General features: G+C 38.4%; 5 protein-coding genes across 6 annotated transcripts; 3 read left to right on the top strand and 2 right to left on the bottom strand.

Annotated features, from left to right (window-relative positions):
- The first annotated feature begins 2707 nt into the window (after positions 1-2707).
- chac2 (ChaC, cation transport regulator homolog 2 (E. coli)) lies at positions 2708-6884 on the top strand. Its single transcript, XM_059324789.1, has 3 exons — positions 2708-3063; positions 3773-3808; positions 6081-6884. Exons 1-3 carry the CDS (start codon positions 2929-2931, stop codon positions 6474-6476), a joined length of 567 nt encoding a protein of 188 aa, XP_059180772.1. The 5' UTR covers positions 2708-2928; the 3' UTR covers positions 6477-6884.
- Positions 6885-9104: 2220 nt separating this feature from the next.
- Positions 9105-56374, bottom strand: LOC131958925 (proteasome activator complex subunit 4B-like). Its single transcript, XM_059323998.1, has 47 exons — positions 56114-56374; positions 54403-54543; positions 50238-50354; positions 48895-48939; positions 48547-48696; positions 47815-47878; positions 47210-47284; positions 46988-47110; positions 46814-46906; positions 46365-46543; positions 43276-43362; positions 41580-41766; positions 41112-41201; positions 39500-39564; positions 39115-39265; positions 37306-37404; positions 36967-37036; positions 35669-35736; positions 34831-35034; positions 32474-32631; positions 32070-32165; positions 31927-31982; positions 31750-31806; positions 31591-31646; positions 31392-31490; positions 31233-31295; positions 29672-29767; positions 29376-29507; positions 27262-27471; positions 26290-26426; positions 25846-25899; positions 25516-25645; positions 23384-23465; positions 22151-22304; positions 21653-21719; positions 21439-21564; positions 21021-21173; positions 20776-20880; positions 18833-18924; positions 18501-18632; positions 18149-18351; positions 16321-16406; positions 16017-16145; positions 14228-14383; positions 13031-13169; positions 12743-12876; positions 9105-10013 (listed from the first exon to the last, which is right to left on the bottom strand). The coding sequence occupies exons 1-47, from the start codon at positions 56305-56307 to the stop codon at positions 9879-9881; spliced, it is 5439 nt and encodes a 1812-aa protein (XP_059179981.1). The 5' UTR covers positions 56308-56374; the 3' UTR covers positions 9105-9878.
- Positions 56375-59663: 3289 nt separating this feature from the next.
- On the top strand, positions 59664-79608 carry LOC131959969 (thrombospondin-2-like). The gene is made up of 20 exons (XM_059325180.1): positions 59664-59731; positions 59872-59937; positions 60033-60169; positions 62030-62359; positions 64333-64426; positions 64506-64670; positions 66587-66763; positions 66834-67007; positions 68549-68679; positions 68970-69104; positions 69187-69405; positions 70348-70455; positions 70536-70695; positions 71757-71875; positions 73517-73751; positions 74542-74769; positions 75346-75476; positions 75767-75907; positions 76066-76163; positions 79397-79608. Exons 2-20 carry the CDS (start codon positions 59874-59876, stop codon positions 79560-79562), a joined length of 3012 nt encoding a protein of 1003 aa, XP_059181163.1. The 5' UTR covers positions 59664-59731; positions 59872-59873; the 3' UTR covers positions 79563-79608.
- Positions 79609-85155: 5547 nt separating this feature from the next.
- LOC131959470 (potassium channel subfamily K member 1-like) lies at positions 85156-92504 on the top strand. Its single transcript, XM_059324673.1, has 3 exons — positions 85156-85772; positions 89142-89546; positions 91019-92504. Exons 1-3 carry the CDS (start codon positions 85421-85423, stop codon positions 91321-91323), a joined length of 1062 nt encoding a protein of 353 aa, XP_059180656.1. The 5' UTR covers positions 85156-85420; the 3' UTR covers positions 91324-92504.
- On the bottom strand, positions 92420-113644 carry entpd1 (ectonucleoside triphosphate diphosphohydrolase 1). Of its 2 annotated transcripts, none has more exons than XM_059324671.1 (10): positions 113498-113644; positions 104176-104303; positions 102799-102916; positions 100234-100384; positions 99756-99915; positions 98780-98983; positions 98425-98682; positions 97508-97621; positions 97243-97380; positions 92420-93360 (listed from the first exon to the last, which is right to left on the bottom strand). In XM_059324671.1, exons 1-10 carry the CDS (start codon positions 113511-113513, stop codon positions 93154-93156), a joined length of 1494 nt encoding a protein of 497 aa, XP_059180654.1. In that variant the 5' UTR covers positions 113514-113644; the 3' UTR covers positions 92420-93153. The 2 variants fall into 2 exon arrangements, with proteins under 2 accessions (XP_059180654.1, XP_059180655.1); XM_059324672.1 differs by lacking the exon at positions 113498-113644 and adding an exon at positions 113325-113345.
- Between the last annotated feature and the right edge of the window lie 407 nt (positions 113645-114051).

The following is a 114051-nucleotide window of genomic DNA, read 5'->3' as shown; positions in this document are numbered from 1 at the left end:
GCCAGAAAAAAGCCTGATGAAAATATTTTCCCCACAAATGTGTCCCTGTCAAAGACAAATATTGCACAAAAGGTGAGCCCATGGGACAGTTTGTAAGCTTTTTGAGTTGTTGATCCACAAATGAATGAGATAATTATGTGTGCATGGGGTTTAAGATATTTGGAGCAGGATTTGTCATGTAAGTACACTTCTGTGTAGCTCTGTGGAGGTTTATAGCCAATGAAAACAGCACATAATTTTCACAGCAGGGAACATGGACTATTTGAAATTGCTGTATTTAACTGTTTTATGTTCAGGCAAGTGCTATGACTTTATTTGAATGTGTACTTTACACACATATTCCCACCTGAGAGCTGACCTTTAGTGACCAGCTTAACTGCACCAGGTTTGGTTTTGGTGTTGTAACAAGGGTATCTTTATGGCAGATGTTTCCTGAGCAGCATTTTCCAGCCCAGCTGAGGATTTAAACCACAGATCTGCCTTTCCAAACTCGAGGCTGGTTACATAAAAGGTTTGCTGACTAGCTTCTCTCAGAGGCAGAAGAATGAGCACGGCTGCTGTTCTTGGAGCTGACATTACAGGCCAGACTGTGGCTGTCCACTTTGTTTGGTTCTGAATCAGTGCTCACACGGCATACATGACGAGCATGTTATTTGGGAGAACACACAAAGAAGCAATGAGGGAAATAGAAACTCAGCACCCCCTGGTGTCGGGACTGAAACCCATATTCCTTGTGATGTTGGTTCCAGTTCATTTAGCAAATGCACAAGCACACGAGGACATTCATAGAAAATAAATTAATGGATGCATATAAACGGTAGCTTACAAGCAGCTCTAAGAGCTTCGGACACATTGATTGATAGGTCACTCAGATAATGATAATAATAAAAAAGAATTCCATTGTTTCTGGTACTTAAGTGAACCATTTTTCCCACAAGAGGACAAGGTCATACCAACACATTTATTATCTATTAATGTGTCATTTCAGCATGTACAACCTATCATTTTCTAAGACTATCTTAGTTTTAATTTTTAAGGTCCTTCTCTAATTAATTTCAAGTCATTATCCTTGTTAACATGACCATATGGTGTTTTTTATGCATGTCACAAGCAAAATTAGCAGTCACTATGAGTGAGCATTTCAGCCTAAGAACTACAGTGTACCAATTATGATCTTAAAAACGCAGTTCATATAGCCAAGATTTTAGATGTCCAATAGCCTGCCATAAGAACCTTTCCAGTCAACTTGCAGAAACACATTGCTGTGTGCTAACCTGCTATGCTAACCCGGCTCGTGGTAAATTTAAGCAGCAACCTCCAGGCCTGAAAAGCAAAGCCAGTGTGAAAGTGCCTTTTACCTGCATTTTTTCTAAAAGCCATCAGGGGGCGACATCACTAGCGGCAAAAAGAAGTCTGTTTATATGTAAGTCAATAGAAAAATGACTTGAAGAAAAGAAAAGAAAAAGAAAAAATTCTCACTTGATGTACTGTCTCAATCGCTAGTTAAATTATGATCCCACTTATAGTAAAATAGATGATAAATCAGGGTATACTTTAGGGCAGGGCTAACTTCTGATTGACAGGTAGGTACCAAGGCACATTTGTGTGTTTTGGTCTCAGAACTTTGACCCTTTTAAAGTGTATTGTCAGTTCATTAAAGTGCACTGTTACATGTTGCTCACTTAAAAATGTTTTGTTCAGTGTCCGTTTGGACCAAAAGACCCTCTGTAGAGTCAGCTATTCTTTAGACGCTAATGTTAGCTGATAACCTCACATCATCAATCGTTCTGCACATGCAATGGCTGCAAAAAAACAATATGACAACAGCAAAAACCCAAGAGGGAGACAGCCGAAACACCAAACTTCAGGCTTCAAATCGGTAGTCCACAAACCACTGGGTGACGTCTAAGTAACTATGTCCACTATTACAGTGTGTGAGTATGGAGATGGGCTAATTAATGCAGTTGGACACACACACGTACACATACAGATATACACAAACATACACATACAAATCAGGACTTTGACATTTTCCGAAATCTCCAATTCTTCATACTCGTGAGCTAATTAATGCACTCGCTTATTCATACTTTCAGCCAGAAACTCTTCATATCTTACAATATTCCATATATTCCATTAATTTTGGATATTTATACAAAAGCAATTCAGTTGAGTGTCAGCTTTTCAACAAATCTGAAAATATTCCACAGCTTTCATACATTATTTGCACAGCACTAGGTACAAAACAACTTTTGTGGCTAACAAGAACATTTCTGGATGTTCTGGTTTTAACAGCAACTTAAGAAAGGGATTTTTTTTTTTTCAATAAAAACAGCATTAATAGTGTCTGACAAAATACATATTTACTATAGATTGTGGAGTGGGTGGAGTAGAATGTATATCAGCTGTGATTGGACAAGTGTTTCGCTCTGTTCGGTGTATTTGGCTAAAATTAGATTTTACATGGAAATGGCGAAAAACATCCGAAATGTCGGTTTACCTTCAAAATAAAAGCGAGGCGCTTTTAAAGGTATGTCTAAAAGTGATACGTTATGGGGTGAAAGGATAAAATGTTATGAATAAGCAAGACCGAATTGTATTTAGCTACCGAAAACGCCTCTTAATAGTTAAAGTCATAAAAAGGAATGTGCAATAGCGGAAAACCGGTTTATACTGAAAGTTTTTGAGCGGAAGTGTCAATATTTAGTATATCCTGATAGCTTGACCACCTAGTCCTGGGACAGCCGGAGGCTATAAAGAGCATGTTTAACTACCGCCGTTAGACAATTTACACTATTGCAGGTGTATCCGTCAATAATTACAATGTTATGACTATCGTTGTAAGGTAGCCGTCAGACTAAATCGTTGTCCGTTCAGCTTTAACCGTCCTTGTTGTCGCCACGGTAACGGCTAGCTTAACGTCTTATCATGTGGGTTTTCGGTTACGGGTCTCTTATATGGAAAGTGGATTTTCCTTATGAGGAAAAAAGAATTGGCTACATAAAAGGCTTCAGCCGTCGGTTTTGGCAGGGCAGCACCGACCACCGGGGAGTACCGGGTAAGGTAAGTGTTCGTTATTGTGTTTGGGACCTCTATTAGTGAATGAATAACGTGACTTCCTGACAACAATCGCAATAACTGATGCAATGTTGCCATGTCTGTGGGATCAGTGTTGCTTTGTCAAATGGGGGAAAGCCTCCAATAAGAGCTCCTCTAAATGTCAAATCTAATGAGATAAGTTACTGAAAAGTCCTTGGCATATGCCTGAATTTCAGTGATAACAACGATACTATAACTATACAAACACAAGAATGTAAGTGCAGATTTGACAGTCTGTTCACAATGTTAATAACTGTAAAAGCACATGTAGCTGGCCATTAAAAAAGCAAAGGTCTGCTCATTCAGTTAAACCTCCTTAAGTTACCATAGGATAGAGAAGTTTCAGGATGTTGTCATTTAGGTTAAATCCACAAGTCATTGCCCATTTTAAAAAAGAAAGAGACATCACACAGCAGCTCATTGTTGTGTTAATTACCATTAGTCGTAAATTTTTTATTATTATTATTATTTGTGCTATTATTAAGGTGATTTATAGTAAGCATTAAAGGGTTTTTCATTACAGTATGTTGGCTACCGTAGCTTGTAACAACCTGTTCTTTTTTTCTGTTTTGTTGACATTTGTATAATAGTACATACAATTTAAATGAGTTGCTTAACTGTATGTTTTGCTGCTATTTCAAAGTGCTTGTTTGTCTGTCTTTGTATTTTCCAGCCTGGTCGGGTGGTGACACTGGTGGAGGATCCTGAGGTAAGACATAACCCCCCTAAACTTAATGATACCATACATAACTTTGTAATAGAACTGCAACTTATGATTAATATCACTGGCGATTACTTTGCCAATTACCTTCTCGACTTCCATCTAGAAAATAGTAAAATAAATGTCCATCTTACTATCTAAGAGCCCTTGCTGACATCTTCAGAGATCTTATTTTGTTGGATCAACACTCCAAAACACAAGAAAATACTCTCATTGGAGAATCTGGGACTAGCAATGTTTATTGCCTTTGCTTGATAAATGACTCAGCAGTTAGCAACAACACTGAGGTTTATTAAAATAAGGTATAAACACTTTATTCTGTAATCAGAGCATCCTTGCAGAAGAGACCTCACTCTTAATGGCATTTCCTGTTTAAATAATATAAAAAATCCTTCCTTTATTTGATTACCTAAATTGTCATGAAGATTTGTCAGTTTAAATGGTTGGTTGTCCCATTAAAGTGGTATAAATCTTTATTATATTAATTACATTTGACGTAGTTGCTATGAATGTAATGTTTTTATTCAAGGACAAATCATGTTAAGGGGAAAAGCAAACAAAATCCCACGTTATTCACACAGTAATAATAGATCACCTTACTGTATTATGTAGTGTAATTAGTAGAAATATTGCAGCATGAAGGTCAGCAAACTAGCAATGCAACTTGGCAAACAGCAAGATTTTGAAAAGGAGATTTCACATAATAGAACAGATGTTTCAAGTTGCGCTCACTAACATCCTTGTTTTTTCCAAACTGTATCTTTAACAGTGAATTGTCATAGTGTTATAGATATTTTATTTATTGGCACACATGCATGATGTGAGACAAAGACAATGCTGAACACGGTGAAGAACAAAGCAACTCAGGAAAGGAGATGGCATCTCATACAGTAGAAACAAAGGAAAGGACAGAGTATTGTATTCTGACCTTGGATGAAAGATAATTTGTTGCAGTTGATGGAAAAGAGAGAGATGCAGAGTGTGTAACGTAACGTGAACAACGTAAGCATCCAGAAAACATGTATTCAGAGGTGACTGACGCATATCTTAAAAAAAGTTACTGGAAAGCAGAAGCACACTGAATTTTGACGACACCTCCACTGAAGACACCCCCACAGACCAGCAAATATAAACAATAGAGAAAAATCCTTGGTGTCTAAAATGCACCATCCATGAAATGTATCACTATTTAGCCATGTTTTCTGGTAATTCAATAAATAAAAAGTATGTAAACTGCCACCGAATTGACGTAAATATTGTCTTTAAGGAGTTAGGCTGTTTGTTGTGTTGGTCATATCACCCAGGCTTTGCTGTAATTAAAGATTGCCATTATCAATTGTTCTACAGACAGATAGGGCAGGACGATAAGTTTAATATGATACATTTATTGTCTTTTAATGGAACTATGATATGATTAAGCTATGTTTCGATTAAGATTTGACTGAAATTACAGTTTCATGTTTTCATCAATATTGTTATTTTCTTTTTAAAACATAGTATGATCTCTGTCTGTATAATACAATTTGTCAGGCGGGATATTACACTTGTGCATAGTGCAACTTCAATAAAATTCTGATTCATTTTCAGGCCTAATATCCTGGAGATATCTAGAAACACTATGTCATCGAAATTGATAGTAACATATTGACTAACCTCTCAGAAAATCTGATGTAAAATATTTTGTAGAATTATGCTTTGAAGATTCGGTTTTCATTTTACATCACACTTTACATCAACACTTCATCAGTTCAATGTGATGACCAAACTAGACTGAAACTTCCAACCTTCCAGTTACAGGCTTCTCCAACCTTTAAGCTCCATTGCCCCAAATAACAAAAGTCCACACAGCTCAGGACAGGGATCTCTTTACATAATAATGATGGAAAATAACGTGTTTTGGTCCTCTTGGAACCCAAATTGCCAGTAGTGTTTTCCAACAGCAGTGTTTCCTTCATTTAACTCATTTAGGTTTATTGTTCAGCTCCTGTGTGCCTACATCCAATAAATCTGCTAATGGCAATACCCTATTGAAGTTTGTCAATAATCAGTGTATAGCTGGAAAAAGAAAATGTTTTTCTCTATAATTTCACCTGAAAGCCTAGCCCCATGGACAGATTCATTTTTGGGTACATTTTGTGCCGATCAACTCATTGTTTTAGCTCTAGTTAACTTACAAAAGATTAAAGTTCTTACTCAACTTTCTATTTAGAGTCTGCATTGTTTCCTTCAGATGCCAAGCTACCTGTTTTTCTTGTTTCAGGGATGTGTTTGGGGCGTTGCCTACAAGCTGCCGACAGGCCGGGAGCAAGAAGTGAAGAGTTACCTCGACTACCGAGAAAAAGGTGGTTATCAGGTCATTACGGTGACCTTTCACCCCCGTCCACCACTCTCTACTCCGCCCAGCCAGACGCTCCTCTACATTGGCTCTCAGGACAATCCAGACTACCTCGGGCCCGCCCCTCTGGAGGAGATCGCCAACCAGATAGTCAGCTCTACCGGTCCAAGTGGGCAGAACACGGAGTACCTGTTTCAGCTGGCTGATGCTGTGAGAACAATTCTGCCTGAGGACTCAGACACACACCTGTTCTCTCTAGAAAGTTTAGTGAAAGAAAGAGTACACAGCGTGCAGAAACACTCACACACTCAAACAGGTTGATTGTAATTAAATAACAAATAAAACTTGATCAATGCTATATACCAGGCTGGGTTTGTCAATTAATCTCAGGGTTTAGAAATATATATATATATACGTACATGGGGCCTATGTGGATATTTGCCAGGTGCAGAAAACATGTTGACAAAGTCTGTTTCTAGAGCAACGCTACAAGTAAATGTCACCATTGTGTGTCATGCAGAAAAATATGTACTGTACTGAAAGTATGTACTGAAAGCTGCTACAAAATAAGGAATATGTAAAATACATGGAGGCACTTATTGTAATTCAGACTACTACTAATGAATAAATCTGAGTGAATACATCCAAATGCACGTGTACATGGTCTGTTTTAATATGTTTTTAAACATAAGAGCATCATGTGATGTACGCATGTGTGTACAGGGTGAAATATAGGGATGAAGTACTATTTCCACATAACTTGCATTATTTAGGTGCATGCCTTTTGAGTTTATGCTTTTGTAGTAAAGTCAAACCACCTGAAAACTTGTAATGTAAGCAGAGAAAAACAACATACATAAATCTCTCCAGATATAACCAAAACTGATTGCACCTTTTATTTTTATTGAGCTAATTTAGATTATTTAAACCCACAATATGTAATTTTCTGCTGCTTGGAATCTCAATAATAAAACTCAACAAAATCTATGGCATATATCTAGATATTTTTAGACATTTAAATGCTTAAAAAGTCATTTAAAATGAGAAAAAGGTTTTTTCAGACAATTTATAAGGTTTTTAAACTCTAAAAGAAAACCTAACTAGAAAAATACTTACCAATGTAGTAGGTCATTGCTGTATCTATCAGCAGTCACTCACGACAGGTACATAGCAGCAAGAGTGGTTATTTCCTCCAGGGATGATGACAAAAAGTGTAGCCGATCAATGTTAATTGCTCGAGTAAAATGAGTACACAACTGTGATAATGTAATAAAATTATCCATATAGGCCAAAAAAAGGTTTATAACAGCCGAGGTAAGGTTTGTTTTTAGCCTAGCCGACTGCAGGTGTTACGGATTAAAGGGTCACCCTGTTAAATGGCAACTTTCAGTTGACGTTGAAAATGACTAAATAGCTTGTGTATGTGACATATTTTTACTCAAACAGAATCAAAAACAATTGATTTGACATTTTAATGACAACTAAACAAAAAGGGCAGCTATATATTGTCGTAACGACGCCAATCACAGATTTCAGCATTAGTCGCTAAATAACACGGTCACTCGTTAATCGTAACACCGGAAATGCCGTTGCTGTTTAACTGAAGCGTTTCCTACAACTATCGGCCAGAGGAGAGATGAGTCATCAGCATCATTTTATTTTTATACAGTCTATGGTCATCGGTCAATAACAATATCGTCACCCTGTTAAAATAATCGCCTAACTCATTTTGTTTTTCAAGTTTTGCAGGAAACACAAAAAACTTCACCAAAAGTGTAACATATGGCATTTATTGATCATTTAACTCAAACAGGATGTAACAAAGGATGGCTATTGGCATAGTAATAACACTGTGTGTAAATTATGTAATTTGAGAGAAATAAATGACTTAGGCAATAACACTTTATTTTGAAGTTGCCTACATAAGAGTCCCACAAGCCTGTCAGAAACATGACATGACAAGTATATTATTATTATTATTATTATTATTATGTTCATGACACGCTCATGTCACTCTTATGTAGACACCTTAGAGTAAAGTGTTACCAATATTAGTGTCAACAATAAAACACTGATAAACTAAACTGATAAACTAAACAATCTCCCTCTAGCTCTTCTTTGCTGGGTTCTTATCTGATGCCTATGAATGTGGCAAATTGTCAAAGAAGTGATGATCTTAAAGGGGAAAAATCACATGATCTGATCAACTGAGGATGTAGGCGATTTTACCATAAGTGGCTGGCGTCATGAGGAGATGATTTAGGCAAAAAAAAAAAAATTTGACAAAAAATGACCATTATTTTAACAGTGACGATATGAAGCAATCGATTAAACAGGTTAAGCAGAAATAATTAAATGTGCAAAACAAATATTAGGCTGTTTGCTTCTTTACTTTGCTTACTGTACACTCACATTTACAGAAAACCCTAGTGGAGATAAATATTAGGATTAGGAAAATCATCAGTCATGCCCAAACACCTATTTTAAAGGGCATTATCAGAATTATTTGCGATATGATGAGTGTCAGGGCAGGTACTACTGTAATCACACTATCACACATTGTACAGTCACACAAGTCTGGCTTTGTTTATTCCAGATTGTAGGGCCTACTTAACAGCTATCCGTCATCTCATTCTGCCAGCATACGTCTCGGCACAGTGAACATATCAAAGTCAACTGCACTGCATCAGAAAAAAAATCAACATGCAGAATAAAAATGGTGACAGCTCTATCTACAGTATGTGGTCTTTGTTTTTCTGAAAACACACACTGTTGCAAACAGTCTTTATCTGTGCAAAAAGAAACAGCTCTTCAGTGTTTGATCTCTGCCACCTTGCAGAACATAATCTGCTGCAGACATCTATTATATGTATATTGACCTGACGTACACAGATAAACTGGCAGACATTTTACTCTCATTCTTCCTCTGTAAAATAAAACAGACGTCCCTTTACAAGTGATGCAGTGAGTTTATTTAACAGGAAACGACAGGAAATTCTCAGTGTTGAGCTATTACAGCACAGTGGGTTGTAGGAATACAATGAAATATTATAGACATTTTCTTATTATTTATAAGGTTTATATACATTTATATTGATTCGTTTTTTATATTTTTTTATTTAAGCATAAGAAAGTATTAGAAACATCACTTTTCATGAGTTTCTTACATTATAACTGCAGAAATACCATTAGTTTGAAGTATTTGATACTATGACTCATTTTTTAACATTCTACACATTTATATAATCAAATGTTTTTCTTGTATTTGGTAAATGAATAAAGTTTCAACTTATTATTTAAAAATCTTTGAAAACCAGAAGAGTGAAATGCTGTAATAATAAAGAGTGTTGTGAAATGATACAGAGATTTTTCTGGCAGATGTGCTTATTTTACAACTACAAAAAAAGATGCACTGGAAGGATGATTTTCTCCAAAGTAAAGTGGCCACCTTTGGGGCTGTTGAGCTGCTTGGCAAGACAAAATAAACACCAAGTACGTTAAATATTTGAAACCATTTTGCCCAGGGCTGCTTTTCTGCTGCGTTTACCGAAGGCCAACATTGGCACGTGAGATTCCAGAGGCAAGGCTCTCAGCCGTTGCCACAAAATCAGACACTATTTTTACAGGCTGCACAGAGGATCCCAACACTGCTAAAAGGTTTAGTTATTCTTCTAGGGTTCTGGTCAGTCAGTCTGTGGAGGACCTGGGAAGGCAGCTGGCTGTCTAGGCATAGTAACAGGGTGACACCAGCAGGTCTGTGAGCACGAGCAGCTGGTCGTCAGTGAAGCACTGCCGATGCTCCTGCCAGTTATCGTGGTGAGTGCGCCTGAACTCCGACAGGGTCTTCTTCACCGTCATCTGGGGACAACAACAAACATGGTCATCATTACTGACACCGTGGGAATATGAAAATGATTGTGAATAAATGATATACAGTCATGGAAAAACATATCAGACCACCCTTTTCCTTTAATTTCTTATTCATTTTAATACATGGTACAACTAAAGGTACATTTGTTTGGACAAATATAATGATAACAACAAAAGGGTGGCTGTGGCTCAGTTGGTAGAATGGTCGCACACTGAATGGAAGGTTGGTGGTTCCCTGACCATGGCAGCCTACATGTCGCAATATCCTTGGGCAACATACTGAACCCCAAATGCCTCCTGATGCTGCGTTCATCGGTGTATGAATGAATTCCCAATGGTGGCACCGTTTAGGATAGCCCTTGCCACCAGTATGAATGTGTGTGTGAACTGGTGAATGAGCAGTCTGTAGTGTAGCTTTGGATAAAAGAGCTATATAAGTGCACTTCATTTACCATTTTACCAAATAGCCCATAAGAGTTTAATTTAAGAGCTGATATCTAGCTATTTTATTCATGGTTTTCTTGATAATAACCAAAATCATTATCAAGAAAACCATGGAAAATGGCTAGATATCAGCTCTTTAATTAAACTCTTATGAGCTATTTTTGTTGTTATCATTATATTTTTTTATATTTGTCCAAACATGTTCCTTTAGTTGTACCAGGCATTAAAATGAACAATAAATTGAAGAAAACAAGGGTGGTCTAATCATTTTTTCATGACTGTATATGTACATTTTTGCCCAGCTTGCATAGGTTCACAAGATACCCCAATACTGCAAAGAAGCAGACGTAGAACTTAACTAACAGCATGCAATTGAGCACTGTGGTTAATTAATTAATAGTTCAGATGTTTTTTTAGTGGAGTGGTATTATATGTACCACTTAAATTTATGGTCAGACAGCCCTGTTTTAGCTTACAAAGGGAGAATTGAAGCCATTATCTATGCGTTTGTCAAAGCCACCAGACTCCTTTGACAAAAACAGCAATTTTACCTCACAGAACATGGTTTGATAAGTGTGTTTGTGTTAATGAGTGGCTTTTTGTAAGGGTTCGTTCACTAAATTCACACATTCACTAAAGTAAAAAGTTTACACTGTGGTATTTCTACCTTTACTGAAGTGACAGATCTGATTACTTCTACACCGAAAATCAGAAAATAACTAATACAAAGATGGAGAAGTCAGGATAAATAATACTTTAACAGTATTTTGCCTTCTTTTAAAGCCTTATCACACAAAGTTAGCAAAATTTAATATGACAATTTAACAGCAAATCTAATTTTTGATCGATTGTACACAAGAATATTCAATTGTTGAAGCTTAAATCATCATTGAGTTATCAAAGGATCATACAGTGAAAAATAAAGAAAATGAAACTATCGGAATAGTTTGGGATCTGCCAACATCAACAGTCAGCAGAAGAATACCAGTTCTCAGACTCTGCCTCTAAATAAGCTAGATGTTACAAAGGAATTATTGCCATACTTTTGTTTTGTACTTGATTTTGGTTTTATACAAGATATTTTCAATTCATTTTTATACAGAACTTGTATAAAAGCTTCTTTTAAAGGGGATTCACATTAGAACTCAAATTATTCCTGTATACACACACAGTATATCAGCCTCTTCGGGGGTTGTGCAGAACTATAATATTCCATCATTGTAGTAAAAATGTACATTACAAAGTGGTGTGTTTGCTTCTCAAAATTAGGACATTTCCATAACATGTAAGAGGAAGTTGCTAAATTTGTTATTCAGCTGCAAAAAAAGAGTTAAGAGCTGATAACAGCCTTTATCAGTTCTCACAACGAGAGCTACTCTCACGTTTAACAGCAGAACTAGAACAGGACTTGCAAAGTAAACAGTTCCAGTTTGAGCGGCAAAAACAACGACAGGGCCACTTTCAGATCTGGAGACACAATGTAGAACCCAACAGCAGCTGACTTTCAGCATTTGTTGACATGAATTAAAAACTAATGAGGTAACAGTGATTTATTAATGTTAAAATGCCACAAATAACAATTTAAATGCACAACGTAGAAATTATTTAAAGTGAAGCAAGTTTGAAGAGTGGAAAGTTGGCGTGGTTCATCAAGGACACACAACAGGGAACTCAACTGATGATCAGTGTAACCAAGGATGTATTCATGACTTAAACATCGAGAACATTCATTTTACATCATGGCCTTCAAACAAAATGATTACATTAGTTTTGAGGAAGGAAGGAAGAAGGAAGGAAGGAAGGAAGGAAGGAGGTGGCCTTAACAACCCAAACTGATCTTGACTACAGATTAGTAAGTCTGCCTGAAGAAATGAAGATATTATATCCTACTTATTCTGCAAATAAAAATCTACTTCTACCGTTTTTTATATACCATTTGTACAACTATTCTTTTCAGAAGCTTTTCTAACAGACTGGGTAATTCATCTAGTTGCAAATATATTCTTTAACTGTATTCCATTGTATTGTAGTTCTCTTTCACTTTGCAACAGGAGAAGCAGTAAATTATCATCATCATTGGCTCCCCGTCACTGTAATGTATTATTCAAACTCTGCACTACGGATTACATTGTATGTCTTCTTCATGCCTGAAGTAAGGCCAAAGACACAATTTTCTCCTCAATTGGACAATGAAATTGTATTCTTTCAGCTCACACTGTGTTGAGCGAGATGTTTGTATGTGAGTGTGTGTTTGTGTGTGCGTGTGTGTGCACCTCTATAGGCTGTGGGTCGTTGAGATGGTCGCTCAGGTCCATCAGTATCTGAGGCATCCAGTCGGGGACGTCGTAGGGGCTCGACAGGATGCACGCACTGAGGCCAAGCACTCCAGCATGGCGCCGCACTAAGTCTGCAAGCACACACACACAAAGAGGGAGTTAAAATGCACCTTAGAATTTCAAGGTTCACAATTCCTCTGGGATAAGAAAGGGTAATAGGGCAAGTATTACTGTGATTGCCTCACTGTGTGATTGTGACGTGCACGTTAATGTGTGTGTGTGTACCTGTGGAGGCCAGCTCTCCTCTGGCCTTGGGGAGGCGAGTCTGACTCAGCGTCTGGAGCTGTGTCTGCAGACTGGAGTCCAGAGGGAAGAACTGGCACTGCAGTAAACCACTGAGGGTGGTGCCTGCCATGTCCCTCACCTACAGGGAGAAGGAGGAAGGAGGGAGGGAGGGAGGGATAGAGGGAGGGACAGCAAGGAGAGAGAGAAAAAAAGAGACCTGTGAAGATCAGAACCGACAAATAAAGGATGCGGAGGAAAGCACGAGGCAGTTTTAGGGCGAGAAATGCATACACAATTTATTAAAAGAGGCGAGTGCAAAGAGATTGGGGGGAAAGCGAGGTACACGGGACAGAGATGAGCAGAGGAGGAGGAGGAGAAAGTGGAGGAGGAGGAGGGATAGATGCTGAGTTGAGCTGAGGTGAAATTCACTCGCAGAACATCACTGCCTTCCTGCATCACTTTGCATAAATTATGAATAAGCACTGAGTGACGTTTGATGCATTGAAATAGACAATGACACAAAGACAACACATTTGCCAGCTGTACACTTACACAGGTTACAAAATATTTAAAGAAGCAACTGTTTTTGTAAGTTACACAACCCCGGGTGAGCTCAGTGCTTATTGATTTTCACCTGTACATCCAGATCGATGGAAAGAGGCGGGTTAAAGAAGGTCTTAAAAGCACAAGCGAGACATGGATTGCACAAAAGATGACGCAACTCAATATTAGAGGAGACTTCTATATTCCGTGCACGAGCGGTTATGTCGATTTTATTGCATTCAATAATTAGACATGAATAATTAACAGCTGGTCAAGATTATCAGTCAAAACAAATATGCTTTGCCAAATTATATTTCAGGAATTGGATTGATTTATGATGTTATTTTTAGATCACTTAAATTACAACCAGACACAGAGGAGTGTGAGATGGTCGGCCATAGTGCTCCATCAACATCCCTGTAACCACAGAAGAAGAGAAAGGCACCAAAACAGGAAAATAAATTAAGAGCTGTGCAGAGAGGTAGAGGGTTATTTTTAAGCAATAACCATGAATAGAAAAGAGGGATTAAGATTTAGTGAGGAGAATGTAGGGGACAATAAGTGCCCATTTATAATCCTGTGACAATTATACCTTGCAGAGGGCCAATGGCTGTATTAAAACCAGTGTTTGCTGCCTTTTTGTGCATGCATTACCTCAAGCTGTTCGTCAAGCAGCAGCTGCATTACCAGCTTTCGGATGCGGAGCACCTCAGCAGGCACACTGAGCAGGGTAAACAAGTTGTAGAAAACCATGATCTGGAGGTAGGTCAGCACTGAGAAGCGAGCATGCCACGATCTGTTGCCTGCCATCTACAGAGAGAGAGGGAGAGAAAGAGATTGAGATGGGCTGGGGTTTGTACAGAGGCCCACAAGTCCTTTAAATTTAATGTACTGTGTGCAAGTTTCATAGGTTATTTGAACATGTTACAGCATTATCCTGTGAGAACAAGATAATAATGTTGTATTAGTTCCTATTCTTTTTCTGACCTGTCACATAATCAAAATCTTTCAGTTCTGCCATAACACGTTTAAAGGTCTGAGGGTTCTGTGAGGCCGTACACGTCCAGGTGCACAACGCCAAATTCAAACAAAACCAATTACAGCTGTCCATCATGACGTTACACCCCATTTTAAAGAATCAACTAATTAAAACCAAACTCATCAGAAAAATGAACACTTGAACAAATATCAGCATGATAAGAACTACCTAAATTAGTAGAAAACATCTTAAGGAAAAATGCATTTGACCTCTACTTTGAGTTTTTAGTTTGGCTCATGTCCCATCCACTAACATGGAGGGGGCGGGGTTTATAAGCCAGCCACCAGGGGGCGAGCAAGATGTTTTGGCCTCGCTTGTGAAGAGCTGTGACACGTTTCCTGACGTTTTCAAAAATGGTGGAGGTAAGTTGATATTTTTTTAATTGAAGTCGTATAGTGTTTTTCTTCTTTATTTCATATGTCGAAGGAAAATGTTGATATTAAGCTCATGTTTCTCCTCATTTCCCACTTTATGTTTACCGCTGGTTAGCATGCTAAAATTTTAGCTTTGGGGCCTAGCAGCTTTTTCTAAAGACTAACCTTTTAAACACCAAGCAGTTTGTGTACATGACCTCCAATTAAATGTTGAAACGAGGAGCTCATAAGGTCCATTCACAGCATGACAAAGACTGGAAACGGATGAAAACAGTGAGCAAAGAGTCTACAGTCTACAGCGGTGCTTTGGGCTAAATGCTAGCATCAGCAAGCTAACATACACACAGTGACAGTGTTGAACAGGTGTAATGTTTACCTTTTTTATTATCTTAGTTTAGCTTGTAAGCATGCTAGCATTCGCTAATTGTTTTATTTTTCTTTCTATTCTTAGTTGGAGTAACTGTAATGAAACCAAATTTTCCTCCAGGGATCAACAAAGTATTTTTGTTTCCGCAAATATAAAAAGCAAAATATTGGACAAAAAATACCCACACAACCAGGTTAGTTATTTGCCTCTGCTTCCAGTCTTTATGCTAAGTTAAGCTACTGCCTCTCGCTCTCTATTTAACATACAGACATGAGAGTGGTGTTAATTAAAGCAAGTATTTCCCCAAAATGTCAACCTCTTCCTTTAAATCATTTGCGTGCACAGCATGAGATCCTGCTCTCACAAGATAAAAAATTTAGATTTGGGTATCAAGGTGAAACCGAAAAAATGTTGCAATGCTTTCTCATCCATACACCATCAAATATGAAACTGCAGACAGGATAGTTAGATATTCTGAGAGCGTTTCTCAACAGGAGTGCCACTCAAAACACAAAACTCGCACTGCAACTGAATCACAGAGTAAGCAAATTAAAATAGCACGGGTTGTTTTTAGTCTAACAACACCTTGGGCAGCATTAGGCTCTGAACACTGACAGCAGGCAGGTGGGGCAGTGTGTGAGTATTTGAGTGTGTGCATATTACCTCTTCCAGCGCTGCCAGAACCAGAGGGATCTGCTCAGGATACAGCAGGCCCTGGGACATGAGAGAGAGACACGTGCGAGCATCCTGCTTCATCTCATCATAGTTCTCATCAATCTCCACCGGGGCAATCTGCAGGGAGAGAGAAACAGAGAGAGAAATGGAGAGAGGTAGGAAGACACAGAGCTACGCACAATTTTGAGTAAATGAAGAGAGAAATTGAGTTTAATGGGCAAGTAAGATTGAGTGGGTAATAACGCTGCGCTGGGACCAGTGTGTGTATGTGTGTATGTGTGTGTGTTCTTACCTTGAAGAGAAGAGGCAGGAGCTGCAGTTGCTGCTGAACAGGAGTGGTAAAAGTGCGCCCGGCGCTCGCCATCAACCATTTCAACACTGCAAACGACACACATACACACACATAAACAAACACACACCCACACACAGGAAATTTTGGGTTGCTGCCAGAAAAATAAAAACAACAGACTTGGCGCTGTGACCTTACTGCATTGCTCTGGTAATAAAACACAATCCATCATGATTTAGTGTCTAATGATTTGGATAATTTCATAACCAGATATTTATCTGGATAATGGAGATTAGCGCAGTAACAGAAACTGAAAGAGCAACAATGCAGGAATGAGATCTAAATTCAGTCTTTAGATAATGTCATACCAGCACGAAAAACAGAAGCAGATGCGAACAAACAAGCAAACAAAATCTTTATCTAAAACTATGAAGAATTTAGTTTTTTAAATATTTTTCTATCCTCAAGAATCACTCCTACTGCTTGACCTCAAGCTTGAAACTACAACACCATTCCACCATTTTTTTTGGCGTCCCAACTTTTCTGGAATAGGTGCATTCTGCTTTTATTTAATTTGTTTTCTTCCAACATTTTGGGAATTGGGGTTGCAAATAAACAAGTCTAGTAAAGTGCTATTATTACGACACACCTTATCTATTCAGTTAACTTTCTCTTACATTTGCTATATGATTAGTCTGAACACTACAGGAATAAACATCTGGCAGGAATTTTTTTGTGTTGCTAAAAGTGCTAAAATTTAAAATATGGCGAAGTAAAGCACACACCATTTACATAACAAAACACACAGGTGTTTGTGTCTGACAATTAATTTGTTGCTTGTAAATTAGATTATCGTTTATATAAATGTAGTGATATACATTTCATTTTTGTATTATTTTTTTAAATTTTACTTTTATTTTTACTGTATATAGGTATATCTACACATAGGATATTTTTAATCAAAATTAGATTAGATTTATATATATACAATAAAATATGGTTAAAGTTTTTTTTTTTCAATTTACCCAGCAGGTTACTAAAACCACCAAATTGTGTCCTCTATGGTAGCTACAGCCTCGCCTAAAGTACCTCTCATTGTATTTAACCATGCAGATAAGTTGGATTTTATGTGCTTTGGTTTTAAAATAACAATACTGTTCTCCTGCCACATCTTATTGGAAAGAGATATTGCAATTGAATTTTGTAAATGTAATATTTTTCAACACCTTAAGCACTGAAGATGAAATTCCACCTCAGTGTTATTTGGGTGGAGGCAGAAAAAATCCCCAAACCTTCTACATAACTAAGTACCACTAAAGGTAATATATATATATATAAACATGTTTTTATAATCTGAGGGCAATTATCCTTCAATGTAATACAATCAAAAGGAAATAATGCTGGAAACCAAAGTGGACTTAATTGATCTAACTGCTATTGGAGGCTGTAACTGAGAACTAATAAAATCTAGTACAGATTACTGCTCTTTGTGGCCTGTACAAATTTTCATTTAGGAGATTCCCTCTGAAATATTGAGTTAGACTCCTTTCCTTCACTTTTTATGAAATGGCTTGAACACACACCCTTTAAATCCCCCTTCATCTACACTTCAGTACCTTTTAAAGTAGATTTAAAGGTGAAATCGATAGCAGATCAGAGCTTTTTAGTTTGTTTGATTTGTGTTATGCTATTCCATCAAGAGAACAAGTGTGTGTGTATACACACACACACACACACACACACACACACATATATAGATACTGTATATATTTCCCACAGTCGCTGTCTACACCACGCCACCCAGTTTACATGCTTGCATCCACATTCTGACCCGTCTTGAGCAGTTTGACAGCCTGGGTGCGCTCGTCCGTCTCCTGGGTGTTCTCCTCGTGGACGTGGTTGTGGATCTCCGGCTCCGACGTGAGGGGCTTGAGCCGCTGTAGGACCCGGGTGACGAACTCTGCCACGTGGGGGGAGGAGGTGGGCCGGGTGTGGGGCAGGGCCACGTCTATCATGAAGATATAGGTCAGGACACTGGAGAGAGGGAGAGAGGAGGGGAAAAGAAAAGGAAAAGAGCCACGGAATGAGAGCAGAGATACAAATAAAGAGGTTTAGCATTAAACAGTGCACACAAACGAATTAGATTAAACCACGATTATGTTACCCAGAAGTGAATTCCTTACCTTCCAATGCGCTCCCTGACATTCTTGTACACCTGAGTGAGTTTGGGCTCCAGGTACACCAGCAGCCTGTGCAGCAGTTCAGAAACTCTCCACTGCTGCTGGGCCAGACCTCCCTGAAGCACATACAGCAAACTGACAGAGACAAAGAGAGAGGGGGGGTGCAGGCCTGTTGTGTTATTGCAGCTCAGCTCAGGTTACTACTGCAGCCTGAAACCAGAAACCTCAGAAATACTGTAGATGATAAACACATATATAGCCATTCATGCACATGGACACACACACACACACACACACACACACACACACACACACACACACACACACACACATACCTGGCGTCCCTGAATGAGCCTCCCTCTCCACTCAGTGGGCTCTCCATCAGCAGCTCAAACAGCCAGTGGAGCTTCCTGGGGTCCCGGCCCTCCTGTTGGGGAACAGCCAATACAAAGTAGGTTATTTTTGGAACGGTTATTTCAGGTGGGAAACATGTACGCATCTGTGGGAGTATGCACATTTTCCCAAACTGTAGCAGTCCCTGGTTGTTGGTGTTTTTTTGTACATCATACACTAGCATGCTGAGGTTTAGCAGGTGTTATGTAATCATCTTGTCTTAGCTTTTAAGCATCACGTTCATATAGACAGCTGGCTGCGTCGTGAACAGAATTATTCACGTACTTGTTAGCATATTTATGTAAAATGTTGTATTGTTACTGGAGGTTTTACACTCGACGACACACCAGAGAATTAAACAAAAACATGTCAACACTCCAGGAGGTTACTGTGATTTTTGTTCTGAGATCACGACAGAAGAAGTGACAGTTGTGCTGTCACAGATGATATTTAAGGCCCTTAAACAACACGTTATATAATAGGCAAACGGATAATTTTATGTAAATGGGAGTTGCAGACATGGTCTCAATCATACAGATGGAAAAAACTTTCAATATAGGTTTTTTTCGTCCATTTCGTACAAAAATGGCAGCTCTTTGATGTTATTTCATGCCGGATTTTTGTACGTTTGAGCCAGTTATGGTTTCTTTGTTGGTTATTGTCTGTACATTCTTACTATTTGTTTTATTACAAAATGAAAATAAATACAATATTGGGGGAAAAACAAGCATGTGACAGTGGGAAGTTCTGCCCTGACTGTTCATGTATGTATTGCATTTGAGGATGTGAATCATGAATCAAATCACAATTGTATTTCATTAAAAATAATCGTAATTAGATATTTTTTTCAAAACTGTGCAGCCCTAATGTTTTGGCATTTCTACATACAGATTTTCAGACCTGGAGGCTACATCCACATCTTTTATACATCCTTTGGTGGAACATAAGCACCTGTGCACATTTCATGGCAATCTATACATTAGTTGTGAAAACATTTCACCCAGAACTACAATTATGAGCCTCATTAGCCTCTAGCCTGGCGCTAGAGGAAAATTCAGCCGATCAATGCAGGCATTAAGGCTCAAATACACTTGCTGTTGGACCACGTGTAGACAACGAAAATTATCACATTCTTGCCTATATGCAACGTGTGTTACTTGAAGATTCCTCTAGTGGGAGCACCACATAAATCAGACTGTCAAATAAAACACAGTCAAGATTCTGAATTTACATGGTGTAATGTAAACGAACATGGTGACACTGAAGCGGGTTGGTCTACTGTTAATTCTTAGATCAGGGCGTAAAAGGTGATTGATAAATTTGTTTAGTCAGCTCAGGCTACTAAAGACTAGTGGATAAATCCATCTGCATCTGCACCATCCTCACTCTGTTATCCCATAATTTTCCACCATGCACCGACATACCGGTACATACAACCTTGCACTGCTCCTAGCGGTTATATGCGCATATTGTTAATTTCTGAGGACGTGCACAACCAACACTCCAAACCACTGCAGGACACACAAGGCTTGCATACACATAGTTAAAAGCATATATATCTGAGCCTTTAGGGCAACATTAATTCATGGCAACATCAGTTCAGTAGCTGTTGAGATATTTCAGTCAGGACCAAAGTGATGCCATAGAGCCATAGAACCATAATAGACATAAACAACCCCCAAAAAACATTTGTAAAGCATAGAGCATTTGTGCATCAAACTGTGTTTTCAAAACCCAATGTTCACTTGAATTTGTTGTTTTATTGACTTTTAAAAATCTTCAATATTTCTTATATGGAAAACGAGCAAATAATTCCCCCTTTTTTCTTTCCTGAGCCTGAAGCTATGTTGTGTGTGGTGTATTTGTATGCATGTGAGCAACTCACACAGGCAGTAGCGATGCAGGTGCCCCAGTCTGTGTAGGTTTCCACAGTGATGTTGGTTAATGCTGTCCTGATCAAAGGGCACAAAAGCTGCCATAACCTCTCCACCTGAGCGCGCGCACACACACACACACACACACACACACAATAATGAAAGTTCTTTATTAATATTGACTTTTCTTATATAAAAAAAGGAGTGCAGTGAGTGTATTTGTTGCTGTGTGCGTGTGTGTGTGTGTCACGAGCACCTTGTTGAAACTCCAGAGTTTGCTGCCTCTGATTAGTCCTGCAGTAATCTCACACACACAGCGCTGGGAGCTCTCATGGGGGTCGCTGGCGAGCTGCTCTAGGTGAGGCCACAGTAACGGCAGGAACGCGTCTCCGTAGTTAGAAAACAGCCCCTGTCAATCAAACACAAGCATGAAGGTTTGTTCGTTGTGGGGGAACCAAGACCTTTTTCTTTTTTTTTCCAAACCAAAGAAAGACAGATTACAGTCATTCGTTTGACGCAAGTAAACTGTCAGCTGTGTGACGGAGAACAATGAATCACAGCAGTTGATGACACAAATTCCAAGTTCAATTTGGCCTTGGCTAGCGGTGGTATGCTGTGTCACTTCTTTGTAAAAGGTTTGCCAGATCGATTGAGGCTGAGAGTTTAAATTGCACCTTGAAGAGACAGAAGCGTCTGGGATTGAAGCTGTCTTTTCCTTTCCGATCCTCCAGAGAGAGAAACTCCACGAGCTGGTCAATAAACTCTGGGTCCGAGAAATATTCAAAGATGATCTTCTCCCCCTGAGTGACACACAAACAAACACCAAATGCAATAATAGCAATACTGAGGCATCAGTGGGAGAATTTGTGTGCGGCACGGTGTGAGCACCTCACTCATCTCTTCATACGGCAGGTCATCTTTTGGCTTTTCAGAAGCTGCATGGATCATCATTTCTCTGAAAGGAGCGGGAGACAAAGAGGCTGCTGTGATTTATAGATAACAACAAACTGGCAAAAATATGGAGAGACACATACTGTCTTCAAATAAGCAGCAAGGATAAATGAATGATTAAAAAGTCAGTTAGTCAGCAAGCCAGCCAGCCCTCCATCTATACATCAATTCCTCTATCTAGGCCAGGCAGTAAGTCGTTCAGTGAGCCTTATCTAGGCCAGGCTGTGACAGGAAGTCAGTTCCACATCCTGCTAGTTATCCAGCCACGCAGATCAGTCATCCAGCAGTTAGTCAGACATAAAGTTAGCCACAAAGCCGAGCATCAAATCAACCAGGCAGTTAAGTCAATCAGCTATTTAGCTCCATCCAACCAAGCAGTTAATCAGCCTTCCAGCTTCCTAATCCCTCACATAAACACTCGCTCATTCTCTTTACCTCGGCCATGAGTAGTAGCCCCAGTGAGTTTTCTCCACGAAGGCCTGAGAATCCCACTGCTCCTCACTGAGGGGCAGGTTGTTGCTGTCGTACTGCAGCCAGCAGTTTGACTCACGATCCCCCACACACACATCCTCTGGATCCTCTATACCACCTGAACACACATGCAAACACAAAAGCATGTCTTGAGCAAGCCAGCCCACAGAAATGACTGAAAAGTGACGCCAAAGCAGAACCGTCTTAAAAGCTGCATTCTTTATAATGGCCAGCAGGGGGGGACTCCACTGGTTGCAAAAAGAAGTCAGTTTATTTGTAAGTCAATAGGAAAATGAACCTGCTTCTCACTTAATTTATTACCTCATCAGTTTATGGTCAAGTTTTTTCAAGTACAACATTTTGGAAATTAGCGTCTTATTTGGAGTAAAATAGACAAAAAAACATTGAATGTAAAAACAATGTAAGCTTCACTCTGCATGTTTGTTCATCTTTAAACTTTTAACCCTTTTACCACTTAGTTTATTGTAAAATTTTGGTCACTAAAAGTCTATGATCCTGGCGAAGCAAGGAAGTTCCAACATTAGCTAATATTTAGTTTAGATCAGTCAAATGGCGGCCAACAACTTGACTGTGTTTTTCTTGTTTGTGCGACCCGCTGGGCCTCAGAAAGCGTTCTTTTTACCCCCTTATGGGCAGTCCCAGTCTTGATTCTCATTTGTAGAGTGTGAGTTTGTGGTGTCCAGTGGTGGAAAAGTACGTTGTTGAAAAATTGGACTCTAAAAAGTAATTAAAGGTGTGAGAGTTACAAAAATAAAATAAAAAAACCTACAAAATTTAAGTATAAAATAGCATAAAATTTAAATACTAAAATAAATTATCCTGAATCTGTACATGAGTAAATACTTCCACCACTGGTGGTGACTGCCCACTGTTGTTCTGTTTCTAGATAATAAAAATCGGTAGTAAAGATTTTCGAATAATAATTTAAGCTATTCATCTTTTAATAGAGCGCAAATGTGGATTTATATCCTGCTCTTATTGCTTACTCAGTGGGAAATGACCACACAATTAGTCAGTACATCATGATGTATTATTTAATTTGAACCGTGACTGCTGGTGCTGAGAATGCTGGACTGAAAGAAGACCATACAACTAAAACTGCTGCAGTTTACCTACGAGAACCAAATTCCAGACTTTTATACTGTAAAATGATCATTGTAATGTTTCTGTACTCACTGATGTCTGAGGGCTTCACAGACACTTTCTTTCTTGGTCGTTTTTGCTGTTTCAGGATGCCGGCCACTGCTGAGATCGCCACCTAAAATAGAGAGAAAGATTATGCAACCTTTATTTGTACTCAAGAGATTATTCAGACATTGAGTCAAAACAAAGAAAAGAAAAGAAAAGAAAAGAAAAGGGAAGAACAAAACAACTACTAAGAGATGTACTAACAGTACAGAGACATTTTAAAACATGATTAATAATTAAAACTTTAAGGATAATTTGATAGATAAATTAAGATAATTAAGATGTAAAAGAGATGTGTGGAAAAAGTAAAAAGCTCCAAAAGTTTGTAATTAGGGTAGAATATTTTAGAGTTAAATTATAATGTAAAATAAAATAGTTTTGTAAGACAATTACTAGTAGAGGTTTGGAGGTTTTACAGTAGTAAAGCAGCAGCTCCTGGTACTTAAGGTTCAGTCTCAGTTTTGTTTTTTGTTTTTTATATTGCTGCCACTTTTATTGTACTTTTTACACAGTTTTTACACAGGCCTCTGGGAACTATTCATGACTGATAGCTAAAAACATAACATACTTTAACTCTAACTGTGCCCCCAAAATCAATACACCACACATTGTAATTTTTGAGAATGTAACCAGTATGATTACTAAAATCACTTGATTGTAACTACTCCTTGACATGTGGCTGGTATCGTTTTCAACTTTTGAGTCTGTTTTTGTCTGTCATAAAAGCAGAATGTGGTCCTGGAGACTTTAGCTGGAGGCCCTACAGAACCGGTTTGAACTTCTTTGTCGGGTGTTTAAATTTCTGCCTGCCTGCAGACAGACTTTGTCATCATGACAGCTTCACAACTGTGCAAAATGCAGTCCAATAGCTTTACAGGTGTGTAGTTGAGATCAAAATGAGTTTGAAGAAATTGGAAGGACGCCCCTGGCCTGATTCGATGCCAGGTGGTATGTTGTTGACTGTACTGTTGATAGACACCATTGTCCCACAATGCAATTCACAAAGTGCATGGAGGTTCTGTTCACAGCTGGAACAACTTCTTGTTCTGACTACACCTATCTTCTAGACCTTCATTTTGATCTCAGCTACACCCCTGTGAAGTTTTTTGACTGCTTCTCACACGGTTATGAAATCTAGTTTTTAATAAAAAATGTTTACAAAGACAGACATAAAAAACTGGCAAAGTACTCTGTGGTAGTTCCCGTCACACAAACAGAGACTGACAAAGTGAAACAGTACCAACCACACGCTGTCTGGGCTGCCAACAATGAAGGAAAAATGCAAATGCAACGATGGTGAAAGCTCAAGAAAGATGTGGAGAAATAGAATCAAGATTTTTCTCTCTCTTTGTGAAGTTTAATTACAAGTTACAGGTTGTCTGACAACCAAGGTGATCCTGTTGTTTCTTGTTAGTTTGAAACATTAAAATATGTTGATTTCTTTGCTTGCAAACCACAAACTTCACCTACTTTACAAATGAAAAAAGGACATGGAAAGAGTAGAGAGTAAATTTTTGTATTTGGCAACTGTTGAGATTTTCACTTTACACTACATTTGAGATTTATGGCTGATTTCTATTTTGTTATTATGTATGTATTTATACAGACTCATAAATCATTTAAAAAAATCATATTTTCTCTATATTTTCCAGTCTTTTGTAATATTCTCCAAAATATCGATATTGCAAAAATACCCTAAAATATCGTGATATTCTCTTAGGGCCAAATCGCCCACTCCTATGTGGGGCCATTGAATACTTTGGTAACGCTTTATATTAAGGTCCTTGTAATAACCATTAATTAACAAGTAATAAGTCCCTTGTAAGTCCTTACAAGATGCTTATTAACATTATTGTGTGTTTATAAGCTTATATAAGTGTTAATAATGGCATTACAAACACCCATGACCCACCCATTATGTCTTTGCCATGCCTTTATTAATCTTATTTTGTTTGCTTATTGATATTAAAATATACGTTATTGCTCATCTATTATAAGTTAACATAAGTTAACTATGCTTTTTTTTAATGCTTATTACTTGTTAATTAATGGTTATTAAGGACCTTATTATAAAGCGTTACCAATACTTCTACTAAGTTGATGTTGATGAACACACACACCTTGCGTATGCTGATGGAGTCGTGTGTGAGGCTCTGTGTGAAGTAGAGGACAGCATCGGGGGGGAGTGGGTGATCTTCTCTCAGCTGGATAGACAACAAGTCTGTGGCCATGTGCTCAAACTTCCAGGGCCTGAAAAACAAGCAGATAAAAGTGTCAGTAAGTGTGTATTGTAATGTAATCTTTCACTAGTATATTTTTTATGCATATACTACTATAGGTGATACTTAAAGCCATTTTAAACGCAGAATATACAACATAATTCACATCTAACAGTTTATTCTGACACAGTGCATATACATAACACATATACAGGTGAAGAGAAAACCTACAGGTTGCTGTCTTCAAGGCAATCCAAGAGATCATTGACTAGCTTCTCATATTTCCTGCACAAAAGAAAAAGAAGTAAGTACTTCTGTAACTCCTAATGATAATAAGAGAAAAAACACATAGTAATAATAATAATGCATGCTTCTTTAGTCAAGTGTTGGACAATTCATATTCTAAAAAACGTCCTTGTAGATGCATTTAACGTCAGTCAATACATAACAGACCAAGCTTGTTGTTTTTACTTGTCGTGTACTACAACAGCTCCAAGGTCATAGTTGCATAGAAGAAGATTTTTTTGTGTTTGAAAAAATAAAACCTGAAGCTAACGCAAGCAGCTGAACAATATACACATATTTATAAGCGCCTGGCTCTTTTGTAACCTTGAGAAAATCTAAGAGGATATTAAAACGGAATCAGCGAGTGTACAAATGCTGCAGTCCTCCTACCTCGCAGCAACCACGTTTCTGATCCTCTGACGTTGGAGCCCTTCTTTCAGCTCGTCTACGGACGGCACCTCCAAACAAGGCGTGGGGTTTTCAGACTGTGCGATGTGATTGCCGATCTCCACACATGTTTCAGACACCTGGAAGGAGAAAAGATCTGTTAAAAAAAAGATCAGATGAGGAAAGTGGATTGCCTGTTCCGCCTTACAAAGCCTAACTGCAGTAACTACACATTTTCAAATTGATTTTGTTATAAGCGTGTTTAAAAGTGCTTATTTTAGACTTAATATTATAACGTTGTTATATTTTAATATATCTTTATTTTTTTTATTTTATCTTAATAAAATGTTATCTCACTTTTTTACTTAATATCTAGATAATCATTTCCCTATTAAATAAATGTATAATTTCTATTTTTCTTGTCTTCACTATTCAACACAATGAAGAAATACAAGGCTACACTGTATCACAGTCAAAGCAGACTACGGTAAGTGAACTTACCGCAGTCTGCTTTGGTTTTATGTTTAAATTCATATATATATATGTATATATATATATACATATATATATATATATATATATTTTTTTTTTTTTTTTGAGTTGGATTTTGTTCTTACTGCAATTTTAATATCATCATAATATATCATTTGCACTAAGTTGTATATAGTATATTATTATTGTATATTTTGTATATTGTTAAATGTCTTTTCTTAGATTGTTTTTTTATCTTATCTTAAAAATTGTGTGAAATTTTACGGCTGTAACAAAGAAATTTCCCAGCTGTGGGATTAATAAAGTCAAATCTAATCTAATCATTATTTCTCTGAAATTAAAAAAAAATGAAATCTAAAACTTTGTCACAAGATAAACCAGACATCAAGGAGTTGATTTTTGATTTTTTTTTTTTTTTTCGACCAAAACTGTAGTTACTGCAGTTAGGCTTTGTAGGACAGTGTTAATGAATATATTGCTCACGGTGAAATAGATCCCTATGGTGTCGTGCTGACGATGGATCCGGTCAGTGATGTCGTCGAGCAGTCCTCCGATGGACGGTTTCTCCAGGGTCATGGAGGGCGAGAGGCCACAGCGCACCAGAGCGGGCCACACCTCCCCGACACAGTCCCAGTCCCTCGCACTGGCCAGACAAAGACCTCCATGCAGACCCAGCAGACAGTACAAAGCACCCTGAATTACAGAGGAAAGACACGAGTTGCATTTTACTGTTCACGGCCGTTCAAACATACACAGACAAACTGACGAACTGACAAACTGAAAGTGCTGCAGCTGAATTAGATGCTGAATCCTTAACAACCTGCGTAAGTCTTTTGTCTGAATTTGAAGGACACATATCAGCCCATATAATGTACAATAAACCTATCCATCATCTATCTACCAGTATTTTACACAAGTATAATGAAATGCTGTCACTTATAGATGCAATAGAAAATACAATACAGTATATATGAAAGATACTTATTGAGACTTATGACGTAGTAGAGGAGAAATTGTTTAGAAATGCTATGTAGAAACAGTGCAAGATTAAGAAATATTTTGTAACAATGCTATAAAATACAGGTAAGAAAAGACTTTGATACACACAAGACTAGAATATAAATAAGACAGGAGGTCAGATGTTTATTGAAGTATTTAGGTTTCTATTATGTACATCAGCAGGCTGTATATACAGTGTAAACAGCTTATATTTGATCAGGGTCACAGTGATTGAGTGATTGGTTGTATTTAAGTTTGTGAAACGGACACAAAGTTGCAGTTTTAAAGGGGATATTATACTCATTTCAGGTTCATACTTAAATATGTATTTTGGGTTTCTACCATGCTTAAATGTCAAAAGAAAACATAATTTTCCCTCGTATCGTCTGTATGAATATATACTCTGTTTGAAATGCTCAGTTTTAGTGCCTGTCCCTTTAAGGCCCTTTCAGTCAGCTCATATCTGCCCCCTCGGAGTCTCTGCACTGTCATTGCAGCCGGGGAATTACTGTAGCCGTACTGTAGCTGCGCTTTCTGATGTCTCACTTAAAGGCACAGTTACTGAATACGGGCTAGATACAGTTATAGAGCACCTTGACCAGCTTAATGGAATAAAAAAAGATGTGAAAGTCTTGCTTCTCACAATATGTAACCTTTGAGCATAAATCTAATTAACCTTCAGACCCACAGGCTGTTTCAGGGCATGCTTAGCTCTTTTTACATTTAATTCACTGCAATATATAAAATCTACAGGTCCTGCAGCTCTACAGAATCAGCACAGTCACGGCTAGAAGTGTGACCAACTCAAAAATAAGTTATAATGGCAAACATCATAAAAAAAGAGAAAAAAGAAAAATGCAAGTTTAATTTCTTCTTAAATTTTGTTTAGTTTAATATGTTTAGTTCAATTTCATTTCATATTTGTCATGTTGTCGTCACAGCAGAATGGCTTCAAAATGTCGATGAGGAGCAGAATTTAATCTTTTTAACAGGAACAGAACGGTTTATTTTTGCATTTTAATGTGGAATAAAGTGATTTTGACAGATATATTAAAAGTTTAAGCTTTTTTTTGGTTACATTTTCTAATGGAAACCTTCATAACCTGTGACCAGTCCAAGACCATCACAACGTTCAAATATCGATGACAGTGCCTGTTTTTACAGTTTCTTTCTTGGATAAATTGTGCCTTTATTAGATACTGATGTTCCTGGCCTTATTTCCAATAGAAGGCTTTTCCAGAGTTTTGGTGCCCTGACACTAAATGTGCCCTCTGTCTCCAGTGTAGCCCTGTGTGTAGTCAACAAAAACTGGTCTGCAGACTTCAGACTAAGATCAGGAGTGTCAAGAAAGAAAAGGGCAACAATGCAGGAGGGGTCAAGGCCTTCCTGCCTTAAAAACAAGCAGTAAAACTTGAAAAATGGATGCTGAAGGCCACAGGTAACCAGTGTAGGGAGTCTAGTTTTGGACACCTTCAGGTTCAGCACCACGGACAGTGACCTTTATGAGCGACTTCAGAGCGACAATTGTGTTTGTCACCATGTGCTGTGTGTTAGTGCATGTGTGTGTGTGTGTGTGTGTGTGTGTGTGTGTGTGGTACCTTAAACTGCTGTTGTGTGCCGGTGGTGTATTGTGGTGACAGCAGTTGCAGGATTCGGGGGATCAGGTCTCTGTAGGAAAAGCTAAAGGTTCCCAGTGCGGCCGTCAACACGTGCTGAGCCCTGCTACGTACCTGCAAGGACACACACACATACGCACACACACAGATGTACATGCATACATCCTCAATTAATTAGTCTATCACCAGGGATATTTATGTTAATACCATCAGGAAAATGGGAACCAGCAGATGTTCTGATTGAATTTTTTCTTGTTAATTTCTCGTGTCAGTTTTACCTGGCTGTAAGTGCTGGTAGAAAGCAGCAGCAGATCACAGAGCAGCTCCTGATGAACCACTTTATATTCACTGCCCTCAACCACCAGCTTCCTCATCTATTCACACAGAAATACAATATTCAAATATTATTTAAAAACAGCAAAAAAACAGCTTCTGGCTAAGAAAAACATTTGATTTCATATGCAAGTGGTACATCTGTGACCCTGCACAAAGAGCACTTCACTTCACTCCCAGAATTTGTTTACCTATAACTCACACTTTGTTTTCCTCGCATGCCTCCACAGTTAAGAAATAATCCAAAAGAATTATAGTAAATGGGGGCTTTTAACATCAAAACTACACCCACTGGAAACTTTATTACCTATAAGGTGTAGCTAATAAAGTGATGGTTTGGTGTTTTGCCGCTGTAGCCCATCTGCTTCAAGTTTGGACGTGTTTTTCAATCAGAGATGGTCTTCTGCAAACCTTGGTTGAAATGAGTGGTTATTTGAGCTACTGTTGCCTTTCTATCATCTCCAATCAGTCTGGCCATTCTCCTCTGACCTCTGGCATCAACAAGGCATTTTGCACTCTGGATATTTTCTATTTTTGGACCATTATCTGTAAACCCTTGAGATGGTTGTCCATGAAAATCCCAGTAGATCAGCACGTTCAGAGTCACTTAAATCACTTTTATTCCTCATCTGATGCTCGCTTTGGGTTAGATATATATTCGATTTCTTTTTCCTTTAAAATCGATTTGAATTCCCCGATTGTGATCAGCTCAGACAGTTTCAAGTCCTTTTGCAAACTATTCCATGATAAAGGGGAGGTGTAACTAAAAGCTTTCTTATCTAACTCAGTTCTCACTCTTGACACATGTGAGTACACAGGTGTGAGGGGAGCAGCACAAGAATACATTTGTAGATAAAACTAACCAATGAGAATTTAACTGTAATTTAACTATTTACAATCACATTTATTGTGCATTTGTTTGATTCATTTACTTGCAATAATGGTAAATAAACAACAAATCACAGGGCACAAAGCAGGTTTGGCAAAATGATACCTTCCTGTTGAGTCGGTCGACCAATCAGAGGCTGTATTTATTACTGTGCTGCATCTTATTCTCCTTTCCTGTGTCCTATATTATAAGGGCAGTACCCAAAATAATGACTAGAGTAGCGTAGCCTTATTGTGACAAATAATGTGTTGATGCAACTTTGCAGATTTTGGTAGTATTGTAAGGTTGGCAGGGTGACTTAACCTGCAAAAATGGAAAAAAAAATACCTTGCATGATAATAATTTATGTTCTAGAAAATGTTGCCATGGACCTGAAAGGCTTCTAGGGGTTGTTTGCATAAAAGTCTTTTAAAGTAGTAGACTTGCATTATACACAAATTTGTAAACAAACGTAAATAAGGATTTTTTTCAAGGATTTATTCTGTTGAAAATGGATTCTCCATTCAACGTGGAGGCAGGCGAGAAAAACAAAGTTTTATTTAAGAGTTCAAGGTAACACCGGGTGAGTAATTGATAACAAATGATCATGTTGAGATGAATTATTACTTTATACTGACCTCATGCTGGAGTAGAACACGGTCAATGAGCAGGGCTCTGATGTGCTGTTTTTTCCCGTGGAGCTGCAGAAAAGGAAAGGCAACATATTTAAATCACCCCGCAAGCTACTCATTGAAACTGACAATAATCAGCGGCCTTGTTGTGCTTTTCAAACTCACCCTGTTTTCCATGGACTTCTTGACAAGAGTGAAGCTTTTCCAACGTGAGTCAAACTCCTTCTTGTGAGTGCCGCGGAAAAACATGAGGTCACTGATGATCTGTAGACAGACAGACAGAAAAAGGGCGCCGTGAGACCTTTACGGGTCCACTGCAGGAGAGAATAATAACATTCAAGCACATGAATAATAAAAAAATCACCTTAATGATGACGAAGAGTGACTTTGTGTCATCCTCGGAGTGCTCCAAGATGTGATCTGGATAAAAGTGGGTAGAGATTAATTGTGCAACACAATCACGCTCTAAACAAAGTGAGGGAGTTTAGAGCTGGCGAGTAGTGGAGTTAAAGTCTTCACTCACGTAGCAGCAGTCTCATGGTTTGGCAGATGGACTCTCTGTAGTTCTCCCGTGAATCATCTGGAGGGGAGGAGACACACAGGCGTCCCGTATGGACACAGAATGCAGGATGAGCGGCCTTATCACCCACTGAAACTGCTCAGAGACTGCTTGTGCAGTGTGTGTTGTGTGTTTTCTCACCATATTCGACGCCTATATGCAGCTTGATCTCCCCCAGATTTACCATGGAGGGCACGCTGAGGAGAAACAAAATGTAAGGAGCAGAACGTGACAGGCCTGCAGGAAAATGTGTGTTTTTATACGTGTGGAGCTGAAGGACTCACAGGTCAGATACGTGTGGTCCATCCAGAGGGGGCAGCATGCTTCCAGCTCCAAGAAGGCAGTGCTGCACAATAGCAAGACTCTGCAACAGCTCCTCCCTGTGAGTCAGATCCCACGTTACAGTCCCTTTATAGCAGTATTGGTGTGTGTTTGTTGTGACTTGGCAAGCCTATAACAGTGTTTCACCACTTCTGAGGAGCTAAATAAGACTTTTCAACCCTCTGTGCTCTTGATTTGGCTTCATCAAGACAGCTATTAAAAGCAGATGTTAATCTGCAGGTTTTTAATTTTTTTTGGATGCAGATGAATCTCATTTATCAGTCATGAAAGGTTCCTTTGTTTCGTTTGTACGTGTGCCTGATTACATCTTAAAAAATTGAAAAGCAAGGATAACAGAAAAGCACACCTGCTCATTGGCTGATCTCCAGAGACGTGGCCCTTGATTCGCTGCAGCTCGGGGTGCAGGAGGCGGGACAACAGCTGGAAAACAAAGTTCTCCTCCTCCTGATCAGGCACGTGCCAACACACACCCAAGTCTGCCACATCTCCAGCTCTGCCCCAGTCCTGGAGACATACACAGAGAGAAGGGTTTTCTAAAAAAAGTCACAGGGAAAGAGATTTTCCACTGGAACAACTGGCAAGAAAACCAGCACAACCAGTCCGCCTCAAAACCACAGACCTGTGTCATCTATTTGAAACACATGTAAAGAGTAAGGACACTAAACAATGGACAGAAGACTGACTGGCTAATATGATGAGCAAGAAATGGAAAATAAGTAACAAATGCAGAATCAGTGACCATGAACTTTAGTTAAAAAAAGGTCTGTTTGTGAAAGCAGCAGAGGAGCGTACAGTAGCTGTAATTACCATCACCTTAACATCAAAACAGAAACACACTTCCCTGCATTCATGTAAGAAAACACGACAAAATATTATTAAGAAAAAAGCTTTTCTCAGAAAATCTGCAGGGCAGGTGGCTCCGCTTCTCTCCTGCTGCCACAAACTGAAACAGACATTAAGAGAAATCAGCTTTGAACTTGCATTTAGCAGCATTAAAGCGAGATCATGCAAATATTACCAAGTAGGATTTAGCATATTTGTTGTATCAAAAAAAAGAGGTAAAGCTCAAGTTATTAGTAAGGAAAATGCTCATTTCAACACAGTCACACAGTCCAGGAGCAAAAGGTGTAATGGACATTACTGAAAGACTTCGCTCCTATCTGTCTCTACTTGTTTGTTTATTATCCCGTCATACAATCAGAGTTTCATAGTTGACATTTCTCTGTAATAAATGTATTTTACTGTATGTATAAATGTAGTCTACTTGTAATTAAGTGTTTTTAAAAAGCCATAAGAGGTAAAGTATTCAGTCAATCAATCAGCCAGAAAACATAACTGAGTGTTTTTCTTCTTTAAAGGTATAGTTTGGATTTATTGGAGTGTGGTTATATGAGGTTCTTATCCATAGTGAGTGTATTACCTACAGTAGATGGTGGTCAACATGCCTTCAGTTTGGAAAAGCAGGAAGGTGTACAGGCAAGGAAGCTAAGCTGTGTACTGTTGTGGATCAGAGCAGCAGCTAAAAATATTAACCACCTAAAAAAAAGTCCCAACTGTATTGATAATTTGTGGTTATTATGGGTTGTCACAGGTTAGTTTTTGCTACTGATGGTGATTTTTCTCCTTTTGGGGCCTCCTCTATCTTTGTAACTTGTTCTGTGTGTGTTTTTGTTCAGATCTAGTAAAATGTTAATTGTCAATTGGTATAATGTTGAGTTATATTAAAAAAAAACGTTAATACATTTTTATTTGTATGAAAGCTCTGACACAATTGTATTTTCTTGTAAAACCCAATAAACTCAGTATATGAAAAATATCCACCCAAAAATGTAAGAATAAATATATCAAAGCTACCAGTATCCATTAAAAAACCTTATTTTACCTTAACACCAGGGTTGCTGATCTACTGCTGCCTCGATCAGTCTGGTTAAGTTTGGATTCACCAAAGTTGCAAAATAACACAATCAAACCTACTTAACAAGGCAGCGGTGGACCAGCAAATAAAACTCACGTTTTTGTCAATGGTGCCTGGTGGCATAACAATAGAGATAATACACTGACTATGGATAAGAACCTCATATAATCACACTTTAAAAAATTTTTTAACTATCCCTTTAATCACCTTGTGACCCCTTCAGATCCATTTAGTGGCCCTTTTAGAGGTCCAGACCCGCAGGTTGTGAACCACTGTCCAAGATGAAAGAAGACACCTTTGCAGTTCATGTTCACAGTCTGTGCAAAGCACACTTAGTCATTATTAAAACCTTTAGAATATTTATTTAAAAAAGTTTACTGTCATGCAAAACTGAGAGATAAAGTGTGACAGTGTTTGGTCCAGTCAGTGTAGCAATTTAATTTCAGTTTGATAAATAAATGCTGTCTAATTCTCTTCCTGGAAATGGACGTTGCGTTGCAATTACCGAACATGTAGCATCCCGTTTCATTTAACAGTTTTAAAGGTTGCATTTGTGGCATTTTGTGTTTCCCGGAAAACCTCATTGTTTCCTGCCACAGACTAGATACTGTAATAGCTGCGTTAAGAGTCAATTTGCACTCGAGGAGGTGAGCAAATGAGCCATAGTGGAAACTCCTGCTGCAGTGGAGGGACTAGATTAAACTTTAGTAAGATTAAATAACGGTGGTCATTGTTCGGTTTCTAAAAGTAATCCTTGCAGGCGTTTGTGTGTCTGTGTGTGTGTTTACCCGTATCGGGAGGTCAGTATCGAAGCCTCCGGAGGTGCTGCGGTACTCGGTGGGGTAGATGAGGGACAGCGACCGGAGTGTGTGCTCCAGCAGGCTGCAGGCGAGGGTGTACGCCTGTTTGCAGCGCAGACGCACACACACGCACAGGATCCGCTCCAGGTCCCCCTGGTATTTTAACAGCTGTTCACCATCCACACGGGCCACCTAAAAACAACACACACACACACACACACACACACACACACACACACACAGGAGTACATGCACACACACAAACAGGCAATTCAGTGGAGAGTTGTGTCTTAAATATTGAGGTTCTCCAGTAAATCACAGCATCTGGCTGGCTCCCACTCGCATTAAGCTCCCAGGAGTAATAAAACAAAACAGAAAGGGTATCAATATGTTCTGGTTAACGACAAAGCTCCTTCATATTTATGACCGTGGAGGGTGCACGCTGCAAAAAAATGTCATTATTCATCATTTTTTCCCCCCCTCATACAATGTCACAATCATGTTCCTGCTTTTAAAAACAAGTGAAAATGTCTCCCTGTTCTGCTCATTTTTAAGCATCTCATTTGAGTTTTTTGCAGAAACACTTGACGAGGACCTTGAATTAGATTCCAGCAGCAGTGAGGAAATGACACCTGACTCCGAAATATTGTTGGAACAAATTGATCTGTAATGGAATCAAGTAGATATGCCGACCCCTCCGGCACAGGTTTCAATCGCTCTGAGATTAAATAACGTTTCAGGATAATACTGTAGATAAAATAAATTAGCAGGATTAATATTTTGTGTTGTGTTGGAGCCCTTGGGACGTGATGCATCCTCGTCTCACCTCGGAGAGCAGCTGGAGATTCCACAACAGCTCCTTATCCAGCTCGTCTTCACTCTGCAGCTCCATATCTACACACACACACACACACATAAATAAGGTGAGGCATGTACTGTATTGCTCCCCTGAGCTCCTTTTTGCTGAATTTGGGGTCATTTCAGGCTTTAGTCGCTCCAGCTGCACGGTTCTATGTGCGCCTGTCTGTCAGCACACAGACTGAAATATCTCAACAACAATAAAAATCTCAACAACAACTGGAGCGATTGCTGTGAAATTTTGTCCAGACATTCGTGTTCCCCTCAGGATTACCTGTAATAACTTTGGTAATTCTTTGCCTCTTTGGTTAGAACCACCTTGATGTCAAACATATATTTATTGTTATAAATAATTATCCTTCAACATGTAATTCCTATCAGCCTCAGCTGTACTTTTATACGTCTTTATTACTTATTAGTAGTAACCAGTGGTGAAGAAGTATTCAGATCCCTTACATAAGTAAAAGTACTAATACCACACTGTGAAATTACTCCACTACAAGTAAAAGTCCCACATTCATATTTTACTTAAGTAAAAGTACAAAAGTATCAGTTTAATAAATTTTTATTTAAACACCACTGAGTCCTGACGTCAACTAAGTCAAAACTTAATTCACCAGATTCACTTTGTATTAACCGATATGACAGTTTTGTCCCTTTTCCCCACTACTTTATCAACCAGTTGCTAAAAGGCAGAAAAAAGTTTAATTAACAGATTATAATCACATACAAAAAAAACACTCTAAAAATAGTCCACACGGTATAATCATTTTTATATATATTTTTTTCAATTAGGGTTATACCTTCCCCCAACCCAAAAACAGTATGTTATTCGAAAAAAGTGTGCCACAAATCTATCCATTTCTCTTCAATTCCTGAATCAACTAACGTCAACTAAGTCAAAACTTAATTCACCAGATTCACTTTGTATGAACCGATGTGTCAGTTTTGTCCCTTTTCCCCACTACTTTATCAACCAGCTGCTTAAAGGCAGAAAAAAGTTTAATTAAGAAATTATTATCACTGGTATAAGAACACTCTAAAGAGTCCACATGGTCTAATAAATCTCTTAATTGTTTTGATAATGTGTTAAAAACTGACGAGAAAGATTTGTCTTAACTGCAAACTCATTGAATCTGAGAGGCCTTGTACAGTCCTCATGCTACCAAACTAACTAGTCTACACACACACACACACACACACACACACACACACACACAGACACACACTAAACTGCTCTACACACAGACACAGTGTGGTACTGACTGTCGGTAATGTGGAAAATGACGCTGCAGCAGTGAGGGACGAACAGACGGAGAGACTCAGCGGGATGACACTGCAATCAGACACACACGCACATTTAGATGCCCGAGCAGAAACAAGAAAATGACATCAGTTAGAACTCCAAACACCACCACAAACACTGAAAATGTGCAAAATGAAGAACATAACACACAATAAATTATGACGCAATTACTGTGAAGTATGACAGGAATGGATGAATGGAGAAAAAAAGGTTTTGTATCATAGATGACAGCCAACAAATCTGTCGACTCTGCTCAGCACATTACAGTTAAATGAGATAAAAATCTGTTGAACACAAACCTTTGCTGCAGCTCTGCACATGTCAGCCACCATCCTGCCCGAGACACACGTCTCAAAAATGTTGGAGGTGGCGAAGTTAAACACCTTCTGCAGCGCCGTCTAACACCAAGGCAAAGATGGGAAGATCTCAATGTGTTTAAATGAAGATTTTCCACACACTGTGCACAACACAAGAGCTAGAGTTGTGAACATATTTGCATCATACATCTTTTATAGCTTAATTAGTGTGTAATTCAAGTTAGGGCTGGGCAATTAATCAAAACTTAATTGAAAAAGACATTCACAATCTTTAACAGACGACTAGCATGACGATTATTTAGATTATTTTTCTGTCAGTTTTAGTTTTGAGTCAGTGGTAGAACGTAACGTAAAGTACATTTACTCAAGTTCAATTTTAAGGTACTTGTACTTTAGTATTTCCATTTTGAGTTCCTCTATACTTCTACTTCACTACATTTTAGAGGCAAATATTGTACTTTTTTTTAATCTATCTTTAGTTACTTTTCAGGTCGAGATTTAACATGAAAAAATAAAAATAATTTAAAATTATTACGCATTTTATTAATTCAACCACATAACAGTATATTAAGTAGTTAAAATTAGCTCTGCTTTCATGACAGTAAAAATATGGTTACATAAATGCATCAATAATAATAAAAATATAATATAATAGGAATACATAAAACAATCTGTGTGGGTCCGTTCTGAACAAATGCATCAGCCAAACAAATTTTTAATGGTTACCCTTTTGTTTACATTTGTATTATGACTGAATATGAACCTTTAAAGCCTCTAAAAGCATTTATCTAACATGAAATAGTCATAATATAACAATTCAGGTCGCCTGAGTCAGTGATTTTTTTTTAAAAGACTCTTCTCAAAACATACTTTTATCTTTTAATTCTCTTGTAATTTTCTTATTAGACCGCCTTGGTATTTCTACACTAAAATTACTTTTATCTGTTGATTTTGTTTCTGTTTTGTTTCTGTCTGTTTTTAATTTGCCTTTGTAAAGCACTTCATAACATGTGTTTTGAAAAGTGCTCTTTAAATAAAGATTATTATTATGTTATTATTATTATTATAACTAAATAAGCAACTATCAATTTTGAAAATGACTTATTGTGCCTTTAATTAAGAATATGAGCACTTTAAAACTAAGCAAATAACCCCAAAACTATCGTCACATTTTGACTCAAATGCTAATAAATCCCTAAACCCTGATTGTTCAGTTTATGTAAGCTCTGCTCAATTCAAACTGAAAAAAACCAACATAAATCTGTAACGCTTTTTAATAAGGTCCTTAATAACCATTAATTACCTAGTAATAAGCCATTGTTCTCGCTTTAGATCCAGTAGTTGCAAAAAGCATAGTTAACTTATAGTTAACTTATAATAGATGAGCAATAAAGTATATTTTAATATCAATAAGCAAACAAAAAAAGATTAATAAAGGCATGGCAAAGACATAATGGGTGGGTCATGGGTGTATGTAATGCCATTATTAACACTTATATAAGCTTATAAACACACAATAATGTAAATAAGCATCTTGTAAGGACTTACAAGGGCCTTATTACTTGTTTATTAATGGTTATTACAAGGACCTTAATATAAAGCGTTAACCATAAATCTCCAACCAAAACGTTTCGATCTTGGGCAGAAATGTTTATGTTCATCTCATCCACGAAGCTTTAAATTTAGTTTAATGTGGCTTTAAGGTTAGTGATCTGTATTAAAAGTGTTTAATTAGTGTTAGAGTACAGAGATTAATTAATTAATTTAAAAGAGATAGATTGTGTGTGCTACCTTGTATATCTCTGTGGAGCACTGTGTCAGGATGGTGCTCACGGTGGAGGACAGGCCGAGCTCCACCAGGCTCTCCAGCTGAGTCTGGGTATCTGTCTCCATCTCATCTCTCGTCTGTTCCAGGGTGCTGCTGTCTATCAGAGCAAAACACCTGCAGATATGCACACACACAAGCACACCCTTATACACTTGTCAGCGATGAAAATGTCAACAGCATTTCTGTTTTTCTTTTTTTTTTTTTTAAACCAAAAAGGCTGTTATACATGGCCAGCAGAGCCAGCGTTGCAGACCGGTGCATTTCAAACAGAAAGAGACACATTCACACTCAAGACGTTGACAACGAGGCTTTACTAAGTGACAGTTTGACTTGGTAATTTGTCTCTACCTGTCCAGAAACTGGAGAACGAAGTCTTCAAATTCAGCCGAAGCAAAACACAGATTTGACTCAATCTAAGAGGGAGAAATGGAAATGATTGGTTACTGGAATTGTAGACTGTAATATGATTCTGTATGTGAACTGGTTTTATTTTAAAATAGTCAAGAAAATAACATTTAATTCACCGTTTTGGGAAAAACTAAAGACTGTGTAAAAGAAGTGGATATAGCCTCCATGTCCCTTAAAATTACATTCTTTCTAATGGCCAGCAGGGGGCGACTCCACTGTCTCAAAAAATAATTTTATAGAGCTCTATGAGAAAATGACCATACTTCTCACTTGATTTATTACCTCAGTAAACATTTTCCGAAATGAGTTTATGGTCTCAGTTGCTAGTTTAAAGTGTTCTTCAATACAGCAAAATGTTTGTTTTGTAAATTATATTCGTATTTTAGAGTAAAATAGCCATGAAGTTGTTTTTGGGTGCTGTACGTGTTTTTGTCTAAACGCGTTGACCCTTTGACAGTGTTTTCAGTTCCTCAAAGTTAATTGTAACATTTTAGTTGGATAAAAATAACATTTTGTTTTAATCCTGTTTTTTTGTTGGTCAAATTTTGGATGCAAATTAATATCACAGTGAAGTATGGATGGACTTAGCGTTTGCTATGCAGTGCCTGACCTTGCCGCGCTGGAAAAAAGCTGTGTTTCTATCGAAATCAAAGCTAATTTTTAAGCAAAATTTTGAAATGTTGCACTGAAGAAAATGCAAATTATGGACGTTTCCATCAGCTTGTTTAGAGCAAATAAACAAAGCTGCAGTAACGTATTTTGGTCAGAAGATGGCAGTTTAATGTGTTGCTGTAGACTAATCCGTCAGTAAACAGGGAAAGAACAAGAGAGACAAAAACAACAAAAAAGATGTTAAAAGGACAATTTTGACCACCCATGAGAGAAAATGGAGATAATTTCAGTTGGAATCAGGAAATGGATTCAATTGGGCTACTATAATATTTCGGAAGCTCAGAAACAGCTTATCAGTCATGTGAGTTAAATGTTCGCTATGTCAGAACTTATTCTGAAAAAAATAGTTTCCATCTCCTGTTTAGTGCATTAACTCTTTTGAAAAAGACAAAAAAAAGTGAAGCGGAAAAAAGTTAAGTGCATTTTTTAAAGTTTGATCAAATTTTGGTGTTTCCATCAAGCTTTTCTCATGGGAATCTTCAAAATGGAATAAGAATTTGTTGATGGAAACACAGCTACTGCCCTCTTAGCCAAATCACTTTGGGCGCCCAAAAAAACAAGATGGAAACAGCAAAAATGCCAAACTCAAGGCTTTAACACGTCCATAATATGACTTCACGCTGGCTTTGTCGACTGTTTTTATCCAGTCGATCAGAAATATGCTAGATATGTTTACACTCTAGCTGGATTTTGGTAACTTTGAACAGAGTCAGCAGCTGTTTTCCCCTGTTTTTAGACTTTGAACTAACCAGAGCTATTTCTCTAAGAAAGAAGATGTCTTTGAATGATTGATGGCAAGACCTTTGCTTGGGATGTTGTACATATTTTGTTTATTTAATCTCTTTAGTGACTGAATTGTTAATGTGTGTTGTGTGTGTACCTCTGAGAGATCGCTGTGCTGAGAAGGAGCAGACGAACAATCCACTAAAGGCACCAGAGTGGTGAAGGTAGTGATGAACTGGAACGTTATCTGGACAGAGCGGCACAACGGGAAACGGATCAATTTACATCATCTGACGTGATCAAGGCCCCAGTTAAATAACCTACCAGATGTCGGTGGAATAACTTTTTCAAATGTATCAATTCACTTTGGGGTGATGGATTAATGTAGTCTGGAGACAATGAGCACACCAAGAAAGAAAAGCAATCCATTTTACAATCCAAGCAGAAACTGAGGACTGAGCCTCGGTAATTGCAAGTTCTTCAAACTGAGATATTCATTCCACTTTCAGGAATTATTAATAGGACAGACCAGAGTACACGAGAGGGGAATTTAATCAGCAGGAGCTGTATTGTCTACTTGTCTAACAATTCCTCTTCATTACTAATCAACACATCCATTACTCACCATGCACTTGCTGAAGTCGTTAGGGTCCACCCCCGGCAGGGAGCCTATGAGCAGTGGGAGCACGTGTCCGCGGCCCTCTGGGTAATGGTTGTTTGGGGACACCAAGCTGCGGGCCATGCCGATCATGCAGCTGAGAGTGGCGGTGAGCGTGTGCGGCTCCGTCAGGGTCTCCATCGCTGCATAGGTCCTAGAGGTGGGGGAAAAAATCGATACAGCATAGTATCGGCATATTTTTCCATGGCAATATAATATCGATTCGTGGCCGCCAAGTACCGATATTTAGAAATTTTAGTACATTTTTTAGTCACTATACTGGAGATACTGGTATCATATGAAACTACAAGATCTGAGGAATCTATAAGCACCATATATGTAAATGTCAGGATATCATGTCAGGAAGTTGTCAAAACTAACAATGCACAGTTAGGCTTTTTTTATGTTTCATTCGAAAAAAATTCAGAGCAGTGAAGCTTAAAGTTGAGGAAAGTTTGTTAAAATGCTGCAGTTGTTGTCGTCCATACATGTTTGATATCAGTTCAGCTCAGTTTGACTGAAGACTTTGTTGGTCAGTCTGTGGGTTTGACTCTCATTGTGGAGAAATAAAAAGACTGAAGTGCGATGAACAGACTGAGAATTTTTCTCTTATTTGACAAAACTATACAACAGTTAAATCGTAATATATTGTATCGCAAAATACTTAAAATCGCAATAATATCGTATTGTGACTCAAGTATCGGGATAAAAATCGTATCGTGGGGCCTACACACATAAATATGAAGTGGTAAATAACAGAATGAAGTGAGCTGAAAGGGTGAAGAGGTACATGTGCATTTTCTGAAAACAACTGGAAGGTAATTATTGTAGTTTGGTCATTGATTCGGCCCACTTTGTCAACACTGTCAGCAGGTGCAGCACGCAATTAATGCACTTCAAAACCCCTTGGTTCCTGATTGCTTACACTGTTACCTCTTCTGAGACATGAGCACACATACTGGATGCACTTATTTTTAGATTTAGTGTGACATACAGTGCATTGCCTGGGGATATTATTGGGCATCTTGCAGGAAGTGATATGCAAACAAATTAAAATGCATGAAAACTAAACATCAAATTTAGATGATATATAGTACTGTGCAAAAGTAGGCAGGTGTGCAAAGATGCCTAGAAGAATTGATGCTGGTTTGAAGGGTGGTCACACCAAATATTGATTTGAATTAGATTTTTGTTCTGCACACTCACTTTGCATTTTGTTAATTGATCTATTTTTTTTTTATGTTCTTTGGTTAAGAACATTTGTGGAAAAAGTTTAACTTTCCTGAAAATTAAGAGAATGTATAAGAATATTTTAAAGGATGTTGACCATTGCAAATAAACTGTTTTAAAAACAAAAAAGGCTTCTTATGACTCCAGAGCTTGCCTGAGAAACATCACTTTTAAAGTTTCCTTCAGAATAATAGTAATCCACAGATAATTGTCTGTAAATTCATGGGTACATTGCAAACAAAAACTGATAACTGCTAATTCTGCATACTTTTAATGGTGCCAATTTGCTAAAATATACCCAAATACAAACTTAGATACTTTAATCCGTACATCCCCAACAAGCCCCCAAATTACTTAACTTAGAGCAAGATGAAATATTTTTAAATGTTATTTGATGGTACATTAATGTGCCAGATATCTCTTACAAACTTACTTTTCCAGTACAGGCGGGATGGCGAGTTCTGGTGTGAGCAGAGCCAAGTTCTGAAGAGCGTAGGCTGCATCGGTACTGCCGGTTTTACTGCACATCACCACAAGAGGGCAGATAAACAACATACAGTGCAGCGTCAATAATGACAACACACACACACGCGCGCGCGCGCACACACAGGTGGATAATCACAGACGACCTGTCTTTGTCCAGATTAGTGTTGCTGAGGTCTACTGACACACACAGAGATTGCTGGATAACTGTCTGGCACTGAGTCAAATGGCATGTTGCCATGGCAGCAACCCAATGAACTCTGATAATGGTGTTGTGTAGGTTGAAACTCTGGTGACCTGATTACCTGAAAATTCAGGTCCTGTTTGTCCCCAAAAATATTTATTAAGTATCATTATAACATACTATATATTACTAAACAAGCTGAAACAAGGGTTGTCCACGCTGGAAAAATGCTGAGGACTCCTGACTTGGTGACACAGTAAGTCCATATTGAAAAATGCTGCACTGAACATATGGTGTATTTTTGAGTGCAGCCAAATTATCATAAATAATTGATAACCTCAGGTACATATGTGCAACAAGCTGCTTTTGTCACCAGAATAAAAGATCATTAAATTATCAATTAGTCTACATTAATGTAGTTTTTGTACTTTCTGAATCCATGGAAATATTCTGATCTAATGATTCAAATAATAATAATAACTTTATTTGTACAGCACCTTTCAGGTGCTTCACAGTACAGCATTACAAACCAAAAGAGGCAAAATAAAGTCCTTAAAAACAAGATAAAAACACTAATAAATATTGAAAGGCAGAAACATAAAAGTACTAAAAAGGGAAGAAGAAAAAGATTTAAAAAACAATATCTAATGTAGCTAGGCAGGACGTTCCACGTAGTAACGAAAAAGAAGAAATATTCAACAATTCTTGCTTCCAGTTACTGAAAAACATCCTGTTCATTTTTGTAAAATAAGGAAATATTGCCCTGATTAAGCTATCAAGGATTGTTGGAGTTTTAAACCAGATGACAGAGAGTGTACCCACCAGGAATTTGTCATTTAAAAAAATAAACAAATAAATAAATGTTTTGAAAGCTCCTACAGCTTAATGGCAGTCTGGAATAATGTTTAAAATGACTGTTACATACCTGTTAGCCAGGACACCGTTATGATACTTGTCAAAACTGCTAAAACTGCCCTGCATTTGGCTAAAAAGTGCAGTTTTTTGGATGTAAAAATTCCATATAACTGTTGTTTCAACTACATTTCAAAATCTGTATTTTTATATGAATCCCCTACTAACCACTAGGTATTTAAATGCTGCTAAAATAATGTTAATAAAGTGAGTTACATGTCTCCAAATCCGTCATTTTTCAGCCATATTTGCAGTGCCGATCACTTAATTACTGGTAGCTGCGATATTTGGTGTAAAAGGGACATTATTGTTCACATAAAACAGATTAATGTGAGGTATTATAAAAGAAGAAATCATGAGAAATAAGTCCCAATCTATTTGAGAACCACAGTTCTGGCTCAAAAAATTGGACGTCTGGAGGAACGTGGTCATTAAATGTGGATTAACAAGACCACCGGCTGTGACTGTGCAACAGAAAGCTCACACCTTCCTCCACAATGACACCATTGGTGTCTATTCCTGCCTGAGTAGAAATACTTTCTATCGGCCTTCCCACTTAGCACAAGGTCGATTTGCACTTGTCTTTGTTTCTAAATGTCATCTTACATCCTATTTTTACAGACCGGCTTCTCTGTATTTTTGGGTTTCTCTTAATCTCTCTCTTCTCTTTGATTCTATTATTGTGATTTTACTTTTTCCACTTTAATTTTTCTGCTATGTTGCATTAATTTGTTCTATGCTGTTGTTTATTATGCCTCTTTCTTTATCTCCTCTTACTTCTGTTTTATCACTTATTGCTTTGAAAGAAACTCTATAAATAAATCACTTGCTGAATAATACTGTATTTGTAGTAACTGTCTGTAACACTGGTGGCGAAATCATGTTATGTAAAGTTTGAATCATCTCATATTGTGTATGTGCATGTACAGATATTTAAATGTACATGTTAAGTGTATATAATATAAATATGTGTGTATATGTGGGATTATGTATATATAAGAGTGGATGTGGGGCGTGTACATGTGTTATAATCCTCAAGTCACCATATCTTTAATGCTGAAACACGGCTGTAAATATCGGGCATTGCTATTAAAGTGTGTCATGAGATTAAATATCTTGGCCATGATATTTACAATGATTTCTTAGATGATAAATATCTCCACACACAGAGTTGCAAGCTGTCTGCACAAGCTAATATGCGTTCAAATTCAGCAGCTACTTTCTTTTTTTTTAGAGCATTTAGAACCCTGTTATATAATGCCCTTTTGTGATTCTATAGATGCTGGCAGCCAAATGTTTGTACATGTTGGTGCGCTCACCTGTCTGCAAAAAATGGTATTTTCTGTTTTTCCATCCAAACTGTGGAGACTCTGGTGCTTTAGTTTGTATTTAGCTGCAGTTTGCTGTCTTTTTGACATGAAATTGCACATGTATTGCAGTTGTGGGTGTCACAATTAACTGAAAAAAGCTTTCAATTTCAATTAAAAATAAAAAGCAGGATCAGTAAAATCAAAAATCTAAAAATAAATGTGAATGACAGTTGTAAGCACATGAAACCAACGATCTGGAGAAAGGATTTTGGAAAAATGACCCGCTGTTATTTTTACTGGATGTGCTGCCTGATCACTGGTTTACCACAGATGAATGTTATGTTCTTCATATTTTGCTTGTGATGACTGCAAGATAAATCATTTCTTGCACTGATTGAAGCTTAACCCTTCCACGACTGTTTAATGAACTGCTGATCTTCATCAAGATTCAAGATATCAAGACTCTAATAATGGCAATTATATGGTATTTTTTTATGGTATTTTGTATATATTTTCTGAATAATTTAGTGTGCAATGGTGATTTATGTGTCCGTAACAAAGTCATAAAGTATTAAGTAATGTTTGTAAGATTAAATCCAGAAAAAAAAGGTAAGTTATTACTGTGTGCAATACCTGAACATGGCCAGCAGGACGGCGCCGATGATGCTGCGGGTGAACTCCTGCAAGTCTTCATCAGTCAGCTTCTGACACTCAGGAACCAGCGTGATCCAGCTGGGGGCGGCGTGGCGTTCCCGGTGCACGCGGCGCACAACACTCGCCGGGAGCCGCTGAAGCAGCCGCATCAGACGGCCCTGCAGACACACAAACATTCACACACACACACACACACATATTCACACATTAGCGTTATCACCCAGACACACATTCGCACAGTCTGCCGTAAACAGATCTCTGATAAGGCTCTTTTCTCCGGCAATTGTGCATTTCATTATTGTTACCATTACAGGTTATAAATCAAAGGAGTGTGACAGCCGGCAGCTGAAAATGTGCACAGAACTTGCTCAGAGAGTGTGTGTGTGTGTGTGTGTGTGTGTGTGTGTGAGAGAGAGAGAGAGGCTCACCTGCCAGCGACCATGATTGGAGGGATGGTAGAAGGAGGCGATGCTGTTGAAGAGGCAGGTCAGCTCCTTCTGTGCAGGGTTTCCTGCTCCTCCCTGCAGGGATTCAAGTAACCATAATTACGCAGCAATGAAAAATGTGTTTTTTAATGTGTTTTGCAGAGAAAAAGTGTGTACCAGAAGTGCCGTGATCCACAAAACCAAGTGCCCGATGTCATAAGAGTTGGTGAGGTATCGCGGTGCCACGATCTGACTGACCCCGACTGGAAGGTTCAGACTGCGCAGGATCCTGGTGAAGATCTAAACACACAGACAGTGGAGAGTTTCCCATCACAAGGCCCAGATAAAATACATTAACAGACACAGTGCTGCATCCAAATAATCCTTCTAATGACTCACTGTGGGAATATAAGGGGTCCAATCCACGTAGCCGATGTTATCGTTGGCGAGGCGAGCAAACAGGTTCACTAGGTGCTAAGAGAAAACATCAGACAAACAATCACTGCAAGTTTAAAGAACATTCCCAGAATTGAAGGAAGTCATTCCAAGAATTAAATATAGCCATTTTGAAAAAAAAACAGAAGAAGAGATGTTCAAGAAGAAGTGTGCACAGGCAGGCCGCTTCAGGACAGGAGGCTGCAGAGCAGAGGCTCAAATGGAAAATCTTATCTGCATGCCGAGTGGAAACCGGCAATACTTCAACAACGTTTCAACATTTCAATCATGGGGAAATGTGTGTCATTCCAAATTACTTCATCCGTTTTTAGGAAACTGGAGAGCTATATGATTCATTGCCCAATCATTTGAAAATGTTTCTAAAACCCCACCACTTGCAGTTGTAGATTTATACAGAAATTTGAGAGGTGGAATTTTTATTCACTTTCAATTTCATTTAACTTTGTGCATAAAGACTTTCAGGCCTGTGAACTGTGAACTTGGTGTCAAACAATTAAGAAATTGCTCCACAAAATACTATAAATATTGTGCGTGTGTGTGTGTCTCACCCCTTCCCAGCTTGGCTGATTTTGCACCGACACCCAAAGACTCATTAATTCTTCAAACCACAACCTGATAACACACAAAAAAAATAGTTTAACACACACACCTGAAGCAGAATTCCCCTCATCTATCTCCAATCCCCCCCCCCCCCCCCAAAATATGAACCCACTCCCTCCCTTGACAATTCTGGAGCAAAGAGAGAAAAACTGAAGCGGAAAAATTGAGTATTAAAGATGATGTATTGTGGAAACTGTGCGGATTCTGCTGATGAATCCAAGAGTAAATCCAGACAAATAGCTTGTGAAAGAGCAAACACAGTGAAGAATGCAGCGGACGCTGTGAAGAGGCTTGGTAGCTGGAACACCACCACGAAGGGTGCGGAGAGACGAGGGGCAAAGGTTTTCCAAGGCAGCAAAATATTACACGAAAACAAGAAGAGGAGGGAGACTCCTAACGCAGAAAGAATTATTTATTGGATCTCCCAGGTGCAGAGGTGTAAAGCCTGAAAATGTGGTTATGCATGAGCTGCACGCTCACTGGATCCAAGCAAAATACTGGAAGGTATTAAGAACAACTTCATCTCAGGACCAAAAAATGCAACATAGTCTATCTCTTTTTTCTTGCTGGCATAGATCGTCCTATAAATAAACAAAAGGTGCTTTTTGAAAACTTTATAAACCCTTTGTGTTAGCTCTGGCAGAGCTTCCGAACAGACCCCTCCAAGCTGGCCCACTTACAGGAAGCTCTGGCTGTGCTCCTCCGGGGGCATGATGGTGGGCAGAAACAGCTCCATGTTGCTGACGGCCTTCTGCATCACCATGTCAAACACACACAGCAGGGGGCGCCACTCATCCAGCATCTCTTTGGTTGACGACGCGGGGAAATACCTGGGAAATTCACACACACAAACACACACACACACATGCACAGCAAGGACAGACGTGAGCACAAATAGATGCAGACAAGCAAAGACAGACTGGAGATACAAATACACACATTGATCTACAACACGCAGCTCAAGCGGAGATCAAAGCAACGCATTATCCTGCCGCACAAATTACATGATCACAGAGGATGAGACTTACAGTCTGCAGCTTTTGATCAAAGCCTTCAAAATGTGGTCCACTGAGCTGCAAACAAGCAGAGAGAGGGGGTGTGTGAGAGTTTGTGAAGGAATCCTGCTTTAACTATCTTATGAGATCCACATGCCCTGCCCCAGGATAAAACTCTCGACGTTCAGGCTGCAGCTAACATCGTTAATCAACCTGTTCACTGCTCTTTCGTTTAATCACTTAGTAATAAGATGTCAGAACAAAATGCAAAGGGCCTAAGATGAGAAATAATGAGAAGAGGGCTCAGCTCCTATCCTACAGACCTGCTATTCTCTACCTGTCCACCAGGTGGCCTCAGGCCTTCCCACTGCTCCCTGTCACCTGACTACCAGTTACATGACTCTCATTCATCAGTCTTCCACTTTGTGCTTCATGTCTTTTGGTTTCCTGCCTCTGTTCTTGAGTCCTGCTACCTGCCTGCATGCACCTTCTGGTTACCTGTGGATGGTCAGTTGCTTCTGTCTGGTCTTTCTACCCATGCTAGTAAGCTTGTGAATCTGCACTTTTGTCAGAAATGTATTGAACTGTCCCTGTCTGAGTCCTTTCCTTGCTTACTCACACTCACCCTTGTAACAACAACTGTTTCAGTTTAGAGTTTGAACTAGAATTATGATAAAGCCATACCAAAGCAAAGATATGCCTATGCTTTCTTTACAGCTGACTAAACTGCTTTTGTTAATTTTGGACAAAGTGTGCAGTCTTTATGCTAAGCTAAGTTAGCTGGAGCATGCTAAGCTAAGTTAGCTGTAGCATCATATTTGCTCTATATGCACAAGTGGCACCAATCTTGTCATCTAACTCTCTGCAAGAAGCAAATTAGCATATTTCCAAAATTGTCAAACTTTTTCTTCAATGCAGGTACTTAAGGTAAGGTTAAGCTTGGCAGTAACTCTAAAAATAAAATAAACTGGGTATGAAACAAGCAAATTGACAGGAAGTACATGCACAGTAACAACAGTGTAACGACTTCTCACAACACACACACACACACACACACACAACATGCCACTTTTAAAGTCATCTTGTGTGTTATGTCTTACATATTTCAAGTCATTTAACACCCATTCTCATTCCCAACAGATGCACAGTCACAGTTTTAACAGCTAATGTTGTAAATATGGTTTAGTACTTAATGTAAATAAGCCAGTATTGACTTTTAGTTCACACGTGACCCCAAACAGTGATCTTCTGCGTGCAAATGTGTGTTTGATGCATCCATTGGCTTATTATACTACGCCACCTGACTTTCCTCTGAGCATTTTTTGTTGCCAAGGTGTGAAATGCCATGTGAAAAGCAACAACTTAAAGGCACATACTTGGGGAACCAGATGAGTCCAAGGTGCTCAGTTTTCGAGTAGACGACCCTCTCGTACAGATCGTAAAGGGGTCGCCAGGGCAGCTGTAGATCATCCCTTGACAGCAGCTCCTTCTTCCTGTTGGCACAAATGAAGCTAATTATTGTCTATCCGGCCTGTTTATGAGGATTCAGGTTCTTTGATATCTAAACCTTCCTAGAGTTCGACAGATAGATCGGTTGACAGATATCAGTATCAGTGTATATGCTGTCTGCCAGTGCCATTATGAAAACTTTTTAATACAATTTATAGTGCAGAAATGTTGTTTTGAATGATTTAGAAATGGTATTTCTTTTTTTTTTTATAGCAACTGACTGAAACTGAATAGTAATGATGTTTATTTAGCTATTTATTCGTTATTTTCTTATTTTTAATACATTTCTTTATTAAATAATAGTGTGAGAAAGTTGCTCTGTGGGTACATTTGCAGACTGGTGAAAAATCAGTGCACAATCCACATAAAAAAAGGTTTTATTCCAGCTCAAAAAATTACTATATCGGCCACCATATCGGTAATCGATGAATTTTCCCGCTGTAAAATCAGCCTGCAAAAGCCCATATTGGTCAGACTCTAAACCTTTCTAAAAAATACAAACACTTGAGACAATATGATGGTTATAGTGTGGAGGTGAGAAACTCCAGGGTGTCTACAGGAGTCTGTAATTGTGGGTAAATGAGTCACTACCTCACAGGCTGCGCTCAATGTGATGACTGCCAACTTCCAGACATGTGTGCAAACACAGCTCTGTGATTCGTTGTATTCAATAAAGCATAACTGGCTTGACAGCTGCAGACGTTGGTAATTTGCAGGTGTAGACTCAGCTGGTAGAAAATACAGAACAACCCACCTCTAAAAGGGTCTCCGGAGAAACAAATGCAGGAGGTTAAGGTCTGAAAGTAGACATATCTGGCTTTTTGCAAGCAATGAAGTTACCTTTTAATCTCACTTTTGATGTTTCAAACGCCCTGTTAAGCTTTTTAAATTGCACACTAACTGATGAGCACTTTATTATAAGCTTTAAAGCAGAGCAGCTACATCCTCCTGAGGAACTTTCACATTGCTTTCTTTGTAATCTTTTGTTGAAAATCACTATTTCTATAGGAATAAACCCCACAGAAAGGTTGAGAGTCCCCGCACTGAAGGATATGCACAGTTTCCACAGCCTCACATTCCTCTTGTCGTCTCCTCTCTCATTCATCTAACAGCTATGGAACAGACTCTCATTGGGGAGATTTAAAAAATGAAGGAAAGAAGAGACAATTGGGGAAATGACGGTTGAAATGCGAGGGAAGAGAAAAGAGAGAAAAAAAGAAAGAAGAAGAAGCCAATTGAGAGCTGATGCGTGATGTTAAGTATCAAATTCATCCCTCAGCTGTGAGACCTGGCACTTAATATACGGTTAGCCCAGATCTTTCTCTCTTCATCTAATGGAAAACACTCAGAGATATGACATCTACATTAAGATGTTGATTTGTGATGGATGTGAAAATCATGGAAACAACTTGAGGGCAAAGTGGAAGTGATGAATGTGGCCGTTGTGGAGAATATCCTGCAGCCGCTGGAGAAGTGGATGATCTGATTTGCACAGGGAGTTAAGAGGTCAGAGCTTAAAGGGTAATAAATGTACTATTAGGCCAACATACTTCACTGTCCTTTTTACTTGGCAAGTAACAAAGTACATTAACTCAAACTCTACTTACTGTACTGATCTATTCAGAGGTATTTTACTCAAGTTTTTCTGTTTTATGCTACTTTTACTTCACTGTTTCAGAAAGAAATATTGTACTTTTTACTTCATGACATGTATTTTTATAGATAAGGAAAAACACAGTTCAGACTTTTTGGAGTGTGGTTGTTTGAGGTACTTATCTACCACTGCTAGGCCTGTCACAATAATTATTTTATTGACTTATTGTTCAAAAATGGGCATAATAGTTTTTTTCTGGACTCAATATATTGTCGTTTACATACGTGACTGTTTGTGCAGGAAAAAAAACAACCATATATTTCCCAAGCAGCCATTCCAGCTGCTTATGCTATTTTAATAATAAAGTAATATAATACATAATGATTATCTTAGTGCATGTTTTTGTTAACAGAGCCTGAAAGTCTATTTTATTTGTTTTGGTTGTAGTTTATTTATTTAGTTTTTATTTATCTAGGATATTTTAATATTTCTTTTACACATTTCAATTTCAATGTTTAATATTCTTGAGATTTAAAAATTCATTGCTCTGGAAAAGTATGTAGTTATTATGCTTATGATACTATCGTTTATCGTGATAGTTTCTGGGAAAATATATCGTCCAAAAAAATGTGTTATCGTGACAGGCCTAACCACTGCACTATGAACACTTTTTAAAATGTAATTTAATGTGCAATATCCTCTCTGCAGTGGTCCATATCCAACTGCTGACTCTGTATACATTGTATATAATGTTCTTAAATGTTTTATTTTATTTAACTTTTAAAAAAATATATTTCTACTAATTGTTAATACTTTTACTTGTTTATTTGTTAATACATTTCTTATATTTCTAGTTTATACTGCTATTTACTTATTGTTATTTTGCTATCCAATTTGCTGTTGAAATCTTAATCTTATAGTCAGTCTTTTTCTTATCGAAGATGGTGGTCGGTACACCTCCAGTTTGGAGAAGTGGGCAGGAGTTCCGGCACAGAAGCTGAGTAATGTATTTCTGTGGACGGGGGCAACAGCAAAATAAAAAAAAATTTGACGGGGGCAACAGCAAAATAAATTTTTGCCTTCAAAATATATATGTATATATATATATATATATATATACCGCTGCCTCGGTTGTTTCGTTTGTTTTTGTGTGACTTCGGTAATTTAAATGGTTAGTTCAGACTAACAATAGTCGCACAATAAAACAAATAAACTAATCAATTGAAGGAGCGGGAGTTCCCTATATTTTGCAAGGTAAAATAGATGGGTTTGTTAAAGGAGTCTGGTGGCTTTGAAGAGAGCATAGAAAAGAGCATAAGTTACTCATCAGAAAATGGTGCCGACCTCCATCTACTGCAGGTAACACACTGACGTACTGTATGAGGTAAGTACCTCAATCAACCCCACTTTTAAAAGTCCAAACTATCCCTTTAAGCTTTTAAAACCCTAATCTTTTTTGGCTGCTTGCTCCTGGCTAAGAGTATGTTTAGTTGCAGAGGCCCAATGTCACATTTTAGATATTTTTCTACCAAAAAGATTTCTCTTCTGAACTTCTAATTATTAAAACTTTAACATTGCCAGCTACATTTAGAACTTTTTTACTGCTAGAAATTTTAAGATTGAGCTCTTTTTAAAAGTGTGCTATTTTCTTATGAATTACCCCAACGCACTTTCTTGTATGTTTGTTTATTTTGACGCAGATGCAACATTTCCCATAATTAAACAGACGCATTCCGAGCCTTGTGCAGCCTCCACGGAGGTATCTGCTCTCTGAGTGCTTTCTAAATTACTTTTTTTGTTTTCAAGTCTGCAGGTTGTTTAAAAGCTCCAGATGGCAGCAATCCAAATGGCAAAGAGGTAAGTGAAAAATCCACTTTAACACGTCATGAGACTCGGCATCAGTATACCACTTGTAGCGCAGTGATGTTTACCAAGCCGGGCTGCTCACTGATCTCATTATACTAAAGGATACAAAAGGACAAGAGAGGCTGCAGCTTTCTAACGTCTAAAAAAAGATTGCATCGCTATAAAAAGATGTCATTGCTTGTCACACCTGACTTTTAGCATTTTGCATGATGTATTCATCATAAACTTATTTATATTCATATATATTGTATATTATGACATCTATCCAGCTGCAGGCTATGTAAACATGCTTCTCCCCAGTTCCCTAGCTACTCCTGGGGGATCCTGAGGCATTCCCAGGCCAGATGTGATCCCTCATGAGGAAGGTCTGCCCCGGGGTCCACAGGGAGGCGTCCAGATCAAATGCTTGAACCACCTCAACTGGCTTCTTTTATTAACGCGGTTCTCCACTCTCTGATCCAGATGTCTCAGCTCGTCAACTTGTCCCTGAGGCTGAGCAGCACCACATATCCCTGATGCATGAGTGTGTGTTTGTGTTTTTGTGTGTGTGCATGTTTGTGTCTCAAACCCACTTGAGGAGCTGGATGAGCAGCCTGGCGTAGCTCTGCATCATGTGAGGCTCCAGGTTCGGCAGCGTGACTAACTCATAGAGCAGCTTTATGAAGAGGATGTGGTCCTCTTTGCTGAACCTGCGGCCGTACAGCTTCAGAAACCTGAGGGGGGGAGGACCAGACAGGACAGGTGAGCAGTGAATGAGTGAACGGCTGCTTCCTGCAGCTGACCCATATTCTTAAAAAGTGCACAGCTTCGGCAGTGTCTAAGGATACATGATTGGACTCCTTGAGTCCGCCCAACCTGAATGGACTGGTAGACCAGGGGCAGTTCAGTGCACATGAGCTTTTAAAGCATCCTTAAGTCGGTCCTGGCTCCAGTGTCTCAACATGAAACCTTGATTAACCTAATTGAATCGGAGTTGATGCCAAGCAGACAGAGTCCAGAATTTATTTAAAGTTGCATGATGACCTGATACTCTTTATTCTCCTATATAAATAATCTGTTGATCAGCGGTGGAATGTAACTAAGTACATTAACTCAAGTAATGTACTGACGTAGTGTTGACATTTAATGCTACATTTCAGGTCATTTATTTGGCACTTAACTTACTGTTACTTTCCTCATGAAAACTGTCCTACTAACCAAACCAAAGTATCTAAAATCATTGTTAAATGTTAAATATTAAAATATTCCTACAAGTATCTGTTGGTGATGAAAGCAGAATAATATTATATTCTATGACAATTTAACACTTAGAAGTGTCTCATTATGCACGAGTACATTTGCTTTAATTATTTAAGTACATTTTTTAATTCAGGACTTGTAATGGAGTATTTTAAGACTATGTTATTTCTACTTTTACTCGAGTAAAGGGTCTGCATGAGTACTTTTCCCACCACTGCCATGATCATGGATCACAGTGTTAGGGGCCCTTAGCCTTCACCTGCAAAAATGTCACTTGAAGAGACACTTACCAACCACAGAAATACATTCAAAATTACCACAGAGAAAGACATAAAACAACAACAAAAGACAAGTAAAATGACCAAAACGGAAACTAATGACCACAAAGAAACACAAACAACCAAAACAAAGACACAAAATGACTTAAATGAGATACTTAACAACTAGAAAGGCACAAAACGAAACCAAAATGACACATAACAACTACAAGGACGAGCAAGAAACTACACAAAATAACCACAAAATGACACAAAATGACCAAAAAGAGAAACAAAACCATGATGAAAACCATGAGAAGATGCATAATGTGGCAGGTTGGGCCAATTGATGCCTTTTATGCTTTTATTTGTGGTTCTTTATTCCCTTTTTCTTTAAGTGCAATAGACTATTGGAGACCTAATAATGAATATTTCAAGTTTTAAAGTTAACATTTATTGTCGCTGTAACCACTTGCTGACACTCAGTCTCATGTAAATCTAAAATAATTGACACTTGACAAATATTATTGCACTTTTAAGCTTTTATGAAGCTTATTCAATTTGTTTATGTTGCTACTGTGCCAGAAAAGTATTTATGCAGCTCTGTGATGATTTGTCAGGCTTTTGGTTATATTTTTTGTGATTGACTGCACAGTCATGAATGAAATAGCCTCCAAAATGACCTTAGAGCCCAAATGAGCTGCTGTATAGAGCATTAAAATGATTCCTGAGTGAGTAATTATGGTCCTGCTTGTATCCGGAGGGCCAGCCTGGCTTCAACACTTACGAGAAGAGTTTCCTGGACCAGAAAGCGACCCCGGGCCACAGCTCTCTGAGGAGGACTGCTCTGGACAGGTTCGCTTTGATCTCCGCCAGCAGCTCCGTGGCCTCCCGGTCCAAGCGGCTGGAGTAAGGCAGCAGGCCGTTATACACGATCTCCTTCTGGGGGGTGAACCCTGCCATGTCTCCGTCCACAGTCATGGTCACTTTTTCTGCTTTGTGCGTAAAAAGGAAAAGAAAACCCCGCTCCTCTTTACCTAATGAAAGCTGCGCTGTCTAGGTTAGAGGGCATAATCCGTTGTGTCCAGCGACCAGGCGGAAGCCAGGTGATCACAGAGGAAAGTGTGTCACGCTAATTGAGCTGTGCAAAGCCTCGAGCGAGCGCTGCGCCCGGTTTCCGCTCTGACCCTGCAGTGTCAGGCGCTGCGTCACCTCCTCCTGCACACCTCGCAGGTATCCTCCTCACAGGCTGCCCGCCCGGGGCGCCGCGAAGCACGATGGGAGGTCGAGAATGACTACAGGTGGCTATAGAAAGGATGCATCACCTCACTGTGTGGTCAGGCTTGGAATCCAGCAGAAAAAAAGCTTTGATATATAGAGGCTTTCATGTGTGGGGAGTTAAAATTTGAATGGCATGATTCTGGACTACAAATCCCAGAGAGGCGCTGTGCTGTATGCGTGTGTGTTGCAGGCTAATCTGCAGAATAATAGGATGATCTGCTAACTGGATTCATGCCCCTCTCCTGTTCTACTGACCCTCAGTGGCTGTTCCTGGGACAGACCCTCTGTCTGCTGCTGCGTTTTGTGAATCAGCATCCCTCTTACATCATCATGCAGCTGAGCAAGCAAATGTTTATTTTGCAAGTCCCTATATCTTTAATGCTCTGGTCTGTGCATCCCTTTGGTCAACTGCTTTAATATGCTAATTAATAAATGCTAAATACATTTGACTTGATTAAGGTAATGCATGCAGCTACATGTGAATGTTTTTTTACTCATAAAAATGCACCTAAAACTGAAAAAAATATTGCCAACTATTTTGATATGTTTCCAGATTTTCAAATTGGAGGATTTGCTGCTTTTCCTTTTTATTATTATTATTATTATTATTATTATTATTATTATTATTATTTATGATTTTGAGCTTTGTATTGCTGGTGAGACAGAGCAAAGCATGGTAAAGCTGTCACATTTTTTTCCCCAACAGCATTTCTTACTATATTCTGATTTTTTTTTACAAACCAAAGAATTGATGCATTAGGAAGTTTAGCAGCAGATGAATCCATAATGACAGTAATCATTAGTTGCAGTCGAAATAATACAAAACAAGCTCAACCAACCGAAACTGAAAAATCCTGCTTTTACATTAATGCACGAGTTTTATCATATTAATGATATAATGAGGGCTGCATGGTTAAATTGTGCGATTATTTTTTAACCATATTTAAATTGTGGAGGAATTCCTGATATTGGAGGGAAAAAGCCTCATGCAAATATTTGCCTCTAGCAAATATCATGCCTTTGGATATTGTGCTTGTCTATAGCGCAATTTTGACTAAAATTGCAATTAATTGTGCAGCCATTCATAAATTATATAATACTATTACAATCAAAAGGGACATTTATTATGCACTGATTACTTTTAATACTGCAACTACATTTTTCTGATTGTACCTTTGACTTGAGTATCGTTTTCAATGCAGGACTTTCACTAAGAGCTTATTATTTTCACTGTGTCAGTTTTACTTAAATTAAATTAACTTAAATTATCTGAACACTTCCTCCACCACTCAGCATATCCAGCTCATGATACGCCTGCCAGCCTTTCTGTCTTCTGACACCTTTTGTCCCCGACCTTCTCCATTATTGCGTTACTGTGCATCCTTCCATGTAAATCCTTTTACTTTAAGCCCATGTAATTCTCTGACCACTACATGCTTAAAGAGAGGTGGTGCAATTGCAGGATATTGTCTGGGCCCGCCTGAGGGCTGCTGCTCACAGCGGAGGGCTTAGAGCATAATGCAAAAGCCCTTTAAGATCTCTGGTCTGGTTACTTTCAGAGAAATGGGGCAATTGCGGACAACTCTACCTCAGCTTTTCTTAAGCTGCCTGATTGCATAAAGTATTCTGCAGGTCTGTCTGCAGCAAACGATAGCCACGCAACCTTCAGTCAGTTTCAGTTTTGTGATACAGCGAGCGAGGTGCCCTCTGTTTTCTCTCTATAAACACAGGGGAAGACTGACAGTCAAAGACTTTGAGACAGATCCCAGAACAGAGTGTGCCTTCCACACGGCATATCAGTCCAAGAATGTCACGCTGGACTTTGCCAAGCAATCTCACCCAAGCCTTTACCTTTTTATATCCCTCAGATCTTATTACTTTTTGGGCTTTTTGTGCTTCTCGGAGCAGTGACAGCACCTGCTTTCTCTGCCTCCACCGCTGAACCACCTCCAGGAGGAAACATGGTGTCTGTTCTGTTCATTGTGATGTTTTTATAGGTATCTGGATGTGGGGGAGTTGTGTGTGTTTGTATGGGCACAGGCGCTTGCGTGTGGGCGCATGCACATGTGCACACATCTGTGAGATTCATTATTCCACAAGTGGAGGCTACAGATGGAAAATATGATTCAGGATGATGATGCCTCTTTGACTCAGCAGGGAGACGACCGAACAGAAGAGCAAGAGAGTCGGAGAGAGAGAGAAAGACAGAGAGATTAACAGAGAGAGAGAGAGAGAGAGAGAGAGAGATGGGGGAGGAGGTAAGTGGGAAATTGATGGAAGAAAAAGAGAGCGAAAGGAAAGAGAGGATGGTCCCAATGGGGGTAGATGTTTTTGAATTCCATCAGCTTGCTCATCTTTACCTCACGATCTTCTGCAGACATCAAGAGTAATCAGTCCTAAGAACACACACACACACACACACACACACACACACACACACACATACATCAAGCCTTTCATTTTCACCAGGGATTAACAGTGATGCCAGTTTTTCTAGCTCCTAAAATATTGGAAAAACTTGGGCAGCCAGTGTGCGTGTGTGTGTGTGTCTATCAATGTGTGAGTGCACGTTTATGTGTGTGCCTCAGTTTGGAGAGTGAAGAGTGTAAATGATGTGTCTGGGAAACCTGCATCGAGACGTCAACACACACATACACGTACACACATGCACAAGTTCCTTCCATCCAGCTGGGTTTCTCGCTGGGAGATATGCAGCCCAGTTCATCGCCAGACAGACGGGTAATATATGGCTCCCGCTCCTGCCTCTCACACACACACACACACACACACACACACACACACACACACACACACACACACACACACACACACACACACACACACTCAAACAAATACATAACCACTTTAGAACTTTTTACAGAACTAACAGAGCTGTCTGCATGTTCTTCACACCAAGTTTCCCTCTCACCAACCCCTTCCCTGCTTGTTTCGGACAACAAATTACTGAGGAAGCAGTGAGAAGGACATAAGGACACAAGGAAATAAGGGAAGAGGACCAGGAGACAGACATTCCATCACAGCCCCTGTGGAGTTGCAGCAGGGACGAGCCTACCAGCCGTGATTTCTAAACGTGGAGAAAGGCTGAACAGCGAGGAGCACGCAGGTATGCAAGGTTAATTCCCTCTTTATCTCCTTCTTCTTCTTCTATCTTCTCAGCAGCAGTCCTGCTTGTATTGTGCAGCGGTGTAGCACTATAGATGCTGTATTTCACGGTGACTGCGTATGTGATTTATGTGTGAACAGGAATGAGTCCGCTGAGAGGTTTCCCCTGGCTTTTGATATTCCTCTATGCAGCAGCTGTGTGTGCAGGTAACACACATTCAAATATATGCACAGATGCAGTTTCTTCTCCTCTTTTTCTTCATCACTGACCACACACTCACCACTCTGTGCCTCCTCTACAGGTGTGGGTGGTGCAAAGGTCGACAATGTGTCGTCAGAAGTCTGTCGTCATCCGTGTGAGGAGCTGGTGGATTTGCTCACTGAGATCCACGGCCTGAGGATTGTGACCAGCACTCTGCTTGAAGACCTGGACAGAGTAGTAAGACACACAAATACCGGGACACACAATCTCAGAACCCACCGGCCATCTGTCTAATGATGATTTAGCCTCTGGAGGCACAGGTTAATATTTCCAGTGTACATGCCAACGGATGTCTGGACCAAGACTTCCTCTTCTGTGCTGATTAGCAAACTGAGACACAAGAAAGTTGAGAGATGACGGCTACGACTGGATTGTTTCTTTGCATGTTAAGATATATTAAATTGTCATCAGATGAAGCCGATACAGTAGGCTCCAAGACTGCATTTCGGCTAATGTTCTCTTTGCTAAAGCTAGACAGATATATCAGTTAACAGATATAATCGGCCGATATTGGCCTATCAAAGGCATATCGGTATCTGTGTATATGCTGTCTGATATGTGCCGTTATGAAAATGTTCTTTACATAATATAAAATGCAGAAAATGTTGCTTGGCATGATTTAGAAATGGTATTAGCTATTGATTTTTTATTCTCTCTTTTTAAATATTCAGATATTTACTGAAAATGAAAAGTTATGTTTATTTTATTCCTAATTTTTTTCAATTTTCTCAGTTATCATTTATAGAATTGGCTGACAATTTAATACATTGTTTGTATCATGTATAATAATGTATAACAATTATAATAAGAGTTGTGTAAAATTGGTGCATTATCTACATATAAAAAAAAGGCCTATTTTCATTCCACCTCAAAAAATTACTATATAGGCCATCATATCGGTTATCAATTATTTTCCCCCTCTGAGAATAGTATCAGCATCAACCTCAAATTTCCCACATCGGTCATGCTCTACTCTTTTCTCTTGACACAGACTGTTTATCTACCCGCTCAAATGTGCTTGAAATCACATACTTGTGTACTACCTACTACACCTTCTATCACTACTGCATACTGCTTACTAAATGAATAAGTAAGTGTGATATTACCAATGGAGCGTTTACATCATGAGACTTGGTCAGACTCAACCAACCGCTCTGACATCTCTTTAATAAAACAACATGTTGAAATCTAAAAGGTTACTTTTCGCCTAAAAAACCCCATTAAATCTTAATAAAGTGACATATTAGCCACATTAAACCTGGTTTAGCCTGGAGGAAATTCTCTGCCATTGTCATATCTGTACTCATGTGTAAGTGTCCATAGTATATAGCATATTAGTATGTGAATGCAGCATTTGAGTGGTCAAAATTAATTGGGCTACATATAGAAACCAGAAAGCTTCTAATAGCAAAATCCTCTCCCGGTGCTAACAGATTCTTCAAGCATCATCAGATATCTATTTATAGAGATCATCTATCATCTGCATGTTTGCATGTGTTTGCTGTGTTTAACTCTCTAATGCTACGTTTATATTGTTTATATTGTTATTGCATGAGCAGGAAATTGGATTTTGGATGAAAAAGAGAATGAAAAAAAGATGAAAAATTAGTTTCCTTTCCTTTTTTTTAACACATGAAAACCTTGTCAAATACATTTGGTCTAATTTTCTGTGATTAGAATAAACAAATGGAGACAGTTGCTGAAAACACTAAGTGTGCCAGCCTCTCTGCAGATCACGCTACATTGTGTTTGACGGGGCTGATTTATATGGGAAATTTGTGTGACAAAACCAACAGAGTGGCTCTCCTTCCAGTGCAAATGGAACAAGCAGCAACATCCTTTTTTCTGGCAGGGATTGCTGTGGTTTGTGGTAAATGTCCTGGTAATTTCGGGTGGAAAAACATGCAGAAAAGAATACCATCAGTGTTAAAACGTTGGCTACTAATCAACTCAGCCGCAGCTCCAGCCTGATTCAACAGGCCTCTGTGTACTAAAACTGCAGATCTGATAAAGATTTGTATGTATTTGTATTCTCAGGCAAAAGAAAATGAAGAGATGCGGTTATCTTTGGCTGAGCTGAGCAACAGCGGCAGCAACAACGGGAGCAGCAACGGGAGCAGCAACTGGAGTGTCAGCAACTGGAGCGTCAAATGGAGCAGCAGCAGCAACTGGAGCAGCAACAGGAGCAGCAGCAACCACGGCCATGGCGGCAGTGGCAGTGGCAGTGATGTCAACAATCTTGACAGAGACAGATATAGAGGCAGAGGCAGAGAGGGAGACAGGGAGGTCTGGTGCATGCAGGATGGACGGGTGTACGAGCACGGGGAGGACTGGGATGTTGACAGCTGCACCGCCTGTGTGTGCAAGGTCAGTGTTGAACAGGTGTTATTGTGTAACTACAATCTGAAATATTAACGGTGAGGTGTTTCCTGGGAGAGCGCCGAGCAAGTCTCACTGACAGACAACAGGCTGAAACATCACCTGCATCATCTACGTTAAAGATGATCAATCTTTTCCACTGCAATCACTTCAGTATTCTGTAGCTCAGAGAAACCATGTCTCAAGTCTTTTTTCTATATATTTATTGGCTTAAATAAAAAATGTCTGTGGACTTGGACTTGACTGCTGCGAGACTTGGATCACTGGAGACTTAAAGCTGGAGTGAGGGACTTTTATGTAAGAATGAAGATTCAAGCTCTTGCCATACGAGTCCCTCACTGATTAAGCCTGTCACCACCTCGGAAAGCTGTCTTATTTGGCGGAGTACCGGAGTTGTGGTGTCAACCAGCCAGTGCTGAAGCAGGCAGGGAGGGGGGAGAGACGAGAGTGAAGGAGCAACAGCTAGGAATATGATGGAAAATCCTAAGAAGCATCAAAAAGTTTCTAGAGTGGATGCTTAAACTTAACGTTCAGAAGAAGGACTGAAGTGAAAAAAAGAAAAATGGTGAGGACAACACAAGCTCGACGGCAGGCATACGACATAAGCATACGACATTGAAAGCTTTTGTGCAATTCTGCAGTTTGTGCAGAGATGTACTAACCAGGAAGAGACTCAAAAATTACCACAATGAAACATGAAATTATTTCAGAGAGACAAAAAGTTGACAAAGACACTAAACAACTTCAAAGTGATGCAAAACAGCTGCAAAGAAAGACAATGACCCTGAGGACTATGAAAAAGTGCAAGACAACAACAAAGAGACTCAAAATAAAACTATGAAAATGGACAAAACAACTACAGAGACATAAAAACTCTATAGAGAGACTTTAAAACAGCAATGGGAAGAGGCAAAAAACTACAAGGTTCTCATAATGACTACAAAGAAACTCAAATAATTACTAAAAGGGGCAAAACAACCAAAGTCAAGAAGGAGATAAAAACAAATTCTAGAGTGACACATAACAACTACTGACACACAAATTGGCCACAAAGAGACTCAAAACAGCAATGGAAAGGGGCAAAAAAATGACAAAAAAACTCAAAATAACTACAAAGAAACTCAAAATACTGCAAAGAAACTTTGCAATGACAAAGAAACTCAAAATGACAACTAAAAGTGACAAAACAACTACAAAGAAACTTAAAATTACTACAACAAATGGCAAAACAACTACAAAGAAACAAAAAAACAACCAAAGTCAAGCCCGAAACAATTACAGAGACACAAAATAACTACAAAGAGATGCTTAACGACTACAAAGAGACATAAAAAACACAAGCTCAACAACTTTAAAATCTGTGTCTTGCTCCCATGTAGTAAACATGGTTAGATCTTTCCATGTCTGTGTTCAGAGGCCCATTGTCCTTTTAAACCTCATGTTCTATCTGGTTTGTTTAGTCTGTACAAAAAAACAAAATGTAGGAACAAGTTGTGCTTTTGTGCAATATTATTATTATATTATGTGCGAACCGAACAGTCTCCAGGCTTCATATTTAACAGACAGATACGAGAGCGCTATCAATCTTCTCCTGGAAACAAAGTAAATAAGCACTTTTTTTCCAAAATTCCCTTTTAAATTTACCAAGATGCTTGCTGTGAGTTTCGCTCGTAACCAATGTGGTTTCATTTATTTCCAGATCTGCCTTTGTTAGTCTCCTATATTTCACGCTTGCTTCCTCCTCCTTCTCTCGGAGTCTGTTTCTCTTTATAAAATATCATTAGTTTTGTCAAAGATGGATTGAGGGAGCAGCCAATTTTATTATGAGTCATGACGGCATACCATTCCTCTGCAAGGACTGGCATTTAGCTAAACATCTGGCCCAAACTAACACGGTTTGACTAATAATATTGCTAAAAATGCTGAATGTGTGTGTGTGTATCTTCCCTTATCTTGTGTAGGATGCGAAGGTGGTGTGTCATCAGGTGTCGTGCCCTCCTGTATCCTGCCTCAACCCATCCTTTATCGATGGAGAGTGCTGTCCGGTCTGTCTCGGTGAGTTGCAGCTATGATTCTGGCCTGAAATGTCACATAATTTGATACCAACAGTGGTTGTGTGTGTCTGTTTTTAAAGATAATGAAAATGGCTGGTCCCCGTGGTCTGAGTGGACCCACTGTTCGGCCACCTGTGGACGTGGAGGCCACCAAAGGGGCCGATCCTGCAACAGCATCAAGCCGCCGTGCTCCGGCCCGTCGGTCCAAACCCGCAGCTGCATCCTGATGAAGTGTGACCGCAAGGGTAGGACTTCACTCTGCATGTCTTTTTTTTTTTTAACTTTATTTTTATTTAACAAGAAAGAACACGGTACAAAACATTCCTTGACAATAGTACAAAAGAGTACACAAGGCAGTGTGAAAAAACTAAACAAAGACAGAAGACACACTGGGTTACAGCAAGCTGAATAATAATGAATACAGTATAATTAAATAAATAAATTCAAGAATAATGGACAGTCAGGACAGTACAGCACAGTGTGAGATCCCTTCAGCTAGAGAAATACCTTGCAATAGGTAGCCACCTCCTCTTAAAGATATCTGGCCGTAATTGTAACTGAGCAGTTAAAGCCTCCATTCCATACACCTCCCTCAACTTCTGTTTCCACTGTGCCACTGTAGGTGGCTGTGGATTCCTCCATTTTATTGTCACCATTTTTCTAGCAGTCATCAAAAGTATGTGTAACAGGTACTTTTGGTCCTTGGTGTAGGTGTCGTCAGGAGTTAGGTCAAAGAGAAACTGACTTGGGCTAAGCAGTAAATCAATCCCCAATACTGTATCGATCTCGCTCTTTACCCCCTTCCAAAAAGGAAGCAGCTTTGGGCAATCCCAAAATATGTGTGAGTGGTCGCCAACCATCCCGCATTCTCTCCAACAGTACAATGCAGCTGGCTCATCCACAAATTTGGAAACCACCAAAGGTGTCACTCTGCATGTCTGATCTGCAGTGGTGGAAGAAGTATTCAGATCTCTTACTTCAGTAAAAGTACTACCACACTGTGAAATTACTCCACTACAACAAAAGTCCTGCATTCAAAACTTACTTTACCCTCCTATTATGTTCATTTCTCAGGAACAGCAATAATGTTCATAGGTCAGTTTGACACAGGGCATTTTTAATTATCCATAAGTGTCAGACACTTAAAAATCCTCATAAACATTGTTTATATTTCATTAATAACGCCACGACTAACCATTTAAATCAACATTCAGTGCAATGGTGCTCTTTACCTCTCACAGATCATGGTTCAATGAGGATAATTCACTAATTTTTCATTAAAAAAAATGCATGTTAAAACTTTTTTTATGTACATTGGAAAGACCTATATATAAAATACAATGGTTTTACATGACATTGATTTATTTATTTTCTTATGAAAAAACGCTTTTAACTATTTTTTTCCCCCGATATTTAAACTTGGAAATGAGTCAATTTGACCCACAACATAACAGAAGGGTTAAGTTAAAGTACAAAACTATCAGCATCAAAAGTAAAAGTACTCATTATGTCGAATGGCCCCATAAAGATTGTTATATACCAAATATATTGTTGGATTGTTATTTTTGATGCATTTATGTAAGCAGCATTTTACTGTTGTTCTGATAGGGCTCATTTAAACTATTTAATACACTGATATGAGGTTTAATTTAAAAATAATGTCTAATCACTTTAAATTGATCATGTTTTTCATGTTAAATCTCAACCTGAAAAGTAACTAAAGCTGTCAGCTAAATGTAGTGGAGTAAAAAGTACAATATTTGCCTCAAAATGTAGTGAAGTAGAAGTATAAAGTTACATCAAATGGAAATACTCAAGAAAAGTACAATTACCTGAAAATTATATTTAAGTACAGTACTTGAATAAATGTACTTTACTTACTACTGTACGTTACTTTCTACCACTGCTGATGTGTCACATGTCTTCATTTTAGTCCAAAAAGACAAATTGAATCTTCCACCAAAAGAGCAAAAAGCATGGAACTTCAGATAAATGGATTTTAGAGATTGTAATCATAATTGGAAACATGTAGTTGTAGTTCTGTGAATGTAAACACAGTCTGGAGCTGCAGTGGTGGTCCGTCTTGAAGACTTTTCCAGACCACTGCACAGAAAAAGGGATTTTTTTTAAAACTATCTTTATATGCTTGTTTTATGTCCAGCGCGTCCTGACGGGAACTGGGGCCTTTGGTCTCCTTGGTCTGCTTGTACAACCACATGCGGGGAAGGAAACATCACACGAGTTCGTCTCTGCAACAACCCTCCGCCGCAGAAGGGGGGCAGAGGGTGCACGGGCAGCGCCAGGGAGACACATGCCTGCAATAATACACCCTGCCCCAGTGAGTACACAAACACACATACACACTGCACTGCAGCTGGCGTTTATGTAAATGGCGTGTCTGTGTGCAGTTGCTGGAGGCTGGACGAGCTGGACTGAGTGGTCTCAGTGCTCAGAGTCGTGTGGTGGAGGTCTTATGAGTCGCCAGCGGGAGTGTTTGAACCCCGCCCCTCAGCACGGTGGGAAGCTCTGTGCCGGAGACGCTGTGGACTATGAATCGTGTAACAAGCAGCCGTGTCCTATAGGTAAACCTCCATCCTGTCCACAAACCTCAGGCTACAGATACATCTTAACTGTGTAAGCAGATATTATCCTATAAGCAGGCTAAGCCTCTCATCCATGAGTAAATATTATTCCTTTTTTATTAGATGACACATATTTTCAAACAATAGAGGATTAGAAATAATATCCCACAGTGTTTATTCTGCCTTTATTCAATTATTGAGGCTTAGGATGGAAATTATTCTAAGATAAACTTCCTTAAAGGAACACTTCTCCCTCAAAATGACCATTTGTATATCAATTATTCATCCAGTTTTACCTTGAAAACTTTGTTTTGTCCACAGCAACAACAAAGCCAAAAAAAGATAATTTTTCCTACGTACATGGAGCTACATTTAACAACAGAAAAACTATATTGAAACATTAATAAAACCAGTGGTGGAATAAGTATTCAGATCCCTTACTTTAGTAAAAGTACTAATAGCACATTGTTAAATTACTCCAGTAAAAGTCCTGCATTCAAAACTTACTGAAGTAAAAGTACAAAAGTATCAGCATCAAAATGTACCTAAAGTATCAAAAGTAAAAGTTCTCGTTTTGCAGAATGGACCCACTCAGATAGTTTTATATATTCCAAATATATATTATATTATATTATTATTATGAAATGCCTAATTACTTTAATTCTATCATGTTTTTTCATGATAAATCTCGACCTGAAAAGTAACTAAAGCTGTCAGCTAAATGTAGTGGAGTAAAAAGTACAATAATACAATATTTACCTCAAAATGTAGTAAAGTAGAAGTTTAAAGTTGCATAAAATGGAAATATGTACATGAAATAAGTACCTGTACCTCAACATTGTACTTAAGTACAGTACTTGAGTAAATGTACTTAGTTACATTCCACCACTGAATAAAACACATTGAAGTGTTCTTTTCAGAGGATTAGTTCACCCCAAAATAAAAAAATGCATATTCATCCTCTGACCTGTGGTGCTATTTGTAAGTCTAGACTTTTCGGTGTGAGCCTGCCTTCTCTCAAACATAATTGAACTAGATGACACTCGGCCTTCGGTGTTCAAAGAGCCAAAAAATACATTTGAAAAATCCAACAGTGACGTATGATTCCAGAAATCGTGATTTCAAGTAGTTTCATGTAGGAACTTGTTTCTTTCTACTGAACTGCACCCAACAACTGCGTTTAAAGAATAATGTTCTTAGTATTATTTGCTTTGTGATTCTGAGTAAAACACTCAAGATTAGATTAAGATTTATCCTTTATTAATCCCACATTGGGGAAATTCATCCTCATTCATTCATCCTTTTTTTTTTTTTACACACAAGTGAACACTCCATGCAAGGAACAGTGGGCTGCACATTATTGCGCCCGGGGAGTTGTGTGTGTGGGGGGGTTAGATGCCTTGCTCAAGGGCACTTCAGTCCTTGACCTGTCAGTCTGGTATGTGAACCGGCTCCGATTACAAGTCCGATTCCTAACCTCTATAGGCCATGGAGTGCCCTACTTGTTTCCTTTATTTGCATTATTTGTTTGTGTTTTCCAGATACATGTTTGCTTTCAAATCCATGTTTTCCTGGAGTGGAGTGCACGTCACACAGCGATGGATCATGGGAGTGTGGACGTTGTCCGTTGGGTTTACATGGCAACGGCACTCACTGTGAAGATGAAAACGAGGTAAAAACAACTGTACACATCAGGGCTTGTGTTCATTTAAACTCTATTTTAGTGTCTGGATCCTGAAAGTTCCTCTCTGCTACCGCCTGATCACCTCTCCACATCATGCAGGCTGTAAAAGTTGTAATTGCTCCTGTAACTGTCTAACTGATCACCTAATTAGACTGAGTGACCATGTTCAGATAAATCAATGGTGTGCACTCTGACCTTGCATACATCACCTGTCAGACCTTTGTATTTACTGTCCGTGTTCGATACGCTGAACATGGTTAATCCCTCTATTGCTGCAGTGTGAGGTGGAGAACGTGTGCGTCACAGAGTGTGTAAACACAGACCCCGGCTTCTACTGTCTGCCCTGTCCTCCTCGCTATAAAGGCACCCAGCCGTTCGGCCTCGGGTTGCAGGAAGCCCAGAAAATCAAGCAGGCACGTGCTTTTCTCTTTGAACAGACATTTTTTGTTCGCCGTTTTGAACTACAATCATGTTTACATCATGTTTGTTTTGTAGGTGTGTGAGCCATACAACCCTTGCAAAGACAACACACACACCTGCCATAAGTATGCAGAGTGTGTGTACCTGGGCCTGGCGTCGGAGGTTTTGTTCAGATGTGTGTGCGCTGTCGGATTTGCGGGTGACGGCTTCCTGTGTGGTGAAGACTCTGATCTGGACGGCTGGCCCAACAACAGATTACCCTGCAAGCTGAATGCAACCTATCACTGTCACCAGGTAAAATAATACATTTTTAAAAATGTTGTTCCGACTGGATGGGACACAAGCGGCAACTTCCAGGTCTGAGCAGTGAGGCAAACCAGAAAGTGCCTTTAGCTGCATTTTACTGAAAATTCAAGCAGGGGGTGCTGATGGCAGCTGCAGAAGCATTTTGGTCCATCCATTTAAATACAAAATGAGAAACTCACTTGATTTATTACGTCAGACATTTTTAAGGACAACACTATGTTCTCAATCTCTAGTAAAAAAAAAAAAACTTCTTCAAGACAATTTGTGGTTAATAGTGTAAATAATGGCCCCATTTAGGATAAATTGAAGATAAAGAATGGTATGATTTGGGGCGTGGCTACCTTTGATTGACAGGTCACTCAAGGCAGCCTTCACCAAGAGAGAAGCAAAGCAATTCGTATCCACAGCACTGTGTCAATAAAGTAAAAAAAAAAAAAAAAAAAGGATGTTTACCAGTTTAGTCTCAGAACTTTGACCCTTTCACACTATATTTTCACTTAATGATTTAGTTTATTTGAACATTTTGTCCATTAAAAATGTCTTGTTCAGCGTTTGGTTGGACAAACAGACACTCCAAGGAGTCACTGTTCATTTTTCTCCAGTAAGTAACGTACATTTAGTTTTGTTTTTAGCTAGCCAAAACTAACAACCCAGTTAATGCTCCAGTTAATGCTAACATGAATTAGCAGCGACTTCTCAGGTTGAGGTGTAGAGAGGCGTATAGTCAGTGATCAGATCCCTCTCACTCCTCCACAGCCCAAACATGGTCTGCTCGCTGTTTCTGAAAACAAGATGGCGACGACTATAACACTGAACTCGATACCTTAAACGTGCAGTCCACAAACCAGTGGGTGACGTCACGGTGACTACGTCCATTATTTATACAGTCTATGATGGGACCTCACTAACCTGAGCTGTGATTGGCTGCAGGATAATTGCCCCATGCTACCAAACTCTGGACAGGAAGACCTGGACAGGGATGGAAAGGGGGACGCCTGTGATCCTGATGACGACAATGATGACATCATAGATGAAAGGGTGAGGCTTTGAGCAACTTTTAGGTGAATATTCACTTTCCCTGTGTGTGTATGTGTGGCTAATGTCTGTATTTGGTGCAGGATAACTGCCCGCTGGTGTACAACCCTCGGCAGTTTGACTCTGACAGAGACGGGGTCGGGGACGCCTGCGACAACTGTCCGTTTGAAAGCAACCCACTGCAGATGGACACTGATGATAACGGAGAAGGAGACGCCTGCAGCATTGACATTGATGGAGATGGTAGGTGCAACTAACTAAACCTCTAAACATACAGTTATCTATACATTTATTGCACTTTTAGATGTCCATGGAGTTCATGCATGCATCTGTCCTTGAGACAAAACAGATCAAAGAGCAACTTAAACTCAGAATATGTAAAAAACAAAAACAACAAAAGACAGAGTTGTGTGGAGCTGTGAAGTCGTGTGGAATCACTGGAGCTGACATCTTTGCAGTCACCATTTATGATTCTTTCAGGGTTCATTGTTCAGGAGGTTTTCTCTGGGAGCCAAATTATCCTCAAAGGTCTCCTCTCTTCCAAAACAAGACCGGAAGCGAGTTTACCACATAAGCACAGACGTATTTTGGTTACTCAGACTTATTTTCAGATGCTTTGGTTACGTAACGTCTCAGTTACGATGGCAACTTATGCTGGGAAACTAGTTGAATTTATAGAAATAATGAATTTATAGAACAGGATCAACTGAAAATGAGTGGGACTAACCAAGATAAGCCTGGCTATTTGGAAAACTAACTCAAAGAAACGGGACCCAGGTGGTTAAAACCATTAAAAACACAGAATTTAGTAGTTTCTCCTTAAAAATGTCATCAAAACAACCAAAGTTTATTGTAAAAATATGACTGAATATCAATTTATGATAATTTCTAGTAGATAATCACAACACTGACACCAATGATAGGCTACCCAATGGAACTCATTCTTTCATTGCCTTGTTTAAAATTACATACTTTTATTTGTCAGGTGATGGGTCGAACATGACATTGCTTCATATTTTGGGGCCGGGAGTATTTAATAGATTTTTTACAGATTCTTTGGAGGTCTAGGGGACTTACTTGATTTTCTCTTTAAATAGCAGAATATATTCTGTGGTAATGAGCATTAGGGCCAGGGATCAGAATTAGTGGATTTAGTGTTAAGTGATTTTTTTAAAATATGGATTGAATTATAAACAAAGTCCTGATTTATACTGGTTGCCATTCCTTGTTTTAATGTGAAATGAAAGAGTAAAAGCCACACAATGTGATTTTCATCTGTTGTGCATTTCTGTGTCTTTCTCCAGAGGTTCTGAATGACCGAGACAACTGTCCCTTAGTCTACAACACTGACCAGCGGGACACAGACATGGACGGTGTTGGAGACCAGTGTGACAACTGTCCTCTTCTACACAACCCACTGCAGGTTCCTGACAAACACAAAACACAAAATCTTGGAAGCACACATGTATTGTATCCAGTGAAAACTGATATTGTTCATGTTGATGGTGGTGCCGTTGCCTCACAACACATCTGGAATAGGGTCTAGATTTCTAGCACTGGGATCTGAGAAAACTGTTCTCATAAATCTATTTTGTGGCAATCAATCAGCCGGATGGATGATTTTTTTGTTTCATACATGAAAAGGAAATCTTGGAAGTCTGTGTAGGGAGCCGAGGGAGGTCAAACTGAGCATGGTGACTTTTTGGATTTTTTTCAAAGTAGGGTTGTATGAGGTTCTTATCCAGAGTCAGTGTGTTACCTATAGGAGTACTAGCACAGAAGCTAAGTACTGCTGTGGATGGGGGGCAGCAGCAAAACATATTTTACAAAAAACACCTCAGATTAAGTTTACATTATATTTAGAATATTTTTACCACTTTACCTTGCCAGCAGACCGTCCTTCCCTGCAGGGAACTGTAGCTGTTATCTATGCACTCTTCAAAGCCCCAAAACTTCATTGACAAAAACATTAATTTTGCCTCACAGAACACACAAGTTGCTGATCTTCTGCTGCCTCAATTGGTTACTGTAGATTACTATTGGGTGACTTTGTCGAATCCGAACAAACCCATGAAAAAAATGCATAAATCACACAATAGGTGCGTTTCCACTATAGTCGAATACCTGAAATGAGGCCAAAACGCCACTAATTTGAATGTGAGCCGTCCCTAGCGGCCATTTGAACGGCAGTTTTTTGGCCCTGTCGAAGAGCAAGGCCATTTTTCTCCCCTGAAAAAAGCCTGGTTGCTGATTGGATAGAACGCTAAGCAGGATGTGATGTAGTACTCGACGCCACAACAACATGCGCCGCTTTTAAAAGCCGGGCTCCCTTTCATTCATATCGAACTGCTCTTCGAGGATTTGTCTCCTCTCGTCCATAATCATCGCCACCATGTGCATGAACACAGCAACAAGAAACACAGCAAGCTGTGCTCCTTCCATCTCGGCGTCTCCGTCCTTATTGTTTACGTTTGGCGCCGGTGCGTCTCCCGTGTTAAATCAATCACGTATGTGACGTCGCAGTCGAAACTGCTGCTAAGTGATTACGCGATGATAGAAAACCACCGCGGCACCGGTGTCTCGTAAATCCCTCTGGGGCCTTTTTTTGTAATGGGGACATGCTGAGTGAGCGGACATTTGAGAGGGCGTGGCCTGAAACTTTCCCAGCGGCCACTCTTTACCCTAATGGAAACTGGCCTAATAACTCAACACACTAACCGATCAAGGCAACAGCAGACCAGTAACTGCAGTGTTCTGCAATGTAAAATTTGTTTTTGTCAATGGAGTCTGGTAGTGGCTTGAATCAAGCATTGATGACAGCTTTCTGTAAACAGGGCTGTCTAGCGGCAAGGTGAAAGGCTGACATTTTTCTAAACATAGTTTACACTTACACTAAAATATATATTTTGAATGTGGGCCTTTTTTTGGGTGGCTAAAATAGGTGTTGTTGCAGCACCCTCCACGGCAAAACATTGCTTAGCTTCTGTGCCTGTAACAACTTAAAAAAATCCAAACTATCCCTTTAACACTATGTTTCCATTTCTTGTGTCTCCTGTGTTTGCAGCTCGACTCTGACAGCGACCTGGTGGGGGACATGTGCGACAACAACGAGGACATCGATGAGGACGGCCACCAAAACTCGCTAGACAACTGTCCCTACATTGCAAACAGCAACCAGGCCGACCACGACAAGGACGGGAAGGGAGACGCCTGTGACCACGACGACGACAACGACGGCATCCCTGATGACCGGGACAACTGCAGACTGGTGCCCAACAGGGACCAGCTGGACTCTGACGGTCGGTGCTGCTACAGTTTTTATAAATTTTAGGCTTTTAATCAAGAAAAACACATGTCTTTTCTACTTTTCATATAGCCCATTGTTCTTATCTACATATCTCTTCTTGCTATTTTCTGCCTCTGTTGTTCTTCATTAAATTGCTTCATTTAATCCAGCCGTATTTAAATTTGTTTGAATTTTGCCAGTTTTATTAATTATCTTGTTTCTTCGCTTTATGGAAAAGCATTATTATTATTATTATATTTTTATTTTTTAAATATTGTTATTTAAATAAATTATTTATTAAATGAATTTGATAATGTTTTTATTTCAATGTATTTTATAGCATCATCATTATTATTATTATTATTATTATTATTATTATTAATAATAATAATTTTCAGCTATAGAAACGCAAACATAATATACTGCATAAAACTCCATCTGTTGAACTAAGAATATCTCTAATAGCACGATACAGATGTGAAATGTTGATGAATTTGCTGTCAAACAGGGGAAGATATTCTGTAGAATTTACGATAAATGGATTTTGCAGCCATGCAGTAAAATCAGTCAAGTAAGTTTCCAGTGATCTAGGTCATGTTAATGTTGGACATCAACATAAACAGTTTATGGCTCTCAGTCCTGTGATTAATCATAAATAAAATATTTTTCAATCTATCCACCATAGTGCAGGACTTTCTCACTTCATTGTCACATTATCTCTTCCAGGTTTTCCTTCTTGGCAGACATGAATCCAGAACATCCCGTATCGTTGAACTCTGTCTCTCTGTTCCTCTCTGCTGCAGGTGACGGGAGTGGAGATGCATGCTTTGATGACTTTGACAATGACAGTATTCCAGATGCGGAGGATCCATGTCCGCTGAACCAGGATATCGGGTCCACAGACTTCAGGAAGTTTCAAGTTGTTTTGTTGGACCCTAAAGGCACCACGCAGTCTGACCCTCTCTGGGTGATCCGCAGCCAAGGCACGGAGCTGCTGCAGACGGCCAACTCGGACCCTGGCATCGCTTTAGGTAAGAGAAAAAAAAATATTTCAAGAAGATTAGAATACATTAATGCTCTCTTCACTGGTCATTTGATAACCTACAAATAATTCAGCAGTCTGCACCCAGCCAAGCCTTTAATAACAAGACAGAGAGAGCATATAAACCCAGTTTTAGTTAACCTGCACTGGCCCCCTGTGTCTCTTAGCACTGATTTTAAAGTTGTTCTACTCATTTACAAGGCTCTTTATGGTTTGGCATTAGGACCAGCCCACATTATAAATTCTTTGTCGTTTAATAAAACGTATCCTCTGCTGCCAGACTTTTTCCACTTTTATTAATTCTCTTGTTTCTTCACTTTATGGTAAAGCCTACTATTTTTTTAATTATTATTAATGAATGAATGAATTACATTATTTATTTATGTAACGTGTTTGATAATGTTTAATTTCAGTGTATTCCATATAATTATTTTATATCATATTATTATTATTTAAAATAATAATAATAATAATGTTATTATTATTATTTAGTTTAAGTTCAATTATTTTTTTTAATCTTATTTTATTTCATTATTTTCATCATAATATATCTTTGTTCAAACAGGATATGACAAGTTTAGCTCGGTGGACTTCAGTGTGACATTTTATGTGAACACAAACCGAGATGACGACTATGCGGGGATTGTGTTCGCCTACCAGTCCAGCCGGCGCTTCTACGTCGTCATGTGGAAACAGGTAAATTGCCCTTTACAACTTTTACTTTGCAGTTTGAACAAAAAAAATAGATACATTTTTATACATCTCCTTGGCCGTAACCTTGTTTTCTTTTTCATTTCTTCCATTTCCTTAAATCATTTAAATTACAGTTCTCATGATCAAAAGAAGTGCGTAACATAAAACGAGCTGAATTTTGAAGCAAGTCTTTTTGTGTGCAGTGACGGTCCTCAGCCATGAATTACTGTACGAATGTCATGCTAACCTTCACTCTCTTTAATCCTCCATGTTCTCTCTCTCTGTGAGAGCAGGTGTCTCAGGCATACTGGGAGAAAAAGCCGTCCAAGGCTTTTGGCACAGCGGGAGTCTCGATCAAACTGGTCAACTCCTCCACAGGACCAGGGGAGTATCTACGTAATGCCCTGTGGCACACCGGAAACACCAGACACCAGGCACGAACCACTGACTTTATGTCTCTCTTTATATTCTGCTTCTCATAAATTACATAAAATCTCTTTTTGAGCGGATAAACCTTTCTTAAAACAACCTTGAACGCCAGCACAGTAAAAAGCAGATATTCCAAAACTATTTTCTTCTGTGTTTGTTTCAGGTCAGAACATTGTGGCATGATCCTAATAAAATTGGCTGGAAGGACTTCACAGCCTACCGCATGCACCTCATCCACAGACCCAAGACTGGGTTCATCAGGTACAAACACTCTCATCTGATAAAGTGTTGTTTTTTTATTTTTATTTTTTTTTTATCACTGAATGATCAAACCTTGCTTAGATTTAGTCAAGCATTCCTGAATGAGCATAACCCCAGAATAGCCAGCATTTATTTTCTTTTTTGGAATTAATATTTTCATCTTGAGCTGCCATCAATCATGTAAATCACCCAGCTTTTAAAGATTTGTGGAAATAACAGCTCTCTCCCACATGAAAATACATCTACTTTAGCCATAACTTTTATGATTTAATTCACAGTTGAAACATTTGACATTATTGGCTTGGCAAGTATTGAGTGCATAGAGATGGACATACTGGAAATGTTAGGCAACATACTTTTTAAAATTGGTCTTTTGTAATATTACAATGTTTTGAAACACTGAATTTTAGGACTTCATTAAATGTAAACCATAATCATTATAATTAGAAGGAATTAAATAAATGAAGACATGAAATGTTTCATTCTGTGTGTAATGGATCTATATAATAAGTTATTTCCCCTTTTTGAATTGAATTACTGACATAAATAAACTTTTCTATGATATTCTAATTTATTGAGATGCACCTGTATGAACACCTGACAGATTTTGTCAACGCAATAATGTCACAACTGTGCAAGATGCAGTCAGAAAACTTTACAGTTGTTGTGAAGGCAAGGATCAATGATGTGTGTGGTCTAAGCAAGCACCATAAGTAGGGGAACAGTAAGTAGGGAAGGAGCCTGATTTAAAAATTAAAATGGTCTCTGGTTTTGTATTGTTTTAAAATTTATAGAAATCATGCCTGTATTTTTTTGTGAAACTAACATTACAGATTTATACAAATTCAGTGCAGACTTTTTAAATCCATCTGTTTTCAAATCTACTCATGTGTAACAGCCTTACTTACTTACAGTAACTAGAGATCATCTTGTGATGTGATCATACCAGCTGCAACGTGAAATCAGGCCAGGGGTGCAAATTCAAGGTTCAAATATCCCCTTCCCTACATTCTACCTCCCTATTTCTGACTCTCTTGCTCAGATAACACCAATCTTCGAGCTTGGCCTTCATTTTTATCTCAGCTACACACCTGTGAGGTTTTGTGGTTGTGACGGTGACAAAATCTGTCCTCAGACAGACAAATAAACACCTTGAAAACTGGTGTACAAATATCCTTTGTAGCACAATTCATATTACATTCTGCAAAATGTGACTTGTGACAAGTGCTGTTTTCCACATGCTGCAGATGTGACTGCAACACATAAAAGTCACTATCGCTGTTTAAAACACATTGTTAATGCTGTACAATGGTTAGGTTTAGGCACCAAAAGCACTTCTTTAAGGTTAGGCATTCATACTTCTTTCCTAAAGTTAGGATAAAAAGAAAAGGACTCCGCTTACAAAATAATACTTCCAAAGGTGACCTATGTGCAGTGAAGAAGTATTCAGCTCCCATATTTAGTAAAAGTATTAATACCGCACTTTGAAATGACTCCACTACAAGTAAAAGTCCTGCATTCATATTTTACTTAAGTAAAATTTCAAAAGTATCAGCATCAAAATGTACTTAAAGTCTCAAAAGTAAAAGTATTCCCGGTGCAGAATGGTCCCTCTCAGATTGTTTTATATATTCCAAATATATTATTAATATTGATGCATTTATTAATGATGCCAAGGCTGGGCTCATTAAACTACTTAATACACTGTTATGTGGTTTAATTTATAAACCTGTGTAATCATTTTTAGATTGATATATTTCTTCATGTTAAATCTCAACCTGAAAAGTAACTAAAGCTGTATCAAAGTATCAAAAATAAAAGTATTTGTTATGGAGAATGAACTCACTCAGATTGTTTTATATATTCCAAATATATTCTTGGATAATTTGTATTGATGCATTTATGTAAGGAGCATTTTAATGTGTTATAAAATGTCTAATTACTTTAATTCTATCATGTTCTTTTTCAGTTAAATCTTGACCTGAAAAGTAACTAAAGCTGGCAGCTAAATGTAGTGGAGTAAAAGTATAAAGTTAAATAAAATGGAAATACCCAAGTGAAGTACAAGTATCTCCAAATTGTGCTTAAGCACAGTACTTGAGTAAATGTACTTAGTTACATTCCACCACTGCCTATGTGCCTTTTAACATTACGTTGCTTCGTCACCGGACAAAACTTTGTGGAATATCTACGAATTCCAGTACATTTTTTCCCGTCGGAAATCAGACGAAGCTTTCATGCTTCTAAAGAATTAAATTTTGCTACAATGACACAGACTTATAAGGTGAAAACAAAACCTCTGTTGCTATTACAGCTGATAAAAAATATTATAATATAATAATATTATCTCAATATAAAGCAGTTTTTTCTGTAAGTGTCTAAGAACACCGAAAAAACACGAGCAGCTCTGTAAAGAAAATGTGATTTGTGTTATAAGAGTCTCCCATTTAATGCCAAAAACACTGAAAAATCAAACGTTTGGGGCTCATTCAGTTCCGGTTCAGTTCATGCAGGTTTTAGTGCAGCAGCAATCTCCTGAATAACTTCTTCAATTTGTGAAAATCACATTCAGTACCACCTTGTGAGGAAAAAAATCCCCCCACAGATGTGCTTACACTCGGGGATATCATCAATCTCCAGGACTTATTTTATGATAACAACATAATTCACTTTCTTTGTTGTACCCAGTTCTCCTCAACCTGCCACATCTACTTCTACTTAGTTGTTCTTCACGGTAATAGACTTTAAAAAAACGAGTTGTTTTTTTTGCTGCTTACGTGCAGATGCAGAGAACATTGGTGTTGTCGTGAGGTTTTTCGAGCAGAGATATGTCAAGCCCAGTTGTTCAAAGGACAAAAATACTCCTAAAGGATGCTATCTTAGAAGATGCAGGCGATGGCTGTGTTGCATTCTGGGTATTGAATGATTGTAGGACTGTAAGCTTATTGAATGTGAGGCTGAAAAGAGGCTCTTGCTCTTTGATTGTGAAGGACAGATACACATTGATATTTTGGATAGTTGCTATGAAGCTCTGCTCTAACTGCTTTAAATATAGCTCCATTTGACGTCATGTCCTCAGCTCTGTGCAGGAAGAAAAAAGTAAAATAGGGAACAGCAAGAAACGCATGAAGACATAACAGAAAGTTATAAACAGTGAGTTTTCTTGCAGGTAACAGGTGTTGTGCATGTATAAAACGCGTGACAAATGCTGTGGGGGATGATTTGTGTTGCAGGGTGGTGGTGTACGAGGGCAGGGAGATCTTATCTGACTCGGGGGCCGTGTACGACCACACCCTGGCTGGAGGCAGACTGGGACTGTTTGTCTTCTCTCAGGAACACGTCCTCTTCTCAGACCTCAGATATGAGTGCAGAGGTAAGATTTCCTGTCAAAAAACTTAGATTACTTAAGCAAAAATAACAATATGATCGGAGTGTCCTCAACCGAAAAAAAATAAGCCATTCAGGTCATGTTGTAACAGATTATTACGACTTATGAAAATGAGGTAGTCCAGTGACGTAGTATAAGGAGTGACAAAGTACGTTATCTGAGGTGAATGGATGGGTCAAACAAACCCAGGAAAGGCTGTTCATGTCCTGTGCATGGATGTTTTATAAGAACTGGATACTGAACCCAAAAAGAATGCTTTGGCTCTGGCTCATACACCAAAAAAGTTTCTTGTTTCCGCGTTTACTTCTGGGTTATGCTGCCAACTGAATATGTGCAGAAGTGTTTCCTGCATTCCCGCTCAGCTGATAGAGTTCACAGTAATATTACGTCACACATTTTTAGATCGCTTATCTAGGCTTGAGGTGGTAAAAAGTATAAAACTTCATGGATCAAAAAATCACAATAGAAAGAGACATAACTGCAGTTCGAGGTGGCCTTTCAACAGGTTTTCAGACATCTAATTTTATAATGGTGGTCTATGGGGGGAATGCTTTGTAGGCTGCAGGTTTTTTATTTTATTTGCAATGCCACAAGTGACCACTGGGAGAAACTGTCTGCAAGACTGAGTGGCATCTTTTGGTAGAAACACAAAATACAAGAAGATGAACATGTCCCCTTTAAAACTGCAACTTTGTGACCGTTTTGCAATGTTAGATGGAAATAGAAATAGTCAAAAATACTGTATTCTAAATCTTGCTTAAGTACATGTTCAGTGGTATTAGCAGCTAAATATACTACACAAATTTATTTCAATTGCAATTATTTGCTTTTTTGTGAGCTATTGGATGCTTTGACCTCTTTGGGCTTCAAACGGTTTTTGAAATGAAACCATCTGAGAAGTTTAGAAGCGAATTCTCTCTTTGGTGGCACTGATAATACCTCATATATGAAACATGTAAGAAAAAGTTAGGATCCTGTGTTGTATTTCATAAGCTTATTATATCTTTTTTTTTTTCAAATTTTAATCTGTAACTACAATGTAGAAAAAGTAGAAACTACAATATTCCCCTGTGAACTGTAGTGCAGTAGAATCATAAAGTAGCATAAAATGGAAATAATCAATGACAATTTAGTAAATGCACTTATTTACTGATCACTGTGCCACTGTAACCTGTTTTTCTTTATTTCCTCCTCAGATAACTGAATTCATTTGATGGCACAATCAGGAAACTCTTCAGCAAACCACCAGAGATCTACATTAACTTCAGAGAATCTTAATGGGGAGAGAGGAAGCACCAGGTCACTCGTTAAAGAACTGCTTTATCCAGCCAGGACTGTCAGTCAGTGACCATCATCTATCTATCAGCTTTTTATGCGATGGTATTGATTTCATAAGTATATTACTGTAAGACACAGACAGCGCCTCTAATGACTGTAACTTCTTGCTGCTTTTTGTTTACTTTTTTGCAAATGGTTGTAAATAATTATTTATTGCTCGATACCAGATATGAAAGGGAAACATGGGAGGGTAAACTGATGATGGAATAAGAGAAGCACTGTGTAAATGTCTGGTGGTAACTTATCAATAAAACAGCCTCTTTTTTCCCCAATTGTTTATTTTTTTCTGATGAAGCTTGACATTGCACAAGTGTGGAAACATGGTCTCCAGCGCCCTCTACTGGTGAAAGTAATGATTACAATTGATGAATGAAAGAAAAACTGACAAAGGCTGCTTTAGGTTGGTGAAGTCAGTTAATTAAGTAGGAATAATACCCTTTAAAAATACTCCATTACAAATATAAGTGATGCACACAAACTAAAAAGTAATATCAACAAATTAAATTTTATATATGAAGTAATTAAATAGACAATTTAACAATAATTGATCGCAGTAGTAATAATAATAATTATTATTATAATAAATATTATTATTATTGTTCTAACTTTATTATTGCTATTATTCAGTAGTAGTAGTAGTAGTAGTAGTACTAGTAGTAGTAGTAGTAGTATTACTACTACTACTACTACTACTACTAAATAATAATAATAATAATAATAATAATAATAACTAGGACTGCAAGCAGTTCTGAACGGGCCCTCGCAGTACACGTGTGTCGGGGCATGCTGCCGTCGGGGTGTGTGCGTTGCAGGGGCCAGTCTACACCACCCCTATGAATTTCATTGCCTTAAGTGTTATAGTGTGGTCACGGTACCAAATATGAAATTAGACTGCCACCACAGTGCCACCTCGGCCCGATCAATAAAACCTTAAAGGGTTATCCTCAGGAGGATTGACAATAATTGTACCAAGTGTTAGAAAAATTGCATGAGGAAACCCTGAAAATTGAATAATCTGATTCCAACAACAAAAAATCCTCACCAATTATTTCTGCGCAGTCGTTGATGGGGAATGATGAGCAGCAGACGTCCAAGCTCTCAGTTTAACAAAAGTTTATTACAATACGTCAAGAAATGTGAAGTTACAGAGCTCTGGGTTCACTTTTTAACTGTCCCTGATACACACAGACTGGTTACAGGTCATGAAGTCTGAACCAGGTCTCAAACCCAGTTCCAAAACTAACAATGTTTATTATATAATGAAGGTAGATTTCTTCCAGGAAGTGCTGCCTTCTTCATCCGCTGATTCGCCAGTCTTAATCAATACAGGGACACGTCAAGCCACCGGGCAACAATCTTGCTGCCTGGAACAAGGCCGTGCCCTGACCTGCTCTACAGAGATATAACAGGAGCCAAAAGATTCTTCAATGTCTACTTGTTATTTTAAAGTCTAAAAAATATAAAACAGACGATAATATTATTTGTGATTATAGAATCTTAATCAGTTTAAGCAAATGGAAATTATGTAATTAAAGTAATCACAGTTTCTAAACATTAACACACAAACATAATCATTGTATCAAAATCATATCGCCTGATTAATATAAATGCATAGAGATAGATATTATTACAATTTTGAGGTACTTTTATGTACATTTTATGTAACTTTATACTTCTACTCCACTACATTTTGAGGCAAATATTGTACTTTTTACTCCTCTACATTTAGCTGACAGCTTTAATTACTTTTCAGGTCAAGATTTAAAATGAAAAACATGATACATTTAAAATTATTACCCATTTTTATAAATTAAACCACTTAAAAGTTTATTAGGTAGTTAAAATGAGCGGAGTGGAGTCATTTCACAGTGTGGTATTAGTACTTTTTACTGAAGTAAATGATCTGAATACTTCTTCCACCACTGTCCTTTTTACTTCTTTACTTTTTAAATTTTAAATTTTTTTTTATTTCTTTTATTTCTTTTCTTTTCTTAATTTTTTTTTCTTTTTTTTTTTAATATATATTTTTTTTAAATATTTTTTTATTTTAATTTTATTAATTTTATTTATTTTTTAATTTTATTTTTTCCCCTGCACTTCTGCGCATGCGCGGCCCCGGTGCGCCACTGCGCATGTGCGGCCCCGTTTCGCTACTGCGCATGTGCGGCCCCGTTTCGCTACTGCGCATGTGCGGCCCTGTTTCGCTACTGCGCATGTGCGGCCCTGTTTCGCTACTGCGCATGTGCGGCCTTGTTTCGCTACTGCGCATGTGCGGCCCCGTTTCGCTACTGCGCATGTGCGGCCCCGTTTCGCTACTGCGCATGTGCGGCCCCGTTTCGCTACTGCGCATGTGCGGCCCCGTTTCGCTACTGCGCATGTGCGGCCCTGTTTCGCTACTGCGCATGTGCGGCCCCGTTTCGCTACTGCGCATGTGCGGCCCCGTTTCGCTACTGCGCATGTGCGGCCCTGTTTCGCTACTGCGCATGTGCGGCCCCGTTTCGCTACTGCGCATGTGCGGCCTTGTTTCGCTACTGCGCATGTGCGGCCCCGTTTCGCTACTGCGCATGTGCGGCCCCGTTTCGCTACTGCGCATGTGCGGCCCTGTTTCGCTACTGCGCATGTGCGGCCCCGTTTCGCTACTGCGCATGTGCGGCCCTGTTTCGCTACTGCGCATGTGCGGCCCCGGTGCGCTACTGCGCATGTGCGGCTCCGGTGCACTACTGCGCATGCGTGACTTCCGCACATGCGCAGAAGTGCACTGGGGCCGCGCATGCGCAGAAGCGAAGAAAAAATAATAATTAAAAAAATAACTAAAAATAATAAAATAAAAAATATAAAATAATTTTAAAAAATGTAAAAAAAAAATTAAAATTAAAAAAATAAAATTAAAAATAAAAAACAATAAAAAAATAAAAATGAAATTCATTATCATTATCAGGTTTTTTTTAAATCTTTTTATCTATGTTATTTATTTTATTTGTACCCAGAGGTAGATTTTGTTTGCAGTATAGAGTCCTCAAAAGAGGCACATATCACACAACTTAAGACAGTGGGAGTTAAGAAATGGCAAGTTAAATCAAATTTAAAAAAAATTTAAATAAAAAATTATTAAAAGTTCTTACAGGTCCAGACTATACTTAGATATTGATGTGAACTAAAATACGAATAGCAAAAAAAAAAAAGAAGACAGAAAAATAAACAATGTACAATGGTGAGTTTTTGAATATGATAAAGCCCCCCAAAAGGCGATTCCAATTCCGGAAGAAAAAGAATAATAAACGGATCAATTTCAATAGGGTCCTCGCACCGTTAGTGCTCGGTCCCTAATAATAGACGGACCAATTACAATAGGGTCCTCGCACCATTAGTGCTCGGTCCCTAATAATAATAAACGGACCAATTTCAATAGGGTCCTCGCACCGTTAGTGCTCGGTCCCTAATAATTATTAGTATTAGTATTCCCATTATTCATATAATGTTATTGGTATTGTTATTGCTTATGAATTAATTAATTGTTATTAGATAATAATATTGTTAAATTATTTCTATAGAACTTTTCATACAAGAAATGCAGCATAATGTGCTTAACTACAAGGAAATTACATGACATAAAAAGACATAAAATTAACATAAAAAATATATAAAGTCATTATTAATGGAAAATAAGGTGGAAACTAAAACTTCATAATAATAGTAAAAATAAGATAGAAATATAGTACACAGAACATATAACATATGATGGAAATACAATTTGAATATAAGTAATAATACAGTTAAATCTATAAAAAAATATTGCCATTAAAAACATAATTATACAGTATGATGGCCCTTGTTAGTGTTTGTAACAATTTAAAATCTCAGCTGCAGATAAATGTAGTGATGTAAAAAGTACTGTAATTATCTCTGTAATGTAATAAGCAGGTGCAATGTAGCAGAAAATGGAAATACTTGTATAAAGTAAAAGTTGTACAAAGTAACTAAACCGCTTGATAAAGTAAATTAGAATTTAATTAATTGTTTTAACTCATAACATTAGAAATTATTAAACATCCTGGAAGAACTTAACAAATAGAAACTAAATATTTCGGGGAAATAGATAGGCCTACTTAATTAAGTATTCCAGTCATTTTATTGTTTTGTTTTCTTATTTTCTCATTTTCATTGTCTGTTATGTGTACTAAATGTGTAAAAATCTGGTAAAAATACAAAAGTTTAACAGTAATAAATCTGTCTCTCCAAAGAAAGTTGACCTTGAGCAGCCTCAGGGAAAACAAATCCTTTGTAATGACTTGAAACACTGAACCTGTTAGACCGGTTGCACAGGTAAGTGCAGGAAGACACACGAGCGCGCGCACACATGCACGCACGCACGCACACACACACACACCAGGTGCGGTCATGAGCGACGTCACTCGCCTCAATGGTGAGGAATGAGGAAGACGAGTCCATCCAGCAGGTAGAGAGGAGAAGGTCATTGCTGTGTGGTTAACTGACGCTTTCTTTCTTGAATAAAGTCTCTCTAAGTGGAGAGATGGTCCGCAGCTGTACTGACGGCTGGTGCGCCCGGTTTGCGGAGCGGAACCGGTCCGCGCTGAATTTTGGGCTGCTGGTCGTCGGTTACATCCTCTACCTGCTGATCGGCGCCGGGATCTTCTCCGCCATCGAGCTGCCCTACGAGCAGGAGCTCCGGCGGGAGCTGAAGGAGGCCCGGCAGGAGTTCCTGAGCAACAACACCTGCGTGTCCGACGCGCGCCTGGAGGAGCTGCTGGCCCGCGCGCTGGAGGCCAACAACTATGGCGTGTCTGTGCTGGGTAACGACACCGAGAGAAACTGGGACTTTGTTTCCTCGCTGTTCTTCACCAGCACCGTACTGACCACAACAGGTGAGCCCCGGAGACACAGGGGGGGAGAGCCCAAAGTCTGTATTCAATATAATAAAAATGCCACAACTTTAGTTCTGATGTGTCTAAAGTCTTCAGATCTGCTATGAACTCACGTACTTTTTTAAAAATTTCACATCAGGCCTACAGCTGTGTTTTTTATTAACCATCAAATGTATGTTGTAATCTGTAAAAGAATATAATGGGACATTATAGATTTTTTTACAGTATTATTCAATGGCCTAATAGTCTTGAATGTTAAATTACAGTGACTTCTATGCTAAAAAAAAATCATATTGCTGAAAGTAAAATTAAGGCAACTTTCAGTTTTCTTACAGTAAAACTTTAAATTGAATGTAAAAAAAAATGTAAATAAAAAGTCTGGCAGCAAAAGTTTCCTAATAAAGTAGAAAAATATAACAAAAAAATCTTTAGTTGTTCTACAGATATAAATATACATATTATAGCTTCAGAGATACATGCATTTACTAATCAAACTATATTTAGTCTTTTTTTTACATGGGACAAGTGTTTTCATCCCAGATTATGGGTAAGTTATTTTATTATTATTATTAATATATTATTATTATTATTATTATTATTATTATTATTATTATTATTATCATTATTATTGTCTTTAGCCTAACAATAGTCCCATGTGCCCAAAGACTACACTGTAAAAAAAGAAAGAAAAAAAGCGATTTTCCATACATTTACTGTAATATTTTACAGGGTTTTTCTTGTTTTTTTTTCTACATTAAGTACAAATACCATAAAAATTAATTACTTTTATTACAAATATTCACCATAAAATGAATGTTGAAATCTGAAAGTTACTATAACTGGACATTAATATTTTCGTCGTTATTATTTTTCAGTATTATTAAATTGCTTAATGGTCTTGGATATTAAATTAAAGTAAATTCTATATAACAATTTAAAAAAATACACATCATATTGATAAATGTAAACTTAATGCAACTTTCTGTTCTCTTACAGTTAAACTTTAAAGTTAATGTAAAAAAAAGAAAGTAAAAAGAAATCGTAAAAAAAAATGCAAAAGACACTTACCTTACTTATTAAAGTAAAAAAAAATAAAAATAAAAATCAGTTATTCCACAGATATTTATTTCTAAAATACAGATATTTCCTGAAATGATTTGTAAAATAACTTGTGGTTTTTCACTGTTATTTGATAGTAAGCATTTGGCAACTTTTGCTGCCAGACATTTTCCGCTTTTACAAAGCCAAGTATGATAAAAAACAACAACCCACTGTTCAGGTTCATTCTGCTCCACAGCGCATTCCTTTTCTTTGGAAGCTCTTTCTGATAAGTCACACTTTGTCGGCCTCAAAGGCTTTTCTTTGTTGTCGTTGTAACAAATGGCTTTATGGTTAATTAAAAGTCCCGTCCAGACATGTGAGGCATATAAAAATACTTTGCTTTGAATAATAATTGGTCCCATATGTGTTTTTGCTGACAGGAAAAGTTCAATAAACATCTTTCACATTCTTAAAATCACACCTGCTCTCAATCAAGAATATGTAGTGAGATAATGAGCTGGTTCCAAATGAAAAGATCCATCAGAGCCTTATGCCTCCGAGCTTATGAATTTGTTATGTTATTTTAAATAAAAGCTGGGTTTATTAATGGCTCATAGCTGCTTCATACTGAATTAGTAAAATGTTTATTAATAAAGTTGTTAATTATAGATGAGAAACCTTTCATTCAGTGTTTCATTAGAGAGTGGCACTGTTATGTCACCATACATCATCAAGATTATTATAAGGGGCAACTTGTATATGGTCTGGTAACCTTGTAAAGTATTTAAACGCTTATATTGACTATAATAACAGCTTATTCGGCTTTATCTGTTGCACCACATGTTAGCCAGTATCAAGAAGAAGGTTTCAATGAGATCTGACCTGAAGCTTCATAACATACAATTATAATACTTTAAAAAAACAAAACATTTTATTTGTACAGTGCTTTAAAAGGTTCTCACAGACACTCTTTGTAATAAAAACAAAGAGTGTAAACAAAATTGGTTTTAAACAGCTTCAACAACTAAGAACAGTGAAAGCCAAACAGAAACAAAAAATCCAAAATAATTTAATCTGTGGAAGCTATAGAACAGTATTAATGTGAAGTTAAAGCAAAGTCTTAAACCAGTTTAGAAAAATGTATAAAGACATGATTTTGGATACATTTATAACTAATTAATTGTATTCTTGATTGATCATGAATTTCTGTATTCTTATTCTTATGAATTCTTGTTAAGGACATGTACATCAGTAATGAACTTATATTTCTGTATAACAGAAATAAAAGATAATAACTGTTATATTCATGCACATTTAGGAAAATTAATAAGTGTATAGGTTCAGATCAATAAGGAATCAACTAATAATTTATGAAGAAGGGTTGGGGATTAATACATTTGTACTTATTCTCTCTCCTTTTCAAATATAAACCAAAATTTTCTGTAAATATTACTTGTTTGTATGATCATTTCCCGCTCTTTAAAAAAAATACACAATACTGTGCAAAAGATTTAAGCAGGTTTGAAAAAATGCTTTAAAATAAGAATGCTTTCAAAAATAGAAATGATAATACTTTATTTTTTATCAATTAACAAAATGCAAAGTGAGTGAACAGAAGAAAAAAAACAAACAAATCAATATTTAGTATGACGAGTCTTCAAACCAGCATCAATTCTTCTAGGCATTTTTTCACACCTGCCTAAGACTTTTGCACAGTACTGTATGTTCGAAATAAATTTCCACACTACAAACTATAAAAACTACAACAATAATAACGAGAAAGGTGAAAGGGTATTTGTGTTGTTTTATTTATTATTGGTCTTAATTAATTTACTTTTGTTTCTCAATTATCTTATTGTATTACCTAATGTCTGTTTGCTGTACTGTCCTTTTATTTTTATTTTTTTATTTTATGTGATCTATGTATTAATGGAGGGGTCAACACAGGGCTAGATGGGAGGGTAAAGTGGGGGGAGGGCGGTTGGAATGCTGTAAACTACAAAAATGTCTGTGTATCTATAACTGTACACCGTCCATTGTTATGACAATAAAATATTGTTGAAAAAAAAGCAGAGTCCAATAGGGAGAATGTCTGATGTTTTGGGTGAGAGAGTTCTAGAGTAGTTTTAGCGTTTGTTCTGCTAAAAGGAGCAAAGTAAAACCTACAGAACTTGGCTCAACCTTTTCTTTCATAAGCTGTTGCTGATGAATGAGCCTCTCTCTGTTTTCTAATTATTGTTATGAGCTCCACAGAGTCTAAGTGGCTCCTGGAAAATCTCACCTCCCTGTAATTAAGACATCTTAAGCACATCTGCTTTGTGTTTTCAGGTTACGGCCACTCTGTCCCTCTCTCAGATGAAGGGAAGGCCTTCTGTATCTTCTACTCCCTCTTCGGCATCCCCGTCACCCTCTTCTTCCTCACCGTGGTGGTGCAGAGGATTATGGTCCTGGTGACTCAGCGTCCAGTGTCCTATTTCCACCGCAGATGGGCCATGCCTAAAGCGCAGCTCGCCGGCGTGCATGCTATCTGTCTCGCCGCCATCGTAGCCCTGCTCTTCCTCATCATCCCTGCGTGGATCTTTGTCACCCTGGAGGTGGACTGGGACTTCCTGGAGTCTCTGTATTTCTGTTTCATATCTCTGACAACCATTGGCCTCGGGGATTATGTCCCTGGAGAGGCCCAGAGTAAAGAGGCCAACCCACACCCTCATCTCTACAGGCTGGCTATTACAGGTATGTAGCCTGGCTGAATGTGCTGCTGCTGCTGCTGCCAGATGGAAGCCTTTTATCTCCTAAAAGGGAAAACTTAAGCCACTAATCCACTGGTTTAGAAAACATTTCAAGAGCTCAAGCAGTAGTAGACCTGCATGTTCTCATCCTGCACAGAAACCCTGTTGGATCGTGACCCCTGAAAACAAAGCATTGCTTACTTAGCATAGATCTGTCAGTTCTGAGCAGTTAAAACAAAAAAAGTGATCTTGAGAGTTGAAAATGATCCAGTATTTCACAGGGAAGCAGAAACAAGACTAAGGAACTACAGTCATGCTCTGTGAGGCTGTGTCTTCATAAATTTGCAAAGTTTCTGTCCAAACCCCAGCAGAGCCTGAACCACAGCAGCAGTTCTGGGCCTGAGCCAATTAGAAACCTGAATTTCTATTCCTTTTCTTAATACTTACAAATGAATTACAAACTGAAGTCAACCCAAGCCTTTCTAATGTGTGAACAGACACAACCTCTAAAATGAACCTCTTGAAAGTTCAGCACAGCCCAAAAACTACATTTTGCAATATTAAATAGTGATTGTATAACATTATTCCTCATTAATAAGAGGTGAAGTCTCTGGACAATGGCTCTAATCCCGTTGGACCAGGTCCAGCCCAGTCAGGTTCGAGCAGAGAATCAAAGTTTTACTTCACAATGACGGTACTAACATGTTTGTGATTATCAGGTAATGTTTACTACTTTACTATTTCTGCCAACTGATGGTTGATGGCCAAGCAGCAGTCTCATGGCTGAAAAATGAAACCAGTAAGGAAGTGTCAAAAACTGCAGTCATTTCCTTGAACGACACCTTGATGCTGGCTCCAAAAGAGAGAAAATCCCCATAGACTACTATGTCAGAATCCCAAACCTGTTTAAAGCCTGGTAAAAATTTTTTGTTTCCTGTTTCCTGTTTATGACTGTACAGAGGGTGCCCGGCTTCCTCCCACAGTCCTAATATATGCATCTTAAGTCTAATTGGTGACTTTAAATTGCCCATAGGAGTCAATGAGAGTGTGAATGGTTGTCTGTCTCTATGTACCCTCACCTAAATGTCAGCTGGGATTGGCTCCAGTCCTTTGCAACTTGAGTTCAGATTAGCGGTTAAGTATAATGAGTGAATGACTGTACAGAGGTTGAATTTTTCTCCAAAAGTTCATAGTAATCTTTCCAATAGTTGTTGAGATTATTGATTGACACGTTTGGAACAGGCTGCTGCAGAGGATGTGATCCCTTACCTGGGAACAAAACATGAAATTCAATAAATGTTCAGTACAGGATCATAATGTTTTCCACCTCTGAGGTTTCCTGATCGACAGGGTTAAACAAAGCAATGACTGTTAGCCACTACACCCTTTATTTATTCACCAAACCTTTACTTGATCTTATTAGTCACTGTTCTTTACTTCATCATGCTGCCATTGTCTGTGTGTTTGCTCTCCCAGTCTACCTGCTGCTGGGCTTGGTGTTTGTCCTGGTGGTGCTGGAGACGTGCTGCGAGCTCCCCCAGATGAAACGCCTCAGACAGAAGTTCTACAAAGAAAAAGTCCGGGACCTGGACTCCGAGACGGCCAACATCATTGACCGGGATCACTTGAGCGACCAGCTGAGCGAGCCCTCGGATTACATGGGCGATCACCTGCCTGTCATTCCTTCTGTGTCAGAACAAGCTGCGACCCTCCGGAAGGACAGCAAGTCAACACCTTACACCCCCGCACCAGGATCTGCTGCAAACGGCACACTTAGATGACAGAAAACATTATATTTAAGGGACTGGACTGTAAACTTGTGGCTCTAAATGTGTCTGTATAAAAGGAGCCTTCTGTGTATATCTAAGCTGGGTCACTTAATCACTTAAAAATGGCTTTCTGCCATTGCCAACACCAACAGACATTTGTGGAGTAAAAGCAGGCACCACCCACAGACTATCAGGATGGCATTGTTTTCTTGTTCGCCCCTGTAGCTCCATTCCCTGCAGATAAGAGCGGGATCTGTGACGTAGAGGAAGGGCTGGGCCCCCAAACGGAGGGAAACCCCACAAGGTTTTAACTTCCTGCCAATGCTGTATAATTCCACAGCGGCACAGTTTGCTCTAGAGGATTTCACACCCGCTTCTTGCACTTTATATAATCTATGGTGGTATTTGCATAGGAAATTTGCCTTCTTGGAAGTAGTAACGTAGCAACAGGGGACTCAGGTGTCCCATCTGTTGGCCTATTGTACATTATGTGCAAGGATTATAAGAAGAAGATCAGTAATGTGAACTGAGTGGACAAAATTATAGAAACCTGTCAACATAATGCAATGCAGTAAATGATGCATAATGCAAACTGCAGTCTCCATAATGACCATACAGTTGAATCAACATATTTACCTTTATAAAATGAGCTTTTATTGCAGCACTGTTGTAATATTAGCATTAGTTTGAGCTAGATGTACACAATAAACTGGCAATGAGGTGTTTTTTTTATTGTGGTAGTCATACTGCAGTGTGCCCATCTCACCACTAGAGGGCAGCACTTTCATTTTATACAAAAAAGGTTTACTTGAGGTTTGTTGTTACTGGGATTTATCTCTCATGCTGCTCAGGTAGTCAGAAGTATTTCTTAAAGGTATAATTAAGTTGCAAAAATATATCTGGGCTGCAGCTAATGATTATTTACATTATCGATTTATCTGACAATATTTCCTAGATTTATTAATTATTCATTTTGTCTATATGTCCCTCCCAGTTTCTAAAAGTTCAAAGTCTTTAAATATTTTATTAGGACATCTTCACATTTGAGAGACTGAAAACAGCATTTTCTGCCATGTTGTGCATGAAAAATTACTTATTTTTTTAAAAATTTTTCCCCAAATAGTTGTTTATTTTTTATTGCAATAGTTTAATATATATATATATATATATTAATAGTGGCAGCTCTAGTCATTGTTACAAATGAGGGTGAGGGACCATGTTGTATTTTATTTTGCACAGCCTAAACAAATCACAAGAATCAAAAGGATATAACGTGTATTTTCAAAGATGTTATGCCTGTTTTAATTGCCACTTCGCTGGTTTATGGGTTTTCATAAATAGCAAAACTTTGTAATGTCAGTTTTTATAAAAATACAAATAACTTTCTGGATACATTGTAAATAAATGATGCAACATTAAACATTTTTCACTGATGCTATTTGCACAAATGACAAGAGATCTACAACATTTTATATAAACTTGGGTTATTTTATTTATACAGTATCATATTCACATCATAATTCAAGACACATACATGCAGACTGAGGTGGGTGCACACACTCAAGCGCACATTCAAATCCAAACACACACACTCACACACAGACAAACAAATAAACACATAAACTGTCCTTCAACCAGAGAAGCAAAACCCGCTCTATTGTTGAGTATTTGTCCTTCTGAAATGTCCTTGAATCCACATGAGCTGCAGGACCACAGATGTGCAGCAGACGTTGACCTTTGACCTCCCCACAAGAGTGTAAAATTGGTTATTCACAGATTGGTACAAGAGCACACTCCGACATTCCCTTTCTTCCACGGCATTCCTACATACACCTGCGTGTTTTATACGATCTGTGGCTGTTTGGAGCAGCGTGGCCAGAGAGGACGCAGGATGAGGATGAACAGGAGGAACAGCAGCAACGCCATGATGGTTACTATGGAGACGTAGCCGGCGTAGGGCAGAGGGGGGGAGTCGGGAGCCTCGGCAGGAATCATATTGGTCAAATTCAACATGTAGCCCAGCGTCCAGCCTGCATCGCTGCCTTTTATCTGGACACAAACACAAGAAGGAAGAGAGTAAACTATCACAGGTGTCCGACAGGACACTTTTAATGTGCTGCAGACTTTTTCACTTTAAACAGAGAATTTTCTGTATTTTCCAATGCATTATCTTGCTACTTATCTTAACCATCTTAGCTACATGCCATTGATCGGCTGGGACATGGAAGAGGGCTTAACATGTTTGATTTTTAGGCAGTAATTACAGTAATTTCTTTTCAGCGATATGGTAAAAGACAACCTTAAACCTACATGTTTAGGTTTCCCTTTTTCTATCATTGAGTGCACTGACAACCCCTGATGAAGAGACATATCATATGGATATTTCACAGTACAGAACAACTGATAAAATGTATAATTAACCCAAACAGGGACTGCAATAACTGCAGAAAGTACAAGTGAAAAAAAGCAATTTAGATAAGCTAATTATTTCCTGTGATTTGTTACATTTTTATATCTGAAATAAAAATCAAAACTAGAACAACGACAAAAAGACGACAAAGAAATACAGAAATAAGGCCAACTGTGCATTAATAAAAACCCAAACCCGAAAAACCCATGAAGGTCTTGAAACTCCTTGTAGCTTTGGCGACCTCTAGTGGGAGTTGGATCCTCACTAACTTAAAACCAATACATATGTAATATATTGTAAATGAGATCAGGGTTATATTATTGTGTTGGCTGTGCATTTCCTTAAATCACAATAATTGTTGTGAAAAAGATCAAATTGAGTAAAAAAACAAACAAACTAATATATACTACTACTAGTAATAATAATATACATATATATAGAACAATTTATTTATTGCTTGATTAAAACAATAAATCAATCAATTAAATTCTCAAAAATGTCAAATTTGAAATAACGATTTATCTAGGTATTCATTCATTTATTTTAAATCTTATGTGTTATATGTTTATCTTGATTGATTTATGTTATTTTTGAGAAACTCATTTCTAAGTTTAATACGTTTTAATATTAGGCCTAATTTAAAAAATATTTTTCGGCCATTTAAATATCAGTTAATACACACGTTAATCCTTACAATTGAGTCTATTTATTTACTGATAATTTATTCCATTTTTTTAAAATACTAAATACTTCAGGTTGCTGAGCTCCCAGGTGACTGTTAACGTCCAATAATATTGGTGCAGGTGTGCAGCGCGTCCATTTCTACCGTTTTTTGACCTGTTTCATCCCGTCAATGATGACTTTATCGCGTTTGTGGTTGCTACGTTACAAGACTTTATGGTTCACCATCCGAGAATTCGTGAATCCTCACCGGCAGATGATGAGATACTCGCCATTATTCTGCCCTGGGTCCAAGTGAGTAGTTTCTCTTGTGCTGCTCAGTTGCAAATGGTCACACTGTTGAGATAATCGCCTAAGTCATTTTTTGTCAAAATTGTTTTGTTTTTTTGCCTAAATCATCTCCTCATGACGCTGGCCACCTATGGTAAAATCGCCTACATCCTCAGTTGATCAGATCATGTGATTTTACCCCTTTAAGATCATCACTTCTTTGACAATTTGCCACATTCATAGGCATCAGATAAGAACCCAGCAAAGAAGAGCTAGAGGGAGATTGTTTAGTTTATCAGTTTAGTTTATCAGTGTTTTATTGTTGACACTAATATTGGTAACACTTTACTCTAAGGTGTCTACATAAGAGTGATATGAGCATGTCATAAACATGACATGGAATGTGTCATGAACATTAATGACACTCTGAAGTAACATTAATGCTCATGATACTTGTCATGTCATGTTTCTGACAGGCTTGTGTGACTCTTATATAGACACCTTCAAAATAAAGTGTTACCATATCTTGCTTAAGTCACAAAGACATGTTACATAATTTACACACAGTGTTATTACTATGCCAATAGCCATCCTTTGTTACAGACTTTTTGAGTGAAATGATCAATAAATGTCATATGTTACACTTTTGGTGAAGTTTTTTGGGTTTCGTGCAAAACTTGAAAAAATTAGTTAGGCGATTATTTAAACAGTGTGATGAAATTGAGCTTGAAATACAACTAGGTTCTTTGCATTATTTTTTGCTTCTGTATGTAAACCCGCTGTACACTGCTATGACTTGTAGGCCTATTTGCTTTGTTGTGAAAAATAACTTGACCTGTTAATGATTGTCTGATTGTAAATTGGCATGTTACAAGTGGTGAAAGTTACAACTCTATATGAATTTTTCTGATGGTGTAGCTATCTATTAAGATATTGACTAATTACAAACCAGGTATCTAGCATGGGGTCATGCTGTTTTATTTCCTTGTGATATTCAAGTCAATTAAATCCAGAAAAAAAATACTTTTAACAGGAAAGAAAGAGTAAAGAATATCATATTATAATGGCCTCTTGAAAATGCTGAAGGATGAGTAGTGATATTAATATTTTCCCTTCAAATTTCACATCAAAACAACACAGATAATACATTCAACACATTATAATACAGAACACAAAAAGGAGCCAGATGAACTGCTTGATTTAAAATAAATACTATATTATTTATAGGTACTAATTAATATAATTCTAGTTGTATTTATTGATTGTTTTTATGTTGTGTTTTGCGTTTATGCCTCCTTTTTAATTTTTCCCTTTAAAAAAAAGTTATTATTATAGTTATTATTATTATTATTTGTAAATCTTTTACTAATTATTTTTGCCCATTTACATATCAGTTAATAAAAATGCTAAACTTCTATTTTGAGTCTATTTATTTAGTTTATTTATTTGTTATTTAATAATTAAAACATATTTTGAAATACTGAAGGATAAGTAGTAATATTAATTATTATTATAATAATTAATTCCCTTTCATATGATATTTTGCAAAGTATAAGGAAAGATCTCGCACATAACAGTTAATCTGACAGCTTTACTTTTCTTTATACCATAATTAAATGTAATTTCTCCTCGTCATCACTAGCTTTCAGCAGCATTTAGTATATTTCATTATTATTTAGATACTATTGGTCGGGGGTGGCTGCAGGTAGAACTTGTCGTCTGTTAATCTTTATTGTTCAATAAACAACACACACAGAAATAAACAACAATTAACCTAAGCCTTGCAGCAACCCAATCCACAATAAAATTGACATTAGTAGATTGAGACTGAAAATTGGGAAGAAAATAGAGAAGTTATGATGGAAAAAATATTTATAATATAGAAATGATACATGACAAGCTTGTTGAATATGGAGAAAGCTGTATGTCATTATTATGCATTCTTGTTACTGACGTCTCCCTAACGCTATATCTGATAAAGATTGTAGCCACTGATCTCGGAATCGAAGGCCTACAAAAAGCTATTAATCGTTGAGCAGGAAACAATTATTCGTGTTTGGGGGGGATAAGTTCTTTCATTGCTGTTTGGATTCTTTAAGAGCTTCTTCAGACAGCAAATGTAACTTAGTATAACAGTCAATACCTTGAGACAAGTGTCTCTGACTGAACAGGAGAGAAGTGTATCAGATGTCTAGTTATTGTCTGAAATTTGTCTGGTGGGGTGTTGTTTTTTTGACAGACCCAGTCGGTAATGGACAGTCTAGTTGACCAATCCAGTATAATCTTTTTAGCCCTGAGTGATGCTATTCAAATCAATGTTTTGCAGCAGGAAATGAAGTGCTGAGTGATCAAAGACAAAGAGTGATATCAAGGCTGCAGATCTGGGACAGCCACACCTGAACGTGAGTCCAACCCATAAAAACAACATTTTCACAGCTTGGAAACTCTAATAGGTCCTCACAGAGATAGCAGGGCACACTTGTTGATACACACACACACACACACACACACAGGGCGTTAATGCTCCGAGGTGTGTGAGACAGGAAAGCAGTGGTCTGCGGTCTACTGACCTTTTTGATGAATTTTATGTCGGAGTAGCTCTGTGAGGTGAAGTTGTATCCTTCTGTCAGCAGGGTCAAGATGTACGTGCCGGAGAAACAGTACTCAGCAAGATACTTTACTTTTACGTCTGGATGCTGCTGCGTTATCTGTTCAAACACAGTGATAACATCAGTTACAGTAACGCCACACTGCAGGACACAGATAAGGAAAGGAGTAAATATGGCAAGACGTTTGCACTGTGTGTGTGTAAGTGATGCATTAATATGCCCCGACCTGATTCCAAGGGGTAGCACAGTAGCGTTGCAGCTTTTCCTTGACAGTTTCCAGAGGGATGGACGTATCGGTCAGATTGAGGAAATTCATCACAAAGTAATACGCAGAGAAAGCCTGCAGTTAGAGAGAGGAAGAGATGAGGCAAAAGGAAATTAACTTGTCCTCCTATCTTTAGCAAATAAAGTAATCAGTTTATAAAAATGTTTTTCTGGTAAGGATTTTTTTGGCATCACTGACTCAGATGTTATTTGACTTTGTTTTTTTGCAAGTTGCTGTGAGGCAAGGATATACAGAAAATTCTACACAGAAACAGTATCCCTGTTTCCTTGGATAATTCTCTGGCAACCCATTATCCACGCAGTGAGGTTATGCTATCAATGGAATAAAACGTAAATGCATGCTTAGATATCACTCGAGATAAGTGAGGAAATGTTTTGGGGTTTTTTTTTGCATTTTAGTGAACTTTCACCTAAGGTTGCATTGTGTTTTGCTGCACAAATAATCACAATTTTATCAAAATTCCAATATGGACTGGCACAATACTCATATCACAGGAATGCAATGTGTACAGACTTAAGAAAAAACATCTTTGTTTGATAGAGATCATAAAAATCACACCATAATATTTTCCATGGTTTTCTTGATAATAACCAAATCATTATCAAGACAACCATGGAAAATGGCTAGATATCAGCTCTTAAATTAAACTTTTATGAGCTTTTTTGTTGTTATCATTATATTTCACCAAATAAATGTACCTTTAGTTGTACCAGGCATTAAAATGTACAAGATTGAAGAAAAGTAATAGATCTGTATGTAATGATCTGTGTGTAACTTTTATATGTTATTTGTATAACCTTACAAAAAACACAGAACTCAAAGGCCACTTAAACACGCTGATAGCTGTGTTACATTACCCCATACGGCCCCTGCAGCATTGGCTGGAAGACCCCATTGAAAGAGCATCGGCTGTATTTGCAGGAGGTAAAGTCGAAGACTCTCTTGACGGCATCCTGGCATCGTAGGAAGTCTCCCCTCCCATTGTGAGTGAAGCTTACAGGAGCTCCTTGCGGTTTCCTGTCTGACACGCAGGGGCTGTCATAGAGGACCGAGTAGTTCATTATTGTTGTGTAGCCGGGATGGAAACAAGGGTCTAATAATGATGCTGGACCTGCCTGGGTGAGAGAGAGCAGGATGGAGAGGTGTTAGGAACACAGGGAGGGACAGCCTGATAATGTCAATAGAAAAGAGAAAATAACCCTGAGAATTTACTTGAGACTGATGGGCCAGCATCAATTTTAGGGCTTGGTCTTTCCCGTAACACAGGAAGCTGTGAGTGTACAGGTTGTAGTCATTTCCGTAGAGTCGGAAGGTCACAGAGTTGTTGGGTGACTCTGAGCCGTCATATTTATCGGATACAAAGCTGATTTGAGTGGAGGCCCCGCCGAGGTCGAGGGCGCCTGTGGTTTCCAAGCCCTGCAGCAGAAACAAAAAGGCATTGAAGTCAGTGTGAAGAATATGGGTATTTGGAAGAAACCTTCCAACTCGATCATCTATAACGTTGACGATCAATTAATCGATTAATCGCTGCATGCATACATGCAATAAAAGATATATAAGCAAAAGCCTGTTTTGATAACGGGCGCTTTTATTTTGAAAGGATGAAAAGAGACTTGATCCTGTCGATCGTTAAACTAACTCACGTGAGATGATACTGTAAAGATAACATCATGGAGATCAACGTTTTTATGTTTTATGTTTTTTATGTTTTATGCCCCAAAGAGGCATGAGGTTAGTTTTCACAGTAATCTTGCATATATACATGTGTTTTATGTTTAAATAAGTTTTGGATAAAATTAAACCTAGTAATTCATGCTAGCAAGGTTTGATACAGTAAGCTAGTTTCTCTCAAATTAAAAGTGTTATATTTCTGTGTGTTTTATAATTGTTATTGCAGCTTTCAGTTTGCAAACTGAAGATTTATCCAACTTAATTCTCAGCTCATTGGCTTATTCACGTACGGCCGCAGAACTGAACGCTCGGCCGTATTTCAGTTCAGCGAGTACTACTGACAAGCAGTCATAGATAAAATTTAAAAAATACACAGACCGATTAAAAATTCCACATGATCGACCAAATTCTCAACAACCACTAATCACTCATTGATTAATTATTCCCATCCTTAGTGCAGAACACGCAGCATGCAACAAACTTGCATTGACATGTATGTACACATACGTGTGCAGACCTGTTCTAGGCGGTCATCCAAGTAGTTGACTGTGACCCAGCCAAAGGCTCCCTCCTCCTGACCGCTCAGTATCCTCGCGCCCTGGTAGGAAAAAGGGAACTTTCGCAGGGCTGCCTCCACAGCTCCAAAAACCTTGTCTGATGCCGAGCTATTCTCCATACTGCAACAACACAAATTCATTAGACTGATTCACATTCATAATTCAAATCAATACAGCAGCCCATAAATAATGAATGCCTTTCTCGTATATATATAATGGATTTGACAGTAACATATTCTACGCTCTAGCACTAAAGTTCAAAGGGTGATAAATTACAAAACAGGCATATGGAAAAGGCTATAGATAGCAGCACTTGGATTGGCAGCTAAGACTCAGGATACACTAATATCTCAGCATGAAATAGCATGCTGCATTACATTTTCTGAATGCATATTTTATGTTTGATTGTGGGGATGTGTGCGTACACGTGTGCCGTACTTCAGCAATCTCATTCCAGCAGTAGCCCCCAGATAAAGGGGGGTCTCGTGGTGTCTCTTACTCGGGACATACTGCTCTGCCTCCTGCATGCACAGTCTCAAAGACTCCCCTGCTTTCAGTGGATCAGATGCATAGCTGGAGATGCCTTTACCTGCAAGTTGAGACAAAAGGCGAGGAGTGTGAAGCCATAAAACATAATCAGAGCCTTGCTAGCCTGCTTGGAGATTTAAGGTCAGCTGTGCTAATTCATGACCTCACAAGGAATTTGCTACGGAGAGGAAAGCTTGTTGAAGACGTTATCAAGATGTTGGCTTCCTGTAAGCATGCTTAATGTACTCTTCCTTAAAGATGGAGTAATTAATTGTGAAAATGCATCCTTCCTCTTGCAGCTCGCCCGTCTTTGTCCAAAGCCACTCTCGACAGACAAGCATGGGAACTTGCAGGACTACAGAAGTACTAGAAATGTATTCAATCATCTTGATTTTGATTGTGATCATGATGCTGTTTATATAGTGGCATTTTTACAAGGAATTACCGTCCCATTTTCTATGACAACTTGCTGGCTTTTTAATCCCTTTGAGATGACATATGCCATGTTTCCACAGCATGGTACAGCTCCACTTTACTTACATGTGGTACTAGGTACTTTTCTGCATTTCATTTTCCACTGTAGATAGAACCGCAGTGTTTGTTTTTTATTTTTCGTTTGTTTGTTAGTGTAGTGTAAATAGTTTTTCACATTTCACAACTAAAACTACCTAACTTTATTTTGGAAAATGTTTAACTTTTTTAACATGCAAAACAAACAAACAGTACAAAGAAAATAATAATAAAATAAAAAAAACCCACTGCAATTTTGAGGAACTGCAGTTCATCAACTGTACAGTGTAGTTTTACAGGCTGACATATTTAAAATATGGGTTGCATGAACTAAAAAAAATTGTGGTGGCTATTGACGGTAGCATGGCTATTTAAAAACTGCAGGTTTTATCTGTGTCATGCACATGACACCAAAAAAGTCCACAACTATTGCTAATGGAAAACCAAAAAAGTCCAAGTTGAGTTGAATAGAGATGTGCTGCACCATGCTGTGGAAATACAACTAGACTGTAGTTTGAGGCTGTAGTTGGCTACATAAACATGAAATTGAATTAGCCACAGTGATGCACATTTTTGCTCAAGTTTGAAGGTTAAATTATCAGCAACATTTTTGAGTTTCTTTGCAGCATAGGCAGCTGTTGCAAATGCTGAAATAGCAACAATTTCTGCCACAAACACACACAATACCAGCAGGACCTGCAGCAGTGATAATAAGCCTGACCTTTAGTTAACTGTGGGGAAAACACACAATGACTGAATCTCACAGCACATTAAAGCAGCAAGGCAACGGAGAACTATCTGAAGAGACATGCACCCACACCTGCATTTATAGAACAGTTGTTTAAAGGAGTCACTGCAATGAAACTCTACAGCCACACAGCCCTTTATGGAATAGTTTGGACACGCCTGTTTTAAAGTAAACCTTACTCAGAGAAGCATGTTGATCCTATTGTCTGAGGGGAACCGCTGGCTGGTGCCCATGAAAGCCTTCTCCTTCAAGCTTTGATAACCAATGTAAATTACATGAAAAGGGAGGCCAGCACACACTGACAGTGCTTTGATAGAAAGCAGCAGATAAAACAACTGACAGAAGAGAAGCTAACATCATATGTCAGTTTGACAGATCTGTCTGTTATATGGTGTGTATTTAAAAGTGCTTTAATATTTCAGCAAGGTTGGTTGCATAAGAAAGTTGCAATAAGGCTAAGGCACTTTGGACAGACACATGGATTTTCTTGCAAGAGTTGCAACAGAATATACAGTCTTATCTCCTTTGAACTACAGTCTTGTCTCTAGCTAAACTATAATAGCTTCACATTAAGGAGATATTTGAGGTTGCCATGTTTTGAAATGTATCTGGTTGGTGTTATCCACCTCCAGCATTTGCTCCAGATGTTAGACCTTCGTCATTTGACCAAAAAAGCTGTAAACATCTGGACCAAAATCTATCTATAAAGAATTTATTAACATTTACAACTGGGACTTGACGTATTAGATTTGGCGTGTCACAAAATAAATCAAGTCATTAGTAAAGGGTCATGACCATATTCATGATGACCATTCATATTTGTAGCTATAAATGTAAGTAAATCATTAATAAAGCGTTCTCCCAGTGCAATAACCTGTCGAGTGTGGAGTTATAAATTTGTTTTTAATGAATAGATTTTGGCTGCAGATGCCTTTTTACATGAAGTAAGCCAGTTACGAGCTGAAAAGATTAGCTGATTAACCAAATCCATTATTTAAAACATATTAATCCATTAACCCTAAAGTACTGTGTGTCTTATAGATAAAACTATTTGCATAGGGGCAAGTAAAGATTGATTTTGGGCAGGAGGATTCTGACTTACAAGCCTGGTTGGTGAAAAAAAGTATTTACATTGAACACTGAGCGTGCATTAATGGTTGCATGAGTGAATGTGAGGGCAAAGTGTGTGTATGTGATGATCGATGTGTGCAGCACACCTTTGACTTTGCACGAAAGCTTCTGTTCGACTCTTCCAGTGTTGTTCTCCTTCTCAGCTGGCCACGCATAGATATACAGAGCTGTGTGGGAAGAGCCGGCATCCAGCACGATCCCATACTGGAGGAGAGACAGAAGAAGAAGTGACAGTTAACTCTAGATGACTTACAGCCAGTTTAAACATTCAGTATGATTGGACAGCACACAGAAAAAAAACTTTTCACTGCTAAATAAGTAATATTTTAATCTGTACAAATAGAACATTTTTACTTCAGTGTGTGAAAAAACAATGTTTTTGCCTGTTGACTTACTTGTCAATTTTCAGGTTTTGGGCTATTTCTCTCCCATAACTTGTCTTCTTTCAATATAGTGGAAAGAAAACATCCAAATCAAACATGCAGATGTATATTTTACAATATTTTGTAGATTTCTCCTGAATTCACTAAAACTTAGTGTTCATAGAAATCATTAGAAAGCTAACACTCTCCTGCACAATGTTATGTGTTTTACATAGTCTACATTGATGTTGCTATGAATTAGACTCAATATTTTGCCTTGAATTAGTCATTTCCATTAAGAATGTATAAAAACCTTTAAATGCCGTTTTCTCAAAATTAGATTTTTCTCACTCTGGGCTATAAATCTCAACTTCAGCGCCACTTACAGACACCAAACTTACCAGTTTTATTCCTAACAATATTCTGAAGGTTTTTGTGGAGGGATTTGTCTATATATCATTCATATCCTTATTTATGCAACACTTTGTTCCTAAAAACATGACGGAAATTGATTTTGTATAGATTTTGAGAGTAAATCCTGATTAATAAGATGATAAAAGGAGATATCCCAATTATCTTCTGTTAACAACTTTGAATCCAATATATCAACAAAATAAAATAAGAACTTTGAAATTTGCTTTGTCCAAAGTTCATATGTATGTCCTGGAAATGTTTGGAAATCAGTGCATATTTAATAAGTTCACACTTAATTTGAATATCTAAACTTAACATTTCAGAAAACTTGTAATGCTAAAAAATATTGTCCTAATGTAAATAACAAACTGGGGAACTTTCATGGTGATATCTATAGGTTTAAAAAAAAACACAACCCTATTCACCTGTAAACAGAATCCTAAACACTGTAATCAATAATAACTGTGAGACTCTTACTAAGGCTGCATTTGTGACAGAACGGAGTGGTTATTCTTATCAGCATCCAGAGGCCTTATTTGGTAATGGATTTCTAGAACCAGTACAGGTTGAGGTCATACTGACAAGAGACCATATTTGGCTTCTGGACTTTGGACTTAGATCCCACTGTAGCTATGTGGGCTGTCACACAGAAAACAAACTAAAACATGTTACTCTCCTCTACTGTACCTTGTATTTTTGGGGTAGGGGCCTGTTCTGCAAAACTGCTACCGTCACCAAGGCAACAATCGCTATGACACCAATCACAGTGATGATGATGGTCACCGGCGTGTGCCAGGGGTTCTTCTCTTTCATCTCTGAGAGCGGGGGCGGGAAACACAGACAGACAGACAGACATACGGACAGACAGACAGGAAGGGGTTTGACAGGGTAGAAAGGGGAAGATGGGGACACATTGGAAAGAGGAATGTGGTGTTAGCCAATGTTGCATCCAGATGTTCGTGATGTCACAGCATGTGTGTGTTTATATGTATGAGGGAGAGACCTTTCAAGGGGTTTGGGGAATGTCTTTAATTGTGTTGTGTTGTAACCAAGGACAACAGATAAATTTCCCAATGTGGTATGTCTGAACTCGTTCCAAGCCATTCATTGATTCCCTCAGGGTTGTTATTGTTATTTCAGCCTTTTTGAAAGGGTATTCCACCAAAGTACTTAGCTAATGCTGAGAGATCAGCAAGATTTCCCTCCTTGGAAAGAGATTAAGAGGAAATCAGCATCACGCTCATTACTGTGGAAATAGCTAAAGAAAAAAGAAATGGCTACAATCAAAATGATGACCTATTATGACTGAAGTTATAGCACTGAGTCAACAGTAATTAATAATTTAAACATCCTGTTGCAGGTATTATTTCAATCCTTTGTTTGATTAATGCGCCTGCTAATACTTTGTGTGGCTCCAATTTCTTCCTATGTAGTCACTGGGTTTCCATTGTTTACTAATGGGACTTTAAACACACACAATCACACACACACACACACACACACACACACACACACACACACACACACACACACACACACACACTACGTATTGTAGATTATATAGACTTAACCATTCACTGTTTATAAAGGCACAAAAAAGGTACTGACAATGCTATTATGATGGGAAAGAGTGAACAGGGTACCAGCCTGAATCGTAAAGTACACACACTTTAACACACACAAACACACGACTGTTTGATTATTACCAGGGAAGGTAAACTGGCAGACGCTATCTAGGTGCACATGACGGCTGGCAAAGCACACACACTGCATAAAACAGTGAGCCGACTGTAGCTTTCTGTACACATTAAAAGAGGAGCTAGAAAAGCCACAAACACACACTTCACTGCAGCAGCAGCAGGACCTGCAGAAGTGATAGTAAACCTGACCTTTAGCTATCTGTGGGAAAACACACAACGACTGCAACTTACAGCACCGTAAAGCAGCGAGGCAACGGAGAACAGGCAGCGGAAGAGAGTACTTACCTCTGTTGTCTACTTCAATGAACTTAACCACTGGCAGTGCAGGGGAGGGAGAGGGGCAGAGAGAGGGAGAGAGAGAGAGAGAGGGAGAGGGAGAGGGAGGGGTGAGAAAAAAAGAGTGGAAGGGAGAGGAAAATATAGACAGAGGGACGAAGCAGAGTGATAAGATGAGGAGAGGTTTTTCCGTCGTTGCTGGACAGAGGATTAGAATAGAGCTGTGTGTGTGTGTGTGTGTGGGCTTGTGTGTGTGTGTGTGTGTGTGTGTGTGTGTGTGTTTCTGGTGGAGCGCCTCTGAAGGACTGAGTTTGGCATTTCCTCTCCAAGCTGGGGCAGCACAGCCAGTCACTATGGAGACAGTTAAAGTGTGTTTGTGCGTGTGTGCGCCACTCTTGTGTGCATTTGAGCCCCTAAAAGGGTCTCTCTCTCTCTCTCTCTCTCTCTCTCTCTCTCTCTCGCTCTCTCTCTCTCTCTCTTTCTTTCTGTGAACTAATGAGAGTCACTCGCCCCAGCACTACTCTCTCTCTCTCTGTTCATTCTGTGGGATGTGTACGAGGGAGGGGAAGTGGGGACTCCCTTGTTTAGCTGTTTTTATTACTGGCAGGCTGTGATGTCATCTCTGTGACGGATTGGAATCCCCTGCTTTTCTCTGAGCCTGTCTCTCTCTCTGTGTGTGTGTGTGTGTGTGTGTTAGAAGAATAGTGCTCGCTGGTGAGCTGCTGCTGCTGCGTGTGTGTGCGAGCCCAAAACATGACTTGCATGCAAATTTGTCGATCCATTCACAAATCCATTCTGTTCACTCTCTCGCTGCACACATGAGCACACATATTTAAACACGGGAATCGTTTCCAACGTATTATTTGTTCCACTTATCTTTCTCTAACTTGAGAGGGCTGAATGATTCAAAGCCTCCCACATGAAGGAAGCACAGGCAGCCAACACAAAGTATCCTGTAATTGTTTGACCACGTCATTTCACTCAGCAAACAACCAAAGTTCACTGATATTTTACTTATTTTTAAAACATTACCCTGGAGCGGTCTAAACCAGATACAATCTGGGAGTAGCTTGGCTATTTATTAATTGACTTTCAATTGTTTTGTTGTAGCTAATGGAAATTAGGGTCAGATGGATCTCTGTGCTGATTTATTAATGTCCAATATTTTGAATAATTAAACAAATTGCAATGCTACCACAATAAAAGTAACAAAAACATATGTAGTGTCACTAAATGTATGAAAGAATGAGAGAAAGATGTGTCCAAATGCATGTGACAGGTCTATGGTTCATTATGCACAGATGTGACCATCCACATGACTGACTCTCTGACACTTTGGATAATGACCACAGACCAAGAAAAAATGCAAAAACTTGTGATGCAACCCATCGGCTTTCTTTATGGATTTTAGTTTGCCGATTGTGTTTTTTTGCAGATCAACTTTTGCAGATAATGGAACCAAATCTGGACAAAGCTGAAGAAGTCTGTGCTCAGAGAGAAAGTAACAACTCTGACAACTTTAAATTCTAATCAATTTAAAATTCAGCATAGAAAGAAGCTTTAAGTTGTCTTAACTTTTAGTTTTTCAAGATGTTTCTATTGAAGCAAAATAACTATTTCTTTCATAGACAAATGGAGAAAGAAGAACAGGAAAGCACACAAAAAAGACCCTCTACTACCCCTCACCAATAACCCGGGTATGGTAGATATTCTCCCTTAACTACCTTAGGTTAGGCAACAAAACCACTAGTTTTAATGCTCGGAAAAAAATTACTGTTTATATGCTTAAATCCACTAAACTACTGAAAAACTCAAACCAGACATGAACGCCGGTCTCCTGGGACAAAGCTCTGGTTTTGCGCCCCCTGTCTGTATGCAACATAAACGGACAAAATTTCATGGGATACCTATGAAGTAAATTGCATTTATTTTTTAAAATTAATTTATTTTAATTCAGTGCGTTACTTTTTGTAGGAATATTTAGATATGTCATTTTCAGTTATGTAGAATACATTTTTTCTCAGCTGTGAAAAGTCACATGAATTAATTTGTATTATGGCTCACTTTTTCACTTTCATCTAAATCAATCAATATCCTTTATTTAACAAGGTAAATAAGACTCATTGAGATTTAAAACCTCTTGACCTGGCCAAGACAGCAGCACAAAAGCAAAATGGTTACGCCAAACACACAAGACACAAATAAAATCCAGGCACACACTACAAGAAAAACAAGAGTTGGATTAAATGATTACACAGTGCAATCACAAGATCAAATTGAGATCATTCCTCTGTCTTTTAAGATTGATTAAGTCTTTGTATGTCTCCCAAGATCCAGACCCTTTGGTCGGATAAAATTTAGTTTTTTATAATATCTTAACAACTTACTTCCCATATTCTTCCAGATAAAGGCAGTACAAAAGAGACGAAGTAAATCCTCATCACATGTTTAGTTGTCTTAATTTTTTTTCAATGCATGAGTAAATCATTTGGAATTTATTGGTATGAAATTATAACGATATTGACAGTCAACATGAAATACAAGCCCGAACAGCTTTCATATTAAACACATTGGTGTCAGCCATCAAAGGCTCAGACTGCGCCAGTCTTGGTGGAGCTCCAACCACTAACTCCGACTGTCTGTGCTGCATCATGCGAGACCAGCATGTCGCTTCGAGGCGATTATGGGATTCATCAAACCTTTTTCCTCGAAGGCGTGCAGCCGCAGTGAAGCAAGAACGGAACCACATGTGATTGCCACATATGTTTAGTTGTTTTACAGCATCTTCTCATGCCGTGATTTATATTGTCATTAATATCGCTGTTTGTTTCGCACATCTACAATGTATGAGAACAGCTGAGTCGTGTCTGCTGGTGGAGTAAACAAACAGCTGTGGCATTAATGAATGACTCCATTAATGACAGCTGGCGCCAATTACAGCCCTCCTTCCCCTGTTTTATAATGGAGCGAATCAAAGTCTGTGAGTGAAGTGGTTACAGTCAAGCTGTAAAGGTGCCTGAACCTCACCCTTTTCTTCCAGTTGCTGTCAAGTTTGACATGTGTTTAGCAAGCCATGGAACATTCACTTTCCTGTCCAAGTCCTTTTTCTGATTTGCTTTCAGATTAAAGTACGGAAAGACTGTTGCCTTACATGCAACCACTTAGTGATGATGATGCAGTTGGCAGCTCCAGACACAAACACATGTTGAGACACAAAACAGGGCTTACCTGATGAGCAAATTGAGTGCATGAGATCATAAAGGAACTCTCTTAAAATGTCAACACAGAGTGGTAAACAGGCTTTTAGGCCACACAAACACACAGATTTCTATGTTTGTACTTGTGAGGAATTTTATTAACATTATGCATTCCCTAATGACCACAAAGCCTAACCCCAACCCTTGGCCAATCCAAAAACTAGTCCAATCTTAACACCCAAACCTTTTTAAACCAGTGAGGACCAACTACAATGTCCTCTCTTTACAAAACACACATAAGCCTACGCATTCATGCGCACACAGTGTTTCCATTTCTAATGCTTCTGTAAACACAAATGTAGTGTTAAGGTGAGGCAAGGATGTTTCAAACTAAGACATGCGGAAAGACAGACAAGAGTGGTGGGAAACAGGAAAGCTCAGAGGAAAAAAAGTTGGAAAACATAACATCTGCTATCACTCACAGTGTCTGTAAGTCCTTTTTTATTGGTTTACTGCAAATGTTTTATGGATTTTAAGATATTTTTTTTACCAAGATAAGTAAATAAAAAAGTGTTAGCACATGCTTTGACGGACTTTTACTGGCCAGGAAGTTTAAATAACTCTGGAGGGAGGCCTGAGATTTACCATTAACTTGCAGTAAAATTAGTGTTCACACAATGCACCTACAAAAACAATGTTCAACAACTGACACAGAAAATAACTAACAGCAAAAATCTACTTTTACAGCTTAATACATATTCTTTTTGCCTCAAAATCATTTAATTTTGGATGAGGTTCATGGCACTTCGGTAAGATGTTTTCAGATTTATTCATTCAAATCACTGACATTTTTTAAATATCTAATAGTTTATAGATTAAAATAACTCTTATATATATATTTAATATGAGCCCAATATTGTCCTTAGATATTTAAAAAATGTCAAATTATTCTTAGAAATATACATGAGGGAGGATATTTTCTATCTTTTAAATGGTTTTCATTCCCTCCCTAATCCTTTAACTTTAAATTCAAGTTTAAAAATGAATATAAGTTCCTGTACAAATACAGGCTCTCTCACATGGACATACATAACTGCCAGGATACGCAATGCATGTGACATACTGACACAAAGTAACATTTACTGGCAGTATGTTGAGGTTTGTTATGTCAGGACATATGACATAGCAGAATCTCCACCCATGTTGATCTGAAACTGCAGCCTCATAAATCTCTTGTGCTACAGGATCTGCGTCTGAGATACGAAAGCAGCAGAGGAAGAGATAGGAGGAGGAAGGTTTTAATCAGCAGATGCCTAAAGGGTTGTTTCTTTACACTCAGCAATGAGTCAAAGGGTGACACAGCCAGGGATCGACTGTGTGGTTTCATAATGACGGGAAGACGAGACAACGACGTCCCTGTGAGGCAGGTCTTAAATTTGTTGACTGTCGGGCTCCGACAAGTCATAAGCTCGTGTGTGGACAAAGGACATGACCAGTGGAGAGGTAACACGAGTGTGACATAGACGCAGTCACCACAACTCACCTGACACCGGTGATTTAAGTCCTTTAATTAAGTAAAATTAGAAAAACCACAGTGAAAATACTTAATTACAAGGTAAACATCCAGCATTAAAGTGTTAGTTAATAAGTGGCTGCAGTAAAATTATGTTATATATGTATAAGTTTTTCCAAAGTTGAAGTGCTCTTTGTTACAGATCAGGATTTTCATACATTAAGCACAGTTTTAAAAAGGAAAGAAATAATGAAAATACAGATTAAATATAGGGGAGATGGAAGGAAATATGGAAAAATAGGGCTTTTGTTATAAAATATTTTCTTAGTGATATTCTATAAGAAATGTAATACCTGGAACTGCAAAGTAATAACAAACTACAGCCGAGCTGCAAAGCTGCAATATTCTCCACTGAAAAAGTCTCAAAACAGAAGTACCAGTACCTCAAAAATGTGCTTAATGCATATTGGATTGCCTTCATACTACCCTCTAATGCACACAATCTATTTTTTCCAATAAGCAAAAAAGGCATAACAATAATTTGAATGGAAATCACTTTACAGCAGAAGACGTGCAGACTGTATTTAATACATTGGATTCTTAATAATGTACTTTAGAGTAAATGGACCATGTTATTTCCTCCTTAGTTTACCACACATGCATATGTACCCAGCACAGAGCTCTTCCGCTGTTCTCACACACACACACACACACACACACACACACACACACACACACACACACACACACACACACACCACACACCAGGGTTCCTCTGAACACAATGTCCTTGAGTTGCCACCACTTCAGCTTTTTCCAATAAATCAGACAAACTTTTGTGTCCTAGACAACAGCGCTCTATAAATACTCTCGTCCGGGCCATTGTGAAACAGGATCGTCTACAGCTTCCTGTAAAAAGGGAACCTCTGACTGTGTCGTATGACTTCAAAATTGAGAGGAAGCATCGCTGCCTGCTGCAGAGAAGTGGTCTTTCCTCAGAGGTGTCACAGGACAGAGTGACCTTAACCCTGAACTTCAGCAGAAGGTCAAGCTGCTGCCAGTAAATACAGTGGACGACGTAGATGTTGCACACTGGAAACAATGCAAGTCCCTTTGGACAACTATGAGAGAAAAATGGAGAAGTTTTAATTGTTCCATCATGTCATGCTGGTGTTGGACATGTTTTATGCAGCTTCTTAGTCATGTTAGTTAAATGTTCGTTAAGTCAGAATTTATTCCGCAAAATCGTTTCCAAGCCCAATTTACTGCAGCAACGCTTTTTTGAAAAGGCAAAAACCACCAACAAATTTTATGCCATGGTTGAGGAACTTTTATTAAATGTTGTCATTCTGCTTTTCTAATGCAATACTTCAAATTCACTATTCACCATAGCTTTTCTATAGTCTTGATCTGTATTTATATTTTTCATTCAAACGACTACTATTTATATTCACACCTTTTGCTTCTGTTTTTGCTGCTGTGACAAGTGAATTTCCCGATTGTGGGATCAGTAAAGTATAATGTAATCTAATCTAAAATGCTCATAAAAATAGGTGAATGAAAACACTTCTTGCGTGTCACCCAAATTACAAAAAACAAACTTATTTTCTCACATATCTGCTGTTGTCCCACCATATGGATAGTTAAGGTGTAACTGATCCGGGTTTTGAGATATCTCTGCCTTCACAAATTCAAACTAAATGTTAAACTAAAGAACATAAAATTCAAGTCTACATATTTAAGTGGCGTACATTTTTCTTCTTGTAATTGGGTTGAAATGACCCTTTATTCTACATGTAAGGTGTTATTTTGAAACTTAAGATAAGGCGTCACCCACAAACATAACCAAATGTGACCTTTGCATACATTTTTTTAAGTTGTCCAGATATTTTTGAATTCACTAATACCTTAATAGCCTGAAACAGATGATAATGGGCTCTGCACTCCAGGCATTGTTTCTTAAAAGACCTTTTAAAATGTAGTTTAAAGCAACAACCACGAATGAAATTCCATTCAGCTAACAGGGTCCAGGCAGAGACCAACAATGAATCTGTAAAACTAGAGCATATAAAATCAAAAACTATCTGCATTACATGTTTGTAATTCAATACCTCAGTGAACAGACCCTTTTTAATCCACATGTAGAGCCAGGTGCCTTATCTCGACAGCTCAGATAAGTTATCAGCCACTTGACATAAGCAAATGTGACTTTTGTTTACATGTTTTCAGATTGTCCAAACAGTCTCCAGTTCACTGATAGCTAATAAAATAAACATTTAGGGTGCAAACAGAATGAATCTCCAGGTTTCTCTTAGATTTCTGCTTTTACATCAAATGATGGAGGTGAGTGGAATTTCACTTGTGGAGATCATAACATTTAAAAATACCCAGATTATGTAGGAAATTGTTAATGGAAACAATTATTTAATATTATTTCTTACTTAGAATATCTAAAGCCAATTCCACAAATAAAATTCACCTGCATTGTAATGGGGTGGAGACAGAGATGAAAATATCAGCACATAATCCAAACCATCTGTATAGTTTCTTTTTTTTTAATATAGTGAGCCAACTGTGTCATTGTGAAACTTTTTCATGCAATTTTGAGATATGTTGAAACATCCTTGAGTTCACTGAGCCTTACGTGCAAATGACATTCAGCTCAGTTGAAAATACTGCTTTAATTGTTCAATTCCAGCCATGATTAAAAATACTAATTCATAATATGTGTAAAAACATATTGCATGTAAATAAAATATGCACAGCCTCACCAGGAGGCATCATAACTTAATTGGATCATGCTATCAAACATATCTGCAACCAAACTTTAACCGACCTCCATAAATGCATTTAATTAATTTGATAATGTTGCACAATTACCCTCCGTCACTTGTACTTTGTCTGATAAACTACTATAGAGCTCACATGACGCCTCTGTTTATCCTCAGCAACACAACCACACGCAGCTTAAACCTCCCACTAAATCCCACATACAAACACCCCCACACACACTCACACGCGCCCAGGCACCTGCTTATGCCGCACACTCAGACACATGCTATGGAAAAGTCACACACCTGCCCCACACTGCTACACAGCTGCTACATGCAATTAAGCAAGTCACACAGTTAGACGAGAACACACACTCACCTGATACTTAACATTTACTGAACCGACTTCTGGTACATCCCGCTGCTGGATCAACTGGGTGATGAGGATTTCCTGCTCTTGTGTGTGTGTATTTGTGTGTGTGTGCATGTGTGTGTGTGTGTGTGTGTGTGTGTGTGTGTGTGTGTGTGTGCCAGTCATAGGAGTACACCTACCTCTTTGTGCAGACATGGGTTCTTTTTCAGCAGCAACACAATGCTCTTTCTATTCTTTGCCCCTCTCTCTCTCCTCTCTGTCTCCCCCTCTCACTCTTTCTCTCTAACCCTCTCTCTTTCTCTCTCTCTCTCTGGTAACACAGCTCTCTGCTCAGTCTAACGCTTTTCACCACCTCCTTTCACATACACTCGCTTTATTAGGAGAAGCAGCGATTCCCTCCTCCCTCCCTCCCGCTCAGCCCACTCCCCTCCTTCCCAGGCGCCTTAAGCTTTGCCTTCTGTTTACCCCTTTTCTCTTCCTCCCTCTCTCTCTCTCTCTCTCTCTCTCTACACCTTTGTCATTCTCTCTGCCGCTGTCACTCTCTCACTCAATCTCCTCTCAATCGCGTTTTCTCCACTTTCTTTGCATCTCCCTCTCAATCTGCCTCGCTGCCTTAACTCTCCTCCGCTGGTGTCTTTTTCATCATTTTCCTTCTGCCTCTCTTTCTCCTTGTCGTTGTCTCTGTCTTGTAAAAAGTGGGTCAAACATGAAAGCAGTGTTAGATGTGGATGGG

Source organism: Centropristis striata, chromosome 21 (genome assembly GCF_030273125.1).
Source record: "Centropristis striata isolate RG_2023a ecotype Rhode Island chromosome 21, C.striata_1.0, whole genome shotgun sequence".
Lineage (NCBI taxonomy): Eukaryota > Metazoa > Chordata > Actinopteri > Perciformes > Serranidae > Centropristis > Centropristis striata.
The sequence above is the reverse complement of the archived record's forward strand: the minus strand, read 5'-3'. Positions and strand labels throughout refer to the sequence as shown.

What these genes read in the sequence shown, in the direction of transcription:
- entpd1 (XM_059324671.1), bottom strand. An exon ending in TGCTGGCCCATCAGTCTCAA is followed by an intron (nt 98,683 to 98,779) that starts GTAAATTCTCAG and finishes TCTCTCACCCAG; the next exon opens with GCAGGTCCAGCATCATTATT. An exon ending in TGCTGCAGGGGCCGTATGGG is followed by an intron (nt 97,622 to 98,424) that starts GTAATGTAACAC and finishes CTCTAACTGCAG; the next exon opens with GCTTTCTCTGCGTATTACTT.
- LOC131958925 (XM_059323998.1), bottom strand. Translation starts at nt 56,307, where the DNA reads ATGACTGTGGACGGAGACATGGCAGGGTTCACCCCCCAGAAGGAGATC. An exon ending in GCACACAACAGCAGTTTAAG is followed by an intron (nt 27,472 to 29,375) that starts GTACCACACACA and finishes TCTGTAATTCAG; the next exon opens with GGTGCTTTGTACTGTCTGCT. An exon ending in CCATAGGGATCTATTTCACC is followed by an intron (nt 26,427 to 27,261) that starts GTGAGCAATATA and finishes TTCTCCTTCCAG; the next exon opens with GTGTCTGAAACATGTGTGGA.
- LOC131959470 (XM_059324673.1), top strand. Translation starts at nt 85,421, where the DNA reads ATGGTCCGCAGCTGTACTGACGGCTGGTGCGCCCGGTTTGCGGAGCGG. An exon ending in CACCGTACTGACCACAACAG is followed by an intron (nt 85,773 to 89,141) that starts GTGAGCCCCGGA and finishes TTGTGTTTTCAG; the next exon opens with GTTACGGCCACTCTGTCCCT. An exon ending in CTACAGGCTGGCTATTACAG is followed by an intron (nt 89,547 to 91,018) that starts GTATGTAGCCTG and finishes TTGCTCTCCCAG; the next exon opens with TCTACCTGCTGCTGGGCTTG.
- chac2 (XM_059324789.1), top strand. Translation starts at nt 2,929, where the DNA reads ATGTGGGTTTTCGGTTACGGGTCTCTTATATGGAAAGTGGATTTTCCT. An exon ending in ACCGGGGAGTACCGGGTAAG is followed by an intron (nt 3,064 to 3,772) that starts GTAAGTGTTCGT and finishes TGTATTTTCCAG; the next exon opens with CCTGGTCGGGTGGTGACACT. An exon ending in CACTGGTGGAGGATCCTGAG is followed by an intron (nt 3,809 to 6,080) that starts GTAAGACATAAC and finishes TTCTTGTTTCAG; the next exon opens with GGATGTGTTTGGGGCGTTGC.
- LOC131959969 (XM_059325180.1), top strand. Translation starts at nt 59,874, where the DNA reads ATGAGTCCGCTGAGAGGTTTCCCCTGGCTTTTGATATTCCTCTATGCA. An exon ending in CAATAATACACCCTGCCCCA is followed by an intron (nt 66,764 to 66,833) that starts GTGAGTACACAA and finishes GTCTGTGTGCAG; the next exon opens with TTGCTGGAGGCTGGACGAGC. An exon ending in ATGACATCATAGATGAAAGG is followed by an intron (nt 70,456 to 70,535) that starts GTGAGGCTTTGA and finishes TATTTGGTGCAG; the next exon opens with GATAACTGCCCGCTGGTGTA.